General features: G+C 43.3%; 22 protein-coding genes across 35 annotated transcripts in view; 9 read left to right on the forward strand and 13 right to left on the reverse strand.

Moving 5' to 3' along the window:
* The window catches only part of LOC6494640 (transcription factor collier), a 23,483-nt gene extending 22,597 nt beyond the window's left edge, over nt 1-886 (reverse strand). For 6 of the 8 annotated variants that reach the window (XM_032450669.2, XM_044715480.1, XM_014907381.3 and 3 more), the window contains exon 1: nt 373-677. In XM_032450669.2, coding sequence (XP_032306560.1) covers nt 373-554 — 182 coding nt within the window. In that variant the 5' untranslated portion in view covers nt 555-677. Of the gene's footprint in view, nt 1-372 lie in introns of all 8 variants that reach the window. The other 2 variants (XM_001959928.3, XM_032450670.2) reach the window with 1 other exon arrangement.
* Nucleotides 887-10,065: 9,179 nt separating this feature from the next.
* On the forward strand, nt 10,066-11,737 carry LOC6495979 (probable ATP-dependent RNA helicase ddx17). Its single transcript, XM_001959929.4, has 4 exons — nt 10,066-10,209; nt 10,314-10,389; nt 10,964-11,219; nt 11,292-11,737. The coding sequence occupies exons 2-4, from the start codon at nt 10,329-10,331 to the stop codon at nt 11,629-11,631; spliced, it is 657 nt and encodes a 218-aa protein (XP_001959965.1). The 5' UTR covers nt 10,066-10,209; nt 10,314-10,328; the 3' UTR covers nt 11,632-11,737.
* A 10,862-nt stretch (nt 11,738-22,599) lies between these two features.
* Nucleotides 22,600-24,700, reverse strand: LOC6494639 (glucose 1,6-bisphosphate synthase). The gene is made up of 2 exons (XM_001959930.4): nt 23,702-24,700; nt 22,600-23,644 (listed from the first exon to the last, which is right to left on the reverse strand). Exons 1-2 carry the CDS (start codon nt 24,627-24,629, stop codon nt 22,680-22,682), a joined length of 1,893 nt encoding a protein of 630 aa, XP_001959966.1. The 5' UTR covers nt 24,630-24,700; the 3' UTR covers nt 22,600-22,679.
* Nucleotides 24,701-37,142: 12,442 nt separating this feature from the next.
* On the forward strand, nt 37,143-38,393 carry LOC6495980. Of its 2 annotated transcripts, XM_014908087.3 has the most exons (3): nt 37,143-37,283; nt 37,624-37,942; nt 37,999-38,393. In XM_014908087.3, exons 1-3 carry the CDS (start codon nt 37,260-37,262, stop codon nt 38,034-38,036), a joined length of 381 nt encoding a protein of 126 aa, XP_014763573.1. In that variant the 5' UTR covers nt 37,143-37,259; the 3' UTR covers nt 38,037-38,393. The 2 variants fall into 2 exon arrangements, with proteins under 2 accessions (XP_014763573.1, XP_001959967.1); XM_001959931.4 differs by having other exon boundaries at nt 37,624-38,393.
* An 8,745-nt stretch (nt 38,394-47,138) lies between these two features.
* Nucleotides 47,139-49,761, reverse strand: LOC6494638 (sialin). Its single transcript, XM_001959932.4, has 7 exons — nt 49,501-49,761; nt 49,126-49,346; nt 48,757-49,002; nt 48,242-48,697; nt 48,043-48,175; nt 47,743-47,984; nt 47,139-47,680 (listed from the first exon to the last, which is right to left on the reverse strand). The coding sequence occupies exons 1-7, from the start codon at nt 49,508-49,510 to the stop codon at nt 47,414-47,416; spliced, it is 1,575 nt and encodes a 524-aa protein (XP_001959968.1). The 5' UTR covers nt 49,511-49,761; the 3' UTR covers nt 47,139-47,413.
* A 264-nt stretch (nt 49,762-50,025) lies between these two features.
* On the reverse strand, nt 50,026-52,389 carry LOC6502524 (putative mediator of RNA polymerase II transcription subunit 26). Its single transcript, XM_001959933.4, has 3 exons — nt 52,220-52,389; nt 51,751-51,906; nt 50,026-51,700 (listed from the first exon to the last, which is right to left on the reverse strand). The coding sequence occupies exons 1-3, from the start codon at nt 52,220-52,222 to the stop codon at nt 50,381-50,383; spliced, it is 1,479 nt and encodes a 492-aa protein (XP_001959969.3). The 5' UTR covers nt 52,223-52,389; the 3' UTR covers nt 50,026-50,380.
* A 74-nt stretch (nt 52,390-52,463) lies between these two features.
* LOC6494637 (structural maintenance of chromosomes protein 2) lies at nt 52,464-56,506 on the reverse strand. The gene is made up of 6 exons (XM_001959935.4): nt 56,209-56,506; nt 55,840-56,151; nt 55,052-55,781; nt 54,570-54,997; nt 54,049-54,512; nt 52,464-53,994 (listed from the first exon to the last, which is right to left on the reverse strand). Exons 1-6 carry the CDS (start codon nt 56,374-56,376, stop codon nt 52,557-52,559), a joined length of 3,540 nt encoding a protein of 1,179 aa, XP_001959971.3. The 5' UTR covers nt 56,377-56,506; the 3' UTR covers nt 52,464-52,556.
* A 157-nt stretch (nt 56,507-56,663) lies between these two features.
* LOC6494636 (esterase B1) lies at nt 56,664-58,766 on the reverse strand. The gene is made up of 4 exons (XM_001959936.4): nt 58,597-58,766; nt 58,401-58,526; nt 58,112-58,335; nt 56,664-58,053 (listed from the first exon to the last, which is right to left on the reverse strand). Exons 1-4 carry the CDS (start codon nt 58,648-58,650, stop codon nt 56,772-56,774), a joined length of 1,686 nt encoding a protein of 561 aa, XP_001959972.1. The 5' UTR covers nt 58,651-58,766; the 3' UTR covers nt 56,664-56,771.
* Nucleotides 58,767-58,947: 181 nt separating this feature from the next.
* LOC6494635 lies at nt 58,948-64,204 on the reverse strand. The gene is made up of 2 exons (XM_001959937.4): nt 61,024-64,204; nt 58,948-60,972 (listed from the first exon to the last, which is right to left on the reverse strand). Exons 1-2 carry the CDS (start codon nt 63,916-63,918, stop codon nt 59,740-59,742), a joined length of 4,128 nt encoding a protein of 1,375 aa, XP_001959973.1. The 5' UTR covers nt 63,919-64,204; the 3' UTR covers nt 58,948-59,739.
* A 533-nt stretch (nt 64,205-64,737) lies between these two features.
* LOC6494634 (pollen-specific leucine-rich repeat extensin-like protein 1) lies at nt 64,738-66,356 on the reverse strand. Its single transcript, XM_001959938.4, has 2 exons — nt 66,192-66,356; nt 64,738-66,122 (listed from the first exon to the last, which is right to left on the reverse strand). The coding sequence occupies exons 1-2, from the start codon at nt 66,243-66,245 to the stop codon at nt 64,950-64,952; spliced, it is 1,227 nt and encodes a 408-aa protein (XP_001959974.2). The 5' UTR covers nt 66,246-66,356; the 3' UTR covers nt 64,738-64,949.
* A 242-nt stretch (nt 66,357-66,598) lies between these two features.
* Nucleotides 66,599-67,443, forward strand: LOC6495981. Its single transcript, XM_001959939.4, has 3 exons — nt 66,599-66,755; nt 66,812-67,097; nt 67,159-67,443. The coding sequence occupies exons 1-3, from the start codon at nt 66,703-66,705 to the stop codon at nt 67,276-67,278; spliced, it is 459 nt and encodes a 152-aa protein (XP_001959975.2). The 5' UTR covers nt 66,599-66,702; the 3' UTR covers nt 67,279-67,443.
* A 229-nt stretch (nt 67,444-67,672) lies between these two features.
* On the forward strand, nt 67,673-68,259 carry LOC6495982 (ATPase inhibitor A, mitochondrial). The gene is made up of 3 exons (XM_001959940.4): nt 67,673-67,828; nt 67,899-68,037; nt 68,100-68,259. Exons 1-3 carry the CDS (start codon nt 67,779-67,781, stop codon nt 68,166-68,168), a joined length of 258 nt encoding a protein of 85 aa, XP_001959976.2. The 5' UTR covers nt 67,673-67,778; the 3' UTR covers nt 68,169-68,259.
* Nucleotides 68,260-69,384, forward strand: LOC6495983 (5-formyltetrahydrofolate cyclo-ligase). The gene is made up of 3 exons (XM_001959941.4): nt 68,260-68,718; nt 68,772-69,027; nt 69,082-69,384. Exons 1-3 carry the CDS (start codon nt 68,602-68,604, stop codon nt 69,312-69,314), a joined length of 606 nt encoding a protein of 201 aa, XP_001959977.1. The 5' UTR covers nt 68,260-68,601; the 3' UTR covers nt 69,315-69,384.
* On the reverse strand, nt 69,328-75,525 carry LOC6494633 (protein virilizer). The gene is made up of 6 exons (XM_001959942.3): nt 75,333-75,525; nt 74,604-75,277; nt 71,687-74,544; nt 70,928-71,624; nt 69,805-70,860; nt 69,328-69,746 (listed from the first exon to the last, which is right to left on the reverse strand). Exons 1-6 carry the CDS (start codon nt 75,396-75,398, stop codon nt 69,569-69,571), a joined length of 5,529 nt encoding a protein of 1,842 aa, XP_001959978.1. The 5' UTR covers nt 75,399-75,525; the 3' UTR covers nt 69,328-69,568.
* A 306-nt stretch (nt 75,526-75,831) lies between these two features.
* LOC6494632 (aspartate aminotransferase, cytoplasmic) lies at nt 75,832-79,008 on the reverse strand. The gene is made up of 4 exons (XM_001959943.4): nt 78,795-79,008; nt 77,309-77,416; nt 77,181-77,254; nt 75,832-77,119 (listed from the first exon to the last, which is right to left on the reverse strand). The coding sequence occupies exons 1-4, from the start codon at nt 78,901-78,903 to the stop codon at nt 76,160-76,162; spliced, it is 1,251 nt and encodes a 416-aa protein (XP_001959979.1). The 5' UTR covers nt 78,904-79,008; the 3' UTR covers nt 75,832-76,159.
* A 2,231-nt stretch (nt 79,009-81,239) lies between these two features.
* On the forward strand, nt 81,240-90,946 carry LOC6495984 (pyruvate carboxylase, mitochondrial). 2 transcript variants are annotated; one of them, XM_014908088.3, is made up of 8 exons: nt 81,240-81,528; nt 85,380-85,506; nt 85,566-87,078; nt 87,768-87,815; nt 88,320-88,717; nt 88,772-89,031; nt 89,092-90,121; nt 90,181-90,946. In XM_014908088.3, exons 2-8 carry the CDS (start codon nt 85,408-85,410, stop codon nt 90,427-90,429), a joined length of 3,597 nt encoding a protein of 1,198 aa, XP_014763574.1. In that variant the 5' UTR covers nt 81,240-81,528; nt 85,380-85,407; the 3' UTR covers nt 90,430-90,946. The 2 variants fall into 2 exon arrangements, with proteins under 2 accessions (XP_014763574.1, XP_014763575.1); XM_014908089.3 differs by lacking the exon at nt 87,768-87,815.
* A 1,191-nt stretch (nt 90,947-92,137) lies between these two features.
* LOC6494630 (transducin beta-like protein 3) lies at nt 92,138-94,755 on the reverse strand. The gene is made up of 2 exons (XM_001959945.4): nt 94,642-94,755; nt 92,138-94,586 (listed from the first exon to the last, which is right to left on the reverse strand). The coding sequence occupies exons 1-2, from the start codon at nt 94,665-94,667 to the stop codon at nt 92,234-92,236; spliced, it is 2,379 nt and encodes a 792-aa protein (XP_001959981.1). The 5' UTR covers nt 94,668-94,755; the 3' UTR covers nt 92,138-92,233.
* Nucleotides 94,756-94,943: 188 nt separating this feature from the next.
* Nucleotides 94,944-96,061, forward strand: LOC6495985 (proteasome subunit alpha type-3). The gene is made up of 3 exons (XM_001959946.4): nt 94,944-95,095; nt 95,163-95,728; nt 95,789-96,061. Exons 1-3 carry the CDS (start codon nt 95,075-95,077, stop codon nt 95,961-95,963), a joined length of 762 nt encoding a protein of 253 aa, XP_001959982.1. The 5' UTR covers nt 94,944-95,074; the 3' UTR covers nt 95,964-96,061.
* Nucleotides 96,062-96,200: 139 nt separating this feature from the next.
* Nucleotides 96,201-97,509, forward strand: LOC6495986 (origin recognition complex subunit 6). The gene is made up of 2 exons (XM_001959947.4): nt 96,201-96,611; nt 96,668-97,509. Exons 1-2 carry the CDS (start codon nt 96,547-96,549, stop codon nt 97,362-97,364), a joined length of 762 nt encoding a protein of 253 aa, XP_001959983.1. The 5' UTR covers nt 96,201-96,546; the 3' UTR covers nt 97,365-97,509.
* Nucleotides 97,396-99,747, reverse strand: LOC6494629 (stimulator of interferon genes protein). The gene is made up of 5 exons (XM_001959948.4): nt 99,549-99,747; nt 98,649-98,831; nt 98,140-98,582; nt 97,971-98,081; nt 97,396-97,917 (listed from the first exon to the last, which is right to left on the reverse strand). Exons 2-5 carry the CDS (start codon nt 98,758-98,760, stop codon nt 97,525-97,527), a joined length of 1,059 nt encoding a protein of 352 aa, XP_001959984.2. The 5' UTR covers nt 98,761-98,831; nt 99,549-99,747; the 3' UTR covers nt 97,396-97,524.
* Nucleotides 99,748-110,519: 10,772 nt separating this feature from the next.
* LOC6495987 (uncharacterized protein DDB_G0283357) lies at nt 110,520-119,201 on the forward strand. 5 transcript variants are annotated; one of them, XM_014908090.3, is made up of 8 exons: nt 110,522-110,913; nt 112,006-112,512; nt 113,234-113,538; nt 114,178-114,250; nt 114,346-115,562; nt 116,001-116,604; nt 117,396-117,584; nt 117,652-119,201. In XM_014908090.3, exons 2-7 carry the CDS (start codon nt 112,359-112,361, stop codon nt 117,560-117,562), a joined length of 2,520 nt encoding a protein of 839 aa, XP_014763576.1. In that variant the 5' UTR covers nt 110,522-110,913; nt 112,006-112,358; the 3' UTR covers nt 117,563-117,584; nt 117,652-119,201. The 5 variants fall into 5 exon arrangements, with proteins under 5 accessions (XP_032306609.1, XP_014763576.1, XP_014763578.1 ...); XM_032450718.2 differs by having other exon boundaries at nt 110,520-110,913; nt 117,396-119,201; XM_014908092.3 differs by having other exon boundaries at nt 110,522-110,727; nt 117,396-119,201.
* On the reverse strand, nt 119,193-120,132 carry LOC6494628. The gene is made up of 2 exons (XM_001959950.4): nt 119,731-120,132; nt 119,193-119,478 (listed from the first exon to the last, which is right to left on the reverse strand). The coding sequence occupies exons 1-2, from the start codon at nt 119,969-119,971 to the stop codon at nt 119,393-119,395; spliced, it is 327 nt and encodes a 108-aa protein (XP_001959986.1). The 5' UTR covers nt 119,972-120,132; the 3' UTR covers nt 119,193-119,392.
* Between the last annotated feature and the right edge of the window lie 1,764 nt (nt 120,133-121,896).

Below are 121,896 nucleotides of genomic sequence, written 5' to 3' on the forward strand. Positions count from 1 at the left end.
TTATTAAAAACTTTCAGGATCATAAAATTACTATATTTGTTTTAGTTTTTCTATATTTGATGTTTCTTTTGTTTAAATCGTAGTTGATTTTTCTTAAAACTTTTCTCTTTCTAAACCGCTTTAAAATAAATTTTAACATTTATCTACTCTAGTAATACTATTCTATTATTTTAAGCTGTTTATTTTCATATATCACCTTCTATAGACCTTCTATACCTTCTATAAAATAATTTTAGAAAACTCTCCACACTTCTGCACTCAAAGATCACTTTAAAAGTCACTACTTTCACTATTTTCTATTTCTATTTTCTATTTTTTCACTTCAAGTCACTGTCTTAAAGAACAGAACCCCCAAGAACAGATCCTACTTACTTGCTCTGATCCACGACGGGCTGCATGGCCCACCGGCTGCCCAGGGGCTCCTCCTTGAGCGAGGTCATCGGTCCCCGGGGCTGGTTCATGTCGGCGGCGGTGGGCGGAAGGCCGAACATCAGACCTCCGGCGGATCGGGGGCCGGAGACGGCGCTCGGATAGAGCTTCCGGCCCCAGTCCATGCCCAGTTCCAGGGTGGGCCAGGGGGAGGCCGAGCTGAAGCCCGGCACCGGTTCCTCGGAGCGCAGCTTGAAGCCGTCGGTGGCGGTCAGGGGTGCTGCACTAGCGAACGGATGTGGATGTGGATGCGGATGCGAGTGCGGATGAGGATGCGGATGCGTATGATGCGAATGCTGGTGGAGATCAGCGTACGGATTGGCTCCCGCGGCGATGTCTCCCAGTCCTGCGCTGGAAATTGTGGCTGCCGTTTTGAAGGCTCTGGGTTTCGGGTAACACCAATACGATCGGTTAGTGGTTTCTGTTGTGGTCTGGCGTGGTCTCTGGAGAGCTGGCAATCAATGAGCTATCCCAGACTCTCTCAATCTAACTAACTCTCTTTCGAGCTCTCCACTTTTCTTTTCAAATGGTCACTGAACAAAACGCGAACGCCCGGAAGGATATGGATAATAGAGATATATAGGTGTTTGTGGTTTGTGATTGGGATTGTGGGTGTACTGGGTACTACTGTGTACGTGTACGTATTCCGTGTGTATGTATGTAAGTCAATGCACCGTAGAGAATTTGGGATTTTCGGAAAATTGGTCTCGCAACAAGTTTGAGCGGCGCGCGTTACCGTCCCGAGTGGCTGTTAAACCCCATCTGAATCCTCGGTCGCGATGCTGCTTTCAAAGCACCAGGCAGCACCACGCAGCAGGCAGCAGCACCACCAGCAACAGCAGCAGCAGCAGCAGGCAGCAGCCGCAGACGCAGCAGCGACATGAAGTAGAAGCAGAGCACACACCAGCACCAGCAAACGACCAACGAGAGTTTTGAAAATGGAAACGAAACGAGCCTGCGCCACAGGAGCAGTAGCAGTCGCAGCAGAAACACCAGGCAGCACAATGAGAGGGTAGAGGCGGAACAAAGGGGGTGGCCATATGGTGGCGACGAATGACGAGAGGCCAATCCCGTGGAGAGCCGAACTGTCAGCAAAAAACCAACCACCGTCGCCGACTAGAAACATTCGAGAGAGGTAATGGCCCATGGACCAGGACAGAGAAAACGAGTCAGAAGGAGATAGAGAGAGAGAGAGAGATAGAGAGCTCCACTATTATGCAGCTTGGCCCCCCCAAAGGAACGCTGCGAATTGGAACCCAAATGGAACGTCCCCAGTTGGGGGCGTGTGTCTAGGATCCCGTCCATCCAAGTCCAAGTCTTGACTCCCCACAGTCTAGGCGCTCAATTAAATTCCCAGGCAGGCCTGGGGAACCTTTCCGGCCCGCACTTCTGGGAGGCCAAGTGTCAACGCCAAAAACGAAACGGTAACGAAATGTTAAAAACCGCAACCAAACCGAAATCACTGGGGATCCGAAAAATGAAGCCAAAAAACAAAAAAAATGTCATTGCGTAGTGTGCTGCATGCTGATTGGTGAATGGATTGGCAGTTGCTGTCAAGAGAGCAGTGGTAATGGCTTCTCTTTGGTGTCGGCAAAGCAGATCTCAAGCAAGCAGTTTATGCGTGTGGGTGAGAGGAATGAGTGGGAATAATGGAACTTATGTGAGAGTTTTGTGTTTTTTAATATTTTTAGATTTCTGGAAAGGGAAATTGATAAATAAAGGCACATTTTAGAGATTTCAAACTGAGGTTATATTGGTAATTCCTTGTATTATGCCAAGATATAAATGTAAGCCACTTTTTAAAAAAGGATGCCTGCCTGAGGAAGCCAGGACATGGAATATTTCCCTTTCACAACTTGTTTCTATTTAAACAATACAATTTACAATGTTGTGTTTCCTTAGTTGATTAGTCATCATTTTCGGGTTTAACCCTTCTGACTTTGGCACATTATTATCCTGGGCCCAGTAAGTTGTCAAACATCCTTGAGTACCTACTTCGTCTCAGAGTTTCTCTCTCCACTACGCACTGTGTGCGGATTAGTAACCGAAACCGCCCACAAAATTTTCACGCCTCGTTAGGAGAACAAAAAGTGAAAAGGTCAGGGGAGGATGGGTTTTCGGTTTCTGGTTGTCAGGTTCGTGGTTCGGAGTTCGGGGTTCGGATGAAAAATAATTTGCATTTTCCGCATTTGCGGTTTTCTGCCTGTGACCGATTGAAAACAAGGAAAAAGGACTAAAGTGGAAATGAGAGGGGAAACCAGAGGTTGTTTGACTTTTCTGTGAATTAATTTGAGGGGCGTGGTAATCTCATTAACTTCTGACAAGGCCCGAGAACTCTGTTTTGGCCAAAAAGTCGGCAAGTGTCAGGGCCAAAGAATCACTTCTTTTTAAGAAGTACCTCACCCTTTCGCCACCCCCCACTCCTCTCACTTGTTGGTCTATTTTGGAAAAGTTCTGAAAACATTTCCCCAGAGCTGCAGGGAACAAATTTTATGTTTAAATCGGCGGAAAAGAGCAAACACAAGACTATGTCCCCAGACATCGCTAATTAACCAAAATACCCTGAAGGAGATGCCTCGGCCCTTCATCTCCTCACAAATTTTCTTTTTTTTTTGTCCTCCGCAAAGGTGAAGAAAATTCCCCAATCCGAGAGTGCGGTCCGTGTGTTCGATTAACCCCTTTTATCACGCCCAATCCTCAGCGGAATTTCCGGGCAGCTCCGCGACAGCTGTCATGGCAGGCAGAGCAGAGCCACGACCCCTTAACCCCCTGTTCTCGGGGAATTTGATTCCAAATTGTTTACAATTGGATTTACATGGTGTCGGACTTTCACTAGCCAATTGCTAAATAATTTGTTGGTAGAAGCCCTCTTCTGGTTTACTCTTCCTGCGAAGCTTGAGGGGATTAGTGGTGAGGGGTGGCTTCCAATTTCATCACACTTGTAGTTTATGGTTGTAATTAGTGGGGAGATTGACTTTAAGGCGTAAGTTGTGGACATGGTTAACATTGGGGGTAGAGGTAGTACTACTTTGTATTCAGATTGTTAGAAAAAATCTTAAAATTAGAATTCAGTAAACTTGTATCTATATCTTCCATTATATCTTCAAGCTTAAGAGTCCCTATTTCCATTAGAAACACTTTTATAAAAGTATTAAAGTAGACTATTGTATCTTTATAATATTATTAATTATTTTAAGTTTCATGCTAAGGTTCTGCCATATAATCTATCTCAAAATATCTCATCCTGATCTCTTCCTTTATCTTCATAACACTTTTAAAAAGGCTCTATGCAATAAAATAATATTAAAATCTTCTACAGATTTCTCTCAAGCACTCCCTCCTTAACATCCTTTAACTCAACAGTTCCTCTTCTCCAGATCCTCCAAGACACACCCCTTAACTCTTGAATCTCGAATCTGGCAAAGAACGCCATCTCGAATGAGCAAGAAACCATGAATAATTTTAATATTCATACACAGACTGGCGGCCAAAGCAAGGACTCGCATGTAAATGTCGCATTTGTCACTCGTAAACAAAAATGAAAAGGAAAAAAATAGTCAAATGAGAATAAGAAACCCAGACTTTGGAAACCCTCATCCTAGGTCCATATGCGAGACATTCACAGGGTCATAAATAAGCCGAGTGTGGAGGAAATTTGATGCGCGAACATTTTAATTAGTTTCCCTCTCGAGTGCGTCCTTTCCTGTTCCTGGGGCCAGGACACTTATGCAAATTACCCGGTCCTCGACTAATGAGGGAGGCGGCGATGCTATATGCTAACACACCGTGAAAATAAATCATATTTAGTTTCAGTTGGAAAATCTTTGGCTGCTCGGTCGTCTCCTTTCCGATTTCCTCAAGTCATCATCGTCATTCGGGGCATTCGGGGGAATTTAGTTTATTCTCCACGGAGCCAGTGACAGATGCCAGAGATCCATCCATTCAGCAATGACAGTTGCATTGTCTGCACCAGAGACCACCAAAGTTTTCGATTCTACGGAATTTCCCAGAAACCCCTTTTTTCCTCCCTACTATTTCTGTTTTTTTTTTTTTTGGGAAAACAAAGCTAAACTGCACTTGCCACAATTTAAAGAGAGAGTTTTTGAGGCAAGCAGCAAGTGCTCGAGTGTTTGCCACTTCATTTTCAAGGGGGGTTGTACCAAAAAAAAAAAAAGAAGTAGTAGTCCAAAGTGGCACGTGGCAGGGCTAAAGTGGCTAAAAAACGGAGGCAAGTAAATTTAATTTAATTATCTCAAACACGTGTTTGACCAACTGCAACGATTTTGCGAAAACAATCGCAACAACCAGTTTAAATATTTACCCAAAACCTCGACCTAAACGTTCTCATGAGGGTTAGTAAGAAAATATGGAATAAAAAAGGTTTCGTTTACTTTAGAAAAACAAATGGTATGAGTTGGAAAAATAAGACCTTTCTGCTGATTTGTTATTTCAACAAACTAAAGGTGGCTCGAGGGGGGCGCCAGGCGAACAATTTCTTCCCACAATCCCAAGGACTCAAGGCGCAAGACTACCTCCCCAACACATCCCATCCTGGGAAAGAAACTCGTTTATCATTGAGGAAAAAATCGCAAAAAAAATCTCAAAAAATCATAAATATTTACAAGCGTCGTCGCCAGGTGATCTCCGGCATTCGATAAGCATTTTAGTGGCTGGTGAAAACAACTTTGCCATAAACAAGAAATTATTTTTCAACCTGACCAAATACGAAGAGTCCCAGTGCCGAGATTGGGAAACCAATGCACCAGCGGCTACATCAAGTGGCCAAAGATTGATTTGAAGTTGGAAAGAGTTAGCCAAAATATTAGAAGAATATATAAAATGAAAGCGATGGCAAAGGTCTAAGTTTAGGTTATTCCCTTGAAAATGTTTTCGACATAATTAAATGTCAACATTTTATTAGGTGCTTCGGCTGCGGATAGGAATTCGTGCATCTCATTTGGGGGTTCTGGTGCAGCGCCCCGAGGGAGTCCCTCACCCAGCCCAGGTGCCCCCCCACCAGCTGCCACCTGGAGAAGCGTGTCAACAATGGGGATCCTCTGGAGAACCACAAAAACGCAAACGAACTCTTGTCGCCATCGGGGAGAGTGGAGAGTGGGGAGTGAGGTGGACGATACATTTAGTAGATTAATTAGCTCATTTACGGTTGACAATGTCCGTGTTAATTCTCAACGAATTAAATGATAACATCATACCTGGTGGGCGAGTGGACGCCACCAGGAGTAGTACTCTCCACGTGTCAATGGAATGGCTCGGCAAATGCCCGATGACACTAATACGGGGTAGTGCCTGAAGTGCATCGCGCTATTTGCATAATTTCAAGGACCAGTCAGGACACACCCTAACCTATTCAGGCAAAAATATAATTTGACTTCATTATGCGAACAGTTGTTGCCTTTAGTTTTGGTAATTTATTTCAATTTTTTTCCGTTGTTTGTTCCAATCCATCTTGTCCGAAAGGCAAAAGGGGTTAACGCTCCTGCGAAGCAACCCTCTGGATATGTGTCCTGCATGAATTCCACATCCTGTGCAGCACAAATGTATGCTGTCTTTGTGGCAATCGTCGTGGAAGGACTCAGAGGTCGGGGTGTGGCCAATAAAGAAACTCTCCTCCTGGCAAATCAGAAAGATATCCTGCCTATCATAACATTGTATGGCCCGAGCATTTGTAATTAATTTTTGTAAAGTTTCCAAGACTCATCCTGGGCCGAAGGATCTCCCAGGAGAGCCAACCTTTTTTGGCCATTTAGTTACAGTGTCGGCCACAAGTAAACAAAAAAACAAATACTGGTAACAGAGAGTAACGGTACTAGACTTGGCCCACAGACGTGGGTTTTTTTGGGCCACACCTTGAACTCAGCCGGACAGCTGCAGCAAGGATATTGACACTTTTCAGCTAAGGTCCTTCTCGAAAATTTTCTCAGAGACGAGAAACTGAGACGACGCCCCAACCATTCATTCAGATTTGCTGGGAAACTTCACAGGACCTGCTCTAAAGGACATAACCATGCATATAAATTTGATTATTATTAAGTCGGGCACATTAGTGAGCATTTCTAATGAATGGAGCCTGGCTATATCCTTTCGGCCCGAAAAGGGTCAGCCCACAGACACTCCCAGCCTCCTTGAAACCATTATCCTTTTATGGACAAACCCACACACTCACATGTGAGAGCTTGTTAAAGTCAATTTATAAATACTCAGGTTTATGGTTTTTGAGTATTTAAATATTTAGGACACTCCTCGGCCTCAGACTGCGGCTTCTGGCCGTAGAAGCCGCCCACTCCTGCCCCATTCATCCACGTGTGAGTGGCTTTTATTCATAATTTATGCGTCCGCAGGGCGACACTCATTCGGTTCGAGTCTTGGAGTGAGTGCGAGTGAACTCATTAACTGGAGGATGCTCTTAACGGAGAGAGTAGTTGGTACAAGGATATTTGCATTTTATTTCCTTGTTGCGACTAACAACTGGATGTCCTGGCTAATTAATCAACGAAAATTGAGCAAACCAATCGAGCAAAGTGAACTTCAGGAAGGACCTAATGGACTGCCATCGAACTGGCCTGATAGATGAAGCCATTTCAGATCTGATCCAGAGCTTAGCGATTTCAATTATCAGGATGTTGGAACCCGGGGGTTGCATTTAAAGCAAGGAGGGGAGTGACGAGGGGGCGGTTGCAGGCGACCGCCGATTAGCACGTGCCGCTACTTCCGAGGCAGCAGAGGGCGCAGGACGAAGGACACGTGACCTGAACGCAGCTTCCGAAGATAAACATAATTATGCAATGCAGCGGCAATGGCAAGGGGGAGGATGTCGGCCAATCTGATAACACGCAACGAGATTTGTCATCATCAAACAAAGTGGGCGTGAAAATTGCGGATGAAGCCATTGGACCAGTTACACCGATCACCGGAAGGAAGTCAGCATGTAAGGATGCTGGTAATACACGACCAAGGGCTTCCCGAGAACGGATGCAATCATCCTCGGAGTCGTGTGCCCGAAATGGCCATTGTTTGCCTTTCCCAGGATACAATAGAGAGCCGGCGAAAAATAGTCAAAAATAATTGCACGACAGCAAGGATAATAATAAAGATGCTAAGGACATTATATGGTAGCCAGGATCTGGCATATGCTAGACAGGATTAGTTGTGGATTCGAGACGCGTTTCCCAAGCCAGCAACCTCAATGCATTTCACTTTGTCTTGGCCTGCTGCCTACACTGAGATTGAAACTGTAAGGAGTCTAAGGATATATATCCTTATTTGAGTAATAACTAGAGCCTTCCTTACTTTCTCTCATCTTACAATACCCATTTCCTTGGCCAACTCACGTATTCCATTCAGTGACTCCTTCTGGCCTTGTCCTTGCCGGCCATTAAAGTTTCATCAGGACGTGGCCACTTGGCATGCTAGAGAGTACTGCCTCCTGCCTTCTGATGACTGAAAGGATACTAATCATAGGAATGCCTACATGCATCATCCTTTGCACATCCTCATCAGCCTGATTGCGCAAAAATCACTGGAGAAATCAGGCAAGCATCGTGATTCCAAGCCGAAACATTCGTTGAGGTAGCAAGGATGTGGATTTTGGAGTGGATTGGAGGGGGATCCTCCAACCTCCATCCACCACTGACAGTGAGAAATTTTTTTGTTGACTCTTTTGTGTATTTTTAGGCGAAAAACATTGAAAATCAATTTTGTAATCAAAGCTTTGTCAGTTGAGGGAGGTTGAAGTGAAAGAAAATTGTCACTCATTCCCCTAGAACAAAAAAAAAACATCAAAAACCGAAACAGAAAGCTGATTTGGTTATATTTTTCAGCTGTTTCAATTATTCATATTTTTGCACTTCCCAGGAGACAATCATCATTAATGAAGGCCAAAAAGTACACAATACTGCGCTTTAATTTTGAGATTCTTTCTTTAAGAAAATATATAGATATTTTATATAGTTCTCTTAAATATATAAACCATAAATCAGACAGCAAATAAAACTAATTTCCTGGTTGCAGGACTTAGTACCCATGTCCTGTCTGGCGATGAAAAAAGGGGCGGGGCCTTGATTCCCAGGTCGGCTGTCAAATATAATCACCTTGTCCTTCCCACTGCTCCCCCGCCAAAAAAGACAAAAATTTCGAAAGTTCTCTCAGTCAACGGATCTATTCTCAAAGGAAATTTATGTTTTTTATTTGGAGAGACAGGATGGACAAAAAGTCTGTGTGTGAATGAAATATTTTATTTTAGTTATTTTGTTTTGTTTTTTGTATTTTTTGATGCCTACCCCCTCGTTCAGTTTTTAACACATTTTGTAATTTCAACACGTTGCCACGTACCGCAAAAAGTTTCTTCGCCAAATGTCCACCAATGTCGAGTGTCCACAACTTGGACTTGGATCTGGACTCGAATGATTAATGGCTCAGTGTTCCGAGTGTTCTGGGTGTACTGGACAGGCTCCGAGTTGGCTGCCCGAAATAATAAATCGTTCAAATCGGCTGGGGATTATTTTTCCGAGTAGGCGGCCCAAGAATTGTGCTCAGTCACCATTTGCGGAAAAGGTTTTTCCACTCTCCCCCCCATTTTTTCCATTTTTTTTTTTGGCAAAAAACGTGTGCAAAATTCAAAAATATTTGTATACTTATGAGTGGCGGCAACAAATGGCCAAATATTTTGTGGCTATCCATTGGATTAATATAATTCCCTCAAATTGAATTCTCTGATGGTGGAAATATTAAATATTAGTTGGCCATCAGTTACCATAATCATTCGAAATTCCCACAAAATAGTCACATCTGCTTGGATAACCGGTTGGCTAATGATACAAAGGATTTCCTGGAATATATATGTTAATGTAAAGTTAAATAACAAGATTCGTTTTAATTTGCTGGGCCAGAAAACAAACAAAATAACAGGCCAAAACCAGTTAAATTTCTAATGGGGCGTGTGGAGACGAACTAGACGGCAGAGAAATCCCTAATTAATATTCCAAAAATATTATAATTCGTTGACGCATGGAAGCCATTAAACTAAATGTTTATTTCGGATAAAATAGTTTGAAAATAGTTAAGGTCTGAAGCTCAGAGCTGTAGGTGTTGGCCCCCTCTTGTAATCAGGTTATTGCCCATGGCGAAAAAAAAGACGAGAAGTTTGGGTTTTATTCTGTTGGCCAAACACGAATCGGGTCAAAAGCAGAGCTCAAGGCACTACTCATGAATAAAGAAAGAAATACAGAAAATACGAGCAAAAACAATTGAACTCGTTCATAGGTTTTTCGGGGTATAACGCGAAATACAAATAAAGTCAAAACAAACAGAACAGAAATTCCCAGCTTTGGGTTTTATTATTATTAACTTTTTGGGGGGATTTATTTTCATAAGAGATGAATAATTCTCCAGAGAAACAGCCGGAGAACAGAGAGAGAGTCAGAGAAAATGATTCACCGGCTCTAACTTTATTTTTACGAGTTGGGTCCAAGTTTTTAAGATCTTTAATTCTTTTCTTGTGGCTTCTTTTGTTTATTGTTGATCCGAATGCTAACCACCCGGTGGTGGAGCCGGGGCTGGAGCTGTTTGCTCAGCTCTTCTTCTGGTTGTTTGACGGCTTCTGCTGCCTCTTATTGCCTTCTGATGATAATCATGTTGGAGTTGATGATTCGCACTACGTCAGCGCTAAAAATTTCCATATAAAAGCGACGGCCAGCGGCACCGCGATCTTAGTCGATTTTGAACTTTTCACGCGTTCGCTGCCTCAGTCTTTCGTTCGTTATTGTGAGTGCTGGTACCCCCACCCCTCTTTCCCTACTCCCTCCACAGAGAAATCCCCCTCCTAGTGTTAAAGCCAAAGCAAGTGCTAAAGTGAATTTTATTTCCAGAACTCAGCTTCCACAATGAAATACGCCGTGATTGCCATCGCCCTGTTCGCGATTTCTGCCGCGTCGGCCTCTTCCGGTAAGTCGAAAGATAATTATAATTAGTGAAGTGATTAAACCTGGCTGGCTCTTCAATTACATCATCTGTCCGCCAAGGTTCTGTTCCTATAGTGCCTGTGTTTATCATATTTATTATTAATTTGATTAACAAGTCGGAAGACTACGGGTGCCAGTATGTTAATAATACCCAAAAAACACACACAAAAAAATCTATGAAACCTTAAAACTGGTTTGTGAAATTCGATGGCTCATTAAGTTGGCGACAAATGTTTGCTCTTCGAAACTTTCCGCACATCAATTTCTGTTTTTTTGTGAATAATTCAAAAAGCAATTCAAATTCGCATTCACGCGTATAGAGAATGGACAAACTTTCACACACAAAATCAGAGATACAAGTTTCGAATAGATGAGGATTATTCGAAGCATACTTTTTGGATAAAATCGAAAACCGAATACTTGCAAGCTGGTCTTTGGAATTAAAATGAATGATTTTCAAGTTTATTTGTATATATTTTTGAGGCCACAGATATTAAACACTTATTGCTTAAATTTGCTTACAAATATTATTTATATTTACTTTTAAATTCATTTAGCTGGCCAGTTTCTGCCCCGTGCCTTCTTCACCTTGGACTCCGAGGGCCATCAGTCCGATGTCCATCCGGTTAATGCCCATCTGCTGAGGCGTCTGCGTCGTCAGGTCTTCAGTTCCTCGTCTTCCTCCTCGTCCTCCTCCTCCTCGTCTGGAAACGGTGGCACCGTCACCTATGCCTCCCATTCCGTTCAGAACGCCGATGGTTCCGGACACTCTGGCTCTTCCTACACCCAGCAGGCGGCGGCTCCAGTTGTGGGGTAAGCTATCTTAAGTTTTATAGTTTTTTAAATCAAAATATCTAATAATTTATTTATAATTAAAACTTACAGAGGCGTCAACTTCGACAGCCGTTTTGGAGAGGACTCTGCCTCCGGAAACTACAACAGTGGAAACTACAACAGTGGTAACTACAACAATGGATACAACAGCGCAAACTATCCCAGCTACTCCTCTGGAAGCATAAACACCGCCAGCTATCCATCTGGCGGAGTTGGTAGCAGCTACACCTCCCAGTCCAACTATGGAGCTGCTCCCCAAACCGTTATCCATCAGACGGTCACCTCCTTCGATGCTGCCGGAAACCAGAAGACGACCAACATCCAGGGCGCCACCGATCAGACCGGCAACCTGAACATAAAGAAGACCGAGATCAGCTACCCTTCCAACTAACCACTGTCTAGTTGGCATAGAATTTAGTTATTTTCGAATGTAATTGGAGGTGCAATGGAGTGAAGTAATATATTATATAATAAAGTAAAAAATTTAGGAAACTTAATCAAAAGCTTCCTCATCCGATCCCTTTTTTAGGCCCGCTCCCTTATCCTTTTTCACGCCACTTAATTGCTTCCAAGTGGGCACACAGCCACGCCTCCCGGCAGATGTCACAGCTTATTCATTGCGGTTTAGTCGGAGGATGTGCTCCTTTTTTGTACACTCTAGCTGATTGCTGTGCACTTTTCACAGGCGGTGTCCTGGCTGCATCCCCCATCGTCCTGTTTATCCTTGAAGCTCAATCTCGCGTATGAGAGAGAGGGAGGGCGAAGGAGAGAAATGCACAGCACTTGCTCCACTGAACAAAAACAATTCTGGGCTGTGGCGGGGGCGTGGCAGTGGCAGTGTTGGTAAATGCTCTGCACGCCTTTCAGTGCAGCCAAGCGGAAGCGCACAGCCTCCAAGGCTCTTAGCGATGATTAAAAACTACTACACTCGAAGAAAGTTAGGGAACTATGCAGTTCTCCCCCTAAAATTTGAAGTGCGTGCTGCACAAGATATGAATATGTGATTTGCTTGGGGAATTGCTTAAATCTCAACAGGTGCACGCACTTTCCAACATCCTTCCGCCCATATCCTTTCCTTCCTTCACATGCGAGTGTCTAAAAGTTTGGTTTTCGAAACTTCAGCCCACCGAAAAGTTTTTAATTATTATAATTAATTACTTTGATCTCTGACTGCGAGCCAGAGTACTCGCTGCTATTAATTTACTTGATTAAGATGCGGTTTTCGTCGTGGTTCGTCCTGGAAAGCCATCCTCCGTCGCCGCCTCCTTGATTAAAATTTATCTCACATAATTGAGAAAGTGTAATGAATTTTACTTTTTCAACAAGACCTGACGGTGATAGATTTTCATTAGAGTTGGTGGAAAGCATGTGTGGGTTAACCCAAGGGTTGAAGGGGTTAATTAGGATGGAGCTACTGTGAAGTTATCTTGGGGTCTAGCTTCGTGGGTAAATCCATCAAAAGTCCCTTTAAACTCGCAAGAACGCATATTAATTATGACTTCATGAAAGATTTGTGTTTTCGAGTCTTAAGTTGATGCAAACATCAAATGCCTGAAGGCCATAATTAAACTATCCATTACTAACTCTCTAATTTTAGTTAATACCTCATTCGAGTTTTATTAATGAATAAGAAAGAAGAGATAATTTGAGAAGAAGACAAGCTAAGGGTATATAGCTTAGTTCCTCAAGAATTTCCATTCTCTATACTTTAAAAAAGTGTGTAAAAATATATAAATTGTAGATTAATAAGGCAGATGATAGAGAATCAATATAAAGATAGTTTTCTATTAACCGTTTCTATGATGATTTTAATTTAAAAATCTCACCCTGATACTAGGGGGAAAAAAATACTTTGGAAAATCAATGAATCATAATTATTCAATCATTTATTGTGAAGAACAAACAGCGAGTCGTGATCTTCTAAGCTTTGACCTCTTTAAAGAATTTAAAGCTTTTCAATAAGAAAAACTACACTAAACAGAAAAAGAACCTGAAGAAAGCTTCAGTCTTCAACAAAAACACAATCTTCTACTCGCGTGCTCTGAATTTTCGATGAAACGGGACTGGAGCAAAAATGACTGAAAAAAATGAAAAAGGAGCAACTCCCCTTCTGGCCGTATTCTTCTTCTTGCACCATTCCAGTGGAGCATCCAGAGAGAAAGAAGAATCGTCATCCACTTGCAACAAATTAAGCTTCTTGTGTGGTCGAGCGTTGCGGTAGATCGACGCCACCTGGTCAGGTAGCAGCACCCCCCTCACCATTCCAGCAGAACCATGGAAAGCTATGCACTGAGAGAAATTATTATAAAACAAATTACTTAAATTTGTTGACAATTTAACATGAATTTTTATTAAAAATACATTTAACATATTTTTATTTTTTCTTTTAAGTCTCAGTTTTGTAATGAATATTCTCCAAGTGCACGCTCCTCAATTGCGATTCCCATTCCGAGGGTATCCCCTCCAGCTTGCAGCATCCCGAGGAGAGTGACCACCGCCGGCGATGCCTAAATTCAGTCGGACACGAGCGCCAAAGCAGCGATCAAGTGACATTTTATTGTCGGCAATCGATTGTTTTTTTTTCTTTCCTTGGCTTTTTCTGGTTCTGTTCATTCGTTTTTTAGTTACTATTTAGAGGCATGAAAGCAGCGACGGATAATTGACAACAGTTAATTCCATTCCATTGATCGGCGAGCGTTGAAATGTCGCAAATTTAATTATTTCAGCCGCACGCTGCCAGTTCAATCAGCCGCCCATTCAGGTGACTGTGGGTGGGCACAAATGCCGAAGGATTCCAAGCGCATTCTCCCAAGGAGAGCAGGATGCCAAAAGGGGAAATGAAGGGCCATTACTCCTCGATAGGGTAGAAAAAAAACTTGTATAATAAAAAAAAGGGTTATTATATATTATAAGATAATACATTAAACTTGTTTATAGGTCAAAAATAATACAGGAATAGTTATTGAAAAAACAAAAAGAAACCGGATCCAGATCCAGATGATAACCAGAAGGCGGTGAAGAGTATTCCATAGAGACAATAGTACTTATATGTAGTCGCTATAGTTAATAAATGATATTAAAAACATATATAAGAAAATAAATAGAATTTGCATAGAACTTCCGAAACCATGTTGGATTATTTCATGGAAACCAAAGTTTAAAAAATCGAAATAGATGAAAACTATATTGAATAATAAAAATGTGACTTAGAAGAAAACCAGTTAGAAAAAGAAAATTCTAAGAGGAGTGTTTCATAGTTTTAAAATAAAACAAAAAATAACAAGAAGCAAGAATTTCTAAGCAGTTGCGAGGACTGCTTCATAGAACCCAAAGTTTATAAATGAAAGTTAAAAAAAAAAGTTCAAGAAAAAGTCAACTCATACCACGTCTATAGCCCAAACAAACAAATAAAGATATAAATAAGTAAAGAAAACAATACAAAATTAGAAACAAGCATCCTTAAGAAGATGTGAGGAGTGCTTCATAAAGCCCATAGTTTAAAAAAAAATGTAAAAAAAATATGAAATATTCAATTCAAGTGTCTTGCGATATGTTCTTGGTAGAATAAATAATATTGTTAATAAATAAAATGAAATAAATAATATAAGAAAAGAAGCTTTATACCATTCGAAAGTCGAGTCCCATAGAAGAACCCATAGTTATTCAAAAAATATAAATTAATAATGTATATTACCCAAACTTAAAATGATAGGCACAACAAAAATAAACAAAAACGAATTAAAATCGAACATTGCAAGGCAGCTGCCTTAAAATCTACAGATTAAAATTTAAACTTTAAAAAGGAAGTCAAATCAAGTACTGCGAAAAGTTCTATGGAGAACCTAAAGGTAATAAATAAAATAAAACATTGAATAAAAGAAAATAAGCTTTAAGGAATTAGGTTTATAGAATTTAAAAGTCGAATCCTATAGATTTAGAGACTTATTTAATATTTGGAAAGAACCCAAAAACAGTGTCAAAGTCCAGTGCTTGATGCCACAACCAAGCCCCCAGAGAAGAAGCCGGAAAATACGAAGCAATGTGCACTTTTTAGAGCACAAAAATTAAGAATAAAAAATATAATTTAAAAATTAAAATAAAAAGAAATATTGATATTTGAGTTCAAGATTTAAGTTAATTCAGACCGAACAACTGAATCTTGACTGAAATTATGGGGAGTTGGATGTCCTTATATATTGTTTTTCTTAGTGTGACCAAAGTAGTTAAAACTATATTTTATCACTAAGCTTTCAAACAAGCACATCTTATACTTTTCAGTGTTGGTGAACTAAAAACACTATGATTTTTGATAGATTAAAAAAACTAAAGTTCCCTTTAACTTTCGGTGGGCTTTAAACAAAAACCAACAAAATTCTTGGCCAGGAGAGTGCCGCCAAACGAGATCCAAACAAAACGAAAGGTATCCTGACATTTTTCTGTCATTTCAGCAGGAGCAGGAGTAAAGGCCCAAAAAAAGAATGGCAAATGGCAAAAAGGAGTCGCAAAAAAATCAGCCAGAGTCCAGCGATTTGTGCAGTCATCGGAAGCGGAAGCACTGCCAGGATTCTCCGGCCTCTCCTCTCCTCTACCTCCCTTCGGCCAACTGGCAAGGACAGTCCATCACGAAGGATAAGGCTACTGGGAGGAGAAGGTGGTCGGCAGAACACTGCCGCTCACTGTTGACTTAAATCGTTTAGGTAAAGTTAAACAACTTGTTCCGTTAATTGTTAAACAATGCCCAGGCAGCTGAAAAGCTACCGGAGAGATGTCCTCTTTCCCGGAGAGATTGACGGAATTGCCGGGAATAATTGATGGAAAAACTGAGAACAAACAAACGATGTCCTGAGTCCTGAAAGGATGCAGATGAAACAGTTGAATCGATTTAAAATGAAATGGTATTGATGGCAGGTTGAAGTTTAAGAAACTATAAATGGGTGTTTAATAAATACTATTTATAAAGCGGTTTTTATTCTCTACAGTTTTAAACTAAAATTTATATTATTATAACTCATAAACACTACCCTTTCTTTCTAAAATAACCCTTTCCTAACCTTATAGTATCCTATAAAATATAATTATTAACTCTGACACTTAGTTTCACTTTTAAACCCTTTACGAATTCCCTAACTTTAATTATTGTTGCTAATGAACCTTTTTTCATGCAATATGTGCACTTTTCTCCGACATTTTCGTTATTTGTTACTCTGTTTCGGCACGCCAGGGGGGCTGGAGAGGTGGGAGGTGAAAGGGACCTTGCCAAAGGGTGAAATTTTTACCCAAAATAATAGAAACAACAACAAGAACAGCAGGGATAAGAGCAATATTATCTCCATATGCAGACGTAAATTTCCGTTGGCCTTCCCTTGGGGCATTAACCAGTTTTGCCTCCCCCTGCAACCTTCACCCCTCGTGGGTGCCCGTGCACTTTCCACCCACATTTGGGAAAAGTAACTCATGGAAATTGATGACAATTCAAGTACAACAACAAAATAATACGATATATAAACAAATATTTCAAGTTCAGGGCTTTTCTGTAAAATGCTATTGGCAACATGTTGCTGAAGATTGATTATGTTACTAATGGGGTTTAAAGTTGCAATAAATGTAATGAAATAGGTTTAAGTTTTGTAAATTTATATAAAAATTTATAACAAAAATAACACAAAAATATTAAAATAAGTATTAACCAAAAGATTTGAAGAAGCAGTTCAGATAAAGCAGTTCATGTAGTACCAATTCACAGCTCTCTCTTAAGCTGGCTCTCTTCGCCTTCTCTCTTTGGCATGTGGTAAGCGCTCTTAACGACCGTCGTGGCTTCTTATTGGTGCCCAAATCTTAGAAACCTGAGGAGAAAGGATGAGGCACGATGGCAGGAGGAAATAGGATGCATCGTAAACCAAATCTGGTAAAAAAAAGGTTAAATATTAAAAATTCAAACAGCTGCAGAAATCGGAAATAAACATGTAAATTTTCAGTCGCACCTTAACAACCAACCAAAGATCCTGGGCTACAAATTATGAGTACCTTTTCACATCAAATTGTACCGACTAAAAAAAACGTTATTTATTGCGGCAGCTTTTCAAGAATATATCCTGTAGGATATACGAAAAAAAAATTAAATTAAAATGCATTACAAACAATTTGTTTGGTCCGTGAAACCTGGAGGGTTGTGTCTGCCAGGATATACGAAAATACTGTTCGCAATGCATATTAAATTTAAGATTTTTTCCAATTTTTATTTACATCTACGTCCGCGTTCATTTAATATAAATGTTACGGCAATTAAGCTCTGGACGAATTTTCCACTTTTGTGCACAAAAACAAAAATAAAAAAGCAGAATTTTCATTGTTTGCATATTTAATAATGCTAATCAAAAACACGTCTGACGAGCAGCGGATCGTTGTCGCGCCCAGGAACCCCGGCCAGGATTCTATCCCTCCGCGCAAAAACAAAAAAAGGGGGAGTGAGGGGTTGCACTGTGACAGCATCCTTCACATAATTTATTGGCCAGCACTCAAGGACACTGAGTCAGGGAAGACACACAAATAAAAAAAAAAAAAATAAAAATAAATAAATACAAACGGATATCGAACAAAACTGTGAAAAACTCAGCGGGAAACCACCGACGGCAGTCAAACTAATTTGTTGTCATTTTTATGCGACAAAAACGAAAACAATAAAGGACAAAAAAAAGTAAAAACAAATTGCTAGAAAGAGATGAGACGAGCGGGAGGGAAAGTGAGGGGGGCAAGTGAGAGGAGTGTCCTTGCAGCTGCCGTGAATTCGATGAATAATTGATTGAATTAGTATTTATAGTTTTGCTGTTTTTTTTTTTTTTTTTGGTTTAAGAAGAGTTAAAAAAAAAACGTTATTAGTATCCTACAAGGACAGCAATCCTTATAACTAAATACATATATATTTCTTAATCAGGAAACCCCTTTAATAATTATCTAAATTATAAACCATAAAAATGGCACAAATTTTAAACCATAATCTAGATAATTGGTATACTAGTTACTCACCTCATCTTAACCCTCTAAAATACCACTTATCACATTTCTAAAATTATGTAAACCCTGTGGTTATAATCACCCCCAGCCACCACCCACTGCCACCCCCTGAAAAATTATAGGAAATCGGGCGTAAGGACGAAAGAATACAAACAGGAAATAAACGGTCACCGCAGCGGAAGTCAACAAATGCTCTTTAATTAACGATGTTCGACACCAGAAATTTCGAGTGTCAACTAACAATTATGTGGGCTGCGAGTCCTGTGCCGGGACTCGTCGTTAGTTAAAGGATTTTCGCGCATATGGACTGAAATTGATGATGTGAGCAAGTGGCACGTAATCAATTTACCAGCTTCCTCATTTCGAATGCGAATTTAAGATGCCATTGTCCTGCCAGTAATGCCACTGGCACCCCGACAAAAATATATATATTTTTTTTGTAGCTATTTGTGGAATCCGAGGGTGGTTGCAAGGTTCTCATTACGTTGCTCGTTGGTCTGGTGTAACAGAATATCCTCAACATATGTGCAACAAGGGCCGACTGTTCAGAATCCAATTGGTTTGCATAGAAGCGGTTCTAATCTTTGGATTATTGGACAAACCAAATGGATTAAAATTGAATTTGTTAGTTGTTTGGTACAAATTGGTGGAAAGGATTAGCATTTTTCCTTCAGATAAATACAAAATTTGAGTTACAAACTTGAGAATAATAGTAACCCAATAGCTACTTCCCTGAGTCCCCTGAAATGAATTGAGGCGGAGAAGCTCATGAACCGAATGAAGACCATGAGGTGCCCAAAAAGAGCACTTTTATGGATCCTTTGATGCAGATCGACTGGGAATAGTTCCCTGATTAACAAATGGTACGCCGTTTTGGAATCGGATGCAAAATGGTTGAGATATTCGCCAAACACTGAGAGAAAAGCGCGGAACGCACTTTTCCAAGGGTACCATAATGATTTTGTCCAGAAATGGGGCCAAATTTGGATTTTAAGATTTTTATGGATCCTTTGATGCAGATCGACGGGGAATAGTTCCCTAATTAACAAATGGTACGCCGTTTTGGAATCGGATGCAAAATGGTTGAGATATTCGCCAAACACTGAGAGAAAAGCGCGGAACGCACTTTTCCAAGGGGTACCATCATGATTTTGGCCAGAAATGGGGCCAAATTTGAATTTTAAGATTTTTATGGATCCTTTGATGCAGTTCGACGGGGAAGAGTTCCCTGATTAACAAATGGTACGCCGTTTTGGAAGCGGATGCAAAATGGTTGAGATATTCGCCAAACACTGAGAGAAAAGCGCGGAACGCACTTTTCCAAGGGGTACCATCATGATTTTGGCCAGAAATGGGGCCAAATTTGAATTTTACGATTTTTATGGATCCTTTGATGCAGTTCGACGGGGAAGAGTTCCCTGATTAACAAATGGTACGCCGTTTTGGAATCGGATGCAAAATGGTGGAGATATTCGCCAAACACTGAGAGAAAAGCGCGGAACGCACTTTTCCAAGGGGTACCATCATGATTTTGGCCAGAAATGGGGCCAAATTTGAATTTTAAGATTTTTATGGATCCTTTGATGCAGTTCGACGGGGAAGAGTTCCCTGATTAACAAATGGTACGCCGTTTTGGAATCGGATGCAAAATGGTTGAGATATTCGCCAAACACTGAGAGAAAAGCGCGGAACGCACTTTTCCAAGGGGTACCATCATGATTTTGGCCAGAAATGGGGCCAAATTTGAATTTTAAGATTTTTATGGATCCTTTGATGCAGTTCGACGGGGAACAGTTCCCTGATTAACAAATGGTACGCCGTTTTGGAATCGGATGCAAAATGGTTGAGATATTCGCCAAACACTGAGAGAAAAGCGCGGAACGCACTTTTCCAAGGGGTACCATCATGATTTTGGCCAGAAATGGGGCCAAATTTGAATTTTAAGATTTTTATGGATCCTTTGATGCAGATCGACGGGGAATAGTTCCCTGATTAACAAATGGTACGCCGTTTTGGAAGCGGATGCAAAATGGTTGAGATATTCGCCAAACACTGAGAGAAAAGCGCGGAACGCACTTTTCCAAGGGGTACCATCATGATTTTGGCCAGAAATGGGGCCAAATTTGAATTTTAAGATTTTTATGGATCCTTTGATGCAGATCGACGGGGAATAGTTCCCTGATTAACAAATGGTACGCCGTTTTGGAATCGGATGCAAAATGGTTGAGATATTCGCCAAACACTGAGAGAAAAGCGCGGAACGCACTTTTCCAAGGGGTACCATCATGATTTTGGCCAGAAGGAGGAGCTCCAAGACAAAAAAATAAATTTAAAAAAAAATAAATTTAAAAAAAAATAAAATTAAAAAATAAAATTAAAAAATAAAAATAAAAAAAAAACAAATAAAAAACAAAAACACAACTTTTGGCTTTGCTTAAGTGCCCCCTATGAGAATCGAGGAGGAGGGCGCTGCTTTTTATTTTGGTTAAAAAAAAAAACAAAAAAATTTTTTTTTTATTTTTATTTTTGAAGGTGCTTAGGTGCTACCTTTGAGAATCGAGGAGGAGGGCGATTTTTTATTTAATTAAAAATTATCAAAAAACAAAAATTTAAAAAAAAATCATCAATGCTTTCAAGGGACAGGTGTACTACGCTGATTACTCGCTGATTTTCCATGAGGTACCATCATGATTTTGGCCAGAAATGGGGCCAAAATTAAATTTGAAGAATTTATAGATCCCTTGATGCCGATCGACGGTGAATAGTTCCCATATCCTTAAATGGTACTCCGTTTGAATAAATTGGATATTTTTATGCGAATCGAAGAGAATTAAAGTCCTGCTACATAATTGGCTTTTCCTTTTAAATTGGCTGAAAAATGGAAAGGATATTACCAAAAATGTGTCTCAAAAGACTATATATCGTTAATCAAAATGATATAATAAATTAGACACTTTGTATTTGCCATAATTTATGGTTTCTGTTCTAAAAGCCATTTACCATCAAGTTGAGTTTTTAACTCCTTTCAGTTCATATCATATATAAATAAAAAACCATCTCACACCCAATATTCTAGCGTTTATACTCCCCAAAAAAAGGCTCTTGGTTAGGTTGATGGCCGTATCCAAATGTCCTTGTTCTACACCACCTTCCAGGAAGACGAAGCCCCCCACCAATCCCGAAAACACACCGACCCACGCACACATGTGGGACATTCGTTTTATTTTGTTGATTTGCCAGGGGCCCGTGTCTTATTTACATCGACTTTGGGTCGCCTTTTATGTTCCTAATGTCGCATAAACAGTGCTTAATAATGCACTAACCTTGGCGCATCGCCACTAACCGTGTAAAACGTGGCAGAACCCACCCAAAAATAAAATACTTGAAACCCAAAATAAAAAAAAAGTAAACCCTCGCGGAATGCTGGTTGTCGAAAGGAATTAATATTTAATTCGTGTGCGTTTGGATCCCTTTTCGAGTCGGTATTTTAGGGAAAATTTAATGGCTGTGTGAGCGAGGAAGGAGCTTCATGTCCTTGAATATCCATATGAAATATTTTAAATGGTGTGGGAGCAGGACTTTTGTCTTGAATGGAATTTGACTTGACAAGGACTTCAGGGATCATTCGCCATGTTTACCTGAGCACTCTCGTTTTCAAGCTATTGAAATATTCCGTTTGTCCTGCTAAACAAACATGTGATGATGTAGCCGAAAAGAAAATGTAACAATTCGAATATGGTCTTTACACTTTTAAACATTTGAAGTCTTTCAACAACCTCAACTGGGTCTATTAAACTTTCCGCACTCATTTCACAGCCAAGTCTTAATCACAGTTTCCATTATGTGAGCCGACTTTTGCTGATTCGCACAATCGGAAACGATTACCACACAATCAGGGGGGTGGAGAAGCGTCCGGAGAAGCGGGGCTGGGGATGAGAGAAATGGGGAGGTGAAAGCACCCCCAGAGTGCAATTAGCAGGCAAACTATAAAATTTCAGTGTTTGTCTTGCCAGATACTTTCGCTCAGTTGGAGATACAGATACATGTGCTGGTGAGAAAACAAAGGATGATGGCCTTCGAAGCAGCCCAACCACCCACTACACCTCCTTTCTGCCAGGACCCCATTTTCAAATACACAGACCACATATGAAGGGCAATTCCAGTGTACGCTTAATTGGCGTTCTGCGGCTTTTCATGATTCCCCCACAAAAGCCTTGAGAAGACTTTTCACAGGACTTTAATAAAAGCTACCACACGGTTTGTTGAAGAAGTCTATTCATATCCGGTACTTGTTTCAGAAATGATAGCATACTTATCTGGTACAAAAATCACAAACTAAGAAACTTTTAAAAAAACAAAGTGTATATTTTAATTAAAACTATTTCTGTTTGAATCAAAAAATATATATTACTCCACCATAGGTTAAAACTACGAGTAATTGGCGTAGGGCGCCTGGGTGAGACCATTATCCTCCGGTTTGAGAAACTCCTCGATGACCGCATTGGTCATCCTGTTCAGCTTGTCGTGCAGCTCCTCCCATTCCTTCTCCTCCGGCAGGCCAGCAATTTCGGCATTTATTTTTATCCGGAAATCATTGGCCGCACTTCGCATACTGACGACATAGCCATGTGTGAAGGTAAAAGTGATGATATTGGTTTCAGGATTGACAGGCAGTCGGGCCTTTTTGTCCGGAAACGAGGTATCCAAGCCGGTGGTCAGGTCTCGGATATGAACCACCTCGAACTCGTTTTCCAGTATACACTTCGGATAACTTCCCTCCTCACCGAAGTTCCTCAATTGCGAATAAATCTCAGTGATCACGTCCGCATCTTCGGCACTATAGGTAACCGAGATCATTTCGTGGTAACCGTAGGTGTGATAGATTTCCCGGAGTTTCTCGATCAGGGTAATGTTCCGGTGGCTTCGCAGGTAACAGGCCATTGTGGCCAGTTGTGTGGCTGCGGCAATGCCGTCCTTATCCGGCAGTGTCATCCCGAACATGTAACCAAAGCAGTCCTCGTACGCAAAGAGAACCGTCCGCCCGGAGCTCTGGAGCTCCAGGGCTCGATTCGCCATCCAGGGAAAGCCCACCATGCCTTCCACAAAGATGAAGCCCTCTACTCGCGCCATGGCCGCCAGGATCTTGGAGCTGATCATCGTGGTAATCATGATGCAGTTACCCAACGCCGGCTTGGGCGTCCGGACCTTGTAACTCTCCACCGCCCACCATCCCAATAGGGCTGCCAGTTCGTTGCCAGTGAAGATCTTCCAGCGTCCACGGGGATCCAGCTCGGCAGCAGCCAGACGATCTCCATCTGGATCGTTGGCCAGGATAATGGTGCAGTGCTCCGCCTCGGCCTTCACAATGGCTAATCGGAGGGCCTCCTTGCCATCTGAAAAACAGAAACCACAAAGTAATTAACTAGTTGGTAAGTCAAGTATAAGCCCACCTTCCGGATTCGGCCTGACAAGAGTTGGGAACTCTGGATCGGGTTCTTTCTGCTCGGGAACTGGGATCAGAGGCTTCAACCTGGCCTGGTAGAAGGCCTCTCTCATGTAGGGATAGGCAACCCCATGAAGCGGTGTGTAGATGAACCTCAATTGGCTGCACTCGTTGGTCTCCAGGTAAACAGGGGGCAGGAGCTTCTTCAACGATCCAAAGTAGAGTGGATATATCCTTCGGTATGGATCCTCCAGCAAGGGATGATCCTCGAGAACGGACAGCTCCCAGGATGACGGCTTTGGCTCCAGATGGTTGATTATGTACTCGTTAATCCGTTTGTCGTGGGGAGTCGTCACCTGAGCCCCGTTTGTCCAGAACACCTTGAGGCCATTGTCCTCCTTGGGATTGTGCGAGGCGGTGATCACCATCCCCGCCAGACACTTGAGTGCTACGACGGTGTACGGAACAAAGGGCGTCGGCACCATCCGACGGAACAGGTAGACCCTGAAATCGTTGTTGAGGAAAACGGCGGCCATCAGCTGGGAGAATCGCTTGCTATTGTAACGTCCGTCGTATCCAATGACCACACCCGACTGTGAGCGCTTCTGGAGACTCGGATAGATGTCCAGCAGATAGGCACAGATCCCCTGGGCGGCCTGAATGATGACCACATCATTGAGGGAATCGAATCCCGCCCGCATTCCGCCCCTGATCCCAGTGCTTCCGAAGGATAGTCGGTGGCAAAGTCGAATCCGCAAAGCCTCCCAATCCTGATCGTGCACCGCAGACAACACCTGGGCCAGAGTCGCCTCGTTTCGGTCCCAGAGCACCCAGTTCCGGATGTTCAGGTCGAGTTCCTCGTCGTTGGACAGCTCCAGAGTCTTGAGGAGCTCCACAGGCGATATTGCCGTATGGCGTTCTACGTTTATCGACATTTTCCGGCTGGTTTGGGAGTCGGGATTACGGCTAGAGTACTTGAATTTTGATCAAAAAAACTAATAAAAGTGACAGTTTTACAAAAGCCAATAAAAAAAAGCTTCAATTAAAAATCAAACAAGTGTAGGTCCTAAAAAACCAACTACGCTTTTTGGTAAAATGTCATTTAAATGTTAGCCAACCACTAGCTTACCCCTTGTACTTTCCTCCCTCACTGACCAATTGAAAATTTATGGCCCCAACTCATTGCGATTTACGAGCCCCGAGAGGGAGACTCAAGCGGCTAAGCTCCATCAACCGCAAATTGATCCATTGGCCATTTGATTTGGCCGGCCAGGAGCCGGAGTCGGAGATGAATTTATGGCCTAAAAGTGAAAAAATGGAAGGGAAAGCCAGAGCGTAAGACTGTCGGCATGAGAATGAGAATCTATGTAAAATATTTTATGAAATGTCCCAGCCTCTTCATATGCCATAAACATGATTTCAATTTGTCATCAATTATGCAAAGCGAGTCTAGGAATGTGCCCCGCACTCGGATATATCCAAGCCCCCACGATTTTGAAATCCTTTCAGCGGAGGAGTGAGTAATTTGCAGAACGGTAATTGGGTTACACAGGCGCATGCAACATTTATCAGGCATGCCCCGTGCCACAGAACCAGCCCTGCCCAGCCCAGCTTGGCCCTGCCCTCTCGCCATTGTCTGATATGCCCATATCCTTTGTTGCCTCCACTTCTCTCCTGTGGATTTGCCCTCTGACACGTCAATTGCATTCTAAACATTCAACGCAGAGCTCTCAGCTCCCCACCAGAGAAGCCAGAAGCTCATCGGCATGCAATCCGCCGCAGTGGCATTAGGCCTTTCAGTCTCACACACTCGGGTACTTTGCCATCGCATAGATACACACTTGCATAGATACAAATGCACAGATACAGATGCAGATGCAGATACACTCACTGCAAATGCATTTCGCGTCAAATTGTCAGAGTGTTAATTAAAAATGGACACTTGAATAGGCAGGAAGATAGACACTGCACATACACACTGGCAGGACTCGGACCCGGTTCTGGTAATTGCCCTATCCTCTAACCAACAATCTTAGCTCTGCCACGCCTCTAAAATCACATATCGTTTTAGAGAAAATTTGGGTTTGAGGGCTTACATCTGTTTTTTGTTGCTTTTAAGCATCTGAAAGCAATTAATATTATTTCCTTATCAAGAACTTGATTTATAGACCTCGGATGTGGAACTTTTTTGTAACTATAAGTGCCATGAAACCATTTAATAGGCTATCCCCCAGCCATCTCAAGCCTTATCTCGACAGATTTCTTTCAAAAGCTCGGTGCCATTTCAACATTTGCATAAAAATCGTTTAGGCAATTTACTTTCAGAGACAATCGTTTCCTGCGGCAGCAAATATTGAGTGTTTACGGCACATGGTTCCCAGGACACAGCCAGGATACTCAGCTTTGTTTTCATTCCCTGCGAATGCAGGCTACCATATAATGCGTTTGCATAATTTTAATCCCTGGGCTTTGGAGTTGCACAGAATTGCTTTTGCGTGAATTTTTTATGGCACCCGCGAGTGTCCTCTGCGGCAGGATGTGTGTATGGGAGTGATATCCTGATTTTCAAGTCGAATAACTAACGCTATCGAAGCTATTAATATGCTAATTTCAAATATTTTATGGCAGCCAAAGAAAAGACAATCTAAAAAAGGCCGCCAACCCACTCATCCCACCCAACCCAACCAGCTCCCATTTACTTTCCATCAGAATTAAAACCAAATCATTCATTTCATTTCCGTGGAAATAAACAAGCTGAAGTCTGGAATTGAAATTGACATTTTGTGCGTGAATCTCGGAAATATTTGACACTTTTTATTCCACAAAAATTTCACCGTGTTCATGGGCATTTGGCTAATGCCAATCAGTTTGAGGATTTCCGTATTTTCCTTCTGCCATCGAAAAGTGGTTTTTAATGTCGATGATGGAACTGACATTTAAGACCCTTTGCCAGCAGCTGGTCCTCGTGACAAATGTGAAATAAATGCAAATCTCCTGAACTTTGATGAATCTAATTTTTCCCGAAAAGGAAAAAAGGGGAGGCCTTCAAATGGACATGGATTTCATCAGACTTCTGAAAAAAACCCCAAACTTGCCAAAAAATAGTTCGAGTCTTTTGCGAAAACGCCTTCGACTGCAAAATACATTTTATGTAATTTATTTGAGGGATGGGCGATTGCAAAGGTTTCCCATATTTTCATATTTGAGCAATGCAAAGTCCTGGAAAATGAAATTTACATCATTTGTTTATTTGTATCGCCCATGTCCTGTCCTGTCCTGCGGTCAGCCCCCACTAAAACTCCTCTGGGAATATCCTGCCAAGCAATTCAGTAAGATGTAAAAAAAAAACACCACAAATTTGATTACCGCCCAAAAAAAAGGAAATATTATTTTGTTTGTTTGCATATTTTTTGTAGAAATTTTTTCGTTGCTTTTGAGCTTTCTTGCCGGGAAGTTCCTTTGAAATTAACGCATTATGTTTATGTATTAGATGCAAATAGAAATGGCCAAAGGACCTTCACACATGGCTGGCCAAAGGGTCAGAAATCCAATTTTGCAACTACCATTTCCTGGGGGTCTCTTTTGCGAATTGGGCAAGCAAACATTTTTATTGCTCATCCTGGATTGTCCTTCCAAGGACTGCTTCTGTATCCCTCTCAGGAGCTTCGGGTAAGGATTTTAATTGCCAACATTGATTCCCTGGCTTCCAGTCGGTGAAATGTTTTCATGGCAGGTCGTAAGCGGTTTGGCAATCACCATTATAAGGAGAAAATTTCCAATTTCCCAAATCCAGACACTGAATGCGATTTTGGTGTTTTCAGTTCAATAGAGAAGGAGGAGAAGCCCTGGTGACGTGACAGAAGAACTCCGCAACCAAAAGGGTTGAACTTTGATGGAATTGTTGGCACTTTTCGGCGCAAAAATGTATCGTGCATTATTAAAAGAATATGCGGGATTTGCCGAATGTTAGTCGATGGCTTAGGTAGCTCCTGTCGCAGTCACGGGAGAATTGGAAAAGCGACACTATCAAAACATCAAGGTCCTGCCACCACAAACTCGGTAAAAGGAAAACTCAGTTTGGCTGTCAATTTGATTTGCCATCGGAATACTAAAACGATAAATCAAAGGGGAGCTTTAACCAAATAAAATGAAAGAAATATGTAGTTGATTGATAGATACTAAGGATAGACTTCTTTATTCAACTCTTGTATTTTTATTCTACCATCCAAGTAAAGTTAAACTCTCTTAAAAATACGACATATTTTTTCCTATTTTATTATTATTAGATTTCCTACCAAACCATTTGTTTAGACCTTCAAAACTCCCCCATCGAAAACTGAAATCCCATAATTCCATCACAACTCATTGAACTCCAATTATGAGACGAATTTCGTGGCTGTGGCAAGGGCTGTAATTAAGGATTATTGTCATGTCCTTTCTGCTGGGATGATTGTCCTTTCTGAACCTCCTTTGAGTTGGATTGCAAAGCCGACCGACGATGTGGCAAAAATATAAAAATTATTGATTATCAGCATTGGCATCTCAGCGATTTGCTGCAACAGGCCGCTGACCGTTTTTTTTTATATATATTTTTTTGTGCTTCTGTTGAGTTTGGTTCGCTTTCCGATCCCATCATTAAAATCATTGTGCGATATCGACACCTCGACCAGCACTTTTTTTTAGCAAAACCATCCAGCAGCCGAGACAACAGAGTACCTATAGGAAACATAATAAATATCGGAGAGATGCTTGGACAAAAAGCGAGATCGTTTCGCTTGTCGCACAAGTGTTGTCAACAGGTTCTTCGGAATTCTGGACGGGACTCCAGAAAAAGGGCGGCAGGAGGCAGTGGAGGCCCAGTCGTCTTGTGTTGTGATCGTTCATCATCAGCAGGGATGACAAGTGATCAAAAATGCAGCAATATTTTACAGCCAGCAGTTTGTTGGCCGTGTTTACAAGTTGATCGTTGAAGAAGTGGATTCTAGTTGGTTATGACAGAGTGACACGGAAAAGGGATATATATTTCAATAAAGAATATAATAAAATAATTACTTTCTAATTTTAGTGTAAATTGAGAAACCTGAACCCTATAGAAGTATATCTTACAGGTCTTCTCACGATACCATCTCTATAGGCCACACTCTGGTGACACATTTCATTCGCCAATCTGGAAACTGGAGGAAGCGACTCGTCTCCGTATTCCTACCACTTCGGCCTCATCGGCAGCTGCTTTCTCCTTAATTGTCCTTATCACTTTGTCATTAGCTTTGGCCGGACCTCGGCCGATGGGCTGGCTGACTCATAAATATTTATAACCGACTGGCAAGTGCAGATTTGAGATACTCGAACATTGATTAAATGTTTAACCGGCCAGCGGGCCGCCGAATATGGCAAACAGTTCATAAATTAAATCAAAAGGGTAGAAAATCAATTAAAAGTGTCGCCAGTGTCTTTGCTTTAACTGTTAATGCCACGAATAGTGGCTATAACCAATCCATTTCTATAAAAGCCAACAATTAAAGTTCATAAATTACAGAACGAATCGAGGAGAAAACTTTAACTGCCCGAGTCTGCCAAAGTGGAAACTCCACACTGTTTCCCTCGGATCGGAGTGCACGTGCCGCGAATTTTCGAATCGGTATTGGAATTCCATCAAAGCCAAAATCAGTTCCCGTCTTTTGTCAGGGATCAGGCCAAAAGCTCGGCCAACAAAAAAACTGACAAAAAAATAATACCACAGCCAGACACCAGCCAGGCAGCAAAAACTGAGTGGCAACTATTGACCATTTATGGCATTGGATTCCTATTAAAAATTATTACTTAGTCGCCCGACTTCACAAGCAGCAAATTACGGATTAATGTTCCATTCGCTCCCTGTCTTTCGTCAGGCTGATCCCCCAAAAAAAAAACCCCTTAACTCCTTGGATCTCGGATCGTGATCAGCACTCAAATGGAGTGCCTTGGAACGAGTTTGGTCTGATCTCCGAACCTGCCCATTTGGTTCGAGGATAAACGATATGGGGAGGAGAGATATTTAACTGATTGATATCATTTGAAGGAGGTACAAGCCGAAAGGGGGTTTCGTTTAAAGCAACTGGTTTTTCAAACGATTCAAATAATAATCAAATGCAAATTTCTGAAAAGCGGGGGGTTACCTTCTAAAAACTGGATTTTAAATCATTAAGAAAGTTTGCATTATTCATATTCCTACAAAAAATCTCTAAAATTAACTTTCTGTGATTACACCTTGTTTTTCAATCTTTTTCAAGCCTCACTGCAAATGCAAATTTTCAAAACAAAGTTCCAGCCAACGAATTCTAAAGATTCCTCATCCTTTTAATTACTCTCCGCAGCATCCAATTACTTTCGCCTCTGGTCTCTGGGTGGCCTATGAATCGACCAACCAAAAATAACACCTGCCCAAATTATTAAGTAATTAACCAGACACTCAAGCACCATAATCCTTTCGGCCAACTTTTTCCAGGAGCTCATTAAAATTAATGATTTCGGCCAGGCCGCCGCCTGGGCCTCTCCCTTTGCATATTAATGGGCCAAGTGTCCGCGGGGATAATAAACCGCTAATAAGAAATTAAAAGACACTTGTAATGCCAAAGCCTGTGCAGAAGTGGCTTCAAATTTGAAAGATTCCTCTCGGCCTGCTGCCATAAAAATTAACTAATTGCTAAATGATGGTTGCTGGAGGTGCGAAAGGGGTTTCCAGGCCGAGGACATGAATTTCTAAGTAGCCACTGCGAGGCAAATGCCTTGGGACTCAGGTCCTTACCGTAAAAAATGTGTCCTTCTGGGATTCACTTCAAGGGGTTGACTTTAAAGCATTTGTCCAATAAACTTTCACCAAGCTGTTCAAATTAAATGGACAACCACGATTGGGATTGAAGCACCACCCACTCACCCACCTGAAAACCACACAGGAATGCAACAGAATCGAAGCACAGCCGGCAGCGTTAATTAAATACAATTTTTAATACCCTAAACAGCAGGTGCTGTAAGGGTATTTATGGCTAAAAAATATTTTGCTTATTATACTTAAAAATATTCTAAGAAAGTTCAAAGCAGATAAGACACGAATATTAACCTTTAAAATATTATTTTAAACCAAATAAGTAAAGATCAGAGAAAATTAAGTATCTAAACCTTTCAAAAATACTTTTAATGAAAACTATAAAAGAGTATTCCACAAACCTCATTATTTCTTTCGCGAAATATACATATTTTTTTTGTAAATCCACCGGAATTTGTATTCCCCGAGTGCAACCATGGATGCAGTCCTCGGTATTGGCACATTTGTTTATTGTTTTCGCAATTACAATTACAATTTTTATTTACCGGCTTACAGTTGCTGTGGGTCTTTTGGTGCAAAAATTATCGCCAAGCCCATTTGCGGTAATTATTTAATGTGCACTCCCAGGTGGGACCCAACATGCAGGCTTGGGTCCTGCCGGAGCACAGAAAGGACACGGCCTAAGGGCAGGTAAAAGCCTATATGGAACGGCATCGAAATTATCGTTATGCGATTGCATTTCCCCCTTTTTATACATCCCCCCATTCCTACTCCATACAGCACCCGTTCACTGTGTCAGTTGTGGCAAGTCCTTTTCGGCCTTTGGTCCTTTTCGGTCAGCTTTCACTCGTCCTGCCTTCATTTGCTGTTTGGTCAATTAAATTTGGCCAGGTTGACAGTGCAATATGAATGCCAAAAATAAGTATGAGGCCCGAAACACATGGGCTTCCTGTCTGCCATCCTGCCAGAGAAGGTGTTTTTCAATCACCCAACCCACCGGGTCATAATTAATGCCGCTTAAGTCCCGTGTTCCAACGCCCAGGGCGAGGAAAACATTTTGAACTCCGTCAGGATTGCAATGACCTCTCCCTCTCCCACCCACTTCCTCCCACCCACTCCCCAGTCCATTTCCCAGTTTTAATTCAATTTCATGGAGTGTAGAGTAACATTTTGAACTTGCAACTCCGGCCCCGAGTACTCATAAAGTGTCATCCATCGGTGGGCCGTTTACAATTAGGCGCAACTTTTTCCAAAATCCTCACACCCCTGTCGCGACAAACCCCTCGGCCTCTAAGGTTTTAAATATTTTGCGTGTAGAACTTTTTCTTTGGTTTCTGGTTTTTATTTTTTTTCTTACTTTTTTGACGTTGTGGCATATATATTTATAATTTCCCGGGAGGGCCATTTCTAAGCAACATTGCCTGCTTGGCCCTTGTCCCCAAGTTGTTTTTACACCAAATTTGTTGAATTTTTATGCGTATTTTTTTCGAGCACTTGAACTAATAACCAAAAGCGTGATATCAACTGGGAATGGTATTACTTGAAACTTGACCCACAAAACTTTTAAGAATTATTTGATAAGAATACGGAATACATGATTAAATAATCTGGAAATTATGAAAAACAAACTGTGATTTTAAGATCTACATTATAGGGAAGATGTATGCTATTTTTTGAAGAGTTCCACATGCATAGTTTCCACTTTCAAGCTACAAGATTTCCTCATTAATTAGAGGGTTCAAAGTTGACAATATGAAAATTATACGACCACCGGCTGATGCTCCCCCATAGAGCAGTTTCGGAGTCTCTATATGTCCCGAAAACAGAGCACTATAGTTTTGCATAAACTGCGGGGCAGGACTAACAATGCGTGAAGAGAATGTGAGAAAAGGTTAATTAATTTATGTCGCACATGCTTAATGCCCATTCGGGGACTGGGACCACGACTGCTAGTTTCCTGACACATTAATGGACACATCCGACTCTACGACTTTTCGCTTATTTCCACCTATGATTAAAACTAGGCATGTTTGTCCATTTAAGCCCTTAATTTGTGTCGTAAATCACTCCAAAGTCGGCGCCCACCTTTCGCACCTTGAAGGGCCATGGAGTGTGGGGATTTTGAGGGCATTGTAACGCCTATTGGGCTAATGAGTCTAATTGGGGTTGAAAATGGCCCGAAATGTGTAGAAACCCTTTTTTTGAGAGAGTCTTTAGGACATGGATATGGATATAGATATGGAGCTGTTACCAGAAGGTGTCATCTTGGCCCATCATTAGCGCCATTTGTTTTGGCCCAGTGGAGTGCTAAAGAGGTCAGAGGTAAGGGGAGAGGCCAGTTTAAAACCGGTTCATTTGCATATCAAAGGCCATAATCAACACCTTGCAACTCATATACTTACAGCAACTTTTTATGGGTTTGCAGATGGACAGGCATGAACATGGATGGCATTTGCAACAGCCACATATTGACAAGCTCCATTTGCAACTTCATTTGCATGCCACACACTCTCTTGCCTCACACCTGTACTGTACTCTACCCCCCCCCCCCAGGTGAGACTTGGACTTGGGGTCGTAAGGCGTAATATTATGAGTGTTGCATTAGCGGTAATTGGCTATGCTGCCGGCAAAAGATACAAAAGTATCTGCAACATTAAACGTGAGAAATCCACACTGAACCGGTTTTAAATCTCTTCTATTACGGAAATTATAGTATTTTCTTCGTTTAGTTGAAATCACTGGAGAGATGCCTCCCGGCAGATCCAAGCCCTGCCATGGCTGGGAAACGTTTTGGAATTGAAACAGTCTTGAATGTGGCTCCACACTGTCCTTGCCCATCCCCACGCCCCCACACCCGGACTCTCCCCCCATCCACAACTTTTTGCACCAACTGGACGAGGCGAAATTCTTGCAGCTGCGCAGTGCGGAATATCCTCTAACTTCCAAGTTGGAACCCCAAACGATTCAGGGCGGAGTCATCGTGGCATTGGCGGGCACCTTTCCTCTGGCTTATATCGGGATTTAGGTGCAAATACCCACACACCCACACACATACTGTCACAGATAGAGAGCACTTTCCCCTTTCCATTTTCCGGTTTTCCCGTCGGAGACTACCCCTTCCATCAGCGGCAATCCGTTAAATATTTTAATGGCTAACAAAGGCATTTTTCGCAACGAATTTATTATGATTCAAGACAAATATTTGCTGCAGTTTCGGGCTTTAAATGTTTGTTCCGAGGATTCTGGGGGAGAATAAAGACAATTTTAATGAGCAAGGGTAGAAATTAGGGGAATAAACTAAGGAAACTGGTAAAAATATCAAAATGTCAAAAGTAAGGATTGTTAAAAAAGATAATATGCCTGCAATAAACATTATAGATAATACAGGTTACCGTTTAAACTGATTTACAGTAAATATTGTTACTAAATGATCTCAAACTCAGATATTTGTATTTAATCATTCATTTAAGATAAAAGAATCTAAGTTTTGCATTGTCTATCATAATATTCAGGTTTTATTCTAAGAATAAAAACAAATATTAAACGAAAGTTCATGAGGAATAAAGGACTATAAGGAAAGAGAATTCTAGGCTTAAAGTCTTACTCAATCTTTTTATTTTAAACCTTTATTAAAATAATTTCATCAGTATCTTTATTATTTTGTATTATTTTGTATTATTTTGTAATAATAATAATATTGATAACTCAACTATAAATATTATTATGAATTTTTGAAAGAAGTATTATCCCCCATCGGTGTTAAGACTAGTAACTCAGAAACCCCAAACAATCAAAGATTCCTTTAACTGTTATTTCCAAGTTAACTTTTGCTTGACCAAAACAAAAAACTATATCTTCAATTCTTTCGTTTTATTCCTTCCAGCTGATAACTCGAAGACATAACCATTTGATGCTTTGTAATGGCTGCCGGGGAAACTTTCAAGTGTCAGAAAACAACGATTATTGGCCTGGAGACGAGGTCAGGCCAGGAGTAGAAGAGGGCCCATTCTTTTTTACGATGGCCATACTGCGGTGCGAATGTGGCTCACATATGTTGTCCTGATTGTGGGTAATTGTCATGTAATAAAAGCCATCAACCAGCTCCGTATCTTCCAGCCTTTAGTGGATGATGAGGCCATTCGCAGTTGCAACCCCCAGAAGTGTAGATGACAACTATTCGAGTCAGCAGATTTTTCAAAAGATTTTATTCTCTGTAAAGTGGGGGGTGGACTTGGGTATGGATGCCCTGCTTATCTGCCCACTCTCTCACCTGTGTAATTATTTCGGACCTTAACCCACTCGTAAATTATGTGTGATCCCTATAGCTAATAGGTAATTTATGTCCTGACCGCAAAAACAAACCAACACACACCTAAAAAAAAGGACAAACTTTTCCCACAAAACACGGAGTGGAAGTGAAACAAATGTCCACGGATTTGGTGTCCATTAGCCTTTGGGTTGAAATGCCATCTTGCCGGACTTGCTGACCAAAAAAAGTGAGATATTATATGTTACCCACATCAGGTCCTTTTTGCAATCTAATTACAATGGCCTTGGGCAAATGATACCCCAAGAATCTTTCCCCTTTTTTTCCCAAAAAGCCTCCCCCATATTTTGGTGCGCAAGTTGTACAACTTTAAAGTCACTTTAAATAATCCATTAGCAATGCCTGCGTAGACAACAAAAAATGGGAGTAAGAGACTTAAAAGCTAAAACCTGTTGAGTTACATCTCAATTCCCCAAACACTTGGCTAACTAAAAAGCCAAAGGAACACCAGCGAAACCCCCCCAAATCCTTACCCCTTTTTGGCTAAGAATTCACTTTGTCTTGGCACAGATTATGGCTGCTTTGAATAACAATCGATGGCGCGACATTGATGGAGAATCCTCGAGTAAAAGCATCCTTTGTCCTGGCTCTCCTAGTCCTGGCATTTTATTACCGTCTGGAGTGGCTGCCTCCGAAAAGCCATAAATGCTTTTTGTCATTTCGAATATCGATGGCAAAGTGAATTTTTACGATGGATATACAGTCTGTTTGGCGGACTCGATCTTAGATTTTGGCGAATAAAAATTCGTGTGACCCCTTTAGCTACAAGATCATTAACATAATCATCAGCACCATCGGAGATTGGGCGATTTGTTCTAGGTTGATTGATGGAGTTATTCAATCGCCAGCAGACTGGGTCAATGGATTCTCATTAAACCAATTTCGATGTGCATATTAATGAGCTACACGAGAGCGTTCACAGGTGACATAATCAACACCGAACATGTCACAAATTATTAACTTGTTTGAAATATATCTCCGGCACTTCATCTACTGCACAGCATTACTGTCAAAATTTCCTATTCGCGACTTCAATTATAAGATTATAATCCACATAAAAGCTAACCTTGTTCGGCGTATTATTGAACTTTATGTTCCTGCTCTGAAATCTCATGTTGAGCTGCTTGTCGAGTTCTAAGATCCAAAAAACAAAAAAACCAGAAACCACAAACTAGGAACAACATTGAGTCATCGGCTTTATGACTTCCATATCTTCCCATCTGAATACAATTGAATTATAATTATTTTGCTGGCAAAAGTTTATTTATTTTTAAACCCCGGTACTTCGGGTTGTGCACACGCCGAGTGCCCAACAATGTGCAGTGTCTGCGACTTTGACAATTATCATAAATAATTCCATTACAATGATTAGTAATGCACGTCTAATGATGGCCGTTCAAAATTGATTGATTCTCTCTTATAACTATTGGATACTCTTTATTGGTATTAAGTTTAATGACGGATAAATAACATTTATTTGATGAGTTAAGAGTGTAGACTTTAGTGATTAAAAATAATTTTAGAGGTAAAAAGTGTTACCTCTTCTTATAAATCTTTTATAGGCGGATACTAAATTTAAAGGCAAATTACTTGGGTAATAATAGTCAGATTACCTTGCTCAAAAAAGATAAAAACCAATTGTGTTGGTTTGCTTATCCATTTCATTTTAAAATTGGCAAACTCATGGATACTCTGTGTTTTAATTAAGCAAAATACTATCTATTAAATGTGTTAAGGTTTTAAATAGAAGATCTTCATTAACATAAGTACCAAATAGCACTATTTATATTAATGTGTGTATTTTAGATGGTTCATACTTATTGCTTTATCAGAACACAAAGTTGTTACACCTTTTTCTAGATAAAACTATCTAAAATGTATAATTTAAGTACAAAAAACCATAAACTTTAAATTTGTTAGAGCATAAATGGCCAGCAAATTAATCAATGAGGTAATCAGCGACAAGCCATCGCGAGTTAAACACGAAAATGAATCAAAATATATTTGATATACCCTGACCCACTGTGCAGGGACTCCTATGGGAGAATTAAGGGGGGAATTATGGGGGCATAGAGCTGGAATCGTAGACGGATTGACAAAAGACGAAACAAAACTAACAAATTTTTGGCCCATTATTTGTTCTGGCTTCTCCGCAACAGAAAAAAAAGCGCGAACACAAAAAAATACCAAAACACTTCATTATAAACAGATCGTGATGTCTGAGGGGAGATTTGCGGAGTAGGAGCTTGGGGCTTGTGGGAAGGGGATCCAGGTGTTAGGGGGGGTGATCACCCAGCTCATAAGCTTACACCGATCGCTGGCAGCAAGCGTTTTCAGTCGTCAAACGGCAGCATCCAACACAAGTCGCTGGTAGCGGAACCCCCAGAAGCACTAGTCATCAAAAAACAACATTGTTTACCTCGGTGATCTTACAAGATGTTCAGCACTCATCGGCTTATGGTAATTGTGATGGATCGCCCACCTTCAATCGGGCCAAAGAGCGAATAAAGTTGGCAATTTAATGTTTTTAGCTTTTCGTTGAAATAGAGCTTACTTTATTGACACATTAAAGGAGGATCTTTTGTTTCAAAGATTCAAATGATTTCTTGCCAGTTTAAGAGGACCTTAGATCCTTGAAGATCTCTATTCAAAAATAAAAAATTCCAAATTAGCTCTTAAAAAGTACTAACAATCGTGCTCCCATATAAAGTTCTATGAAATGTAGACTTCTAACTTGGCTTATAAAGTGTAAAGTTACAAATAACTGATTCCTTCTCATATTTTTAAACAATCAAACCAGCTATCATGCTTCTACCTGTGCGTCCTACTAAGCGTATCCCAGGCCATCGAGGAATCATCCACCGACATCGAGGAGGATGTGATCAAGATTCAGAATGAAACGCAAAAGGTGATCAGAGTACATCCGCACGACCTTCCGCCCAAAAAGGACAACACCGGCAGCCAAATTAACTCGGCCCTGTTCCAAATCCAAACCCTGCGTCCTGGTAGTGCCGGCGGGTCATCCACGGGATCGCCCCGTCAGTATGTGGACTCGAAGCAGATGCGCAAACGTCGCCCCCGGCCGGCCAAGCTCCTGCGCGAAGATGGGGTTGCCAGTGGTGAAGATGCGACGCTGCCAGCTATGAAATACCCACTAAAAGCCTTTCCCAAGCAGAAACTAAAGCAGCAGAAGGAGCTCAGGTTCGATCCTAGCGGGGACGGTGTGTCCCAGGGGGAGGAGAGCCAGGTATTGCCCGTCCAGATGACACCCGGACCGTATCCCATCTACTACGTGGTGTCCAAGACGAACGGTCGCTTCGGCAAGTTCCCCATCAAGTCGTTCGGCTCGCCGGCGGAGTTCTCCAAGTATCTGGTGAAGAGCAAGGCGGAGCCCATCACCCGGAGCCAGCGATTCGAGGTGATCTTGTGATCTTCCACTTAGTCAAAATCTAAATTATTGTCCCCCCTCCCCCTTAATCGTTAGTCTTAATTATAATCATAAATGCTAATTGCTAATTGCTTAATGCTTAATGCCTAATGCCGTAATAAACCTTATGTCTAACTTTAAAAGAAAAAACTTTGCCAAAAGAACAGAAATACCCGAAAATCCGTTTGAGTCATAAGTCTAAAAATTGTGATCTCTGGTCTCCCTTAATTGTGTTCGGGGGGCCTTTCGGGTTTGGTAATTACATGGAATCTATCTTCATCTGTGACTCCATCCGTGGAGTTTGGTTAACTGTTTTTGGTAGCTGTTAACTGGCCTTGTCATATGCTAATTTCCTGGCGAATCGAATAATTAAGCATCGCAAAACCCATAACTATTGTCTAGCATTTACATACACACTGCGCGTCAGCAACAATAGATACAAAGATACAAAGATGCGCAGATACATTTGATTTATGGCATTCCCCATTTCGTCGGCTTTCTTGCGAATATCATTCCAAGTGTCGTTTGCCTTTGTCTTCGTCTTCAACTCTTTTGTTGGCCATTCTTGGCCAGCTTTCTTCGGCGGAGGTAGAACTTTCTCCTCTCCTAATACGGTATCTAGAATAGTTCTTTTGATTGTGGGGACAGGGCTGTATTTGTTTACTCCTCAAAGTATATGTTATATAAATTATAAATAATATAACACTTGTAATTAGTAGATTATTCCGGAAATCCATCTGCAATCAAGACTGTCAGACACTTTCCACTCGACTCCACAAATCAAAGACAAACCAATGGAGGTTGGCAAGTAATAATTGAGATTTTTATGGCACACATGTATCTCAGGGTTGGTGTGTATCTCTAAGCCTGGTTAATCAACCTGGTCCTGCCCCAACCCCCAGGCCGATCCCCGCCACCAAATGACTGCACTTCCCATTACTTTTGCTCATTTCGACTCCGGCGAATGTGTAATGAACTTTTGTGGGCATGACGAGAACGCTGAACAAAGTGTGATATCGAAATTTCCCAAAGGATTCAACGCCATATTTTTGCCAGCCACGAAAAAGATTACTTTCTTTCGGTCTGACTCTCTCTGTCTCGCCCTCTGCCTTTGACTGTGCGTGAAAAATTCAAGGAAAAATCAGAAGGAAAACTCCCCAAAAGAAAGTCTTGAAGCACAGCAACTAGCAAGCTCAACTTTTCCCGGGACTCGTATAATCAAGCGTAAAAATGCGAAATTAATCAACTTCCGAGTCAACGTCTCAAGTTAACAACGCACAAGGAATTGAATTAAAACTTTTTTTTTCCGTCCTCCGCCCCCCAATGGAACCCTCCCCTGGATGGGTTCACCCCTTTTCCCCCGGCTCTGACCGTTCGGGTTATTCAATTATGTATTTGCGCTTGTCCTGCAGTAAAAAATTACAATCCACAGGACAAGTCAACAGAATTATGAACACGCCTGGGCAGTAAAAAAAGTAAATAAAATTCCAACTCCACCGAAAATGGTACAACAAAAAAATGCAAGGATATATATATATTTTTCAAACTTTCCACGGCGACAGAAATGAAATTTTTTCCATGATTTTGTCCTGTTCTTCCACGGGCTTGTCGGGTGAGTTTCTTTTCTGCGGTAATTGCAACGTCTCGGTGTCCTCGGGGAAATGTGAAACAATAAATGAAAATAAATGAATTTTTGTTAGCCCAATGGCCAGCCAATAGCTGGAGGGCCAAAACAACCGAAAAAAATGTAAAAAATTTCATTAATTTCCAGCTTGGCGGCTAACCGCCAACTTGATGTCTTAACTTCATTTGGCTGAAACGTTTGCCCAGCGGATGACATTTGACAGCCAGTTCGAAGTTCGAACTGCTCACGGATTCAGGACCAAGGACTATGGTCCTCGAAGTAGTCGAAAGCCATTTGATCAAAAATTAATGTGTAGTTTGGAACATTCTGTCACATTATACGCGTGTCAGACGGTTTAAAGGGTTACAAATTGGGCAGCCAAAGACAACATCGCCCGATGGCGGGGCTTGGGGTTGCAGGTAGATGCTGAGGGTTGGAAATTGTCAAGAAATGCTACCAGCACCTTGGTAAAAAGCAAATAGAAAATTTAAACCAAACAATACTAACGTAAAATTACATTTTAAATACTAAGGATAAGTTTTCAAAAAGTCAATTTTTGAACAATACTTTCAGATTATTTTTATTAAGTTTCATGCGTATATCTCAGCTACTATCTCGCCGATTTTTTAGCGCCATTTATAGCAAGACTTGTAGATCAATTCTCTTCAATTTTCCATTGAAATCTCATAATGAAATTTATCACTAATTTTTATTGAATTTTTCTGGGCAACCCCCTTTAGAAAATGGAAAACACGATGAGTATGAAAATATATCTCACTGCAAAGACTATATCTTGGTCAATATCCATCCGATTTTTAAGCGGAGTACCTTAAAAGATACGTAAAATAATTCTCTATAAAATGCTTAAAATATTTTTATTTAAAACCCTTTTTAAACCACTGTTCTCTAGTCCGCATAGGCATTGCTGCTGCATTGGCATCGCCGCCAACTTTCGGGCCCATAAAAAATGCTGCCCTCATGTCCTCGAGACGTTGTTACTGACAGGCCAGGAAGCAGGACCTGGAATACAAACTTTCCGCAAGGCACGCCAAATAAAAAAAAAACAAAAAGGTGACCCCAGCAGGCCAAGATCTGCAGAGGGGTGGACCAAAAGGAGCTCAGGCTGGCCGAGAACGACGCTGCTTAAATATTAATGCCTCGAGAGTCTGTGGGGCAGGCCATGAATAAATTTTTGGCTATGAATTTTCAATTGCAAGCATCGCCCCCTTAAACTTTGTCCGTTTGCAATTTAATCCACGACTTTAAGAGTGTCAACCGGCGGCAGGTGAGCTGTATTCCAGGTGCGATTAGGTGTCAGGTGAGTCACCGCAGCCAAACCGCAAAGTTGAAGCCAGGAACTGGACTAAAATCCAACCGGAAAAAGGTCAACACTGTATTGAATGCGATTCGATTTTCACATCCGTTTCCTGTGGCAGTGAAAATGGCGACCCCAAAAACTCAACTCCCAACGCGTGGGAACTTTACGATCCTGGCCAGGCTAAAATATGGAATGAGCGGCGGAGCAGGGCGGGGTACGTGCGTATGGCGCCAATTGCCAAATGACCGCAAAAACTCAGAGGTCGAGTACCAGGCCATAGATGGCCCAATAAATGCTATTTGATTATACACTGAAAATAATTGCATTACGTTTTTTATAAGTTAAAAAATGTATATTAATTTTAAAGTCTTTCATATATAAATTTCATGTAATTTAATTAAAATTATGCTTCCTTCTAATAATATAATTTTTTCCAGCATTTTCTGACTGTGCTGGTTTGGGGACTTAATCAAAAACCAAACTCCTGGCGGAAGGGCTCTACTTATTCCCCCAATTCACCTCCAAAACATCCGTATCACCCATCACGAACCTGAACTGACATTGCCCACTGATTTTATTTGCTCATCCGGAGCACTTTATGAAGCTTTTATTTGATTTTTATGCCAGCCGCTATTTCCATTTCTGTAATTGAATTGTCATTGTCCGGACGCAGCACGCAGCTAACCACTGCCCACAGCTGGCTGGTGCTGGTGCTGGGCGTTCGTCCTTTTGGGATGGTTATCCTTGTGGTCCTGGTTGGTCAGCCTTGACGCCGCCTGTCCACCCGTTCGATTTGTATGTCCGAGCATGTCAAAAACGGTTTTGCGCTTGATTGGCGCTCGGACTCCCGGACAAACACCCAAAGGTATACAAAAGTGACGGACCTGGACAGAAAGGGACATGGGACGGGGCCAGGACACGTCCAGGAGAAAAAAAGGGTTGCGGTCACAAAGTTTTCGCCCCAAGGCCATAGAACTGGTATGAAAGTTACAAGTTGGAAGTGTCCATTCATTGGCAAATTGCCGCAATTGATGTGTTTGGATGGGCGGATGGAGCAGGATTCAAGGTGGTTGTGTGGCTGGGTGGTGGTTTTGTGGGTGATGTGCTAAATTGTCACAACAGAGAAGTGAGCAAATAAAAGTGACAGAGCCATTTTTTAGTTTTGGTTGGCAGGAGAAAGTGTTTTCCATTTGGAGAATACTTGAGATACCTGCTGAGGTTGTGTCTATAAAAACAAGCCCTGGACGGTCATCAAAAGCACTGATTTTTGTGACGAAAATTAAAGAGAACTGATTTTTCTTTAAACCTGAGAAAATTTACAAAAACCTACGTGATAGCTAGGAATTGCTCTGCCAATTTGCATCCGATCATGAAACAACATACCATTTTGAAATCAGCGAACCTTCTACCACATTTCCCCATTCAAGGAATTGCTTAAAAGTTAACGGGTACCCCCATGAAATTATGGAGAGAAGGAGAGAAAATGTCCAATAATACCAGCCATTTAATTCAACTACTATCCCTTTGTTGCATATTCTCATATATCATTTTCAATACAAGCCCTCTCTACCTACCTCCTCCTAACAAAAATATATTCCCCCTCAAGACACCTGTTAAAAAATGCAAACTCGCTTTTGCACACTCTTCGATGCCCATTTCGAGGACAATTTGAGCAGTTTTCATATTTAAAATTCCCAAAATGGTGCTACGTGAGATAATAATCGTTACATTTAATGGGTTTCCAGGTCCTGGCCTCTAGATATATGTATTTCGCATTCGAGATACTTTCAACACCGAGCAATTTTCGGTGCATAAAAACAGGCAATGCTAACAACCCACTCCGCACACAATCCATTTCTCGAGGAGATAAATTTTGAAAGAAAAAGGGGTTTCTTGTGCTGAGTTTTAGGCCAACTGTTGGGCAAAGTTGGCAACAACCCCGGGGCTGTTGAACTTCCGCCGGATGTGCCATTAGCCGGAGCTGATCCAGTGGCAATCGGCATAAAACATAATGGCATAATCGAATGATAATTTAATAAGACCCAAACGGTGACGTCAACATTTGAATTGTGGTCGTTTAATTGAATCCTCGCCGTTGTGCTCCACTTCCTACCACGCTTTTTAACTCCTTGAAGATCTCGAAATCGTCGTAGGTTGAGACTCGGAGCCGGAATGGATTGGATTGTGTTATTCATATCGATGTGTGTGCATAATCAGAATGAATGTTCACCGGGGGAATTGCTGAGTTGTGAGAGGTGGTTGAGACATGGAAATACACACACACATGACCTCCTGTTGGAGCAATTCGTTCCGACAACTCCTGGCCTACGTGCCTTCCCCTTGTTCTTCGCTGGCCAACGTAATTCAATTTGCATGCACTCATGAATAATGCAACCAGGAAAATATCCAAATAATTCTAATGGACTTTGGCTAAAATATTTATAAAACAACATCAATGAAAACGAAAGAATGCAGGGTCTCGAGAGTGGGTGAAAGGATATTTACGAAGGGATTTTTAAAGGACACTTTGAATAACTTAAGAATCATGGTTGCAAGTACTTAGCCCTAAAGGATACTTAATCAAGCGAGGACTTTAAATTACAAAAATACAAATATCCGATTTCAGGCAAATATTTGCCGACCAAGAACTCCACGAATCAAAGTGGGAGACTCCTGTCAAGTGTGGCTTGTCCTTAATGTCTTGGCAAACAACAGTATTCAAATAGGCGGGATGCTTGTGGCTAGCCAGGAAATTGGCCAACTCCGGACCCGGGAAGAAAGCCCACTAAGAGACAAAACAGGAAAGCAGCCCAGGACCGAATTGGCTGCCCGATCCTGTATATTAAAAATAATATGCAAAGTGCGGGGACCTGTTGAGATTTTCACAATTCCCAGAACAAATAACATATTCACATATTGTTGTGCGAACGCCACCGCACCTCCTCCGCCTCCTTTTGCATCCTCCTGGCTGGCTGTCTGTCTGTGTCCTGTTTGGTCCTTTCTTTCTATATTTGTATGGGGTGGGTGGGTGTCTGTGTTGGGCTTGGTTTTTCGGTTTGTGTTTTTCTTTTGTTCTTGGGGGTCTGCTTATGATTTATCATCGCCGACACCAAAGTTATATCTTGAAGATTAAAACAAGGAGCGCTGCTTTTAGCTACCATCCACCGTCCTTCATCCTTCGTCCTGTTCATTTACCTAATGTGACAACTTTAATTTGACTCCAGCCAGCCAAGAAATTCCGTTAAGTGGCTTTCATATTTAACATTTTGATGGGGATATGGGATGATCAGGGTTGTGGAATTCAACTTCGAATTTGAGGAAAGTTTTCCGCTGGAAATTCTAGTTTTGGCAATTCAAACAGAAACCGAAACTTTCCCCGCTTCTGAACTCTAATCCCATTTGGTTTCCAAAGTTTCTGGGATGGCAAAGTTACTTGTGTGTGTTCTCTGGTCCTGGAACTAAATAAATTAGCCAAAGGCTCTAGCTCCGACTTCAAGAACTTCCCTTACTTCAAGTTCCAACTCCAAGAGACCGCAAGCCACACACATTATTAATAATATTTATGATTGAGTGACTGGGCGGTGGTTTGCATTAGAGGGGATGGTGCACCATTTTGGTTGAACAATATGGGGTCTTACACCAACCGCCAAAAACCTATTAAAGATTTTAGTAGAATGAGAATGGGTAGTTGACCACGTTTGAATATCTGATGCTAATGACCAAGTTTTGTTTGGAGGTATAGAGGTTATAGAAGTAGCTTCTTTAAATTGAATTTCATCCTTGGTTCCATCCCATTTCCTTTCAAGCGCTTATCAGTTCTTCTGGCTGGAAATCTAAGAAAGCTTGTCAGGGGAAATCCGGAAAAAAATCCATTGTCTACTTTTCAGGATCTCTTCTGCCCTAAAAGTATCTGAAGCTGGGTTCATCTTTATATGCATGTTCGCACATCCATTAATCCGTTCCCGGAACACAACGCGAAAAAGCTAAAAAAAAAAAGGCGATGGGGGAACTGGCAAAGGTGGGGACCCCGAATGAACCCGAATGCAGTCACTGGGGAGCGAAGGAATTTATGGTATAAAAAATGGATTTGCGATGTTTTCGCTGCGCAAATTAAATTTATTGCCGCGGATACTTATCCGTGGGCCCATTGTTCGTCCGGAAACGTTAGCTACACGTATGTTTAACGTATGTGTGGGTGTGAGGGGTACAAGGTTCTGAATCCGCCCACAAATTTATTCGCGGCTTTTCGTGGCGCCTTCCCCGTTTAACAAATGGAAATGGAAAATTATGAAGCAACGTGCCCGGAACTGTAAACATCCTACTGTTGCTTTTTTTCCCGGCTACTGTGCCCACATAATAAATGTACCTGCCTAAGTGAACGCAGTAAAAAATTGAAAATTAAAAAAGCGGCAAACAGACAGCTGCACGCTCTTCTGAGTCCCCCTTGGATTTGCTGCACTTGCCGCGACAATGGCACAACCACCCAAAAAACCACCCACTCACCAGCCTCCCACCCACCGCCGCAGACTAAACGGAATAAGCGTTAATGCTTCGTTTGAATGAATTTTTGATTGCGTTGTTTACGATTGAATTTACTTCCTGGCAGGGAATTATTTTTGTTCTGTTTGCTTGTATTCTATTTTTAAGGTTTTGGGGGGGAGTGAGCATAAATTTCGCAAAACTCCAAACTCCGGCGGAATTTTGGCTTTTGCGAAATCCGTGCTAAATTTTTTATGTACGCCATGTTTGAAGTTAACTGTTGTTTACAGCTTACCAAGCTCTCCAAGGAGAGTTTTCCACTCCTGATCTGAGATAATGCAAATGGCAAAAGAAAATTGTCAGTGGGGCGTGGAAATCGTCTTAAACACTCCTCACATTTAATAAACATTAAGGTCGAATGTGGATAATAAGATTAAATAGGCGATAAATTCGGATAGGATATAACAATGGTATATTTTAAAGTCTCACATCTTAAAGATATATATTTCAAAAAGAATAATTCAAAAACCATGATTGGAAGTAAACTACGAAATCTCGTTATCAAACTCCCAAAACCCACCTACTTGATGTTATCCGCCTACTGGCCAACGTAACGAGAAACCAATTAATCTCTATCAATGCCCGGACTTTGCAGGCTCAGGCTCAAGGATCAAGTGACAAGACATCGACTGGCTTAACGGACAATCCATGAAGTGGCTGAGAAGCGGACAGAGGGGATGCTGAAGGATCTGAGATGGAGACGGGGCCTGACGTCTACGACTCCCTGGAGTGCAATCGGAAATGGACGCCAATGAAACAAATGCAGGCACGTAAAAAAGTCAAAGACCACGGACCGGCAAAGGTTGATAAGTACTATGCCCTTCAACCCCCTCTGAATTATCCCATTTCCGTAGAACTTCCAATTGTGCAACGCGTGGTATGAGTAATGAGAGAAACGGCAGAATGTCCAAAAAGGGAAAACGATTTTCCGGTTCAATCAGTTCTGATTTAAATTGCAATTATTAACTTCAAATAAGCAAATCATTTGTGTGAATGGTAAATGGGAAGCAATGTTACCTCTTTGGTCGAATAAGGGATTATTTAACACAGCATCTATAAATTTTAAAAGCCATTTTAAATAACCAGGCTACTTAAGTTCCCAAAGTCATTAGTGATTAGATAAAAAAGTAGAAACATCAGGAACTACCTTACGTATAAGACTACTTGAGCCCTCAAAGTAGTTCTAAAAATAAACCTACAACCTTTATTTATCCTTAATGTTGTGACTAACCTAATCGTTTCATTTTTATTTCGAAAACTTTCCCCAGACAGTAGCAAAATGGTTCCAGCTTCCGCGAGCTTAAATATGTACTTTTATCTTAAAAGACGTTGCCACGCACTCTGCAAGTGTTCACCTTACCCCCCAGAAATCTGCTGACATTGTTATATTATTATAATGCGAATAAATCATATTTATACAATTTTTATGTTTTATATTATATTTGACTAAAAGCACACACTGGACAAACATTGAATCTCTGGGTAGGGAAGAGCCCTAATCGTACATTTTAAAAGGTAAACAAGTCACTTAAATCTAGAGGTTGGAGTTGCTAAACTCGCACAAGCCGCTGGCAATTATTTACCCAAAAATATAAGACGATAAGCCGTATCAGACGTTGGTCGGCTAGGTGCCATAACTAACACGGCATTATGCCAATAAAGTGGAGTGACGCAGCCCCTTGTCACTTTGCATTGCCCTCAGAATTTGTTTTTGTCTCCTTGTCGACCTCGTCGATAGAGGTTTCAGGGTTCAGAGGTTTCTTTTCCTCCTCATCTTCCTTGGAGGCTCCCAAGTGTTGAAGCTCCTTGAGTCCAGGATCCGGCAGTTGATGGCAGCCACTGTTCCACGGCTGCAGTGTGGACTCGGAAAAGAGCACGTAGATGATTCCACTGCCCGTTAACATGGCTGAGCTAATTAGGAACACATTCTTCCAGGCCTCTATGGTTTGCTGGAAAAGGATAGTGTTGGCTTAGAGTATATTTCATATTTTTGAAAACACTTCTAACTCACATTGTCATTAGTAAGCTGGCCCACAATCCAGGGCGAAATGAAACCAGGCATACCGCCAATCATGCCACTCACACCCAGAACAATGCCAGCATAATTAGGCGACAGATCCACCATAGAAGCCAAAGGTCCCGAGGACACAGCGCCATGGAACATGGTGGCCACCGTCACCAGCAGGATAGCAGCAGTGGCGTTGTAACCAAAGTATGCCAAAGCCAACACAATCAGACCCTTGACACCACAGCCTGAAAAAGGAAAGGATTTGAAAACATCCCAACAGTTTCTTTTATAATCTAATCTTACACATAAAAGTGGCTAGTTTCCGGACATTCGTGCGGCTCAGGCGATCCGTACGGAGTAGATAATCGGCCAGGACGGAGAAGACATAGGCGAAGAGCATCCTCATAAGATGTGGCAATCCCGACAAGAAGCCCGTCTGGATAATAATATTATTCCTCATAAATTAGAACCATAAATCAATCTTGTCTAAAATTTCACTTACCGCTCGAATGTTCCAGTGATGGATGAGACGGAAATAGGTTGGTGCGTGGGTCATCAATGTAAATAGGCCCCAGATACCGCCCCACTGAGCTACCACATTGCACCAAACTGGACGCGAAGTGGCAATCGCCAACCAAGGCGTAGGACCAGGACTGGTATTCTGAACGGAAGCCCCCAAGGACTTTTCAATGTAACGCCTCTCGGATTCGGCAATGCGAGGATGCTCGGCAGGACTATCGAAAACGAGAAACTGCCAGGCAATAAACCAGGCTGTGCCCACAATGCCACAGATATAGTACACCCACTCCCAGCAGGTCCAGTCGATGATGTAACCAAAGATCGGATAAAACAAAGCCACGCCCACAGAGCTACCCAAATAGGCGCTCACGAACTTGCTTCGCTCGTTGGGAGGGATCCATTTGGCAGTGAGCACGTGCATCGATGGCCAGGCCAGACCCTGAAATAGTCATATCCGTATGATTTATTTCTTAATCACTTTCAGTATAGTCTTGTTACCGTTATCCAGCCTTGGAAGACACGAAGAACTATCAATCCCGTATAACTCGAGTAGGACACAATGGGTATCAAAAAGCAGCAAAAGACACCAATGCCATTGGCCCAGCCAAAAATCAACTTGGTGCCATACTTGGTGGCCAAGATGCCGCCGGGAATCTGTAGTGTCCAGTGAGCCCAGAAAAAGGATCCAAGCAGAGCACCCTGCTGCTTCCCAGTCCACCGGAAGCCCTCCTTCTCGTACGGGATCTGCGAAAGATGACAAAGATAACATTACGCCATTACTCATACGCCCTGTAGTGTGTCGCTTGTTGGATCATTTAGTGGCTTCATTAAGCACTTAACCAGTGAATCAGTATTACGTATACTCACATTTGCCCAGTCCAAAAACCAGCGCTCCAGCGAGAATCTCTCTCTGATTTCCGGAAGGGCAGCCAGCGCAGAGGAGTTCGCCAGGGCAGTACTATTACCAGCAGTATCGGCGCCGTGGCCCACAATCATGTCCACGATGGTGATGTTCAGGTTGATTCTGATCATGTAGTTTACAATAAAACCCATGAACGTCATGTACCAAAGCACTGTGCGGGCTGAGACTGGAAGATCAAACCGAAATACAAATGAAATGTGAAGCCGCATCAAAGGCAGCTCAGCTGTGGTTGCTTCGGCTCGAAGATCTTGAGCTAGATCTTGGATCTTCGATGAACTTGATCGTGGCCACATGAACTTCACACAAGAATCTTTTCATACCTTCGGCCATGGTGAAGGTTTGTTTTTTGGCGTGGGAGCGAACCGTGGAGACGCACGGTTCAGGAAACTGGATATATCCGTCCGACGAGAACCAACTGCTGCGGACCGCAGCCGGATTAGAATGCCAGACCGGGTCGGCTTCCAGACGTTCCGTATCCGAGCAGCGCACGCAACTGATAAGCGCCGCTGATCTCGCGGATTATGCTGCAACTCGGCTCGTGATCGCTCATCAACATCAACCGGCCAGCATGCGACGCCCGAAGAGACGACGATCTGCCCCCGCTTCAGATAAAATTCGCATTTAAGCAGACCGGATCAGTCAGCTGTTTGGAGGCAATCTTTACGGCATGGCGTGCTCCCTGTTGGCTAAGATATCTCGTAAGATATTCCAGGAGACATTTTAATGGAAGGCAATTTACAACACAGCTAAAGTACAAAACGAAAACAAAAACATTACGGACCAATAAAGAATATCCAAGAGTATAACTCAACCTTTTCAGTTTCTTATAAGTGAAGTCTCAGTAGTATTCTTAAACAACTTTTAATAATACAATTACATATATGTTTACACCGATAAATTCACGTATCGCGATCTATTGAGAACTTGAGTCACAGTTGCCTGTATTGCTATTGCCACGGAAACATTTACATGAGGATCATTTCGTAGACTATCTACAAAGTGTGTTTGTAACTTCAAAAGTGTATCCTCCGGGTTACAAAATACCCTGGTCAGTGAGCGAGAGTTAGGAAGATGCATATATAAATCAATATAAATTGATCTCTCACTGGGAAGTTAACAGTGATGTGAATCAGCCGTCGTGGGCGACACTGTCACAGGGCGTGGTGCTCCACAAGTGGCTTCCCACAGACGGCTCAGCACTCATCCAACATTCTCGTAGGACATCGCAGGCCTTTCGCTGGCTGTTGATCCAAAGATCGTTGGCGGGTGATGTTGCTGAGCTTGCTGCTGTTGCTGCTGCTGGTGGGGATGTTGTTGCTGCTGTTGATGGGGATTGTGAGCGTGCTGGTGCTGCTGGGCAGGCGGCTGTTCGTTGCGGAGCTGGCTGAGCGGAAACATTATGTTGTGGGTCATCTGTGGGTGGTGCAGGTGCTGCTCGTTTGGCGGTGGAGGTGGCGGTTGCTGGTGGGTGGCATGGTGGGCTTGCGCAGCTTCAACGTGCTTGCGCTGTTCGCTTTGCTGCTGCTGGTGGACTTTGTCCACGGCACTCTCCTCGTACTTCTTTTGCAACTGGAAGATCGGTAGCTGCTGAGAACCGTGTAGAGGAACAGAAACGGATCCAGCACCTGCCACCCGCTCCACCTGCGACTGAGGGGAGGATTCCCGCTCACCCTTCTCATATTTTTTCTGCAACTGGTACATACTGTGCGAGAGGTGGGCGGTGCTGCTGGAACTCTGCTTTGAGGAGGTAGTTGTGGCAGAGACTGCGGACTTTTCCGCCTTGACAGGTGACTTCTTTTGATACTTCTTGAGGATTTGCATTAGTTCGGACTTTACGTCGAGGCGTATTTCTTCTGGCACTCTCTTAATCTCTTCGTACAGGGAAAGCAGGAACAGCCTATCCGGATCACGGTTCTTGCGCTTCTTACTCTTTTTGGGAAAAGCGTCCTGCATGAATTGCAGTAGCTTTTCTTCGAAGGGCGACTCCCGCGCCACCGATCCACTTCCATGTTGGCGTCTCAACAAATGAGGATGCAAGCTGCCATGAAAGGCAGGGTGTTGAGGCATTCCCGAATGCGATTGTCCAACTCCGGCGTGCTCGGCACCGCTTCCATTATGACCCTGAAGCTGAGGCACTGGTTGTCCTTGGTAAGAGCCACCATTGGAGGATCCAGGGGCATCGTTCGTCTCCCCATCATTGGTGTGATGATCTTGCTGGGGCTGTTGCCCACCGTGTGACTGGGGATCTTTTTGATGCTGCATATGCGGATGATGACCCACTGCCGCTGTCAGAATGGCATCGCACAGATGCTCCGGGGCGTATTCAAAGCCAGTCATGAAGTTCTCTGGCTTTAGCTCTCCGTTCATCTCCTCGTAAAAGTACTCGGTGCCGACAATATCGATGATATCGTTGTCCTCCTGGTTGAGCTCTATTCCTGGAGGTGGCGATCCCCCCGAGAGCTGTCCACGCTTCAGCTCCGCAAGCTTTTTCCGGGTGGTCAATCGCATATCGCGCCAGCACTAAAATTAAATATATTAGGTATTAGAACCAATATGAATTGCAAACATACCTTTTTCCATTGGATAATGGTTTTCTTGGGTCCGATGGTGTTAAGTGCCGCCTGGATCTTCTCCCAGTACCACTCCTTCTCTTTTTTCCCCTCCATGTACTTGGTCTCCCGCAGCAGGGTGATGAGCATCTTCTTCTGAGGCTTGGTAACTCGATCCTGAAAGAAGGTAATGATGAAGTTAGATAAGCTATAATAGTCAAGGATGTTTTACACAAAGAGGAGCGTGGGAAAAACAAACCCTATCCAAAAGTCCCACAGTTATGGATTCCGTTAAAATGTTAACTTTTAAGCCACTATTTAATATTTAGCCGGCTTAATAACTTAATTGTTGCTATTGTTTATCGAAATGCCAATGGTGTCTACCATTTTTTGCTGCACCCCCACACAAGAACAAACACATACACACAGGTATGGGCTTATGGAAGACCAAAAAACCCCCCATTCCACTGTTTATTAGACTCCCAATTACCATAGTCAGCCTTTGGAGGTATCTGTACTGGCTCGAAATCTTGATGGATGCTTCTATAGAGCTATAGTTTAAGAATTTATTGCACTTTGCTTATTTTTTCATTGCTGCCTCCTCTTATGATGCTTCTTCTTCTTGTTGCGTGCGTGTGACCGTTCGACGGTGGCTGACAGACCGTCAGTTGGAAATCAGCTGATTGGCGTATTTCCGTTACGAAATTTGTTTTGAAAATGAAACGGTTATATTCTTACATTTAAAAATATTGTTTATTTGAAAAATAACATTTACAAACACATAATACTTTTTAGCTTACATTGAATGAAAGAAAAGAAAATGAGATTCACCGCCTGTGTGAAGCAGCTTGCCGGCTAACCTGCCGAGTGATGGTGGACACTCCCTCCTCAAATAAGGTGCGGAACAAAACATTCGCATGGTTGAATAAACCATCCTTAAGCGACACTATCAAAAATTGAGAGTTGGTAAAGTGCTGCTTCAACATGCTGCCGATATTTTGGGTGTGCGACATGTCGAGAGCGGCGTCCACCTCGTCCAAAATGTACAAGGGAGCTGGCGAGAACTTAAGCATGGCCAAGACGAGAGACAACGCTACCAGGGACTTCTGACCACCGGAGAGTTCACCCAGGCTCTCTTTCCAGATGCCGTTAAAGCCCACTTTGATCTCCAGGCCGGTGAGGCAGCCATTCGTCTTAACTGGATTCAGTTTCGCTTCTGCTCCCGGAAGAAGAGAGCTGAAGATTCCACTGAAGTTCTTGTTTACTTCGGTGGCAGCCCGATTCAGTTGATCCTGCTCCTCCTCGTCCATTTTAACGATGATCTTTTTGATCTTCTCCTTGTCCATGGCAACGATAGTGCGCCGGCGTTCGGTCTCCTTGAAGTTCTCTTCTTCCCGATCCAGCACCATGATGGCGTTCATGTTCAGAGTGCGTTCCATTTTGTCCTTTTTCTCCTGCATCTGGACCAGCTTGTTGCCGGCTTCCACCGGGTCCTCTTTGCTGTAGTCATAGCGAGTGTTCTTCATGCCAAAGAAGCTCTTTTCCTCGGGTATCCAGGGATACTTTTTCTCTAGCGCCTCCATGCGCTTCTTGGCTTCCTTGGCCTCCGAACTAATCTTGTTCTTCTCGTTCTCCCTCTTCTTTACCTCCAACTCGATCTCCTGATTGTGCTTCAGCATCTTTTCTTTCTTGACCAGCAGGTTGCGCATCTCTTTGTTTTGGGCGTTCAGTTTATCTCTTTGCTCCTTGATTTCCCTTTCCAGTTCCACAACCTCAGAAGCTGCACTGGAACTGTTTTTCTGCAAAGCATCCAAATCGGCTTTGAACTTCTCCAGGTTGTCCACCATCTCTTGATGTTGCTGCTTAGCCGTTTCAATAGTCTTCTGCAGCTCAGTGATCTCCAGTTGCAACGTTTCGAATTCCTGCTCCCGCTTCTTCCAATTGGCCCGCGACTTCTCCGCTCGCTGCTTAGTTGCTTTAACTTCGTTTGTAGCTGACTTTAGCTCCCGTTCCCGATACCCCTTGGCATCTGCCAGTTTGGCCTCAATATCCTTGATTTTGGCCTGCGATGTCTTCTGTTTCTCACGTGCATCGACTGCCTGTTGTTCCAAGGTTTTAACCCTCTCTATCATCTCCTCTATTTCCGCCTGATTCTGCTGGAAAGTGGTCTGCGCTAGGCGGTTCTTGCACATGGTAAGTTCGTGCTGCCGCAGATCCAGATTTTCCTTCATTTTGTTATAGGAATGCGCCAGGTTTTCAATGGACCTGAAGAAAGACACCTCTTAGTTGTGGTTTGGAAAGTAAACTCTTTTTACTTACGCCATTTGTTGTTCCACCTCCATCAGCTCCAATTCAACTTGTTTGTATTCCTTTTCGATTTGCCGGATAGAATACAGTTCCTCCAAGACATTGTTGCCTTTGGGCGCCGCACCACCGGAAACAGTGCCATACGGATCCACCAAATCGCCTTCCAAAGTCACTGATCGGCACATGATGCGCGGATCGTAGCTGATTTGCTTCGCAACGTCCAAATCTCTGCAAATGAATATGCTGCCAAAAAGGTACTTCATGACAGGATCATAGTAGCGATCGTAACTTATTAGAGACAACGCCCACTGCACGTTGTCACTGCCAACTTTGTTCTGTGCATAATCCACAACACTCCTGTCCAGACATTTAAACTGAATCTTGTTAAGCGGAATCATTGTGACACGTCGCTGCAGTTGACCTTTCTGCAGAATTTTCTTGCTGGTGCCGTCATCATCAGTCACATAGCTATATAACTGGAATAGATATTTGGTAAAAAGGGTTTTTCTTTGGGGAATATTTCACAAACTTACCCCACCACCAGCCGCTGTCACCAGGGCCATAGAGTTCTTCATGTCATTCACTTTGAAAAGCTTTCCAACCAAGCCTCGAACTTTGCGCCGATCAAAGTTGGGCTCTGGGTCCTGGTATTGCAGATCATACCGCGAGGCATTAGATCGATCTAGGTCCCGTTTCAACTCTCTCTTGCGCATGTGCAGCTCGTTTCGGCGCTCCCTCAGTTGCTCGAACTGTCCGCCCTCGTAGTTGATGTTGCTTAACTGCTTCTCTAGGTTCTTAATCTCCGCCAGCAACTGATCGTGCAGAGATTTGTCTTTTGTGTAGGCAGCATCGTTAGTCTGCGTCTCGCTTTGTTTCTGCTTCAAGACGCCACGCGTGTGACGCAATTCCATGTCGGATGTTTTGATGGTAGTCTGAGCTTCGCTGAACTGTTCCTTTGCGGCTGGAGAGGCATAAAATCATTATTATTTCATGAAAAATAAATGAGAAAACTTACCGATTAGTTGATCTTGCAGAGTGGTCGCCTGGCCATCTTCGTTTGTGGACAGACCCTGTGAGACTGCCTCCAGCTTGCGTTGCGCATCTTCATAGGCCTTGGAGTCGGTGGCATCGGCCTGCTTCAGGCTCTCGAACTCTCCCTGAACCTTAGCCATGTCCGCCTCCTTTTTGGCTAGAGCTCTCACATCGTCTTCTATGTTTTTTGCAGCCATGCGAATTTTCTTTTCATCTTGTTGAATGGTTCCTTGGGCTGCCTTTAAACTTCCAGAAGCCGTTGCTTCCAGTGCCCGCTTGGCACTTAGTTGCGCTTCCAGATCTTTGAGCGAACCACCCATTTCGGCGTCAATTACTTGCTGCATTTCCTTGACTGATGAGTCGATTTGCTCAACCTCTTCGAGGTTCTTGGCATGATTAGCCTTACAGTTGGCTATGCGACCTTCTATCTTCTGTTCACTGGCCTCCACGGTTTGCAGGGAATCGCATTGCTTCAAGTACTTGGCGGATATGTGAATCCTAATCAGAAAGTCAATGTCGCGGGAGATTTTTTGATACTCCTGGTAGGCGGAGCGCTCCTGTCGTAGTTTCATCAACTTGGGCAATACTTCCTCGTCGAGGAGAACCTTCGTCTCTCTCACCTTGGTCTCCTTTTTCTCAATAAGGGTCTTAGTTGCCTCTCGTTTGGTCTTATACTGGCTAGTGCCAGCTGCCTCCTCCACCATCGAAAGAACCTTCGAAAATAAATGATTATATGATAGAAGCTATGATTAAATAGTTTGGACAGCTCACCTCCTTGGGCTTCATGTTGAGAACCTGCTGAATCTTGCCCTGCATGATCAAGAAATTGGGATTGTTGACATTCAGCTGGATGGAGCAAAAGAAATCTTGGACCTTCTTGTTCTGCACCAGTTTTCCGTTGATCAAGAACTTGTTCTTGCCACCGACTACCACCTGGCGGGTCACGGATATCTCACGGCACTTCTCATATCCTTGAGGGCACTGGGCGGCGTTTGTATTATCGAAAACAATGGTCACCGTAGCCTTCGTAATGCCCGCCTGCCCGTTTTTGTAGACCAAATCCTGCAGAGCTGACGCACGAACCTGTGGATAACAGAAAGGGGTTAAATCATGATCAGGAAAACTAAAAGAAGTAATTACATTCTGAAGGTTGCTAATTCCAAGCACGAAACAGATGCTGTCCAAGATGTTTGATTTTCCGGAACCGTTTAAACCAGTGATGGCCGTGAACTCCGGGTCGAATCCCTCGATTTCCGTGCGACGACCGTATGATTTGAAGCCGTCGAGCACTAGCTTCTTCACGTACATCTTGGTGTGGATTACTCGCTATCCTTAGTAGTTTATTTAAATCCTCTGCCTCAGAATCCTGGAGTTTTGCCGCAATTTCGTCCAAATCGACGCTAACTTGCTTTTTCGTTTACCAACATGGTTTTTTGGCGTTGTCCAACACACTTATACGTTGCACGATTTTAAAAGTATGTCGTTGCAGACTAGTGTCTTTCAATATTTCCCAACACCACCAAAAAAGCGGTTATTTTTTAAATTCTGTAAGCTGAATGCTTTAGTCTAAACTTGCATCGAAACAAAAATTAAAATATTGTTTTGTCACTACTTTATTTAAGAACAAAACATTAAAAAAATTTAAAAAAAAATTATAGGACTTTAATGTCTTACACTTTCTATGTATGAATTTTCTTTTAAGTTTAAAGTTTCGCTCTCATTGCCTCGTAGCACTCACTTCTGTACCTTCTGTACATGCTTCGCCAAAATTCCATTCTTTCCGCATCCGGATTGGCACACATTTTCAGCTCCCGGTCAATCAAATAGCAATCTAGTTGGAAAGGCTTTCCGGCTTCAGGTTTCTTGACCGGCAACCAGGAGTCCGAGGGTTTTCCACTCTTTGCGAAATTGGCCCACATCTGGCACATCCTCTCCGTGATCAGCAAATCGTCACCTTCCAGCTTGGTGTCATCGCCCGCCATTTGAAAGATGTAGCAAATATCATCGGCATGTGCCACACCTCGAAGGTCGTCGTTCTGGAACACCTTCTTATACAAATTCCGGCCACCAACATAATCCAGTCGGTAGAAATACAAGGGAGACCTGGTCTGGCAGTTGGCATGGACCTCGGCGGCATGCTGAAGATCCATGTTGAAGTGGTAGTCCGTAAAAAGGTCTGTCAGATTGTCCAGATTATCCTTGCAAACTGTTTGACCATTAAAGTAAAATGCCTTAATATCCGAGGCAGCTTCTTGGGCTTCGGGCGCCTCTGGATCTGGCACCAGATTCTTAGGAACCATTCTTGCCAGATCCTCTCCATAAGCCGGAATGTTCTGCTTTGCTTTTGTGATCATAGCAAGTCCTTCCGCTGAGTTGTAACCCATAATCACTGGCATTCCATTTAAAACTTCCTTTTGGTGCATCAGATCTAGGATGTTCTGATCCAAAAAGCTATCCGGGCTGCTGATATCCTCCAGAACCGGCTTGAAGACAAAGGGCAGTTGACGACGACGATCATCGGGCGTCTGAATCTTGAGTGTATTGGCAAGTATATTCAATGGAGATGCTGTTTCAGATCGTAGGAAGGCCAAGAGGGCTTTGGTGTCCCCACCAAAATCCCCACCGCCGAGAGCTTCCGCTAATTTCCATGGTTTGCGAGCAGCATCGTTCTGGAACACCCACTCCATGTTGCCAGTGCCACTCTGCATTATAGCCTTGTGGAAGAGCTTATTCGCATGCTTAGCGTAGGTGTGGAGATGGACTGATGCTCCTCCCGCGCTCTCGCCAAAGAGGGTTACGTTGTTGGGATCGCCATTAAATGTAGCAATATTGTCCTGCACCCACTGGAGAGCTAGACGCTGGTCCTTCAGGCCCATATTGCCGTGGATTCCCTCCTCTGGTAGGCTAAGAAAGCCCAGAGCTCCCAGACGATAATTCAGAGTCACTACAATGACCTCCTGCTCCATTAGTTTGGCGGGGAAGTGACTGAAAGACACACAATAGATTAGATTCCAGTCGGGTTAACAGCGGGCGAGATAATCACAAGTTATTATTGCCATTGCCGAAGAAGAACCCGCCTCCATGGATCCAAACCATCACGGGCAGAGGCGTGTTGGAATTCTTGACCTTTGGAGCGTAGACATTGAGAAAGAGGCAATCTTCAGAGCCGGCAACCTGCATGGTGAATGGATCCCGCTGATGGGACATATTCCCCTCTTTCGTACAGTCCAATTCCGGCTCATCAAAACGTTGCAGTGGCTGCGGACTCTAGAGGGGGATGAGAAGTGTCCATTTATATATAAGAACATATGAGGTATCCCGGCTATACTTACCCGGAATCGGAGTTCTCCGACTGGTGGGACTGCATAGGGGACGCCTAGGAAACTATTGTACACCAAGCCGCTGTCCAGCTTACTCTGCTGACCCACCACAACGCCTTGTTTCACTTGCACTTTCACCTTGCAGGTCAGGAAAATAAAAAGTATTAACAGGTAATGTCTTAATCCGTCACGGAGCGCGTAAATTTACCTTCATGCTACTGTAGAGCCTCGTAAAACTGTATCTGCCGGCCGTACGGAGCATGGCGAAATTATTCCTAGACCCTCGATTACATTAACAATCTAATCGCGGAGAAATTATTCGGCAATAATAAACCTGATTTGCTGCTGAACTTTGCCTCGTCCACAAACAGCTGACTGTGTTAACCCTTGTGTGGTGTAGGGGTTTTTTTCGCCCATCTTTTTAGACAAAAATTTAATTGAATGTTTTTCAAATAAAATAAAGTTCTAAGCTAAGCAATCTCCTGGAATTCTATTAAATAAATTATTACATAAATAGTATTAAGTAGCTCCCACCCTTCATTAATAAAAACACTTTCAATTTTACACATTTAAAGTTACATTTAAAATGTTTCTAAGTTTTATTTGACTAGTTCCATTGCATAAACATTAATACAATTTATTTATGGTTTCTTTTTTAAATTTCGAGATTTTTGCTTAGGTTTTTGCATTAAACTCTTATCCAAGAATCGGTCACCGTCCTCCGGTCGAGCTGTCAGTTCGGGTTTTGGGGAAATTGGTGTTTTAGTCAGTTGGAGCCCTTTTTAGGGGGTATTCCAACTTAAAAAAGGTTTGAGCTTTCCCCGCCATCCAAACATTAATGACAACTCACCGAGGGGCGAGGCCGCAGCTTTCGAGTTCCTTAAAATTGGATTCGGGTACGGGTATGATTTTGGTAAGGTAAGGTAAGGTAAGGTAAGGTAAGGTAAGGTATAATAATTGTTAATTAACTTTACTTTAAGCATAGTTCACACCAAAAGTCGGAAACATTTACACTTATGTACATGCACACATTTAACACACATACATCCAACACTTAATAAACATTTATATATATATATAGAATATGTGGTAATAGTAATATTTAGCAAACATTGAGAGCATGTCGTCTATTCCGTTCGGATTCGGAAAATGCCATCCCATTTATGTAAGAAGTATGTGTGTTTCGAGACTCTTTTAGCCATGGATTCGGGGTTAATGTTGCTTCATGTTCATGTTCATGTTGTTTCATTAAAATAAGGGTCACAAAAATTGCGATTACAAATAGTAAATTGGTGTTTTGTTCTTCTTTCTACTCGTCGTCAAAATGGTTGATCTATATTTTATACTCTCGTTAAAATCTCCTTAAAGCGAGTGTGCGCTTCAAGTAGAGGCAGATGGCTCGATGGATCAGCTCGTATTGCTCCGAGTTCTGGACCATTCCGCCGCGCTGCAGGCGCAGATTGCACACGATGCCCAGCACGTCCACGTAAATCTCCGGCATCTTTGGCAAACGATCAAAGGAGGGTGGCGTCTCAACCGCCTCCTCCGTCTCCTCGTGGCTACTCAAAATGTGCTTGATATGCCGTATGGTGTTGCACGTGAAGCTGCTATCGTTGTCCGAGGGGAACAGAAACTGGTCGGCCTCGTTGCTGGTCAGGGTTTTCGTGAGCATTCCGGTGAGGGAATATGCCAGCGACTGACGCAGCTGCCGGACGGCGTTCAGGATCGCAGTGAAGCATCCGGTGCGCCCAATCCCGGCCGAACAATGGATGACAGGCAGCGGCTGGACTGCGTTGAATATGTCCTGTTGGTAGATCTCCAGCCTCTGAGCCGCCAAATGGGCGTTTCTCACGCTCATCCGGTCGTCGTAGTTGTCGAACTCCGACTCGCACTTCCCGAGGTTCAAAACGTGAAGGCAGGTATCCAGGAGCGTGTTGATGTCCTTAGGCGAGTGGTGATCCGGCCAGTCGGGATACCAGTAGTGATAGCAGCAGATCTTCTGCAGATGGTAGCATCCGCTTTGCGGCACCTGGATGCAGTAGAGCACCACAAGTTTCCTCACCGAATAACCGTTTCTTCGCACAATTCCAACATTCTTGATGAGGAAGAAGCTGCTCTGGGCGGGCAAGGAGCTAAGAAGATCGCCGTCCAGCGTCACCCTAACCGATTCGACTCCAATGTGCCGTCCACTGAGTTCCTGGTCCATCGAGTCAGCCAATGCCACCACAGTGTCCGGCACGGAAGTGGGCGTCAGGTAGCGATCGAAATAGTCCCGGGCCAGCGAACTCAACTGGAACACCTCGCACTTGGCGGCCACAGCAAACACTTCGTTCAGCTCGACGGGGAAGTAGACTGCGCACTTCTGTCGGTTGGCCTCCGTGAAGTTGGTCAACATGATGATCTTCTGGAAGTATTGCTGGAGTATCTGCGCCCGATCGATGTGGGGACTGTTACTGCTTCCGCCGTCCACGCAGCGTCGGATGTAGCGCTGGGTGTTCTGGTACACCATCAGCCAGAACTCGTAGATGGTATTGGGCAACGGACCTTGGGTGGCCACATAGCACTTGGACACGTAGTCGGGTCCCTAAAGAAGATACATTAATAAGCAATCGAAATATCTAAGAAATATGCTCACCTTTATATAATTGGCATTGATGTAGGGCTGTTCCTCGCCAGCGGCCAAGGAAATAGTCTGCAACCTTTCCTCCTGCAAGCTCAACAGTTCATTGGACTCCTTCTCCAAGAGGACGCGGGAGTGCTCGTTCGGTAGGATCGTCTTATAGCGATTCTTTGTCTGCGAACCGAATACCATGGGCTTCTCCTGGTGGTTCAAGGGCAGATCCCAAAACTCCTTGTGCAGGTCCCGAAAGATACGCTTCTGCTCGTCCTCCTCCAGCTGGGGCAGGCATTGTACAATCCTCTTGACCACCGCCTGGTAACAAGCCAGGAGTTCACTGTCCTCCGAGCTTGGAGGAACCAAGTCCGTCGGTGTTCCGCCATCTCGTCCATTGGACCCCAGCACCGGCGGCTGCTCTATGATGTTTCGGTTGGCCTGGTAGCTGTGATCGAAAACATAGTTCATCCTGATCAAGTCGAACTGATTCAAGGGGTTGGTGGCGCTCTGAAGCATCTGTATGCTGGCTAGGTAGATCTTGAACTCCTCACTGGTTGTTTGGGGCGACAAAGGTCGCGTCATGATGTTGCGAACGACTCCTGCACAGGTGCAGGCAGCCGCAATGGCCTGATCCGGCCCGGAGACCTCTTGCTGCGGGTTGGGCTGCAAGTCCGAGGCGGATCCGAAGCACACCTGCCCGAAGAACTGTTGGCCGCTGGCCTTGCTGCTGTTCAGGTTCTCGGTGCTGAAGAACTTGCGCTGATGAGGGGCTTGACTTCCAGCGGCACAGCTGCAAACTGTCACCTTCGGCTGACCGACGTCCTGGACATGGATTTCGGTTGGAGCTCCGCCCAGAATGCTTCCCATGTTGAGAGTGAGACTCTGATTGGAGCCGCGCCTCTCCAACAGTCCCCTCTTCGGGGTGGGCACATTGGAGCCCGATCCGGAGCCAGAGCCCGTGGAATTGGTGCGCATTCCCAAGCGGTTGTACTTTTCGGCGTTCAGCATTGCCTGTTGCTGTTGTATGGAATTCAGGTCCCCGCAGGAGGTGGTGGTGTGGCCCGCCTTCAGGGTGATGCTGTGATTCGATCCTCTCCTCCTGAACTGCCCCTGCCGACTGCCCTGGCTTCCGCCGGTCATGAGGTGCGTCTGGGCATGCTGATCCGGTCGGATTTGATTTGTCGCACCCGTGTCCAGGTTATTGCTGGACTTTGAGTTGGTTCCCAGACTGAAGTTCGACAGGCTGATCCCGCTGTTCATCAGATTTCCGCACGAGCTGGTCAGGTTGAGGGTTAGGTTGTGGTTCGATCCCCTTCGCTGGAGCAGATTCATCGAAGATGTGGACAGGGTGGCCTTGGTCTGGAGCGTGGGCATCGGCAGGTCCATGGACTTTTGCTTGAAGGGCGACTCTTTGGACGTTCCTGCCTGGGAGGAGGAGAACTCGACCAGACGGCACTCCGGCAGCGTCTTCAGATTTGTGCTGGACGAGTGCAGGACCAGGTTATGCTTGTGAGCGCTCCTCGGGGCCAGACTAGCACCCAACCCGAACTTGGAGCCCCCGTCCACGCTGCAGGCGGACCTCAGCTCCGACTCACCCAGGCTGGGAGTCAGACTGGACTCCGAATCCAGCGAACTCTGGGCGGTGGAGCTGCAGTGATGCGGGTTCTGCATGCGGTGGTACATCATCCAGTCGGTGTTGTGGATTCCCGGCGACTTCCGTCGCGGCGTCCGCCTCTGGTTGGCTAGGCTCAGGTGGCTGTCCAGGCGGGACAATGAAGTTGAATGAATTCCGGTGTTGGGTTGCTGCAGATGGTGGTGATGGAGGATGGTGGTCGACGGCTTGCCATGCCCGGACTCCATGTCATCGCAACTGCTGTGAGATTCAGTTATGTTATGCACCACGATCGAGAGCTCGGACTCATTGGCAGCCGAGTCCAGGGATCGGGCCTTCTCCTTGGTGCTTTTGATGGTCGGAGTTTTTGGCTTCGGGAGCGGGGAGGGCTGGTTGGAACTCTTGATGGGCGCATCTGTGATGCGAATGGTGAGATTGTTCTTGTTCTTGCGGTTCTTTCGACCCTCCGACTTCTGCTGGTGGTGGTGCTGATGCTGCTGCTGCTGCTCCTGGTAATCCTGCGGCTCCACAACTGCCAGAGCAGCATCCTCCAAGTTAGAGATCTCCAACGGAACATCCTGCACCTGCACCATGTGATCGATCTCGGGGAATCGAAAGAAGTTGCCGTTCTTGTATCCCGCGGAATTTATGATGTTCAGCGGCGATCCGGATAGGTTCAGGTTGTTGATGTTCGAGGAAAGCAGTTTGGGGGACCAGCTGAAGTGGTGGACACCCGGAGTCGCGGAGGACTCATCCTTGAAGATGATGGTGGGTGAGTTGTGCTCACTTTTAGACAGGTACAGGCTGTTCTCCAGGTCGTGCTCCTCGCTGTCGCCCTTGGGCATGGTGTTCTCCTTGTCAGTGCCTCGCCCGCCGCCCACCACCCGCTCCTCACCCGCGGTTGAGGCGATGTGGGGGGAGCAGGATCGGCGTTCATACACGGAGAAGCGCTTAAACTTGCGGATCAGCGTGGGGGATTGCTGGTGGGGATTGTGGGCGCTGGCAATGGTGAACTGCTTGGGAGTGTAGCAGGCCCTCGTCGACTCTTCATCCTCGGCGGCGGATTCAGGGATTCCCGAAGGGACCTTCTCCGCTGTTGGGGAGGGGAACTCGAAGGAGGTCTGCAGGAACTCCAGAGGCGTGAAGTAGGGAGTACTTTTGTTACTTTCCGCATCCTCAAATCCGACGCCCCCCTCCAACGGAGGCAGGGGTGCCTGTGGGTGGGGATGGGAGTGCGGATGGGGGTGGGGGTGGGGGTACTCGATGGGTGCATTCTCCTTGTTGTTGTTTCGTAGCTTGTCCATGATACACACACAAATGCAAAAGCGGGGCGCACGCGGCGCGGTCGCTCTGCCCGAATATCGTTCTAGCCTCACTCAATCGGCATTGTCTCTCGTTCGCCGCACATTTAGCACTTCCGATTTGGAATATATCCCCTGTTTAGCATCCGATTTACATTCCGAAATAAAATGATTATTCTAGTCATTATTACTACAAACAGTGTTGCCAACGTAGCTCTTTTCTGGTCAAATCTGGCTACTTTTAATGTCCACAAACTGGAACCCATTCCACTTGAACAGAGCCAGCCATTCTAGCTACATCTGGCTAAATTTTAATTTGTTTTGTTTTTAGCCGTTTTATAGATTATTCGTTAAAAAACAGAGAGATACAAAGACAGTCATTGTTTGTTTTGTTTTTAGCCGTTTTATAGATTATTCTTCCAAAACAAGAGAGATACAAAGACAGTCATTGTTTATTTAATAAAAAACACAGAGAAAACTCTTGGAAAAAAACTGTAACGATTAAACTTTAATGGAATTTAATTAATTAAATTTTATGGAACTTGTTTCGAAGTATGCCATTTCAATTATAAATTTTCCAAGTTAAAAAAATGTATTTGAGCTTTTTAGCTTTGTCAGTCACTGAAATTGGGACTCCACTCGACATCCTCTGTAGATTCTATTCAACTTGTACCTAAATCAGGTATTAAATATGAGGGGAGAACTGTAAAATACTGTATTAGACTTTTCTTTTTACCATATAAGTAAATTTTTGCCAATATTTCACCAAATTGCGCAGTTAAGTACAACATTTTGTCCCTTCAAAAAACGATAAGCGCCAGATGTGCAGAAAATACTATATTTTGCGGATATACTCAAAAATATGGTCACACTATGCTACCAGCTTTCCGCAATTGGCAGCGCTTATTTGCCTGCTAGTGAACCGTTCTTTTTCAAATTTTGATATAATTTGACAGAATTACTGAAATCAACATACAAAACTAACTAATGAATTTGAATTTTTCGAGGCGGGGGGCGAAACGGGCTGATGCTATCTAGGAGATAAACAGATGCGGGTTAATCCATAGATTCAGCATTGCCTTGTTTTGTGCCAACAGAGCGGCGGCCTCCAACTCGCTGCGTTTCAATTGCCGATCGTCAAAGGCGATGGGATACCGCTGCACTGGACGTGGGGCTGTCGCTCTGAAGGTGTAATTCGAACTTGAGGATGCTGGTTCTGGTGCAAAGCCAAATGGAGATGCTAATGGTGGACCTCGGGGCACATGGGCGAAAACAGGACGCATGCCAGCTGTTTGGATGGCCAGGATGCGCTGAAGTTTCTCATGGTGGTAGTTGAGATAGCTAAAGGAGTCACTAAATTCCCTTGGTGACTCGGGTTTCTGCGTTGATGTCATCGGCTCCGGCGTTGGTGGCTCGGGCGCTGGCTTTGGCGTCTTGGGTGCCGGGGTTGACGATGTGGATGCCACCGTTCGTGTCTGGTTCATTGCCGTTCGCTGTTTCTGTTTCGCTTTCGGAGCCGGAGTCTTTGGTTTCGGTTGGTTCTGGGGCAATCTCTGGTCTGACTTGGGTTTGGCCTTCTTGTTCCGCTTTCCTTTTGATTTCCCTTTGGCAGGCTGCTGCTCCTCTGCTCGGAAAACTTTGGGGTCCACATGGACAATGTGCGGCTTCGGCTGCTCCGCCGCGAATATGCTGAACTGATTACCTGGCTTAGTGGTTTGTGGCTTCTTGGGCCGTTTATTCTGGTTCGATTTCCCTGGTTTGCTGGCCCGCTTCAAACGCGGCGAGATTATTACCTTGACGCCGGTGTACTTTGGAACTGGTAAAGCCTCCACAGCTGCGGCATAGGTAAGAACCGGCGGATGCGGAATACAAACCGGTGCTGGAGCTAGTTTCATATATTCACCCAATGGCTTACGACGCACAGGAACAAACTGGCAGGGTTCTTTCCCATTTGAGTGAGCATTATGGATATTTCGGCCTGCTCCGGCACCGGTACCGCTTCCTCCAGCTCCTGTTCCAGCACGGCCTCCTACACCAACGCCTCCACTGCCGGCACTATCAATTCCTCCATCGTGCCGCCGCCGGCGGCTCCGGCGCTTCAGTAGTACCGCCGCCGATCTTGACTTTGGGGCCGCCAGTTTGGTCCTCCGTCCTAAACCTGGTGATGGCGTGGGTTTGGCTTTTGCTGACTGAAGCGCGTGTGCTGGCTTGCATTGGATACAATATGTGGATTACTACATCTGCTCATGACGACACTTAACTATACTGCGACTTACTGGGGTTGCTTGGATGTACTGGGCGCCGGACACTGCGATATTTTCGGAAATCATTATTTTCTGCTTTCTGTAGTTTATGTATTTGATTGGGCAGGCACTGTACTCATTCAAATTTTTGAGCAACAATGTGTATTTTTGGATCGGTTGTGACAGTTAGTGATGGTGGGGGGCAGTACCGACAAAACAGGGACACCTCACGAGCCAGTGCTGCCCAATCGAATAAAAAAATACCGGAAACGGATGTGACTATTTCAAAACCGCCATTTTAAAATATAAGAAAACCGCGCTTATTTTTCTTGAGACGTTTTCTTTACAAAATAAATCTCTAAATAAAAAATGTGATCAATCGTAGCTGGCTCCTTAAAAGGTGCCTTTCAGAATTTAGAATATAGTAACAGTCTATAAGAATCCTTCAATCTAGTAGTCTAAGGGGTTCATTTCGTCTAATTTGTCTACTATTTTTAAGATTCTGTAATATTTTCATAAGTATATTCTTCTTTCATGTGCAAAAATGTTTTGTGCGGGATTGTTGCAACGTAGGTTAAGCCTATGTTTACCACAATCGTAAGTATTTTTACCACACATCCTTATAATTTCTACATTTTGTAAAATCCTCCCAGGTTCGGTTTCAATCCGATAAAGCACTTTTGTGAAGAAAAAAAGGCCCCAAATGTTTTTCTTTGGGGCGGTGGCCTAGGCAAGCTGCAGGGCGGTCTGAAGGAGGAGGAGTATTTTATTTCGCTCACCCAAAGCCTGATGTGCAAAATGCAATCAAAGAAGGACGAAGTCGACTATTTGCCCAATTGGGACGAATTCCAGAAGACTCTAGACCACTCATCTATTGCCAACTCATCTTGCATGAATAAGCACAAGAATGTACTAGAGGAGGCGTTCTTCCTCAATGAGGTATGGAGGCAAAACAACTTATTTTATAAAAAACTGAATTATTCTTATTACAAACCTTTAGAGCGCTGATAACTTGAAAATATTACACGACCGTGCCCAAGGCGAAGCACAAGACGTCTTGAACAACGCTGCCGCTGATGTTATGGAACATCTTAAACCCGATTCGCACACCGTAAAATAGTTAATTGTTCCTTTATGTTAGTTATGCGTTCATTTTTCGGAGCAAATAGGCCTTGACGTTACGAAAGCCCTTGTCCAATAAAATTGTTAGTTTCAGGTTTGAAAAAAATGAGTTTAGAAATACTTCGACAATATAATAAAAATTATGCGTTTGGAATTTGAAAAATCGTTAATTTCTTATCCAGTTGGCAGTTCAGAGTTCAAAGGTGTAGAATTTATTTTAAATAGAAAGAAAATATGTATTTAAAATTAAAGAAATTGGTATATAACTTCAATCCAAATAAATCTTGTTTTAAAACTAAAAGAAACTGTTTAAACTAATATAGTTTTTGTATCTTCCCCATCACTAAATAGTTCTCCTCCCTCAGTAATTATTTTTAGCAACGCCTATGCCCCTATTTTGAATAGTCGGTTTTCACCAGCCGGCGCAATCGTTGCGACAAATCACCCCTTATATATAGCTTAACTATACTATATAAATCGGCGCTATAAAAGAGAAACATGTTTACCCTGCGCCGTCTCAGTCAGCGTTTGTATCCCAAGCAAATTCAGTAAGTTTTCAAAAATTAGGTCAAAATTGCATAAGCATTCGAGAATGTATATGCAACTTTTATTCCACAGGCACTTGAAAATGTCACAGGTCGGTGAACTGGGAAGTGGAGCAGGAAAGGGTGGCGGTGGTGGTGGAACCATCCGCGAGGCAGGAGGTTCCTTTGGAAAAATGGAGGCTGCCCGCGAAGAGGAGTTCTTCTACAAACAGGTGGGGTTCTAATTCTTCTATTTTATTGCATTTTTTAGACATTTTTGACTTTATACTTTTAGCAAAAGGAACAACTGAAGAATCTCAAGACCAAGACAGACACTAAGGCACCTGAGACTAAAAAGAAGTGATCTGTCACCTATTGAATACCTTAAAAAAATGTCTGATTTGTATTTAAAGAACTGTTTTTCAAAATAAAATTTATGAATTAAGTTATTACAAGAAAATCTCTTTTATAAAAGTAGCATGGCCTTTAAACTCATAAAAAATACAAAAAAACTAAAGATTTTTACACAAATATGACCCTAAATTAAATAAATTAATTTCACCTGATCACTGTGAATGTCAATCAGCTGTTTTATGCTCCTCGGAGTTGCTCCACGGGGCAGCTTACCTCCCCCTCCATTTGTTTACGAACAAGTCTGGAAAGGAGAGCCTCCGACTGATAGCCGGGGGGCAGCCAAGTAACTGATAACGCGGGAGACCTACAGATGCCCGTCGTAAACGCTGAATAGGCGGTTGGAAACAGTTCTCACCGGATCGCTCGAGTGTGCAGTTCCTCTGATGGCGACGACAATCCAGAGCACCCTAAAAGCGGCGCTTAGGAAGCGCATCAAAGACACCCTTAAGTGCCTGGACCCGGAGTCCATTGTCCGGCAATCGAAAGCAGTCACGGCCAAGGTAGTACCCAACTCCCATGAACCTGTTGGGTTCACATTTCTTCCTATTTTCAGGTGCTTGCCAGCGACGTTTTTCGGCAGGCCCAGCGGGTAAGCATTTACTTGAGCACCACAACCGAACTGGACACCACGGAGTTGCTCTGCGAGATGTTCCGCCTGGAGAAGATGGTGTTTGTCCCCACCTATGAGGGCAACAACATGAAGATGGTGCGCCTACGCTGCATAAATGACTACCAAAATCTCCCAATGACCAAGTGGAACATTAAGCAGCCAGACTTTAAAGAACAACGCGAAGATGCAATGACCAATGGCAAGTCATCAGGATCTCTTGTTTCTTAATCTCTCATTTAACTCTTTTGTTTAGGCCACGGCATTGACCTTTTCCTTGTGCCCGGTGTGGCCTTCACCCGCTCGGGCGGACGTATGGGGCATGGAATGGGTTACTATGATACCTTCTTACGCCAGCACGCAGAGAAGTATCCCCAAAAGAAGATATCCCTCATGGCCCTGTCTCTGAACGAGCAGATCGTCAGCAACGAGGAGCTGCCCATGGAGTCACACGACGTACGCTTGCATAGTGTGATTACGGAATGCTAAATTTAGATTCATATTTCATTTAAATATTCCAATTATAATCAGATTTCAATAATAAACCTTTTTACAAATACTTGTCAATTGCGGTTGAAACAATGTTTAAGAGATTAAATGTAGAAGATTCGCTTACAGGGTAACTACAGAACATCAACTTTAAACTTATAAATATTTTTTAGCGGAAGGATGTACAAATGAAACTCAATATATGAACAAACATACGAAATTAAATTGACTGTCTCTTAGAATTAAACATTACTCTATCGTAAGTAAGATGGTCGGGAGCGTAAGCCTCGTCCCCTTGAGCGACCACTGTAGTGGGACGAAGAATAGTGCGAATCACTGCTACCAAAGTGGGATTCCGAGTTGCCGGAGCGGTAGGAGCCAGAGGATTCAGCCCAACTGGAGGGTGAACCTATGCGCATCAGCTTCTTTTGCCTGTCGCAGATAATAAATATTTTAAAATCATTTAAAAGTGAATACTAAACACACTTACCTAAAAGCAGCAGCTGCTGAGATGCGCGATCCTCGGTTGCGTCCTACTCTGGATCCCCGCAACATGGAAGGGATCTTATTATAGCCAGTGGGTCCTGTGGGTTGGGCACCACAAGTTTCCAACGCCAAAAAGTCATCAACATGTAGGGACGGGGGTCTTGAAGTGTTTGGCGGCCGTGAGCGGAAGAGATCTCCTCGAGATGGTGGAGGACGGGCAAATCCTCGACCCCTGACGGATGAAACAAACATTTTCTTCTCCGGACGGCCGGTGGCTGGTTCCACTTCCACGCGACGGGTACGGAAACAAGGGGCTGTTGGCGTCATTTCCCTGTTGGATTGGGGCGATCCAGAAAGATTAATCGTCCTCTTGTTGTCTCCAGCAGCATTCAAATCGGGATTGAGGCAGGCGTTGGCCAAGTCGGTTAGGTCGCAGGCTATGCGCTCGTACAGGGGCTCATTCATGTCCTCGATCACCTCAATTGGCAGGGGCTCAAGCCAATACCGTGCGGTGAGATGAGCATTTTCCGCCGTGGCACAGAAGCGCGTGAAGATCGGACGCGCTTCATACTGAGAGACGATGCCCTCGGCTTGTGGAAGATGCGGTTCTACACTTAGAGGGTTGCTGCTCAGATTGGTTTCCCCCTCGCCCTCAACAGTGGCATCTGTGCTGGCACCCTGAGCCAGTGCTGCCTCCTGTCTGGAGGCGTACAGTAGAATCAGTTGTTTCAAATCACTGACAGCTGCTTCATTTGCCACCGCCTTATGTTTCTCCATCACGGACAGAATGCGAGTCAGCACTGGTGGTTTGCACAGATCAATGTCCTGGAACTCTAGTAACTGAGCCAACTCCAATGCGCCCAGCTTAAGGGTGCGCTGAGGCATCGCTGACATGGCGGGTGGTGGTTCGATTTGCGTGAGAGACCGCAGCAAGAGGATCAGCGACTCAATGTTGGCGTTGTACTCCACGGTCTCGTTATGCAGGATAACCCGCTCCATCCATGCCTGGAACTCTGTGATCTTCTGTTTCAGCAACAGGGCCAGATGGTAGAATGTAAAGCTGAAAAAATAATGAAGAAAAAAGAATCAGAACTATTCTAGAACATCTAGAACGAATAAAAACATACTCATGTTCTGTTAGGATAACCATATTGCGGACAGCCAGAATGGAGATGCCATGAGTGACCTCCACACTCGTCAGGTTGCTAAAAACAGCGTCTATAATCCTGGGAATGAGTTCCTTGGGCGGCAGAGCTGCAGCCAAATTAAGAGCGGGAGCAGCAGTCGACTTGTGAGAAATCAATGAAATCCCCGAGTCCAAAAAGCTGTCCAAGATACGATGCACTGCCTCTTGGCAGTTGGAAACCACTTCGTTAAACTCATTTAGAGCCAAGAGGCATTGGAACAGTTCCCAAAACTTTCCGGATAGTATGGACAACATGGAACTCTTCAAAGGAGCAAAAGCACATAGCCGCGTAGAGAAGCGAAGCAGCCGCTCCAAGTTGGTGGTTGGGATGCAATTGGAGGTCTGATATTCGTTGCACAACAGCTCCGTAATGGTCTTTGCAATCAGCAGTGTCATATTGGGAGCGAGATCTGAGAGCTGCATGCAGACACGTTGCAACATCTCCGACAGCTGGGGGAAACTGGACGGAGCCAGGGCTTCCACCAGCTTGGCAATCTGGCCGCTCTGCGGATGCAAGTGGGCGGACCACAGTTTCCGTTCAGTAATCAGGCGCTGCTTATGCTGCTGCTTCAACTGGTCACACAAAGGCTGCGGCATCGGCAGCGGCAGTGGAAGGAGCTCCGCCAAGAGTTTAAGTCCTAAAAGACAATATTGCATTACAGTTTGAATAAATTTTTGAAAAAATGTTTGAAAAACTTACCCGGAATAAAATGAGCTGGTCCATCGATGTTTTTAAGGACTTCCCTGACCATTAGCGTCCACAGGGACTTGTGCAGTGATTCCTCATCCTGTTCATTAGGCTGCGTGTAGGCCAACAGCGTTTGGACCACTTCCATCTTGCATTGCTCCACCTCAGCGCCCGCCTGACACCGTGTCGGATAGTAGTATAGCAGGTAGTAGACCTTCACCAGATGATCAATAGCTGTAAGATCCTTGTAGGTGCCATCTCTGCACAGAATAGCATAAGAGAGAAGCTCCCTCAAAATTTGTAGAGTGGGCAGCATGATCTGGCAACAGTGTACCCCCTGAATGGTCATCAAAGCGGGCGAGTGATCTCCCGGCTGTTCGAAGTATGTGCACAGTCGCTCCATGATCTGGATGCACAGCTGGACGCCGTCGGCGGAGTACAGCTGGAGGGCGACGAAACGATGCTTCAGTTCCTCAGTCACTGGAGGTGGTTTCTGGCCGTCAATGGGTTTGCTGATCGAAAGATATCGCAGGATTCGAAGGGCCATTATGAGGTCCCCAGGGAATGTGGTCAAGTAGTCCAAGGAGCGTCCAATCACCTCCACCAAGGGCATGATGTCATCGTAAACAAAGACGTTGATGGCCTCCAGAGGCTTCATGTAAACGTACATCTCCTGCAAGACAGCAGAAACTGAGGGCTCGAAAGTATCGTGGTTCTTGGCCAGCTCCAGGATCACTCCTCCATGTTCGATGAGGTAATCCAACTGCTCGCAATAACGGACACAAGCATCCACCATATCCACGGCGTAACTCAGCACCGGACTCTTGTACTTCATGCCCGGAGAACTTAGCTGTCGCTGCGTCTGCAATCGCTGCTCCTTCTTGATCAGGTCCATGAATATCTTGAGATTGTTGTTCAGTCCCAACACCTCCACGGTGTGCTGCCTGCCGGAGGGATCGCAGGTCTGCGAGTAGATGGCGTGCATGTGGGTGGACAAGCGCACAGCGTCGTATTCCGGGGCATAAACTATGGCATCCAGGTGGTAGCGAGTCTGAACCTTATATGACATTTCGATGCCCAACCTGGCAAGTCTCGGTAGAACCGGGCGTAGGATTGGCCTTTGCCTCGATGCTGGAGCAGCGGCAGGAACTGCAGCTGGTTTCACATCCTCCTTTTCGGCGATTTCACTTGGCTTTTCAGCCTCTGTTGCCTCTTCAGTAGTTACCGGGGGATTAACATCTAGTTCCTCTACCTCCGGTTTGGGTATCTGCTCTTCCAGGCTCATGGGCAGGTCATCTAGGCCCAGCAAAATGGCCACAATGGTCTGGGTAACCGGAAAGGCGTCGTCCACAAAGTAATCGATACCGACGTGCGAACGGAACAGCGAGTGCATCAGGTCTAGCATGCACAAATATGTGGAAGCTGGCAGCATCTTGCAGTTTCCCAGCATCAACAGCAGGGATTCCGCCAGAGCGTGGTGCCTCAAGAAGGACTGCAAGGCATTGGCGAAGCTGCGTTGGGCCATGGAATCAGTGACCACCTCGAACTTCTTGGACACGGGTAGAAAACGACGTGGTTGCTGGTAGCTCAACTGGCTGGTGCTCAGTGCCTCCATGAGCATCTGGAATGAGTACTCTATCTTCTTGCAGAGGATCACTGTCTCCGTTTTGAACTCGACGTCTTTGCTCTTTTCTGGATTCCTATCCACAAATAGCCTTCGACAGCAAAGGTGCACAGATCCCAGGGCCTCCCACAGATGCATCTTCTTGATGATGGCTTGCAGGGCGTACTTCGTCCGCGTCAACTTGGCAGTCTTCAGGGCCTCTATTATCGCTTCGTATCCATTCGTTGGCGCTTTCAGAAAATGCGCAATTCCCAGCCGAGTGTCCAGTAAAGCATACACTGCTTTGAGAAGCTGAAGCTTTATGGAGAGGGCCATAAAGGGTTCGTGGTACAGCTTGAAGACCGCCTCGAATGGGTCGAATTGGTGCTCCTTAAGTAGGTACTGGAACAGCTCCTCGCTGCAGCCCAAAAGCTCAGCCATGCGAGCTCCCAGCTTTATATGTCGAATCTTAAAAGCAGGCTGTGGCTGCATGCAGGCCGCTTGGAAGCTTAGAGCGATTTGCAAAACATGGGCCGCTTGCCGCAGATGCACTTCATCATTGCTGAAGAACTGTTGCAGCACAAAGTTGCGCCGCTTGTAGTTTTGGGCCAAGTACGCCAGTTGGTTGTTCAGCTGCTCTCCCAAGTACACAAACTGCTCCCTTTCATCCACACTAACGCCATGCTCTTCTCCGAAAGCGGAAACATTCTCGCAGCGCGTTTGAACAGCCAACTTTTTAAATAGCAGCCTGAGAGTTTCCAACTCCTTGGTGAAGTGGACTGTCAGATCCCCTTCGTAGAACTGCAGTGGCTTTTGCCAAGGCTCGAAGGCGTTGATGGCGGGAGGAGCTGCAGCCGCCGCTGCTTCCAATTCCCTTTCGTATTCCGCAATCGCCGCTGCATCCTCTGCATCGTCTTCTTCGTCATCACCAATGATCTCATCGTCGCTGAGGATAGGCTCGAACTGTTCCTGCGGTGTACACGAGCGCTCTTCATCATCCCGATCCCTATCTCCGCGATGAAGCGACTCCGAAGAGTGCCTGTAGTGAGAGGCTTGCATTTTATAGTGGGAGCGCGAGTCTTCATCGTCGTAGTCCATGGTGTCAGGCGAGCGTGGTCGCGTAGGTGAATCAATTGAAGCTGGCGGGGTCCTGGGCCACTTATGCTCATCCACATCCGAGCGAGAGCGTTCCGATCGCTTCCTTCGGGATCGATGGCTGGAGTATTCGGGTGATCGTGACCAATCCCTCGAACCCTTGTCCCGGGAACTGGTTTGAAAGACACAGGTTTAAAAGGGATTATAAAGTTTTGCTCGTTATATACTTACCATCTTATATACTCCCTATCATTGCTCTCCGAATGGGTGTGGGATCTTCGAGGCGGTGGCGGTGAGCGATCCGTGGAATGCGTAGAGCGACGCATGCGCCTATCCCGCTGATCTTGCTCCTCGGCATGCTGGTGGTAGTGTTCCCGCGGCATTGTGTACTCCATTTCCTCCGGATCGTAGTCACTAACATTGCCCTTGTGGGCGGTAAGAATTTCGGCAGGGATGGGTTCTTGCCACTCGTCCTTCAACACATCTTCTTGTAACAGCACCTCCCCACTCAAGTTGCACATCTCCGGGCCGACGGGTTCGCAGGGCAGGGTGGGACTGGCAATGGGCTCAGTGACAGAATTGGTGAGGATTCCGTAGACAGCCAAGGTAATGGTGCTGTACCAGCCACGTAGCACTAATCCATCCGTGGGGATCTTTTCTTGCGAACAATCCAAGTGGATGCAATCGTTCTGATTGTACCGCAGCAGTCCCAGGTTCTCAAAAGCCGACGCGCCCGGCATTCCCAGATCGTTAACGAAGAACTCCAGGTCGAACTTAGACGGATTGGTGGCTCCTAGGCGAACGCCGCCGGGGAAGTCAGCCTGCACACGGGCTCCCAGGGGAATGATCCTCACCTGCGTGATGAAAACCGGCTTTGGAAACTGCACCAAGTCCAAATTGACGTCCTACGAAAAAAAGTGTGGGTGAGTATTTTGTCTGGAGACTGGGTGTACATCCTACCGTCACTTCCTCGTGGGAAAACGTATCAAAGAACAGCAGCTCGGATCCATCGTCTGCCTCGGCCATATTGGGAGGGTTACTGGGTGGTTATATGAATAATAACCAAACAAATATTATCAATTCGGCGAAAAAACCGTGTTGGCGTCAAATGTGTAGTGTGACCAGGGGCACAGAACGCTGTTATCTGCGAGGGCGGTAGTGATGACAAATAAGCCGTTTTATCGATTGTTTTAGCTATTTTTTTCAAATCCACAGGTTGTTTAGCTATAGCTGTCGTTATTTTAAGCTTAAAGCTCTATTTTTTAAAATAAATGTTTTTATTTTGATAAAAAATCAATCAATTCAATAAATATAGTTTATATCATTTAATATATGGTTAAAAAAGGTGTACAACTATTTTAACAATGATTGCACCTTTTTAAAGATAAAATCCAACTAATAATATATTAAGTCCAATAATAATCCAACTAATTCCCGCCCGAAGAAAAATTAAACTTTATAAATACTTCAGTAATGTTATTGTCGTTGTATCTAGTACTACACACAAGTTAATAAGGATTATGGTACCAAGCTAAACATTATTCAAACTATATTTGACGGCATTTAAAAGTGAATATTCTGTATAAACTTTAATTCAATTTGGTATAAAATGATCATACTGATTCAGAGTATAAAATATATCCGTATAAAGCCGTATAAATTTTACGTAATTGCAGTTGTTTCTTTGATTTAAATGCTAATTGTGCCGACAACGTTGGGCCTATAGGGTATATTATGTTTAGCTAATCGTTGTCCACCACTCCGTCTATCATCCAGCCAAACTTCGATTAAAGGTTGTTTTTACATTGACAGTTGCTGGCAGATGCAGTGCCGGTTACTGCAGCATGGATCGCCTTGGCCACATAGTCGATGTTTCCAGTATTCAGGCCGCACATGTTGATGCGTCCGGTCTTCAGCAGGTAAATGTGATAATCGTTGATGAGCACCTTCACCTGACTCTCGTTGAGACCGGTATAGGAGAACATGCCGATCTGGCCTACGATGTGGTCCCATGTTCCAGGGGTCCCCAGAGCCACCAACTTTTCGCGCAAAGCCGCGCGCATCTGACGGATGCGGCTGGACATGGTCTGGATGCTATCCATCCACTCCTTTCGCAGTTCCGGCGTGTTCAGAACCTTCGACACAATACGGGCTCCGTAGGCAGGTGGGTTCGAGTACTGGCCGCGGATGAGAAGCGTCAGCTGGGAGTGCACGGCCGCCTTAGTGCTTGCGTCTGCTTGTACCACTGTCAGGTTTCCGGCACGTTCGCAGTACAGACCAAAGTTCTTGGCGAACGACTGGCAGACGAAAAGCTCGAAGCCCTTCTGCACGAAATAGCGCACGGCCCAGGCATCGTTGTCGGGATCGCCACTGGCAAAGCCCTGGTAGGCTGAATCAAAGAGAGGGAAGAGCTTCTTGCGTTCGAACAACTCGGCCAGTTCCTTCCATTGCTCATGGGTGGGGTCGCTTCCGGTGGGATTATGAGCGCAGGCGTGTAGGATGATCACGGCGCCAGGAGGAGCTTGCTCCAAATCAGCTACCATGTTCTTGAAGTCGAGCTGCCGATTGGATTGGTCCCAGTAGCGATACGAGTGTAGCGAGGTGAAACCCGAGTCGGCGAATATCTTGTGGTGGTTCTCCCATGTGGGGTTCGAGTAGTAGACCACATTACGGTTCAGCTGCGTGTGCAGGAAGTCGGCAGCAATGCGCAGAGCACCAGTGCCCGAAATGGTCTGAACTCCAAAAGCCTACCAGACAAAAATCAAATAAGAAGCCGTTGGAGAAAGGATAATATTCCAAACTACTTACGCGATTGGCCTTAATAGCAGGAGAATCACTTCCCAGAACCAATTGAGTTGCTGCATTTGTGAACGTATCGAGACCTGGAAGATCATGGTTTTAAATTTATTTCCTTAGAAACTTTTAGATTTCCGTACCGGTCACTGGCAAGTATTCGTGGTTTCCTTTCTCGTCGCTGGCAATGGAGATCTCGGTGCGTCGCACCACAGGCAACACCCACGGCTCTCCAGCATCTGTCCGGTAAGCTGGAAATAGACAATGAAAAGGATTTGATGAGTAACGAATCTCCAGAGTACAATTATGGAGGGAATCCACTGTTCAAAGTCCCTAAATCGGTAACAATGTCTAACTCTTATCGGGGAGAACTCAACAAGTCCAATCAATCCGTAATGCTAAATGGAATCTGATAGTGTTTTTCGGCTTGTTTCTAGGTCGCACAAATTGTTAATTTATTGCCGCAAATGAAATAATAGACGACCATCCGGGTTATTTCAAACCAATTGGGAGAATTGGTCGCCAAATATTTATTCTTTTGCAGCATTGTAAAAAAAACTAGGCATAAACATGAAAAACAATAGCTTGTGACTTCCCAATAAACAACTAAAGGTTCTAGACCACAAAACATATTAATTAAGGGGTTAAAAAATCAACTCACTTCTAAAAAAATACATATACGAATATCTCATTTAAATAAATAATCATTACACGAGCATGGGGTCATCAACCTGGAGTATAATCGCCATGTTCGCCGGTGGGAATTGTTATTCAAATTATGCAACAACATCCATAAATATAGAAAGGTGGAGTGGTGACCGCCAACCAAATCAGAAACTTTTGCTCTTGGACGACCCCACCGGGTGTTCAGTTGTAGTGCTTCAAGATTGCTGGGCTTTGTTTTTGTCCTGTTTTTTGTTTGTACCTTCTGCGAAGCTCGCACAGAAGTGGCTTATCATCCGTCGTCCACATGGACAAGAACTAAACACTGTGCTAGCTGACGTCAAAAGATGCTTTTGAGATAAAGAAAGGCGAAAGAGAAATGCCCTATGAGGTGAAAGTGATTAAGTATGACATTAATTTAAAGACTATTTCTAATCCTATTGCCAGGATAAAAATTATTCAAAATATACATTATCCTATTAAATAAATATACTACATAAAAATGGAAAAATATATAAATAAAATGAAGTATGATTTATTATTTTGTAACCATAACAACTGTCTGTTTTCCAATAAAATTTTCTCCCTCATCTATCACTTTCAACTGAAAAGCTTAAAATCTACGACCGTTACAGTATTTCGTGTTGACTTGGAAAAATAATAAATAATTAAAACCTAATCAATTAAAAATCACATATGTGGAAAACATTGTAGGACAAGGATAGGGAATCGCAAACAATTCATATGACAATTTGACTTCCAAATGACCTCCAGTGGGATGGTGGGGTGACGCCGGCGGAAGTGGGCGGACTGGGAACGGAGGAGAAGGTGGACTGCACGGGCAATCTAACTAACAAATGATAGCAAATTGTGTTAGCACCATGCACACACGTACACGGCGCCAATATGCATACTCGCAGAAAAAAGCCGACTCTATTGTCACTTATCACTCTTATGTCCACTTACCGCCCACCGACAGGTTGACCTTGTTGGGGTGAGTGTCGTCCTTAAAGGCCTGTGTCAAGGCAAAGACCTCGATGGCAGGCCCCTTTTGTACGTTGGCGTAGATAGACATCGTGGAGAACTCGACAAACAAGCCCAACGAAGCGACAAAAACAAATAAATTAATTTGGAATAGGTGACGGTCGGGGGCCTAAAATAGTGTGGCTGCCATTCGATTACTCGAATAAGGTAACGGAAAAGCTCTTTTAAGTTTATGGCTATCGATAGTTGGCGAGTAAGTATGCTACATATTTTTTAAAAGTAGTTCATGTAAAAACAACGATCATTAAAGTTTATTTTTGAATACTATTGCATGTTTATAATAATATTTACAAAAGTTGTGTTTAGCTTGATGTTCAATGACATCAATTTGCTTGTGAGGCTCTATAAATTTTATTTGTTGATTTTTATACTTATGCTTCCTTCTAATGTTCTAATGCTAACTTGAAGGTCATTCATAAATTTATCCGCGATATCATGATACGGACTTTGGACTGTGATAAATGTATCTATGGGAATATTTAATTGAATTAGTGTTTAATTTATAATAAGTTTAGAAGCTGCAGGTGGCATTCAAACAGAATGATAACCGTTTTTTCTACAACAAATTGAACCCCAGAGTTATCAGAATTCCTAGTTCCAAAACCTTGAACCATTTTGTATCATAAGAAATAGTTAATTCACATTTCGACTTTATCTTTTAGAAGGAATTCGGTGTGCCAAAATCGGCGGCACGTGTATGAAACTGCCACTGTTTCTATTTTTTGTGTATGATAACCGAAATATCAGACAAAATAAAAAAATTCCAAGACTGAAACACTTTCGAATACTCTTTAAAATATGAAATGCATATGGGGCTCGCCAAATGCAGGGCAGAGTATAGAGACTCCCACTTTGGAAATAAAAATTGCTGATAAGATATGGCATGTCCAGTAATTAGCTCTGACTGGCATTATTTTTAAGCTTTTGAAAGATTTCCATTCAGACGGAGGCGTGGCTCCTCTTATCTCCGCTCACCCAACGATCCGAATAATCACAATTCTTATAATCTAATCGAAAAGTTTGTCTTTCTTGAGAGACCGTTGCCTCAGAGTTCAAAGTTTCTGGAAGCCAGAAAAATATAATATAAAATGCAACGTTGCGACATCAACATCTTTATAAACATTATTTTAATTATTTAAAAATAATATGTGATTTACAATTACATTATAGCACCATTGCGCCTACAGAGATTAACACACAATCACGGAAGATTATCTGAAAATATCACTCATACGCAACATCGTTCTGGTTGGCCTCTCCGAAAGTCTGACGATAAGGCTCCACAGCTTTGTTATTGCCCCAACAGCGCGTGCCGCAATATAAAAATAAAAATCTCAAAGCCCCCAATATACACGTGTGGCCATACATATACACAATATATTAGTGTGTGTTTTCGGAGCGAGACCTCCAAGTAGTAATCCAGGTGATACCGGCAATAATAAAGAGTGTAAGCTCTCTCTTCCCTTACTCGTCAAAATCAGCGGCCGAATCTTGAAGTGCGACAACAATTTGGAGTCGTACGATTTTTTTGACCCTGCCAGCGAGTACAAAAGGTGTAGAGACACCGGCTGTTAATACATATTATAAACTACATACAGCCGCCGGCGCGTTCGATTTGATCGAGACGTCTCTCGAATAGGAAACAGCAACAAGCCTCATCATTTTTTTTAAAAGTTTCCACGACCGACAATCAGGAGACGCTATGACGTGATTTCCTTTTATTTTCTAGGGCATAATTGTATTATTATTCGATGCCTATAGGCAGTTATGTGGCATATCATTACTCTTTTATTGAAATAAACAGATTCATTTTAACTTTTGATGGAATAATTTATTTATTTAGCTGAAGGTCACCCTTCAGGTTTGTTATTGGAGACCAGCCCCATTTTTGGGGGCAACGAACAGCTGTTGCTTTCCCCACACACTGCAATCTCGATGGCCTTTGATAGAAAGTTCTCCCCGCTGACTGCCATTGTCGGATGACAGTAGTAGCTCTAGGACAAAGTACGATTTGTTGTTTTATTTTTATGTATTTCATATTAGATGCTCTAAAAATATCCTTTAATAAAACCCCTTGAAGTATGCAACCTACTCTGTTTCTCTTTAGTTATGTAACAGTTGACTGTGGGCCCTATTTTATAGGGTATTTGTTTAGTTTCCTATATGTTTTATTTATTTGCAATGCCAGAGAAAAAATCATTACCGGCAGGGAGCAAGAACACGCGCAGGCGGCTGATGGAGAGATAGGGAGAATAATATTGCCAGCTGAAACCGCTCTCTCGCCTCGAAAAATACGAACAAAACTGGTCGAAACTGCGAGACGCGCCAAATCGGCAAATGCTTCGAGATATACTCCCCGAGACTAGGAGCTCCCACTTTTTTTTCAGTCCGACGGACAGCTTTGGATTGAACGGTTCGCGAGTTCCTGGACAAGAAAACTACAAGCCGACGGAGAAAGAAGGAATAGTGCTGCAACCGTTCCGACTTCGCGCTGTTCTACCCATTTAATTTCTTAAACAAAAGCCGGCAAAAAAAACGAACAAATAGAAGCTTTATAGAAGTTTCGCACCCGACTCTCATTTGAATAACTGCCTTATAGTGCGACGAACGGGAGATTTCTCGGCAGGAGCACGAGGATACCTTCGTTACTAAACCAGTAAGTCAGGGGTCAGTGGTCCATGTGTGACATATTATCAGCCGGAACCGAGATATATTGCGTAGCTCATCGATCAAGTGCATAGGAAATTAATTGCATAATTTTTGCTCAATTTCTTCTTCCTCTTTGATGAGATGGGGTGTCTTTTTTTTGTCCCCATCCCTAGCCCCACTCCTGGTTCAATGTGCATGTGGGCCTTTCGCTTTCGTCACTCTCTGGGGCAGACATGTGTTAATTACATTTTATTCTATTCCATATCTAACTTACCCCCACCACTCACACACACGCACGCACTAGGGAACTGTGGTGCTGGCTGTTTTATTTTTGTACACATCCTACTTTTGTCTGCTGCCCAATATTTATGACCTTCTTATGGTTTCGCTATTGGGTGAAACGTGTTTGTCGCCACAGACAGCCAAACATGCATAGATATGGTGGATAATTTATTAAAAAATTCATTATACTCATTCTAAACTTTGCATAAACTTTGAAATTAGCTCTCGATCTGCATTAGATAATTAGATGTCTTTGAACAATGTATGATTTTCCGTACAATTCCGTATAATTTTCGGAGCTGGACCCGGACTACTCAATGTCAAAGCTCCCGTCTCTATCAGCTTGATAAGGTTTAGACTCTAGAGTCTAGACTGTGTGCTTAACAGAATATAGAAAAGTATTTGCTTGAATGTGTTTTATGTACACAGTTTAAAGTTGTTGCTGTCAATCAAAAGGGGAAAACTGAAGGAGAATCTCAACATGTAATATATATAATTTCTTTAAAAATCAAATAAAAGTAAAAGCGGAAGTAAGTGGCCTAATGATTTCCATCCGTGTTCCCCTAAACCTCGATTTCTCTTTGCGGAAAAATCAATGCCCGACCGACCCACTTTCAAAAGCGACTTTGACCTTAGCGGCTTAACGTTCAAGATCGTTCCTCTATATAGAGCAAAAAAAAGCGAATCACGCACATTTCTATGGGCAAAATGTGACGAATAGGAAAACGTTCGAGAGCCCATTATTATATTTATTATTATTGTAGGATGTACGAGTAGTTAGTGGGATTATCAAGTTATTATTACATAATCGTTCATTCTGATGGACGGGCCAGTCAGGCGAGCAAACACATTGGGGCTTTTCGGTTCGCTTTTCGGCTTTCGACTTGCATTTAGTCTGTTGACCCCGTGTCAACAGTGCCTTCGTGTAATTGCGTGAGATTAGGCTGAACCGCACCCACTTTCTTCGAGGGAGAACCAATTCAGGACACACCCAGTCAACAAAAAAGAAGCAACAGGATAATCTCCAACAAATATTTGGGGGAAAAATAACTCATATTTTTCTTCGTGTCAGAGGCAGTTTATCCACAAAAACTTTGATTTAAATGTGAATTGTATAAAGGTGTTATTTTCACATGCCGCTAAACAATTTGTTAGACTTGCATTCGATGTTAATGCGCCTTAATTTTAAATAATCCGGTTATTGAGAATCATAAATCCTGAAATGGTGAAGTCAACAGACTAGACGTTTATTAAGAAATATATATTTGTTATCATAGCTTTTTATTTAACCCCTATTAATCAGAAGAGTCCTTTTAATTTGTGGGGCCAGCGATAAGAAAATCGAAAGCCAATGATTATTTCCGCTTAGTTTTGAGATAAGTTCTGCGTGAGTGATTTATCTTGGCACTCCGATTTGAACTTGATCGAGGTTAGTATTTGACTTTGGGAATATAAAATTAATAAGTTCAGCAACTGTCCGACGGATCTGTCCTGATAAATGGCTCTGGTCGACAATAATCGAACCGACACACGAGATAAGAAATCCAATATAACAACTGACCTAAATCGGCAACTGTCTCCAAACTTCCACACATTTACAAATTGTTTACAAAACATTGTATTCGCCGTATTGATAATGGGGAAATAGGGCTTGCACAACACTTGCAATAACATAGAAAATAATATTTCTTTATTTATGACATTCTTGACGTCCCGTAAGGTGGCATGTTTGCTTCCACAAACAAACTATATATATTTTGAGACAGTTTGTTTTCGACTAATTACATAATCATGAAGTAATGCTGCGAGAATTAAACGCATTAATAGGCTAAATTGATGTTAACCGGTGGGAATTTAATTAGAGTTGATCTAACCAAAGATTTCCATCAGGTTCGTCGTGACTATTTATAAAAGGGACCCCCAGGGTCCAGCAGACAAGTGTGCACTCCCACCGGGAATGATAATACCTTCGCCCCGATGTGTTAATAAAACCAGCTTATCTTCCCCTCATTATCTGAACCTCATTTGTGTACAAACATCCGATACATGTGTCAACACGGGTGTTCGATTATCTATAGACTCCCTGGCCCGGTGCAGGTCATGTACTTCACGTGAGGCGAAGCCACCTACCTTGTTTAGCAAGTTGATGTAAGTTTGTAAACAGGTAGACTATCTCCAAACTAGACTCTCCCATTGACCCACCTGACAAGATGTCCTCATTTGGCAGTTTCACAAAAAAAACTAGTTTTCCTCCATGCACTTGAAAATCGGTCTAATTTTTGACTAGAAATAGACATAGATTTCGCCGGACAAGTTTCGCCGTAGACGAGCCCCCGTGAAATAGATTTAGATTTCAACAGAGTACTCCACATGTCTGCTTTGTGAACTCGTTTGGCTCTTGAATCTAAAATGCAAAATCGTGTTCAAATCGTCTGGCCATCATAGCCGGTCACTGACGCACCCTTGTACCCGCCAACGCCTCCGTCCGGGTGTCCGTCAGTCCGTTTGTCCGCTTGTCCGTTTGCTTGTCTCTTCCAAAAGCCATTTGAATCGCTGATAATGAGCAAAACAAGCTTAAAGTAAGAAAAATTAAATAAACTGGGCAAAAGTTATGGCATGTGCGGTTAATTTCTCTAAAAAGCACCGCACTTTGAATACTCTGTAGCAGGTTCTCTATAAAATTTGTTTCTTATAAAACAAGTATAAAAAATTCCAGTTTGTGTTAATTATGTTATCCCAACTTACAAAAGCACATCAATGACTTGCTAAAAAATAATAATTAAGTTATTTTTCGCTTAAAGGGCCATACCTTCTAGTGATCGTTAAACGTTCTCAGCTTCGAATGTGTTAATATTATTGAGTGTTAGAATAAATATTTGCCTACCTCTTACTTTACTTTCCATAGTGAGCTGTAATAGGCAGTTTCAATGTTTCAATTAGGGATATTTTACCGGCATTATTATTTGAAATTGCCAACACACAAGCGGCTATATAATTCTACAAGTTTGTCGTGCATTTGTTTAAACCCGCTTTGGATTTCGATCACGTGAGTCAACTCACTTATTGTTCGAATTAATGAGCAGACAGATCGTTATTTATATGGAATAACACCGAGGCAGTAAAAAATCATTGGACTTTGGACTGAATATTAAGCTTGGACTAGGAACCACTGGCTAGATAGAGATAATACTGAGTTTTCGAGTTTTTGTAAATATTTGTTGTTTGTTTCTATTTTAATTATTTATTTTTTAAATAAAGATTTAAGAGAAGCAGCTGCAATTAGAACAATTTTAGGCCGAGACCTTCCAGCAACGCTTGTTTGTTCGCTTTTTTGAAAGTAGAGTCGATAACCTTAAGGCATTTGGAAATCGAGCATTCGAAATTAGCAGATAATTGAAGCGTTAAATGCAATCTCTCGATCGTTCAGCTCAGCAGGCTGAATTGTACCCCCTTAACACTTGGCTGTCATTAAAATTTCGAGTTTGGTTCGTATAGGTTTTGAAATATAATGATATTTCATAATTTTATAAAAATCGTAAAAAAAAATTGACCGTTTAAATGCATTTAACTTCCCAGCTAAATTCTAGTCCCCGGGGTCACCACCATGTTCATTCCAGCCGCCCAGTCTGCGTACAGGACGCTGCGCAAGACGCAGCCACGCGTTGGACTCTACTACCTCTTCAAGAATGGCTACTCCAGCAAGGTAATACTTCATCCACCCCATTGATCAGACTTTAATAATATCCTAAATTCGCTTCCCAGGTGGAGTACAAACCCATCCGATCTGTCCTTGTAGCTAATAGAGGAGAGATTGCCATCCGTGTGTTCCGTGCCTGCACAGAACTGGGTATCAAGTCGGTTGCCGTCTACTCCGAGCAGGACAAGATGCACATGCACCGTCAGAAGGCCGACGAATCGTACATGGTGGGCAAGGGTCTGCCACCGGTAGAGGCCTACCTGAGCATTCCAGAAATTATCCGTGTGTGCAAGGAGAATGACGTTGACGCCGTTCACCCGGGCTACGGTTTTCTATCCGAGCGTAGTGATTTCGCCCAGGCGGTGATTGATGCCGGGCTTCGTTTCATTGGACCATCGCCGAAGGTTGTCCAGAACATGGGTGACAAGGTGGCAGCTCGTGTGGCCGCCATTGAAGCCGGCGTGCCCATCGTTCCAGGTACCGATGGACCCGTGACCTCCAAGGAAGAAGCCCTGGAGTTTTGCAGAAAGCACGGCCTTCCTGTGATTTTCAAGGCTGCCTACGGCGGCGGCGGTCGTGGTATGCGTGTGGTCCGCAAAATGGAGGAGGTTGAGGAGAATTTCGAGCGGGCCAGTTCCGAGGCGAAGTCTGCCTTTGGCAATGGTGCCATGTTCATCGAGAAGTTCATTGAGCGTCCGCGTCACATTGAAGTGCAGCTTCTTGGTGACAAGGCCGGAAACGTGGTGCACCTGTACGAGCGCGACTGCTCCGTGCAGCGTCGCCACCAGAAGGTCGTGGAGATCGCCCCTGCTCCCAGACTGCCCGTGGAAATTCGTGATAAAATGACCGAAGCCGCTGTGCGATTGGCGAAGCACGTGGGCTACGAAAACGCCGGAACTGTGGAGTTCCTGTGCGACGAAAACTGTGGAAACTTTTACTTCATCGAAGTGAATGCTCGCCTGCAGGTCGAGCACACCGTCACCGAGGAGATCACCGGAATCGATTTAGTTCAGTCGCAGATTCGCATTGCCGAGGGAATGACGCTGCCCGAGTTGGGATACACTCAGGACAAAATCCAGCCCAGGGGATATGCCATCCAGTGCCGTGTCACCGTTGAGGATCCAGCTAATGATTTCCAGCCCAACACCGGACGCCTGGAGGTGTTCCGTTCGGGAGAAGGTATGGGAATCCGTTTGGACAGTGCCTCTGCCTATGCCGGGGCTATCATATCGCCCTACTACGACTCCCTGCTGGTCAAGGTGATCTCCCATGCCAGCGATTTGCAGAGCTCCGCCTCCAAGATGAACCGTGCCCTTCGGGAGTTCCGTATTCGCGGAGTGAAAACCAATATCCCGTTCCTGCTTAACGTGCTGGAGAACCAGAAATTCCTGCACGGTGTCTTGGACACTTACTTCATTGACGAGCATCCCCAGCTGTTCAAGTTCAAGCCATCTCTGAATCGTGCCCAGAAGCTGCTCAATTATCTGGGCGAGGTACTGGTGAACGGTGCCCAGACCCCACTGGCCACCACTCTGAAACCGGCTATCGTAACTCCTCATGTGCCAGAGGTTCCATTGGGTAAGTTTCAGTTATTTTATCCAAAGATTATGGCATGTGCTTTTCGGGTTCACGCTTGCTTTTGTGATTACCACCACTGTGCGGTTGATACCGCTTTTTTCAGATCTATGATATCAGGATATGAAAGTCCTGACTATTTTTGGGGTTTTTTGAGCGAAGCTTACAGATTACAGCTTTCCTTACAGAGTAGAGTCAAATGTTTTAAATTTATAAATTGTTTTTGAGAATTAAGAACTTCTCTAAAGGCTTCGTTTTCAAAAGACCCCCATCCAGCAAAAGTCATTCAATAGATCTATTTCCAACCATTATATAGATCGATTGAACCACTTTTCAAAGGCATGTTTATTTTCCCTGCGCATCTTTTGTGAATCGTTTTTTTTAGCTTTTATGATATGCTTTAATCAAAATTTATGTTTCTTTCAAAACTATTTTCAATTTTTGTTGCATCTGTTATTAATAAACCAAAAATATTGAATCGCAAACGCGATTTCAAATCAACAACGCAAAACACAAAATCAATATCACACACCTATGTATCAACTTCAACAAAAAACAAACAAACAACAACGATTCAAAATGCACAACAACACGCCCACCAACAATATCCACCGACCACGCCCACCTCCGCCTCGTTCATACGCGACACGTTCTCATGATCCTTTTGAAATCATAAACAACGAATCCGATAGACCTGTCGCCGGAAGCATTAGAACGTGAAGAACGCGGCGAGGCCAAAGGTACGTTTTATGTTGCAGTTATCCTTATGTATCCTTATGTTTGGGAGAACGACAAAGAATCCATACTCATACAGGACATTTGTACAAACGATCATTAAAAACATCAATTCAATTCCAAGTGGTTGAGGTTAACAAACCCTGATTATAGAAAGTCAAAATTTTAAGAGGTGTGGTTCTAATTGAGTTTATATTATTGGTAAAATCATGTATTAATCTTTTGTCATTTATTTTTATTGTTTGGGTTTAAATTAATTTTATTTCGCATATTTAACACAATAAATTAAGTAACTATTTTGTTTTTTTGTAAAACAGCTTTTTGTATTAGCAGCTAAGCCCGCAGCTTTTGATGTACGGCTCTTAATGTTTTTGTTTTTTGGTTTAATTTAGTTTAAATAATAGTATATTGTCCATTTTGGTCCAAGGATAAAAGATAAAATCCTGCTTTATTCCGATTTATTACTCACAAGTTTTCCACTAACTTTGGTTTTCTTAAAACACGTACAGTTACGGAGCCACCAAAGGGCTTGCGTGAAATCCTGGTGACGAAGGGCCCCGAAGCCTTTGCCAAGGAGGTACGCTGCCAGAAGAACCTCCTGCTCATGGACACCACCTTCCGTGACGCCCACCAGTCGCTTTTGGCCACCCGTGTCCGTTCCCACGACTTGCTGAAGATCTCTCCGTTCGTGGCACACAAGTTCAACAATCTGTACTCGCTCGAGAACTGGGGCGGGGCCACCTTCGATGTGGCCCTCCGTTTCCTGCACGAGTGCCCGTGGGAGCGATTGGAGGAGATGCGTAAGCGTATTCCCAACATTCCCTTCCAGATGCTGTTGCGCGGAGCCAATGCCGTTGGCTACACCAGCTATCCGGACAATGTTGTCTACAAATTCTGCGAGCTGGCGGTAAGTGGCTCATATTAGCTTTACTTAGAAGGATACTGATGTTTTTTTTAATAGGTCCAAACTGGCATGGACATCTTCCGTGTGTTCGACTCTCTGAACTATCTACCTAACTTGATCCTGGGCATGGAGGCTGCTGGAAAGGCGGGAGGTGTGGTTGAGGCTGCCATCTCCTATACCGGCGATGTTGGTGATCCGCACCGTACCAAGTACGATCTGAAATACTACACTAACCTGGCCGATGAGCTGGTCAAGGCTGGAACTCACGTTCTCTGTATCAAGGATATGGCTGGTTTGCTCAAGCCCCAGTCCGCAAAGTAAGTTTCAGGAGAACCGTATTCCGATCCAGAATAGTTTCTAAAATATAATTGTTGCAGACTGCTCGTCAGTGCCATCCGCGACAAGCACCCCGATGTGCCAATCCATATTCACACTCATGACACCTCCGGTGCGGGTGTAGCCTGCATGCTGGCTTGCGCCGAGGCTGGTGCCGATGTGGTAGACGTGGCCGTTGATTCCATGAGCGGCATGACTTCTCAGCCCAGTATGGGCGCCATTGTGGCTTCTCTGCAGGGCACAGAACTGGACACCAATATCGAACTTAGCACGGTGTCTGAGTACTCCGCCTACTGGGAGCAGACCCGCACTCTTTACGGCCCATTCGAGTGCACCACAACGATGCGTTCCGGCAACGCCGATGTCTACCTCAACGAGATCCCCGGCGGTCAGTACACCAACCTCCAGTTCCAGGCCTTCTCTCTGGGTCTGGGAGACTTCTTCGAGGACGTGAAGAAGGCTTACCGGGATGCCAATCTACTCCTGGGCGACATCATCAAGGTGACGCCATCGTCAAAGGTTGTGGGAGATCTGGCACAGTTTATGGTGCAAAACAAACTGACCGCCGACCAGGTACTGGAAAAGGCCGAGGAGCTGTCATTCCCCAAGTCGGTGGTTGAGTATCTGCAGGGATCCATTGGCATTCCGCACGGTGGCTTCCCCGAGCCGCTGCGCTCTCGCGTTCTTAAGGACATGCCGCGCATCGAGGGTCGTCCCGGAGAACAGCTAGAACCGTTCGACTTGGATAAGCTGAAGAAGGAACTAAAGGAAAGCCATAGCTGCGTCACCGATCGCGACGTCATGTCGGCGGCACTCTACCCCCAGGTTACCAACGACTTCCTGGTCTTCCGCGATCGCTACGGTCCTGTGGACAAACTGGACACGCGCATCTTCCTCACCGGTCCGAAGGTTGGCGAGGAGTTCGATGTCTCTCTCGAGAAGGGCAAGACGCTGAGCGTGAAGGCTTTAGCAGTGTCTGCCGATCTTAAGCCCAATGGCATTCGTGAGGTCTTCTTCGAGCTAAACGGACAGCTGAGAGCGGTTCACATTTTGGACAAGGAGGCCATGAAGGTAAGTTGGTGAAGGCCGGGGGTTTTGGAACTCAAAATAATCTGATTATTTTGCTGCAGGAAATCCATATACATCCCAAAGCCAACAAGGCGAACAAGAATGAGGTGGGCGCTCCCATGCCCGGTACAGTCATCGATGTCCGTGTCAATGTTGGCGACAAGGTTGAGAAGGGTCAGCCCCTGGTGGTGCTGTCCGCCATGAAGATGGAGATGGTGGTGCAGGCACCCAAAGCCGGCGTTGTCAAGAAGCTGGAGATCGCTAACGGTACGAAGCTGGAGGGCGATGATCTGATCCTGATCATTGAGTAAGCCCCCCGATCTATACGGGAAACAATGTCCATTGTCCAAGCTGCCAGCGCACATCTAATGTAAATTAAGTCGAACAGTGATAATCTAAGGAATTCTGTCAGGGATCTGACCCGAAAATTGCTACGTCGCAGTTTCCATATTTTTTATATATTTGTAACGTGAAAGCTCAGGCACTCCCGCAGGCTTTCCGTACTCGATTCCCATTTCGTTATCATACATACTTTAATTATAAATTTTGTGATTTATGTATAAACCATCATTATGTCAAAATGTAATTGATTTGGATTATGGGAAACGGGTACTGATGTGTATATGTGTGTATATTTATGAAAGAGCTTCGAATGTCCTGACAGTCTTCACGTACGCAATCCACAAACTCAAATTTGAATCAAATTTTGTACCATTTTGGAATTTTTAATTCGCGAAAACCCTTTGCCGAGGTGTTCCCTCCGTCAGTACATATGTAAGTGGTTATGAATGTTATATTAACTATTTGTCTAATAAATGTTAAAGAAAATTTGTTCGAATTTATTTAAAAATTGCTTAACACAAAAACTTCAAAGATACGGGCTTGGTTTGAGGCCAAAATCGAAATCCTGGATTTTGCATCAGAAAAATTGAAAAATAGGGATCGAAAATTTTGATCCAAGGTTTTGATGTAGATTGAATGGGTATCGAACCAAAAATCGTTTAAGGTACTCCGCTAAAGGATCGGATGAGAATTGACCAAGATATGCGCTTGGTTTTGGGCAAAATAGAAATCCTGGATTTTGCAAGGGGGTCCATCAGAAAAAAATTGAAAAATAGGGATCGAAAATTTTGTTGGCAGGTTTTGATGTAGATAGAAGGGGAATCGAACCACAAATCGTTTAAGGTACTCCGCTCAAGGATCGGATGAGTATTGGCCAAGATATGGGCTTTGTTTTGGGCCAAAATTGAAATCCTGGATTTTGCAAGGGGGTCCATCAAAAAAAATTGAAAAATAGGGATCAAAAATTTTGTTGCCAGATTTTGATGTAGATTGAAGGGGAATCGAACCACAAATCGTTTAAGGTACTCCGCTCAAGGATTGGATGAGAATTGGCCAAGATATAGGCTTGGTTTGGGGCCAAAATCGAAATCCTGGATTGTGCAAGGGGGTCAGAAAAAATTGAAAAATAGGGATCGAAAATTTTGTTGCCAGGTTTTGATGCAGAGTGAAGGGGAGGCGAACCACAAATCGTTTAAGGTACTCCGCTCAAGGATCGGATGAGAATTGGCCAAGATATGGGCTTGGTTTTGGACCAAAATCGAAATCCTGGATTGGGCAAGGGGGTCCATCAGAAAAAATTGAAAAATAGGGATCAAAAATTTTGTTGCCAGATTTTGATGTAGATTGAAGGGGAATCGAACCACAAATCGTTTAAGGTACTCCGCTCAAGGATCGGATGAGAATTGGCCAAGATATGAGCTTGGTTTGGGGCCAAAATCGAAATCCTGGATTGGGCAAGGGGGTCCATCAGAAAAAATTGAAAAATAGGGATCAAAAATTTTGTTGCCAGATTTTGATGTAGATTGAAGGGGAATCGAACCACAAATCGTTTAAGGTACTCCGCTCAAGGATCGGATGAGAATTGGCCAAGATATGAGCTTGGTTTGGGGCCAAAATCGAAATCCTGGATTTTGCAAGGGGGTCCATCAGAAAAAATGGAAAAATTGGGATCGAAAATTTTGGTGTTGAAAACTGGGGTATTCAAGTAAACTTTATTTTTCTTAAAACTAATTAAAAATAATTGTTTAAAACTAGTCAAAATATTGTCAATCCCTACATGCATTTTACGATGAACTCCAAGAAGGCCAATTCCTTGTTAAGCTCGGTGAGCCTCTTGAAGTGTCTTTGGACATAGGGCGTCAGGACCTCAACCATATTGCCATTGTTGTAGAAGCCTGCCTTGGGATCATGCAGAGCGTCGCCAATCAGGTGCTTGAGAATAAGATTGCCCACCTGCGAGTGGCGAGAGTTCGTGGTCCAGGCCTTCACATGTTGCAGGAGCGCCACACGCTGATCCACGTTCAACTGGTCCACCAGCTGGCGGAGACCATCCTCATCCCTGTCCCGGACAAAGTGATTGATGATATCGTAGCTGGCCTTCGGTTTGTCCAGGGTCAGGGCCAATACAAACGCCTTATGTAGCTGCTTCTGGGCGTGGAGTAGTGAGTGGAGAGTCTGCTCCTGCTCTAAGGTGGCCTGCCGCTTATCAAGTGCCTCGTTACGCGTGGCCTGGGTCACATCCCCAAACCGTATTAATTTCGAATCCGCTCCTCCGGTGTAGAAAAATCTGTTACTCCTACCGGAAACGGCCAGAGCCCAAATCCTGTCATTGTGCTCGTCCAGGGATTGCAGGCAAGTGTTGGTCTTGATATTCCACAGCTTCAGCAAGCCATCCGATGCGGCGGAAAGGATGAACTTACCGTGATCCAGAAACTCAGCTCTGAGCACGGTGCACTCTTGATCGAAACGTTTTAGGCAAGCAAAGTTGCTGAGCGACCACAGGCGCAAGGTACAGTCGGAGGAGGAGGTGAGTACGATTTGATCCACTGGAGAGAAGCGGACACTCCAAACTCCCCGGGTGTGTCCCCGAAGAACGCCCTGCAGAGAATTGGAATCTGATAGCCATATTTTTGCTGTCTTGTCCTGGGATGCCGTGGCTAGGAGCTTATTGTTCGGCGCATAGGCCACGCAGTTGACCTCCTTATCGTGGGAGAGAGCTGCATAGCGCAGATTGAAGGAGTATGCATTACGATCCTGCTTGTCCCTGGCCAACTGCCATACCTTCATGCTGCCATCTTGACTCACAGAGGCGAATCCCGTGGCTCCATTGTGAGTCATGGCCACGCATCCAATAGTGGATGTGTGGCAGTTCGCTTGCTGCATTAGTGGCTCTAAAGAGCAGTCCTGATCATGTCGCAGCCTCCAGAGTCGGACGCTGCAGTCCTTGCCCACGGAGATCAATAGATTTTGGGAGGCTGCCAACGACATAACCGTATCCGTGTGGCCCACAATAAGTTGGCAATTCATATCTCGTTCCGTGTCATATAATTTAAAGTGCTTGCTGTTGGTGGCCACGGCCAAGTAGCGATCGTTGTCGCCCATGAAGCACATGTCCAGAATCTCGTCATTGTTGCCTACTAGCTGCTTAATGGGGCTAAGATTCTCTGCATCGTAGAGCAATATATTCTGCTCACTTGTGATCAAGGCTAGTTGTTTAAGTTCTCTGCAGTTTAGAAGACGACTTATTTGAAAGTCCGTTTGCGACAGAAGTTCCCGTATCCGCCATGTCTTGCCGTCTACTTCCAGAAGCTTTCCAGATCCGCTGGCAGCAATTATTTTTCTACCCTCGTCTGCGAATATAACTCCTTCCAGCTCCTCATAGAGGGGCAGAACCTTAAGCTGTTTACTTTCGAGCTTCTGCTCCTCCAGTTCCCAGACGATTACGACCTTATCCCGGCTTACGGTTACAATTTCATTGCAGTCGGCTTCCGTGTTCTTGAAGCTAAGGCCAGTGACCATGGAGATGTGTCCCCGCATCTTGTGCAGCAGCTTTTTAGTCTGGTAGTTCCAAACATATATCGTGTTATCTGCACATACGGCGTAAATCTCCCGCCGCAGCACGTTAGGATGAAATACCAGTAGCCAAGCGGGTCCCGGGAAATCTTTTAAAGCGCCTACGCAGCTGTTATTCGAATAATCCCATAGCCTCAGTGTGGCGTCTGCTCCTCCGCTCGTGCAGATTATGCCTCCACAGGGGCTAAACTCAACGCGAATCACAGGACCTTTGTGCTGTGCCTTCCAAAGTTTCACCAGCTTGCCGGTGGCTATTTCCCACAGCCTAAGAAGTCCACTTCGGTGGGCAGTAACCAAATGCTCGTGGGATATGGCGAAGCAAGTAATCGTGTCCTCCTCCACATCGATGTTATCCAGTTCGACGGGTTTCTTACTATCAGCCGTTGAGGTCGAGGAGTTGCTAGCCACGCCGAAGCTTTGCAGGATCTGTGAAGTCTGCACAGCCACCTGATGCACTGAGGCTCCATTCAGGCAATAAAAGTACTGACCATCCGAGCTCCATGAAATATCACCGCCGGCATAGAAGTTTGAATAGCGCGCCTCCGCCGCATAGCTGTAGATTGTAGACGGATGTTAATTTAATTCATATGTTTCCCATGCAGACTCACCTTTTTTCGCAAACTGTCGCAAGCATATTAATTCTGATATTTGTAAATATAAATAAAAACCGCGTGCACAGCGGATTGGAGAACTGAACTAAATGGAACTAGTTCGTGTTGGATCTAGTGGGGGTACTCGAAGAAGTAAGGAGACTTTAATTTTTAATTTATAATTTGTGTTTCTCTTTTTTAAAGTTTGTATTCCATAGTTTTAATACTGCTATACAAATATTTATGAAAATTATATTTTATTTATTTAAATATGTTACTGTTTAGTGATGTGCAGCAGCTGGTTAGAGAATGCAACTTTTACAGCCCTGCCATCGATAGATAACACTGTTTTGCCCATCTCTAGCCAAGAAAAAGCCGTCAAATCATCCTCTGCTCACATTTAAACTAACTTTTGTTTTCAAATATTTAAATTTCCAATCGAATCAGCGCAATGAGTACTATTGGCACCGGTGTAAGTAATCGCGAAGCATATGTTGCCAAAATTATGTAAATATTTCGCATTTAATTGGTTTTTGCAGTACGACTTGTCGGCCTCCCAGTTCTCGCCGGACGGTCGCGTCTTCCAGATCGACTATGCATCCAAGGCTGTGGAGAAGAGCGGCACTGTGATCGGCTTGCGAGGCAAGGACTGCGTGATACTAGCTGTGGAGAAGATTATCTCCAGCAAGTTGCACGAGGAGGATGCTGCCGGACGCATTTTCACCATTGAGAAGAATATCGGAATGGCTATAGCAGGCCTGGTGGCCGACGGAAATTATGTGGCGGACATTGCCCGCCAGGAAGCGGCCAACTTCCGCCAGCAGTTTGAGCATGCCATCCCACTAAAACACCTCTGCGAGCGGGTTGCTGGCTACATTCATGCCTACACTCTATACAGTGCCGTCCGGCCCTTCGGACTCTCGGTCATTTTTGCTTCTTGGGATGAGGTGGAAGGACCCCAGCTTTACAAAATTGAGCCCTCCGGTTCCTCCTTTGGCTACTATGCTTGTGCCAGTGGAAAAGCAAAGCAACAGGCCAAGACTGAAATGGAGAAGTTAAAACCCAACATGGAAACTGAAGAGCTTGTAAAAAGTGCCGGTGAAATGTAAGTTTATTTTTGGTTTGTATGGAGTGTCTACTTACATCTTTTTTTTTTTACTATTAGCATCTATAAGGTCCATGATGATCTGAAGGACAAGGACTTCCGATTTGAAATGGGTCTAGTGGGAAGGGATACCAATGGCCTCCATCGCATTAATCCTGCCGAATATACTGAGATAGCGAGGAACGCCGGAGATGCCGCCAGAAAGGATGACGACAGCGACAATGAGACGCATTAAACATTTCGGGCTGCGAATCTAATTCTGGGCCTAAACATATTACATTAATTTTATATTACCGTAAAGCGCAAAATGTATGCAGAGATCTGGTTTAAAAATGGGTTTTATTATTTACAAGGAATGCTTTATTTATAGAAGCTTAGACAATATTCCAACTCAACTCGTGGAATTAAACAAAGTGGTCTAGATGCTCATTCATGTATCGGACTAGATCCTTTTCGAAAAGAGGGCTTATCATACGGTCCACCTTTATGTTTATGCTTACATAAAAAGGATGCATTTCAAAACCCGCCTCCAACTTGGCAAAGAGCAAGGTAAAAAGACCAGTGAGATTCTGGAATAAGGCTTCGGTAGTTACATCGGAATCGAGGACATTTTCAGCTTCCATAGTTTCTCAAATAAACGATGAAATGCAGATATTTAAAAGAATTTCTGCGCTTTCCAACACTGACAACATTTTAGGACGATCCGATAGCGCTTTTTCTGGCAACACCAAACAGCTGATTTTTTTTTCGCGCCATTAAATGCTATTTCCGATTCAGAGCAGACTTAAAATTGTAAACAACGGATATTTTTAACTGAAATGACGACGTTAATTGAACAGTTGATCACAAAACTGGGCTTGAGGGATGAACCCAATGTGCTAGAGTGAGTATTATTGAAAGTTTGCGAAAGTAGACAAAGGATAAATAATTCCTTTCCAGGAAAACAACTGAACTGGTGCGCCTGCTGGATTTGCGATCCACCAATGTCCCACTACATGTTAATGAATATGGAAAGATTGTTCTGTGCGCAGACCTCGCCTCTACCCTTTTGGGTATCGGCTTCGATAAGGAGCAAGCCTTGAAACTATCTATGCTTCGCAAGAGCCACTACCTAAACCACAAACGTATGTTTGAGAAACTGTTGGACCTAAACAAGCTAGCCAGCGTCAAAGACATTTGCGTGCAGTTAAGTCTCAACGAGGTCTCCCGCAAAGCTGAGGAGCTTATGACACTTTTCAAGGCACTGGCGGCCACCCAGGACACTGACATCGATACCAACCATCCGCAGTACGCAGCTGTGGCCGTTTTTCATGCTTGCCGACTTATGAAGACCAAAGTGTCCAAGACGAAACTAATGCCCTTTAGTAATCTAAGGCCCACCCAGTGGCAGCAACTCGAGCATCAGTGGGAGCGCATGATCGCCAAACACTACAAGGAGAACAAAGTGGTCTCTGTATCAGATTTGGAGGGAAAGCTGAAACAAAGCCAGCAGGAGAACATCCTTGGACAGGAGTCAAAAAAATCATTAAAGCCGCAGGTAGAGGATTATGAAAAATGGAAGGCAAGAATGCTGGCATCAGCACAAGCTAAACTAATAGAAATGGAAGCTACGAATTCCGAAGAGATAGGAGCATAATACTCATAAAATGTTCCCCTTAAAGCCAAACTTTTGTCATTAGGCCATAACCCAGTTCATTTTTATTATAAAAACATTCTCATTACGTATAAGTAAAAAATATTCAAAACTTTTCGAAAATAAAATTCGTACTTTTAACATGCAATTCGAACATTCTACACTATTTTTGAAATGAGTCGTCAGAAATTTCGTCAATAACTTTGGTTTTGTTCTTCAAGTGGGCTATAAGTAATTCGCCTATGTCAACAAGTTTCCCTTTTTGATCATGGGCATTGTAGACGAGAAGGTCTACCTCATTGCGGGTTTCCGGCCATGTTTCGATAAGATGCTTTAAATGCTTACAGAACTTGAGCCAAATTTCGCGTTTCAGTTCCTTCATTTGCCAAGTGGCTGACAAATTAGACTCCATGGCATCGAAGAAGGACAACATTGGTGTGGCACCTTCCATGGCAAAATAATATGTTTTTCCATCAATTTTTTTATTCAAGCGGTAAACATCGTGCTTGAACGGCCGGTGGACCCCAGCTCGGTGAAGGTATTTAGTCTCTAAGGGCTGATTTTTTGGATGTTAAGTAAAAACTTTCTTGAAAAACTATAGTACATTACCTCGGCTTTATCCAGCAAAGTGCTATTATTCTCGAGTTTCTTTTCGACAAACATTTCGTCGGGACAAAGGATGATCAGGCGGTCCACACCAAAGGTGACGTTGTTCTTTGCCTATGTGTATAGAACATTTTTAAAATTAATAAAACTTATTAAGGATTCAAATCCTTACCTCATAGACCGCCATGCGATGTTTGAGACCATCGTCTTTGGTATCGGGCAATGCCAGTTTCAAGTAACCATGGAAGTAGTTTGACGCCATGCCTGCCGCGTAGTCCAGACCGTGATTTTCCCGGATCCAGTGAGAGTAGGTTAGTGTGCTCTGACTTAAATCGAAGAAGAGCCAGTATAGGGGAATTTGGGCCAAGTAGAGAGCGGTTGGAATTACGACCGTAAAATCTCCAGTAACTGAAATTCGGGACAGGCCCGCTATGACGAATGCCATGGCCAGATAGATATGTTTGCTTTCGTAGGTGCATCCACGACGTAAAATCGTCCATAATCGATCTTCGGGTAGATAATACCGGCTATAGCGGATATATTCAACGACGCAGCGGAACAATCGCTGCAGGAAATCGGCGAGAAAAACGGTAGCCACAACTCGAATCGAGACATCTGTGACGAATCATGATTTATGGGCTATTAGTTGCTTATCAGTTTCCGGTGATTTTTATCACTTACCTGCATAATCAGCAAGCATTTTCAAATAGTAGCATTTCCTGCTTTTCACCGTCCTCACAGCTCCTGCCGCTTCCTCGTCTTGTTTATATTGCGATTTATTTGGAACTGCCATTATTTCCAGATAGTGCGACTTGGGCTGCCAACTTCTTTTTTTATCAGCAAACAGTTCTTCTTCTTAATCTTCTTTAAAGCCCAGTGGGGAAGAAGTTTAGGAAAAAAGATCAGTTTTTTCAGTTAAAAGCTTGGTGTAATTTTTTTAAATACTCAAGGGTTAGGGATAAAAAATAATAGTTGTATTTAAATTTTATAAAAAATATATATATGTATATTTTTAAAACAAGACACCAAGATTTCTGAGAATAGTGTGCAGCAAATTCTTTTCATCCGATCCCCAAAAGATTGTATTTTTTTTATATTCGAACTCAAAAAAAAAGATTATATGTATGCATGTATGTATATTGTATATGTATAGAATTGTATTTTCGTGCTTGTTTAAATACTCCAATCATGGAATGAATAGATGTGTTTGTTAGAAATGAGTGCATGTATAATTTGATACTGCAAAAACATGCAGAAGTACATACTCTAAGATTCTAAGTAAAAGTAATCTAAGCGAACATGTAAATATTTAATGGTGCAAAATGTAAAAATATCTAAAAAAAAAAGACATTTTTGCGGATATAGGGGGCCAGTTTTTGTCAACTAAAGACCCAACCCAGTACCGGATATAAGGAATTTTTATTACTGTTCCCGATCAGAATACGTAATCAAATCAAATTATTGACTTTTATATGTATATATTTATTTTTTTTTTTGCTGCACTGAATTTTAATTTGTCTTAGGGCCTTTGAGTGGAACAAAGGACTATTTAAAAGAAAGTTTCTGATTTAGTGTGCTTACTTTTTTGATTTTACTCTTTGATATTGAGGATTTGAGGATACGAGCCGACTGATATCAGCTTTTGAAAACAACTGAGCTTCTTTAGGCACTTGGTGACAACTTATAACTCTCAGAGATTTCACATTTATGCAAATTTGAATTGCTATTTTTTAAAAAGTAAAAACGTGAGATCAGAGCAAATAAGCAAAATCTTGATGGGATTTCCCTATCTTTATCTCTTTTAGCCATTAAAATATATTATTTAAATCAAACAACAAGGGGGCCACTTTGCTTGATTTAAAAAATATCTTGCCCTATGAATTTGGTATTTTTGGGGGGACGATCACCGCCATCTGGCCCCACTATTTTATAACGGTCAATGACTTCAAGTTCAAATTTAAATTCTATTTCTTATTTGTAGTGTTTTATGCACCTTAATTCTTCTTAATTAATATAGTTTCAAGTCAAGTCGTTTTAGTTATATCTTTTTTAAATAATGCTTTTTACGGAGAGGAAAAAACCTTTCTGAGTTGACGGAGAGGTAAAAAGAGAAACTGTCAAAGCCAGGGCAAGTACTTAATTAAGCTGTCTCTTTTGTAGCAATTAGTAACGCTTTTTATTTCAGGAAGAGGATGGATTGAAAAAATGGAATGTGATGAAATCAAACACAATCTGCAGTATCCAATTAAACTTCCCTCTCAAGTTGAGGAATGTAAACTTTAACTCATTAACTAAATTACATCGGGATTTGCTCTCGCCTGCAGGACCTTAAAATTTGCTGACAATTTTAATGTTATTGTTAAGATGATTAAGCATAAATAACAAGACAACAGCTTCATACATTTCCAACTGAGATATTTATTAAGGGAAGGTCTCATGCTTGGGTAGTTAAATATGAAAATGCCTTTGAAACGGTTCACTTCCTAAGGAGATGCAATTTCGACTGTGTTTATGTAAATTGCCGGCCCAGCGGCAAAGGATTTCATTTGCGAGACAACCGAAGGCATGCACTTAATTAAAGCTAGCTTTTTGGCAAAACAAGCTGACTTGTATGCCATTTTCGAAACGATTCCTTCAAAGGTCTCACCTGCGATTGTATGAAATTTCACCGAATAGAACATCCGGACTGGCATTGAGCAAATACCTGCTGAGCCAGGACATGGACCAGGACCTACACAAGGCTGTGGCATGTCAATGCTTTGTGCACTCTCGTTTGAGTCTAAATTACAGGCATTGCTCACGCGTTCTGTGTAATTAAAGGGGAACCCCCATAGCTCACCTCACACGTACGCATTAACTTTAATTGCCACCGGTGCCGGAAACTTTTAATTTTCTTTACCGTAAATTTCCCATATACATTTGCCACCTGCTCGATGGTTAGAAAAGAAATGGCCTGACATGCAGCACGTTTAATTTGTTTACACAAATCTTGCTCAAATGCCAGCCACCGCCACCAGGCACTGGATGAATTCCTCGGCTGTTTGACGACTGAGGCCCAAAAGAATAAAAAAAAATGAGAAAAAGTGTAACAACTTTGAGTGCTCGCACTCTCCTGCGGAGGAACTTTCCAGCGAGTCCTGCGAGTGTGTAACAATTAAACTGCAGCTAAAAATAGTGACTAATGAGAAAAGTTTTCAACAACGGCTGTAAAAAATAAAAGCAACCGAACTACGCAACTTACTCCACTGAACCGAACCGAACTCTCCAGCCAGGGCAGGCCAGGGCAGGCCGAGTGTTTGAGTTCCAGAACTTTTTCTATTTTGTATTGAATTTTCTGGCGTGTCGAGGCACAATTTGCAGCCATTAATGCCGGGGATCAGCCATCCAAGTGGATGGAGCGTGTCAGCCATAAAGGGAATTGCAATCCGACCAAGACAATGAAACTCTAGCCATCATATCACACTTTTATAGCCCCAAAGACGGGAGCCAAAGGAAAACTTTTGCGAAAAGTTGTTCTTTTTGTTTGATAAGGAAAATCTTTTTCAAGTATCTACGATAGTATGCAAAAAAATAATACATTATTTTCGCTGTCACAGTTAATCCAGTTAATCATGATCAAAGTCAGTAAGTTTCTAAGAGATTAGTCTTAGGAGACTAAGGGTACAAAATACAGGAATATATGTTTAAATTTAGTCCCTAAAATAAGTCTTAGCATTTACAGGATTATCAAAGAGTCCTGGCACAACCTTATGACAGCTGCAAATTGGTATCCTTTCAATCCTTTCCAACTGTCATCCAACTCTATGACGACGAAACCAAAATGGGATTCTGGTAAGCGAGTATTTGGAGATCATGTGACGTGTTTATGGGTAATTTTGACCAAAGTTTCCTTCCAAATCGCTGCAGATATGATTAGGGCTGGGGATTTTGCCATGGCCTAGCTTATGTGTTGTGCAGTTGGGAGCAAAGTCACGACCGCAGTCGGCGGAGGCATTAGATATGCGCATACATTCAGTGGCTTGGCAAACTTTTGTTTGCCATGCAAATGCCATGTGTGTCCGGGAGCGGGCGTGGGAGGGCTGTGCTGCTAACGCATAGTTAGAGACACTTGTGTGACTTGTTAGCGTAATTAAATTTATTTTGAGTGGGAGCTGAAACAACCACAGGACGGCAAATGTCAGGACAATAACAATTTAACAAGCCGTTATTCAGGCATTCGGATAACTTTCAATGTGAATGCACTCTACGACGACACGCTCTCTGCTCAGCAGGAGGAAGTGGCCGGAGGAAGTGTTTTGCTTTTCGGCCATAATGAAATAAACTTGTCACACAGTCGGCAGAAGCCATTTGCTCGATGTCCGGCGTCCCAAAACTACATCCGCCGCACACGCCCGGGGCCTAAAGGTTGCGTGTCGAAAGGATGATTTTCGATCCGGGGTCACTGCAGTGGCAGCTGCTTTGTTTTCATTCGAAATTTAATTACGCATAGGACTTGTTTACAGATTCAAAGTTAATCCCAACCGACGGAGGGACGTGCACATTAACCTTAATTAAGTGACAAACAATCCCCGCTAAAGTTCGTCACGCCATCATTTTATTTACAGGCAATTGAATTTTAATGGGATTGTTCCTTTTCAAAAATTCCACCCTGACTTAGCTCGCCAGCTTCCATATCCTTGCCGGACGGCTTCCGTTGAGAGTGTCCATTTGCATAGTTGTTGGCAGGACAACTCTTTGGCCATCTGGCCATTATTTCGCACTCTTTGGTAATTTAATTCATTTGCAATGCCTTTGCGAATTACGGAAAAGTGAAATTTACTTTGCCATTTGCCATTTTGGCCCTGGGCCTGGGCCCGCCTTGGCATTTTTGTTCTGTTTTGTTTGTGCTGGAGAGTATTTGCCCCCAAAGTCCTTTGCGGCTAAAGGACCAGTGGTGGGTAGCCTCGAAAGCCGCAAGCCACTTTTACGTGATCCTTCCTCAGAGTCATCTTAACGCATCATTTAAGCTGAGCGGGGTGTCCTGTCCCCCGATTCTGGTATCGGGGTCAGATAACGTTTCGTCTTTGTTGCTCTTAATTAAAGATTAAATGTGCTAAGTTGTCGGGACTTTTGGCAGCAAAACTTTGCTTTAATAGCCGAGTGGAATCTTTCTCGTAGGTTGTGTGCTCCATCCATAAAATTCACCAACCGTCCATCCATCCATCCATCCAACCATCAATCAATCAATTACGCTTAGACATAGGACAGGATAATAAAACGTGCTCCGAGCGGAGTTTTGTCAGCAAAATTTACGATCAACTAGCACGGCCAAGTATCTTGGACAGCCGGGACAACTCTTAAACGATTTTATAGATTGAAAAGCATTTTCTTTTAAGCCATTTATTGGAATATTTTTGCCTTTTGAATACCAAAAGGCTTGCAAAAATTGCAATTTAGTTTTTATTTTTCAATACCATTTTTAGCGACTTTATTAAGGGATTTTGTTTGCATTGCTTTTGATTTTCAATATTTATGCCTGTTAGCCCAGCAAGTTGCAGGGATATTGTGAAGAGTTGCATGCAACATATTCAAAAAGTATGATGCGCGGCTCTCTCTCGAATGCAGTGCAAAATTGCTGGCTATTGTCCGAGTCCTGTAAATGCCGGACTAAGCTGGCAAAGCAATTATATACCTAAATGGTTTGGCCACGTCAATGGCAATTGTCTGCGATTTCCATTTGGCCGAGAGATGTGTTGCATGCAGGCGGCTGGCAGCAGAGAGCACACAGGCTGCAACACACAGACCGGCTGTCGGAGCCTGTCAGTTGGCGAACAATGAAATGTGGCCTGAAAGGATGAGGAGGCCAGTTGGGGCTGCAACAAAAGAAGGATAAGGCAAACTTTTTAATTGAAAACCAACAAAAATATAACGGCAAAAGTTGCAAGTGGTTGACACTTCATACCCGGCCAACCGGGCGTATGCATAATATTGAAGGTGGCCTCCAGGATGCTGAAGAAAATCCTTTGTGAGTACTTAAAGTTTCATATAGAATTATGTATGTATGCAGTCTTCTGTGGATGTGTGGAACTTAATCAGGTTCAGACCCTTGCAGACGGTTACCACGTTGTTATGACGCCAGCCTGCTGCACTGCACCGAATATATATTTAAATTTAAGATTATATACATATGTACATATATGGGCGGATTTCTTTTGGCCACATTGCACTTATGACTGAAAGGGCTGGAATGGTGGCAACTGCTGTTGACACATTTCCATTGCGTTTTATTTGCGTCTCTGCAATACATCGAAGTTGGCATATGCGGCCTACGTGCTGGCTGGCGACTTTTTTCCGTTTTTTTCTGTTGCCTTTCTTTTTAAGCCTTTCTGACGTTGGCCAAATTGACAAAAGTTGGCAACGCAGCGTATCCGCTGCTGGTGTTTACAGTCCCGCGTGGAGCTTAATTGAATCAGCCCGTTGTTTATCGGGCTGCCGCTACTATCTCTGTTATCCTTCAGGACTTTTCTGTCAGCCATCCAGCCATCCCCCTCTAACCCTGATGCACGTCCTGCCATCCTGCCATAGTGCCGGCGGTGTAATGTGATTATCGGGTTGTTTTGCTCGCAATTAGAACAAATTGTCCTTGCTGTGCCAGAACATAAACAAACGGCAGGATGCCAGCAATTGTTATCCGAAGGAACAATGAGCGTCAGTTAAACTGGAGCTCGCAATTCGATTATCCCACCGGCTGCACGGATGCAGTCGTGGATTAATCTTTACTCCTGGAATGCCCCATGGAGCATGATTAAATCGCTCATGAAATCGCAACATCAAGCCATAAAAAATCAATTTCGAGCTTGGTAATTCCGCAAAGATTTACGTTTCAATTTCAGCTACAATAAAAATCAAAGCAACCAGGTCTGTATCCCAGGGATACCAGGACCTTATTCTTCAGCGTGTGTGTATATGTGAGAGTATGCGTGTTTTGGCGAATGTATTTGTGTGTGTGACCATAAGCCGGCTTAGCAGCTTTGTTGACGAAATTAGCAGACTCCAAGGGATGACAAGTGGTTGGGGTCTCCCCCAACTTGTAGACCGTCTTGTGGGATATCTATTTTCGGCATGAGAATTTGGCGGCATTCGCACAGATTTATGCCCCATAAAGGACTGGCTAGACATACATGTCCGCATCGGTCCAGGACACACTAGCTTTATGGCGATGACAATAAAAACGAAGACCCAACCGACAATAAAACCGACAACAAATTCCTGATTATACACAGAACTCTCCTCTCGTAATATACACAACCCGGAGACTTTTTTAATTTTTAGCCCAGTGACAATGTCATAAAATAATCGTGTATTCAGTGGTTAAAGGAATAAAAAACTCCATTGTTTACTTGCCAGCCAACTTTTGTCCTTTAATACCATGGGCTTTTGTTAATTTTTGTTAATTCAAAGTCAACAGCAGCCCGAAAAATAAAGTCTAATCCGTTTGTGTTTGCCCAAGGTAATTGCAGAGGTCATGTTTACTTATGCTCCGCCCTTCATTAATATGTGAAGAGATCCCTTTTGGCCATTTTTCGGAGCACTCCTTTCCCCGGTGTGGACATTATTTTAATTGCGGTAGATATATGTTTTATTGTGTGCACCCTGTTGTGGCAGCATCAGCAGCTTAAGCTAGTTGTAACTGCTAAATGTATAACTGCCGGCCAAGCTCTCGAGCTCCGGCAGGAGCCGCAGGTGCCGAGGCGCACTCACCGTGCACTTTAATAAAGTTCCTCCTAAGTATGCCACTGAGATAGCTCGACTTTCCTTTTCTTCCTGCTTAGTAGTTCTCATTCCTGGTTCGTTGGACAGTGGGTTGGAATTCAGGCATTATATATCTTATTATATAGTCTCAGTTTATTTAGCCTAAGCATCTTATTAAAAGATTTTTCTGTAGGGTTTGTGTTAAGAAGTGAAAGTAGTTTTTATATTTTTCCTTGTTCGAGAGCCTAGAGCCCACTTCCCACGAATCCACCGTATCCACCCCGGTAGCCTTGAGCTCCCCAGGATGATGTCGCAGCGTCCCACTCTCGTACTCAAGACGCTGCAACCTCTTGCAGCTTCATAATTGCCATGGCAACGCCACGCCAACTTCTGCAATACTGGGGCCTGGGCCCTCCTTCGAGAGGAAGGGGGATCTGGTAGCATTTTCACTCTGTTGTTTTCAAATTGCTTTTAGCGATCCCTCATACTTTTATGCAACACTTCAATGGGCTTACGGCAAGGACTCGTGTTCTTACTCGCGTTTTCCATTTGCCGTTCCATAATGACAGGTGCTAAATGAGATTGCTCGCAATTGCATTCCGTTCTTCTGCGCTAGTAATCGGACATTTTCAAGTGTTCTTTGCATTTTAGTTTCAGCTTTAAGCACGCCCCGGGCTCAGGCTCAGACTCAGGCCAGGACAAACTTTTCGGTCAAGAGACGAATCGCGTTGATAAGAAGCATAAAACAGGAACTCCCCGGGGTCACAAAACACTAGAACAGGAGAGCCTGCCGAAAAACTTTACCAGGAAACTGAAACTGAAAATGGTGTTGTGAAAAAGTCAACGTTCTCAAGTCTCGAGTTCATGGAATTGCTTATTTTTTTGTTGCGCTCTTAACTGATTTCCATATTGTTGTTAGTTGCGCGAACTGTGAATTTATATACATATATAATACTTGTGCAAATAAGTAGAAGGAAAGTGCACACACATTTTCAGTTTCAGTTTCGTAGGAAACAAGGAAAAACTTTTACACATTTTGGGGAACCAATTTTTGCACTCTTATCGTGCCAAGTGCCTGCGACATTTCAAGCGAATTTCTTTCCAAATGTCCACTTTGCCTTTAAGCTGTTTTTTGCTTAAATATCATGGTAGATACATGTCTGGTAGACATATGTGAAATACATTTATAATTTAAAGTCCTTCTTGATTTGGTCATCAAAATGGTAATCTGTCTGAAAACAAATGTTAGGCCCTGGATCGATTGAATTGCCATTAGATTTAAACTGGAAATTCAATTTAAATGATGGGGATAATAGCGTAAGAATGACAGGCTAATAAAATGGAAAATGTTTACGCCACGCAAGTAAGCCCCGAGTGCTTTAAGCCATCGTTTCGAGCCAATCCCCAACATAAACACTCAAAGGATGTAGGACAGTGCCAGATTATTCAACAATGACACTAAGAAGCGACTGTCAAAGAGCTGCAGACTCGAGTGCCGAATGTAATTTAGCATTTTAAATATTTACATCTGGCATATGGCATTTGCAAGTGTAATGCCAGCTTAGGGGCCGAGATTAAGCCAAGTTGATGGCGGCTTGCTCAGGGCCAAGCAACACCCACTACTCCTAGATGGTCCTCAGAATTTATAATTTTAATTTAATTTGCATAAACTTCAGCTATCTCGCCTTGGGATCGCACCTTGCCCAGGCACATGTCCAATGAAATGAAACGTTTTTATGACCAGTCAAGGCTGCCCATCCAAGCCTTTTTAAAAACAATAAATTTTAATATTTATGGCACAAGTTTGGTGACGGGGTTTCATAGGCAAAGGACTCGGAAATAATCAAAACAATGACTGCCGGGTGGGAAAAGTTGACAGTTTTAATAAATTTTTCACACAATAATTCAAGAATTATTTGGGTTTTTAAAGCCTCTAAAGAAAAGTTTGGCACAGCAAACATAATAATTTCCAAAACTTTATTTCTATTCAACTTTTTACTGGCTATTAAACTTGCTTGGCTTTTGAATTAACAAATTGTTTGGCAGAAAACACCGATTATTATTTTTAATTAAATATGTATATATCACTTTTGCAAATTCCAAATGACAGATAAATATATTCATGTCGGTATTTCAACACTACCTACACTTGAAAAACTGGCTTTATAAAGTTTATATTTATAATTTAATTTTAAATATTCACTAGTTTTATTTAAAAATAAGGTAAAATATTTGTCATTTAAATTTGGAGCTGTATTTTTTGTTTAATTTCACATTTTTTCAAGTGACATCGTTTTGATAGCTCGTTTAATTTGCTGAATCTGGCTTAAACAAGATAATTGCTTTGGTAAACATTATTCAAACGGAAAGTCAACAGCTGTCAAGTTGGCTTATTATTTAGTGAACGAGATATAAATATTTTGTGGCTTAATTTGCAGTAAAGGGGAAAATCGATTGAGATTCGAGAATTGGACATTTCTCATATGGAAAAAGACTCACAAACAGAAGTAGGAAGCTGTTTCGCCTGGAGCGGTTGTATTAGAATTATTTTCTTGCCCATGGCTAACATTTACCAACTAGTAGTCCTTGTAACTCAAATTCAACGCCAACTGTTGCTTGGCAGGACGACAGGCACTCCAGGAACAGATGCCACAGCCCCGGGGGTGGGAGAAGGTATTGTTATTTTATGTTAATGCATGACATTGTTAAAGCATCTTCAAAATGTACAAAAGAAATTAGCAAATGTGAAAAATAAAAAGAAAATCACCAAAGAAAAGCAACGAATTCAACGGCAACTGTTGACAGTTATCCTGACACAAACACGCATTGTAACGTCTAACAAGCTTCACAGGATCAGGACGCAGGATGCAGGACGCAGAAACAGACGTACCAGCGGCAACGGCACAGGCAGCAGTAGTAGCAGCAAAAGCAAAAGCGACAGCAGCGGCAGCGGCAAACATCGCATGTCACTCAAAGACCTCAGAGTCCTGCTGACAGGCCTTGTGCCCTTGTGTTGTTTGCGGGCCATGGGGATCCGGGTGCCAAGCTTTTGTCATTTACATATTTACACTTTATGCCCGGTACTTAGAGCCCAACTTTAACAGGCGGTGGCAATGCCCCAACACATTTCGTATTTCGCTAAAAATTTCATTCTACAGGATAAGTGTTTTATAACACACATATTCGTTTCAAGAACACACTTTCCGTGTTTTCTTAGCCCATATCTTGGCCAATTCTCATCCGATCCTTGAGCGGAGTTCCTTAAACGATTTTTAGTTCGATTCCCCATCAATCTGCATCAAAATTTGGCAACAAAATTTTCGATCCCTATTTTTCAATTTTTTCTGAGGGACCCCCTTGTAAAATCCAGGGTTTCGATTTTGGCCCCAAACCAAGCCCATATCTTGGCCAATTCTCATCCGATCCTTGAGCGGAGTACCTTAAACGATTTCTAGTTCGATTCTCCTTCAATCTGCATAAAAACCTGCCAACAAAATTTTCGATCCCTATTTTTCAATTTTGTAAAATCCAGAATTTCGATTTTGGCCTCAAACCAAGCCCATATCTTGGCCACTTGTCATCCGAGCGGAATACATTAAACGATTTCTAGCTCGATTCTCCCTCAAACTGCATCAAAACCTGCTAACAAAATTTTTGATTCCTATTTTTCAATTTTTTCTCATGGACCCCCTTGTAAAATCCAGGATTTCCATTTTGGTCCCAAACCAAGCCCATATCTTGGCCAATTCTCATTCGATCCTTGTGCGGAATATCTTTAACTATTTGTAGTTTGATTCCCCTTCAATCTGCATCAAAACCTTGGATCAAAATTTTCGATCCCTATTTTTCAATTTTTTTCTGATGGACCCCCTTGCAAAATCCAGGATTTTGATTTTGGCCCCAAACCAAGCCCATATCTTGGCCAATTCTTATCCTATTCTTGAGCGGAATACCTGTATGTATCTTTACCAATTTAATATGATTTCAAATCTGATTAATTCTCTATCAATCTATTTCAAAATCTGATGTCTAAATTAACGTGAATTCTATTACTCATACGCAGTGTGGCCACAACCATATAGAATAAGTTTCCATTTGGTTTGTTGAACACTTAGATTGTATAAGATTGTTAAAGTTAACTATCTCTTAGTTTATATTCCTTTTTAAGTTGTATATCTTTACGAATTTCCATTTCGATAAGAGTAAAAATGGGTTTTCAAAACTTTTTTATGGTCTTTATGGTGTTTATGCTTTTGTTAAGGATTGTGAAAGTCGAAAGAAAATCGCAGCTGTTAAAAAGTTACAGATTTCTGTAGGAGGGCAACTTTGACTGGACCAAATTTCCATTTTTATTACAATTAATTAGGTATTGCAATAGCTAAGATATTATAATATTGTAATCTCTAACGAGGACTCAATTCCTTTTCCGCACCGCCACCTGATATTGTTTTGCATGCCGCCGGAGGCAGGTGAAATGCAATTTCTGGTTGTGAATGCAGGCCAGAAAGTCCTTAAGGCGTCCTCGCCGACAAAGTGGCGGATGGGAAAATGCAATTTGCAGGAAAAAGGCCAGAATAACAGCACATAACTGTTTCGCTTTAATGCAATTTGCATGAATCCGCCGGCCGACAGAGTGTTAACAGGGACTCTGTTAGCACAGGACCTGCTGTGTTTAGTGCGCACAACTCATTCATAAACGTGGCTCGGAGGACGAGCGAGCGCATCTCTCGCCGCCAAGTCGAGAGAGAGCCGAGAGCGGCAATTGAGTTGTCGACGTCTCGGCTGTGTGTGTGCAATAAATAGAAAGGACACAGCATCCGCAGGACACAGCAGGCGTCGCAGCGTTGAGTCGAGCATCGAACGCCGAACGCGGAACCCGGAACGTTCAGAAGCGAGTGTGACGGTAGTGAGCTTGTGTCAGTTATCGCGTAGCCGCCGTGTGTGACGGACAGATGCCGACGCCAGAGTCCTGAGCCAGGGCGGGGATTTAAACATTTCGCATGCCAAGTGCATTCAATTAACATAAAATGTAATTAGAGAAGCTCAATCCTCAATCCAATGCGCCCTCGTACTATTAATTATAATTAAATGCAAACAAACGGAAAGTGAGCAGCGGCGACAAAGAGAGTCGCGAATAATTCATGGAATTTAATATTGCCGTGCATAGTGCAACTCAAATATAATCAAGTAGAACGGAAATTGTCGCAAATTAAAAGTAAATTAAATATTACCAGGTCAGGCTGTAGAGGCCCCTCACCGTTCGGACTGTTTTTATTAGAAGTTATGGCTTCCAGCGAGCTTAGTTTCATCTATCAATGTGTGTGCGGCGGTTGACAGTCGGTGTTGTGGGTGGATGTGGATGTGGAATGGACTGGGATGAGATATGTGTGAGTGTGAGTGGGCTTGGGATTGGGTGCGTGATATTGCCGCTGGCATGGCGCTAATTTCTCACACTTCAAACGTGGTCGGGACTGGCAATGAATTTCCGTTCTCCAGCTACCTCCTGCGGATGCTTTCATTTGGTTTTGTTTTGTTTTGTTAGGTCCTCGCAGCTCACATTCCGATTTCCAGGCAACTTCTACTCACCTACGAGTGGGCCCTAGGCTCAAGTGTTGTTGTTTGGTTAGCTAAGCTTGGCTCTGCTTTGCTTTCCCTAGTGCCATAAATTAAGTAGATTGACACTGCATTTACCCTGGCCACTGACTAAACACTGGTGGCAGTGGGTAGTGGGCATATATCACACAGCATAACATTATTTATTTCAATTTATATTGGTTTGTTTTTCTCAGTGGATGCTTACTCTTTCCCTGCTTCGCTTTCACTTCTTTATGATTAGTTAATGGGATTCAATTTCATTCGAAATTGGCCACCACAAAACGTAGCAATCGCAGCTGCCGCAGCTTCCTTTCACTGATTACATAAGGCACGTTCTTGGGGAAACACTTGTTGGCTTGGCTGGATTTTCTCTGCCCAACCAGTCAGCCAACCAGCCAGGCAGTCAACCAACCAGCCATTCAGTCAGCCATCCAGCCAGGCACGTAGACTCGTAGAAAGAAAGAGGTCGGAATGTGGGGGCAGGATGAGGATGAAGGGGATTATACGGGAAGGTAGAACGAATCACAGTTGTGCAATTACGAACTTGGCGAAATAAATTCAATATAAGCGGCCTAATGGCAGTAGTTGAGTTTCCATTTACATTCAGTCTTCCATAAATTGGCGGGGCTGCGCGAAACCGTTGCCTACTTACGGGCGCCTACATTTAACGGTGGCAGAAGTGCAGAAATACCACTTCCACTTCCACTTCCAGTTCCACTCCCACCACCACTCCCAAGTGGCAACATGAAAAAGTACAAGTGTGCATTCTAAGAATAACAAACAACTCGAGTGAGATAAAAACAGCAGCGACTGTTACTGCGAATGCGACTGCGACTACGATATAAAGTGCCAGCGTAAACACAGCCAACGAAAGCGTAAACAAACAGACGGATAAAGAAAGCACCGGAGCAACCCAAATCGGCGAACAAACATCGGTGTCCTTTACCAAATCTGTATCAGTGTGGTGGCTGTGTTATTCTGTGTGTGTGTGTTTGTTTGTGTGTTAGCCAAAGGCAAACGCAGTTGCAAAAAAATGTGCAAGTAATGTGCAGCCAGTAAAGTGCAATGCCATCCGTAAAATCCGCCGAAAGTGAGATTCTTCTTGGGATTATTAGGAGCGACAGAAACTTCCGCAGCAACATGACAAACGGCAATTCCTTGAGGTCCTGCCTCCTGCTGCTGTGCACCATCCTAGGATTATTTTACCCCCGGACCCATGGTGAGTCACTACACTCTTCATTTTCCATCATGGGCTTAAGAACCTCTCTGGGTCTGGGTCTGGGACCCGATTGCTTGGCTTGAGTTATGGAATGGCACAAGGAATAAAAACGGAAAAACTCATTTTACAGCCTTATTAAATCCGTATTACATAAATTACGCCAAGCGTTTCACTTTGAATTTTTATGGGCGTTTTACGCTTTCGCTCTTCACGATTTCCATTTGCCACTTTTATGTCATAATGAGTGCAGCCTTTTGATTTAATGACAACTGCTTTCCATAAAACAACACATCCATATGCACATCCAGCACAGCCAGTCTGCTGGCTTTTATGCGGCCTGTAGCCAGTGATTTATTTGACTCCTTATTTTTATGATAATTTATCAAATATGCATAATAAAATGCCAGCAGCGCCACCGTTTATGGCGCTTTCGAAATTTATCCAAAAATTTTATTTGAAAAAGCGGCAACAGCTTGCCGATCAGATCCATATGCTTCCCTCGGATGTGTCTCAGGCCACGATATTTATTGTTATTTTGAGAAATATAAACTTTTAATAGGAGCTTTCTTTAAACTTTAAAAATAAATAAAATAGAAACCTTAATACATAGACCACCAAAAAGCGTTAAGAAATAAAATTTCTCATAAGATCGTGGTTATTGGTGCGCATGTGAGAGTCATATCAGCATGGGATTATTTGGAATTTGTTTTCCCCCATGCAGCTTTGCCCTTTGAGTATCTAGACGAGCATGATGACTTCAACTATGACCTGGACACGGCTCAATCGCAGGCGAAGTACGACGCCCGCCTCCTCTCCCAGCAGATGCTCAGCGAAGCGGAGCTGCAGCGGCAGAGAGCGGAGACCGGACACGATGACGGCTTGGATACCGATTCGACACGGGCTCAGGGGATTCCATCGGCTAGTGGCACGGATCCAGCCGGCTCAGCGGAGGAGGAGGAGCTGGAGCCTCACAGTCGAGCAGCCGCTTGCTTCACCAACGGCCACAAGTACACGCACGGACAGAAGGTAAAAAGGACTTTTGGCCATGTCTGTGAAACTATTAAAAAAATGCTAGTGAGGCTTTTAGTTAATAGATTTTTTTAAAAGGAATATCTTAACAATAATGTTCCAGAAACAGTAATAACTATATTTAAATGGACTTTAATTTAGTCTTTGTCATAATCTACAAGAATTTGTAAGAAGATTTTAGGTACTAGTTAGTTATAACTAAGTTTCTCATTTAACAATAAATAATAATAAGATAATAAACCAAAAAATTTCTCTAACTAAACTAATTGAAAGAGTGTAGCTTTGCTTTTCTTTTATTCAAAAATATTTCAAGGGTTATGCATTTTTGGCAATGCATTGCCAAAGCAAAAGTATTGTAGTTTATTGCAAATGTATCTTTTTAAAGTCGCTTAAAGCAGTAAGCTTACCCAATTAGATGCAATTCTGTTGGATTATAAACTCGAAACAGGCTCTTGCCTGCATTTGTTAGATACCTTTGTATCTCCAAGGCTTTGCTTGTTGCATCACTAAGCTTTCAAATCGTTTTGCATGTTGATTGAGGATTTTGTTGCCAATACGAATAGATACACACACACACAATTGTGAAGCCTTGAAAATATCATATCTTATGATTTTCCTATTCGATTCTGAAAACAGGTGCCCCGGCTGGATGCCTGCGAAGTGTGCCTGTGCATGGACGGCGAGATATTTTGCTGGTGGGAGAAGTGCGGTTAGTTTCCCAGCAGGCTCCTGGCCTGGTCCTCCATCTACGGCATGCATAATATAACAAGAAACTTTCTGCCTTTTTCTTCCTTGAATTCCCAGATAAGGCCAATGTAAACAGGGCGAAGGCGGCAGCCGCACCGGAGACAGTCGAGATGTCAGAAAGCCACAGCGACAGGAACAGCAACCGCGATGGAGACAGCAAAGAAGCTGGGTATGGCGACGGCGTTGGCGTTGGCGTTGGCGACGGTGAAGGCGAAGGCGACTATTCAGATCCATATCGGCAAGATAGCACAACGGGAAAGTCAACAAAAGTGCATAAAACGGCTAGGAAAGTTGGCAAGCGGCATAAGCATCGCAAGAATCAAAAGAATTTTAATGACTACGAAGTTTACCACAGCCACAGGCAGAAGCCGAAGCAGGAGCAGCAGCAGCGGCAGCAGAAGCAGAATATGCCAGATTATAAAAAGTCTGGCATAAAGCAACAGCTCCCGCATCAGCAAAAGCAGAAACAAAAGCATCAGAGCGACGATGGTGGCAACTACAATATAATCAAGCAACACAAACACGAGCAGCAGCAGCTACAGCAACAGCAGCAGCAGAAACCAAAGTTGGCTGAAAAACAGCAGCCGAATGCGGAGGCTCTGGCTGTTAATCAGGCCGCAAAGGCAACGCATTATCAGCAGCCAGTGGTGGCCACACCCCCACATTCCGAACAGCAACATCATCCGCACCAGCAACCGCATTCGTCCAGCAAAATCTTAAATTTTCCCGAAAACTTGCCGGCCGTGCTTTATTACGATTACAAGACCGAAGAGCATGAGCACCATCAACACCAGCACCATCAGCAGCATTTGCTTCACGAAAAGCAACGACTGCAACACCAAATGCAGCAACAGCAACAGGAGCAGGAGCAGAAAGAGGCGTTGTCGCGACAAAAGGCAGCTGAATCAGGAGCAGCAGGAGCTGGAAATCAAGCAGATGCAGGCGTTGAACTCACTGCCGACGTGACTGCTGATAAAAACTTTGATGAGGCGGAAACCGACAGCGATATTTTGCCAGAGCCACCAACAAAGCGACCAAAGGGAGGACCCACACAATGGCCGGCCAGTGGCAGCACAACCACCACCAAGGCGTTGATGACAACCCAGTCAGGCGTTCCCTCCGAACTAGCAGCCATAGCAGTAGCAGCAGCAGCAGCACCAGCAACATCATCTGTGACACCGGCAACAACTACAACGACGACAAAAACAAATGAAATGGTGACAACCACGCTGTCTGGCCTGGAGAAAGCCATGGCCACAGTCTCAGTCCCGAATGTGAGTAGAGTCCTTGGTCTTTGAAGGGTCTTTGGCATCCTTGTTTATGCTCTGCGAGAAGGTATCCTGGGGTTACTCATAAGGTTGCACATAAACTTTTCATTTTATCAAGTTTTCTCATTATGTTTGGGATAAAGGCTTCAAAACTTAGAAACCCTGTAAATAATGCATAGAAGTATCTAATTTTAACAATTAATTATCTTATGAGCTTAGAGGTATCCATAAATTCGGTGCCTGGCTTTGTATAACCTCTTGCTTCTGCACTTTCGAGGGCCCAATTAGACTTTGGGGCACTTCATTGGGTGCCACTTCATTGGCAGTGGCACCAGTGAGCCTGAAATGCTGTCTCGTAATGGAGTTTTTCATGCTCGAGTTGGTTTATTATTTACTATTCAGTCAAGTCGAATTAACCATCGGGATTTTACTTCTCGCTTCCAGTCCGGACAGCTGCAACATGATCGCAGTGGACATGACCCCGAGGAGCTGGATGACGCCTTCCACCGGTGGCTGACATCTACGGAGCTAAATGGCGACAACACAAACCCGCTTGACGATAACTTGGAGCAGGAAACGCCAACATCGACAATAATCGATGATGTGGGCATCATCAACAAAAGTGACAGGAGCAACAGCAACAGCAGCATCAACAACAGCAATGCTCCCAAAGACAATGGCAACGGGAATGGAATTGCCGATGCTGTCTTCTTTCGCAGCTCGTACAACGATTACAGCAGTGAATTCAATGGGAGCGTTGTCAATATTGACATTACACTAACTGCAGTTGATGTGCATCCCCGTCGCCAAACGGATTTAATTGCAAATGGCAACAGAACGTCAAGTGAGAACGGCAACAGCGATAGAGCAGCGGGAGCAACAACAATGGACCCGCAGGCTGGAAGCAGTAGCAGCAGCAGCATCAGCAGAGCCAGAAGCGGTAGCAATCAGGACAACACTCAGCACAGCTCGATTGTCCTTCCATATACCATGACAACAATTATAACAACCACGCCGATGGCACCGGGGCGTATGTGCAATGTTTTGGGTAAGCATTCAAGTCAGCGACTGACTAACAGGGTTAGGTGCACAGAGAAAATCACTTGAACTGCATTTTAAATTAAATAATTAATTCATAAAAAAGCCACTAACATGGATGTATTAAAAACATCATTTTGTGGTTCATAACATGTAGTTCAAATGCGCAGCCTTCTATTTTAATGAGCATTATTTTACGTTGTGTTGAAAGCTTGTTAATCATTTTTTGTAGGCCTTTTTAATAAATGTTATTTTCCTATTTTTTGCTAATTATTCATTTATGTTTAATATGCTTTGTGATATTTATGAACATACTTATTTTGAAAATCAATTAAATAAGTTTTTTGTGGAAAAGGATCTATTTAAAATGAAATAATAAAGTGATACATTTCTAATTTAAAAATTTCATTAAACTTAATGCGATAAATAATTTAAATCAATAAAGTGTTTTTCTGTTTTTGCAAAGGAAACTAAATAAGCAAACTGATAAAATATACTTTATTATTTTAAACATCAATGGCTAAGAAAAACTACAATTTCAGTTAATTTTAAATGATTTTTTAGCCTTAATTTCCTGTATATATTTTTTATTTATTGATTCTTTTATTGATTTGTGAATATAGAATATATTATTAAAGAATCTTTTCTCCGTGCACCACCTCGAAAAGCACTTTCCCGCAACAAACTACATTTTATTGCTGGCCGTCAGAATTGATCACTTCCTAATCGCATTTAACTGCAAATCGAACTCGGTTTCGGTGTTGTGGCTGTTGTTGGTGTTTTGTGTTCTGTTTGTTGCAGGGAAACTGTATAAAATTGGCGACATTCTGCCACAGGATACGGGCAACTGTCTGCAGTGCATCTGCACAGATGCCGTGACCCCGGACGAGATGCCGAGCGTCACCTGCAGTCCGCACAACTGTCCGCCCCTCGTCCTCCCGGACTTGTTCGACGCGACCGGTTACTGAGGTTACGGGCTAGTGCTGTAAGGTGCGCCGGAGGAGTAGGAGGAGCAGCTGTTGGAATTTCTCAATAGATTAAATCTTGATTTAAACAGGAAACCGAAGCCACTAACTGCAGCATGTCATCGAGGGCGCAATCGTAACGAATCGCATCGAGTCGAATCGAATAAATGTGACAGACACTCCCCAAAGTCAGCACCCACTTTCATATTGCATGTTCAGACGTCTCAACTAACTCAACTAAGCATAAATTGTATGGATTTCAGTGTAAAGCCCTCCCTATCACGAGTGTCCTGAGCACTCTTTAAACGAATACCTATCAGCCAGCATACATATATATATACTATATTCGTGTAAAACTCTATATATATATATTGATCTAAACAGACCAGAGGAGAGACGATGTGTGAGAATAATGAGGCACAGTCTAGATTTAAGCCGAGTGTTTTTGCATTTTATAAGAAAGCGAAGCAAATCTCTCCCCAATGTAGTTTATCGGATATATCAGACAACCAGACAGAACCCATTGAATGTATACAGCAGTAGAACTTTTAAAGAATTTATAGATGTACCGCAACAGAAACATATATATACAAAACCCTATATATATATCTATATCTATATATTATCTATACGTATTCGAATTCAGTTCAAATACTTCAAACCTTATTTCCCGACTGACAATGAGACAAAGGCGCGAAATGTTTTGAATTCAAAAAGCGGGAGACACCCGATCACAGAAAATTAATTATACAAGTATAGGAAACTAAATCTATAACGAAAAAAACTGAACAATGACAAATAATGAATAAACGTGTTAATATTTAATTTTTATACTAAAGTCAGACACGGTTCTGTTTATCATTTGTGCTTCATTTTAAAGAATTATAATACGTAAAGTACGGACGTGTTGATTGTACATGAAGATAATTGATCGAAGCTGAATCTAGCAAAGGAAGACACCATATCGTGTAGTAATAACAAATAAAAGGTAAATTCTTAGAAACTATCGTATCGATTCAGTGATTTCTAAATTTGCAACTATGCAGTTTCAATTTTGTTTAATTTATTTCTAAAGAATTTTAGGCGTGATAAACATTGATTCATTCGAGACGAGTTATATTAAGTGAGAATATATAATATGTATGTACTTGAAAAGTAGGAAAGAATTTCGATTATAAGGGCGAGTAATGAACAAAAAAAAATAAATACAAATGAGTTTTTATACAAACCGTAGGCAATGTCGATCAAAACTATATATGGACATATGGAACTATAGAATCAAAATGCAAAATATACGTACGTACACACATATTTACTTGAAATACTCGACCATACACACCGGATGCGACCGTAAATATTTATTATTGATGTTCCGCAAGAGAAACGCAAACTCAAAACACAAATACAAATATAAACACAACTAAAAATACAAATGAAATCGAATTGGAACAAATGGAATCGAATTAAAAATGTATACAGAACTATAAAATGCGTAATATATACATATGTGTGTAAAATAAATATAACTACAACTCTCAAGTAATCTACACATTAACACACTGCGTTTCAATGGCGTTTGTTTAAAAGAACGATTTAATTCAAATTGAAATAAATAAACCGAAACCCAGATAAGTAAACTAAACCGAGCAGTGTTTTATTAAGATATCCATGGAATCAAAACCCTCTGGCCGTGGTAAGTTGTCACATTAATATTTAATTATACATTAACATTTAGTTCAAAAGCATTTTTGTTTCAACTGTGTTCGGCTGCTCTTGAAAAATGTATTAATTTATTGTGTAAGGTAAATTTTTAAACCAACATTTGAATTTCTGTTATTCACCCTCACTGCCAGACTCGAAACCAGAGTCGTCAGCAAGATCGCCTATACCTAGCGCTTGCATCCGCATTTCAAGGATTCCTGCAGGAGAAAGGAATTATAAAAGGATTTATAGACTTGGGGAAATAAGAAAGGAAAGTTTCTAGGCTATATGATGCCCGGTACTCTCAGCTTCCACTTCCTAATAGCGGAAGCTTTGTTTCAGTTATAAACATTTCCACGAACACACGAGTACCGGGTATAAAAACTCTTAAAAGTGGAAAAACATTGTATGACTACTTCCGGCCTATAAGCTTAAGCCAGGAGGCATCATTATTATTTAAAAATATTCACCAGCTTGGACTGCGTTGGCTGGATCAGGATGTCCGAGTGCGGGAACCGGAGCCGGACGGTTGGCGGCAGCGGTCGATGGACCCGCGGCAGGGTTAGCAGCAGCAGGTTCAGGAGCTGCCAGAGGGACCCCTCCGATATTATAGGGAACGACACGACGCAGGCGATGAGCCTGGAGACGTTGGCGCTGTTCCTGGCTGCGGAGGAATCTCACCGCTCGCTGGTTATCTCCACCACCGTCCATGGCACTAAGAAGGACTCGAAAGGGTGCGGACTGGGCCACAAAAGAACTTGAAAACTTTAACTATAGAATATTGATGATTGCTTTCCGCTTTTCGATATTTTTGTTTTAGAATTTGGATGGCTTTTAGCTATAGATACAGCATTCACTCTGAAAAAGGCGTCGACACCCAACGGACGTCGAATTGACAGACCGCACAAAGGCAATATGTTGGCCGAAATCGGCTAGCGGCAAGTGGCAAGCGGCCAGTGGCAGATTGCCTGTTTAATATTGTTCGGTTAAAGCCCATGGCTCATATACCCCTTCATATTGTCAACTTATTAGTTTTTTTTTTTTGGGGTGGGGTGGGGTGGCCTGCAAGCCGCAATCAGCGTAGTGCCAGAAGCCTTCAACCACAGAGTACTTTCCAGCTGTGCATGTGTAACCGGAAGCGGAAGTCGGGTCCCGTTCCGTTCTGGTGGCCGACCGCATGAAGCCATTTGGTCATTTGGCCATTTTGCCATTCGGCCATTTCCCCATTTCGGTCTCTAACCCACACTCTCACAAACACACCCTCACACACAGTCTGCCACACAGTTGCCTACAAAAGTAGACGGCTTGCCGCACAATACTTTGCTGTCAATTTGTGATAACGGCGGCTTTATTTGAAAATATGTGCGACTTTATTTGCCGGCTGCGACAAGCCGATTTTTGCGGCCAATCTGGCTGACAGATACTATGTGTATATGGGCGGTGGGGGTGGTGTGTTGTTGAGTGGGCGCGGTTGTGGCAGCGTGTGAAATTGAATATTTACAAGCGTCCATTCAGGTGGCGTGTGCTTTCAGTTAGAGGCACTGAATAGTTTGGCTTTAAGCGATTAAGGGTCGGCTAAAGAGAAGCCCTAGCAACCGCAGTGCTTCCCGCATTCGCCCAGTCCGGAGTCCATTTCCAACATTATTTTTTAATGGCCTGCAGTACCCTTTCGCTGGACCCGAAGGTCTCAGCTAATTAAATTCCATACACCCACTTGTGCGTTATATGTGGGTAAGCAATCGTATATATTTAAATTGGCTCCTGCCAGGGAGCCAGGGAGTGTGCACATTTTTAATTGCGCTGCACATTTGCATTTGAATGGAGCATTTCACAGGCTGATAAGCCGGAATAAAGGCAACAGTTGTGCTGCAGGGCCAGAGCCAAAGATATATGTTGGTTCTGGCCAGGCCAGGCCAGGCCGGGCCACGCCCCCCCAAAACATCTGGCCTGCATGCGTATAGTACTACATTATACGTATTTTTTTACTGATTTCCAGAATGTGTAATTTTCAAGTTGACAACTTTTGTCCTAAAGCAGTGACCTCGTTACACAAACACAAACATCCTGCCCGGGAATCTCACACACAGTATACCTAGTATTTCATGTAAAGTACTCCCAGCATATAGTATATAGCACTATGGCTGCTACTTCAGACCGGAATCGGCCCGCAGCCACAAAACCCAGTAAACTAAGCAGCACAGAGGCAAAGGGGCAGTGGCAGTGGCAGTGCCACTACCACCAGTTCTAAGGGGAAAATGCATTTCAATGCTGGACGGAAAAAGGAGAAAGTCGGAGAACAAAAGGCAAAATGGCTTTTTTAAATTTTACTGCCTCTGCTTCGATTCTTGCCGCTAATGGAAACATTGCAATTTTTGCTCTCTACGTTTCATTCATCCTGCTTTTTCTTGGTGTGTCCTTGCTGGCATTATCCTTGAAGCCTGATGCGCTTTTGGTAAGTTTCGATCTTGACAAGAAGTTAATTAAGGCTGTTTTTTTAGGATATTAAATGAAATATAAACCCTATTAGGAAACACAAACTAGCTATCCAATTTCTTGTTTTGGCCCGAAACACGTGCCGCATAAAGGACCTCCCCACTGGGCTGTCATTTAAGCCATTTTTAATGACAGACTGACGC

This window comes from Drosophila ananassae, chromosome 3L, assembly GCF_017639315.1.
Source record: "Drosophila ananassae strain 14024-0371.13 chromosome 3L, ASM1763931v2, whole genome shotgun sequence".
NCBI classification, from domain to species: Eukaryota; Metazoa; Arthropoda; class Insecta; order Diptera; family Drosophilidae; genus Drosophila; species Drosophila ananassae.

Coding starts and splice junctions, on each gene's coding strand:
- LOC6495979 (XM_001959929.4), top strand. CDS start 10,329: ATGAAATACGCCGTGATTGCCATCGCCCTGTTCGCGATTTCTGCCGCG. Junction 10,390..10,963: donor TGCCGCGTCGGCCTCTTCCG/GTAAGTCGAAAG, acceptor AAATTCATTTAG/CTGGCCAGTTTCTGCCCCGT. Junction 11,220..11,291: donor GCGGCGGCTCCAGTTGTGGG/GTAAGCTATCTT, acceptor TAAAACTTACAG/AGGCGTCAACTTCGACAGCC.
- LOC6494639 (XM_001959930.4), bottom strand. CDS start 24,629: ATGTCGATAAACGTAGAACGCCATACGGCAATATCGCCTGTGGAGCTC. Junction 23,645..23,701: donor TGTCAGGCCGAATCCGGAAG/GTGGGCTTATAC, acceptor TCTGTTTTTCAG/ATGGCAAGGAGGCCCTCCGA.
- LOC6495980 (XM_001959931.4), top strand. CDS start 37,260: ATGTTCAGCACTCATCGGCTTATG. Junction 37,284..37,623: donor TCAGCACTCATCGGCTTATG/GTAATTGTGATG, acceptor CAATCAAACCAG/CTATCATGCTTCTACCTGTG.
- LOC6494638 (XM_001959932.4), bottom strand. Junction 49,003..49,125: donor GGTTTTTGGACTGGGCAAAT/GTGAGTATACGT, acceptor CATCTTTCGCAG/ATCCCGTACGAGAAGGAGGG. Junction 47,985..48,042: donor GAAACTAGCCACTTTTATGT/GTAAGATTAGAT, acceptor TTCCTTTTTCAG/GCTGTGGTGTCAAGGGTCTG.
- LOC6502524 (XM_001959933.4), bottom strand. Junction 51,701..51,750: donor CCATTATCCAATGGAAAAAG/GTATGTTTGCAA, acceptor ATTTAATTTTAG/TGCTGGCGCGATATGCGATT.
- LOC6494637 (XM_001959935.4), bottom strand. CDS start 56,376: ATGTACGTGAAGAAGCTAGTGCTCGACGGCTTCAAATCATACGGTCGT. Junction 54,513..54,569: donor TGACAGCGGCTGGTGGTGGG/GTAAGTTTGTGA, acceptor TATCTATTCCAG/TTATATAGCTATGTGACTGA. Junction 53,995..54,048: donor GAGGTGGAACAACAAATGGC/GTAAGTAAAAAG, acceptor GTCTTTCTTCAG/GTCCATTGAAAACCTGGCGC.
- LOC6494636 (XM_001959936.4), bottom strand. CDS start 58,650: ATGCTCCGTACGGCCGGCAGATACAGTTTTACGAGGCTCTACAGTAGC. Junction 58,336..58,400: donor TCGGAGAACTCCGATTCCGG/GTAAGTATAGCC, acceptor ATCCCCCTCTAG/AGTCCGCAGCCACTGCAACG. Junction 58,054..58,111: donor GGCAATGGCAATAATAACTT/GTGATTATCTCG, acceptor TGTGTCTTTCAG/TCACTTCCCCGCCAAACTAA.
- LOC6494635 (XM_001959937.4), bottom strand. CDS start 63,918: ATGGACAAGCTACGAAACAACAACAAGGAGAATGCACCCATCGAGTAC. Junction 60,973..61,023: donor TCAATGCCAATTATATAAAG/GTGAGCATATTT, acceptor TATCTTCTTTAG/GGACCCGACTACGTGTCCAA.
- LOC6494634 (XM_001959938.4), bottom strand. CDS start 66,245: ATGATTTCCGAAAATATCGCAGTGTCCGGCGCCCAGTACATCCAAGCA. Junction 66,123..66,191: donor AGTACATCCAAGCAACCCCA/GTAAGTCGCAGT, acceptor ATCCAATGCAAG/CCAGCACACGCGCTTCAGTC.
- LOC6495981 (XM_001959939.4), top strand. CDS start 66,703: ATGTTTTGTGCGGGATTGTTGCAACGTAGGTTAAGCCTATGTTTACCA. Junction 66,756..66,811: donor AGCCTATGTTTACCACAATC/GTAAGTATTTTT, acceptor AAATCCTCCCAG/GTTCGGTTTCAATCCGATAA. Junction 67,098..67,158: donor AGGCGTTCTTCCTCAATGAG/GTATGGAGGCAA, acceptor ACAAACCTTTAG/AGCGCTGATAACTTGAAAAT.
- LOC6495982 (XM_001959940.4), top strand. CDS start 67,779: ATGTTTACCCTGCGCCGTCTCAGTCAGCGTTTGTATCCCAAGCAAATT. Junction 67,829..67,898: donor TTGTATCCCAAGCAAATTCA/GTAAGTTTTCAA, acceptor TTTATTCCACAG/GCACTTGAAAATGTCACAGG. Junction 68,038..68,099: donor AGGAGTTCTTCTACAAACAG/GTGGGGTTCTAA, acceptor TTATACTTTTAG/CAAAAGGAACAACTGAAGAA.
- LOC6495983 (XM_001959941.4), top strand. CDS start 68,602: ATGGCGACGACAATCCAGAGCACCCTAAAAGCGGCGCTTAGGAAGCGC. Junction 68,719..68,771: donor CGAAAGCAGTCACGGCCAAG/GTAGTACCCAAC, acceptor TCCTATTTTCAG/GTGCTTGCCAGCGACGTTTT. Junction 69,028..69,081: donor CGAAGATGCAATGACCAATG/GCAAGTCATCAG, acceptor TCTTTTGTTTAG/GCCACGGCATTGACCTTTTC.
- LOC6494633 (XM_001959942.3), bottom strand. CDS start 75,398: ATGGCCGAGGCAGACGATGGATCCGAGCTGCTGTTCTTTGATACGTTT. Junction 74,545..74,603: donor GATAGGGAGTATATAAGATG/GTAAGTATATAA, acceptor CTTTCAAACCAG/TTCCCGGGACAAGGGTTCGA. Junction 70,861..70,927: donor GTTATCCTAACAGAACATGA/GTATGTTTTTAT, acceptor TTATTTTTTCAG/CTTTACATTCTACCATCTGG.
- LOC6494632 (XM_001959943.4), bottom strand. CDS start 78,903: ATGTCTATCTACGCCAACGTACAAAAGGGGCCTGCCATCGAGGTCTTT. Junction 77,255..77,308: donor CGAATACTTGCCAGTGACCG/GTACGGAAATCT, acceptor ATGATCTTCCAG/GTCTCGATACGTTCACAAAT. Junction 77,120..77,180: donor CTGCTATTAAGGCCAATCGC/GTAAGTAGTTTG, acceptor TTTGTCTGGTAG/GCTTTTGGAGTTCAGACCAT.
- LOC6495984 (XM_014908088.3), top strand. CDS start 85,408: ATGTTCATTCCAGCCGCCCAGTCTGCGTACAGGACGCTGCGCAAGACG. Junction 87,079..87,767: donor TGTGCCAGAGGTTCCATTGG/GTAAGTTTCAGT, acceptor CGAATCCGATAG/ACCTGTCGCCGGAAGCATTA. Junction 89,032..89,091: donor CTCAAGCCCCAGTCCGCAAA/GTAAGTTTCAGG, acceptor TAATTGTTGCAG/ACTGCTCGTCAGTGCCATCC.
- LOC6494630 (XM_001959945.4), bottom strand. CDS start 94,667: ATGCTTGCGACAGTTTGCGAAAAAAG. Junction 94,587..94,641: donor GCGACAGTTTGCGAAAAAAG/GTGAGTCTGCAT, acceptor TACAATCTACAG/CTATGCGGCGGAGGCGCGCT.
- LOC6495985 (XM_001959946.4), top strand. CDS start 95,075: ATGAGTACTATTGGCACCGGT. Junction 95,096..95,162: donor TGAGTACTATTGGCACCGGT/GTAAGTAATCGC, acceptor TGGTTTTTGCAG/TACGACTTGTCGGCCTCCCA. Junction 95,729..95,788: donor GTAAAAAGTGCCGGTGAAAT/GTAAGTTTATTT, acceptor TTTTACTATTAG/CATCTATAAGGTCCATGATG.
- LOC6495986 (XM_001959947.4), top strand. CDS start 96,547: ATGACGACGTTAATTGAACAGTTGATCACAAAACTGGGCTTGAGGGAT. Junction 96,612..96,667: donor GATGAACCCAATGTGCTAGA/GTGAGTATTATT, acceptor ATTCCTTTCCAG/GAAAACAACTGAACTGGTGC.
- LOC6494629 (XM_001959948.4), bottom strand. CDS start 98,760: ATGGCAGTTCCAAATAAATCGCAATATAAACAAGACGAGGAAGCGGCA. Junction 98,583..98,648: donor AATGCTTGCTGATTATGCAG/GTAAGTGATAAA, acceptor GATTCGTCACAG/ATGTCTCGATTCGAGTTGTG. Junction 98,082..98,139: donor ATCGCATGGCGGTCTATGAG/GTAAGGATTTGA, acceptor CTATACACATAG/GCAAAGAACAACGTCACCTT.
- LOC6495987 (XM_032450718.2), top strand. CDS start 112,359: ATGCCATCCGTAAAATCCGCCGAAAGTGAGATTCTTCTTGGGATTATT. Junction 112,513..113,233: donor ATTTTACCCCCGGACCCATG/GTGAGTCACTAC, acceptor TCCCCCATGCAG/CTTTGCCCTTTGAGTATCTA. Junction 114,251..114,345: donor TTGCTGGTGGGAGAAGTGCG/GTTAGTTTCCCA, acceptor TTGAATTCCCAG/ATAAGGCCAATGTAAACAGG.
- LOC6494628 (XM_001959950.4), bottom strand. CDS start 119,971: ATGGACGGTGGTGGAGATAACCAGCGAGCGGTGAGATTCCTCCGCAGC. Junction 119,479..119,730: donor AGCCAACGCAGTCCAAGCTG/GTGAATATTTTT, acceptor TTTCTCCTGCAG/GAATCCTTGAAATGCGGATG.